A 119,239-nucleotide genomic window follows, 5' to 3' on the forward strand; every position below is an offset into this window, starting at 1 on the left:
CATCTCCAGTGTAGACGCCTGTGGGAATATGAGGTTCACCCCACTGGCGTGACCGTTGGCAAGCTGCCCCTCTCCTCATGCCTCAGTTTGCATCTCTGTAAATCGAGAGGGCTGGACCAGCTCCGGGTTTCTGAAAGTGCGGTGACGCACAAAGTGACTTCGGGAGATAAATAGATGGACGTTTTAAAATGGAAATCGTTATGTATTTATTTTAATGTGTATTAGACAAAAAATAACTAGCACATCAAACCTGTTATTTCACAGATATTATTGCTTAGAATGGGGCTAAAGTAGGCATTCAGGTAAAAAAAAAAACAGTGAGTCAATGTAAAAGAAAGTAGCAATTAAATAATAGTACAGGTGGTAAGACGGCAGTGAATGCTTTTGATCTGAAAAAGATTGGTCTGCCTCTGACGTTCCAGAATTCTGTGAGTTGGGGTGATTCCTGCCCTTGCCAATGGTGGGGGCAGGGAGGAAGGCACTGCCTCCAGGGGCTGGGGCACCAGGCCTTGGAGTGGAGGGGCAGGAATTCAGCAGATGGGTCCTGTCCCCCCCTCCCCCACCGGACCCTCCTCCACCTGCGGAGGGGTGCGAGTGCCTGCCCCTCCTCCCCGCCTTCTTTCTCAGCTTCCCTGCGGTTACTAAGGAGTGGGAGGCTGAGAGGGGCCGCATTCTGGAAGCTCATCTGCTCCCTCATTCTCACCCAGCACCCTGCTTGGCATCAACTATTCAGGGTGATGATTAACAAGGATGCAGGAAGGCACTGGGGATGGGGAGAGAAAATAAGGCGATGTGGACAGCGTTTTCTCACATATGTGAGTGCCCAACCTGGAATGACCGGCTGATTCCCAAACTTGCCCGGGCATTGGAATCACCTGGCAATTCAACAGAAACACAGTTCCAGGGCCCCACTGCAGGCAGTTCTGATTACGGGGCCACTACAATCGGATGTCATTCTAATGCTTCTAGGTTTGGAACCATCACTTTAGAGCACACCTTTCACTCAGCGCACCTCAGTAGAGACACCGAGGCTGAGAGAGGTTTATCCCTTACCCAGAGTCACCCAGAGTCACCCAGCAAATCAACAGCAGATGTCCTGACACCCAGCTCAGTACTTCCCACTGAGCATCCCTTGTTGAGCCTAGTCCGTGGTTAGCAGAGAGAACGCCACTGACAAATGTGGTGGGATTTCTTTGAGCCTCCTTTGCGTCTGGGCTTCTCAAGGACTTTCCACAGAAAAGAACATGCTGTGTGAAAGCCATCTGCTTTAAAGACTGGAGGGGTGGTGAGGGGCGGAGGGGGTGGTAACAGAGGGGGTGGCTGGGAGATTCAGCCTCCTCTCTGCAGTTGCCAGCCTGCACAACCACACGGGATACTCAAGGAACAGAATTAGGAGCAGTGGCTAACAGTGATCAGTGACCCGGGAGACAACTGACCTTGGAGCCGTTGTCTGAAAAAAATGAAACATTCAACGTATGAAAACTATAGGGAAAAGTACACATAGCTCCCATGTTCCCAGGACCTAGATTGTGGAATAAGACAGCGCAAGTAAGTAGGAGCGTCTCAGCCTGTTCCCCACCCTCCTGCCCAGAGACAGTCACCACCCCGTTCCCTGAGGTTGGCGTGAATTATTCTTATACATATTTTTATGTTTATGCTATATATGTATACATCCATAAAACATGTAATGTATTGCTTTGCAGATTTTTTAAGTTTCTGTAAGTGATATAATATTGTACATATAGCCTTCTGCAACTTGCTTGTTTTCTTTCAACATTTTGTTTGAAATTCATCCACGTCATGTGCAGAGCTCAGTACATACATTGCAACTGTTCTAATCCATTTCATTGCACGTATGTGCTACGATGTATTAGTCTATTCTCCTGTTGATGGGCATTTGAGCCATTTCCAGTTTTCCATCAGACAAGCCTCACTGCCAAGAACGTCCTTGCACATGTCTCCCGCGTGTGCCTGGGGAGGGGTCGCGGGCGCGTGATCTCCTTCCAGTTCACTCGCCATCGCCTGACCGCATCTGAAAGGCTGGCCAGCTTCTGTCGCTTCACATCCAGACTCATGCTAGCAATTGTCAGACTTTGGAATTTATGCCGCTCTGATGGGGGCCAAATGCCTCTCATTGGTGTTTTTAATTTGTATGTCTCTGATCAGTGGGGCTGAAATGTTTTCATCATTTCTCTGGTCGCTTGCATTTCCTCTCTTGTGAATTGCCTTTGTATCTCCGGCCTGTGTTTCCATTGTACCGTCTGTGTCGTTCTTACTGATTTGTGGGAGCTCTAATCCTGGGCCTGTTGCTACTATCTTCTGCCAGTCGGTGGCCTGTCTTCGCACTTTATTTATGGAGTCTTTTGATGAACAAGGATTTTTACATTTTAATATAATTACAGTGTCAATCTCTCCCTCTGCGGTCTGGGCTTCTGCAGTCTGTGGAAAGCAGAGGCCATTTCCCCGGCGTGGCGCCCTCCATAGGAGGCCTTGTGCTGGAGTGGGAAGAGGATGGGCTCCTGAAGGGGGCCAGCTGGGGCTGAACCCTTGCTGGGAGATCTTCAGGGGAGGTGAACTTGGGAGTAAGTTACTTTACCTCTGGGTTCCAGCTTCCTCTCTTGTACAACAGGGATAAAGACAGTCTTAAGCTTCAGGGATGCTATGAGGCTGGAGGGAGGAAGGCAGCCGCAGAAGGGGAGGGAGGACTTGCTGAGAAGAGTCTCCAGAGACGCTGTCACCTGAGACCCATCCAGCATGGATATCCCAACGTTCCCTGGTCCAAAGGGATCGATACAGTCTCTTCAAATCTAACTACATCTCAGAATGCGGCTACGTCTCTGGAGGAACACTGGACATGTGGGAGCCAGACCTAGCACCCCTCCAATCCCATTCAGGCCCTGGGTCCTGAGCCTGTGTTAGGTGACTCCGGAGGTGGGGACAGCTATGGATTCGCATTCCTGATCTTGCAGGAGAGGTGGGAGGATGCACACCATGGCTGCTGCAAGCCAGTTACCCACGGCAGCAGGCTTGGGAGAGCATCTGATGGCTCCAAGCAAAATACCTGGGGGACGAGAAGGGCATACGTGTCCAGTTGCTTTCACTCATATATGACCACATGTCAGCCCACACAAACGGGTGTCGTGAGGCCACAGCAGGGGGGTACCCCCCATCACCTCCACGCAATTGATCCCAGGCATGGCACCCTCTCGGGGCAGAATCAAGCCTGGGGGGAGGTGGGCTTAGCCCTCTGGGGTGAGCAGCCATTTGGACAAGACCACGGAGCCCATGGACAATAAGGTCAAAGGATGCCTGATATTCACTCCACTTACCCCAAATCACCCCACCACCTCCACCATCACCTTACTCTGCTTAAGGGACCAGAGCACTGGGATGGCAGTCGGGAGCGTTTACAATGGAAACTTATTTCTGGAGTAGGCGACACACACACGCGTGATGTAAAACTATAAAGGTACAGAAAGGATGCAGAGAAAAGTCTCCCAGCTTCCCACCCTTCTCCCCAGCTCCCCAGGAGGAAGCAAGCAATGTTATTGGAGGGTGTATACATATATGGGTTTAAATAACATCGAGAGTAGCACATTATACACATTTGGTAAACTTTGCTTATTTTTTTTCCACCCTATCTTCTCTCTCCCAAATTTAGGACCTGGACTATAACGGGCAGGAGTGAATACTTGAAGAGTGGATGGGTTAGTGGATGGGGTGGTGAATAAATGAACGATGTTCATCCAGGTTGAGGCTTTTTAGACTCTCTTCTGTGAGACTCACCCCTGACCTTGGGAGCTTCCCTCTTCCTTTGGCATGTCACTGAAGGTGGGTAAATTCAGGCCTTCTTGACCCTGGCACAGAGCCATCATGAGGGGGGAACCAAGTGAACCAGGCAGCTGAACAGCTTCATTGTCATTTCCACCAGCAGATGGTTACCAGGGAAACTTAAAGAATGTTAGAACTGGGAGGGGCTTTCAGGCAATGTGGAGGCCGCCTGACAGAATCTCAGACTGGGGGGTGGGCATCCCCACAAGTTCTTTAAGACTTTAATTTTTTTATGTTCATTTCGATGACAATCTAAAACAATGAAAGGCAATATTTTTGGATCCTCTGGACGTCCGCCTGATAATGGCACGGCTGTGTACTATACCTGTGTTCGTGTTTGTATTTATGATCACATTGGCACTGGGATAATCAATGACTCTGTGGCCTCCTGAATAAACCAAGATTTTCACAAAGGTCAAACTGAGCAGGCTCTTATATTTTGTGTCTGTAGACCCCTAAGATCCCTGGAAATATTCTTAAGGTCAGTGAGAAAAAAAATTTTTTTAAATTTATTTATTTTGAGAGAGAGAGAGAAATCCCAAGCAGGCTCCACGCTGTCAGCACAGAGCCCAGTATGGGGCTCGAACTCACAAACCATAGATCACGACCAGAGCCAAAACCAAGAGCTGGACACTTAATCAGTTGAGCCACCCAGGTGCCCCATGGTCAGTGGGACATTTTTAAGGCATGTGTCCGTTACTCAAGTATGAGAAGCCCTTGGTGAAGACAAGGGCATTCCAGGCAGGGGCTGGGAGCCTGGACTGAAGTTCTGTCTCTGTTTCTTACTGGCTGAGTCACCTGGATTCTTTAGAGTCTTCTGCTTTAATTTTTCCAATAAATTAGGGATCAAAAAGCCTTCCTTGATGGATATCATGATGGCAAAATGAGGTAGTGAATGTGAAAATGCTGTCTTTTTTAAAACAATTTTTAAAGATTTTTAAAAAATGTTTATTTATTTGTGAGAGAGAGTGAGAGAGAGAAACAGAGCATGAGTGGGGGAGGGACAGAGAGAGAGAGGCAGACACAGAATCCGAAGCAGGCTCCAGGCTCCAAGCTGTCAGCACAGAGCCCAATGCGGGGCTCCAACTCATGAACCGCGAAATCACGACCTGAGCCAAAGTCGGACACTTAACCGACTGAGCCACCCAGGCGCCCTGAAAACTCTGTCTTTATAAGCGTGTTCAACTCTTTCATTTCATAAAGGAGGGAAACAGGCCTGGGGAAGCGAAATGATTTTTCCGACATCAGTTACTGGCGGAGCTGGGCTGGGGGCTCGGGATCCTACCCCACCGGGCACTTTCCCCCTGCCCCGGGCACCGAGGTCCATCAGCAGCAGTGGTGTGGTTTTAATTCTAGAAGAGTAATAATAACATCTCAGATGGGGCCTGTCACTATTTGGGCAAACACACTATCGTTATTTTTATTTGTTAAAGAGATTAAATTAAGGAAGCCAAACAAATAAATGAGCACATTGAACTTTCCACAGCCATACCTCTCTTCCCGGAGCAAAAACAAATTCTTTCTCAGGCAAAAGGTCAGACAGGAGGCATGTGGGGACAGAACACCCAACCAAGCACCGCAGTGCCAATGTGATTTACCATTTCGACTGGTAGACGGGCCACCGAGCCAAGCACGTGGGCTTCACTTCAGCACCCACACTTCTGGACGATGTGCTTACAGGGTTGGGGTCACCCAGCGTAGGCTGAGAGCTTCAGAAAGCAAGGACGATTTGTGGTCAGAGCTGTTTCTCCCAAGCTGAGTCTGCCCCTCGTACGTAGTAGGTGCTTGTGAGCAGAGTCACATTCTTTGTGTTTAAAGATTTGGAGGGGCCCCTCAGAGATGCATCTAACAAGTCCAGGTTCAAAATCAGGAGATCGGGAAGCAAGGGAACTTAGGGCAGAAATGGCCTTTGGGCCTGGATTTCAGAGACCAGGCAGGGGTAAGGCCAGCGCAGAGGCTGAGGGCAGACACAGCAGGCTGATTGACTTGCAGTTATCGGTCTCTGTTGGCTGGGCATCTTTCACATGCCAGGCTCTGGGCTAGATGCTGGGGATCCTGAGCAGAGAAAGTCTTGCACCCCAGAAACCCCCAGTCTGTGGCAGTGAGCCCACAGCGCTGAAGAAGAATCTGGGCTTTGCAATCGGTGCTACAATGTGTGACTTTGGGCAAACCACCTTAATTCTTGGCGTTTCAGCTTCCTTCCCTGCAAAATGGGACGAAGATTAGTACCTGCCTCCTTGGCTGGAAAATAAGAGACAACCCTAAGGAATGTCACTCCTGGCACAGAAAGGAGGGCTTAGGACCTGCTGCTACCCAGCATGACATCTGACAGGGCTTGGGCCCTGCTGGGAGACAGGCTCATCTCTGAGCCCCCGGACAGCTTCTCTGACCCAACAGAAGGAGATAGGTCAGACGGGCATCTTCCGTCCACGCACACTGGGTTATTTATAGTTGATTTGTTATTGTGGTTATTGCAGTTGGTGTTGTTTCTACTCAGAATATAAATGCTATGAATAAACTTGTGCATTTTTCTTGGTGAATGTGAACCAGAGTTTCTCTGGGGTATGTATAATAATAACAAACAGCCGGAAAGGTAAGGGCATGGAGTGATCAGAATGAATGTTATGGAGCCGGGGGTATTCCCAGAGGCCAGGTGTTAACCTTATAGTTCCCGGATCATGAGAACGTTGGGAGGGTCCCCAGGAGAGGGGCTGGGGCAGCCAGCTCATGGGGGCACGGGTGGGGGTGGGGGGCCATACAGTGAAGGAGCTGGGTGGAGAGACTTGGGACAGCAGCTATTTTCCAACTGACCTGAAATTATTTCAAAATTTTAATAACCAGTGTGGTTCAAATGGTAAGCACTCATGCATATATACCTGGAAACATATAGGTCTAGGAGTGGAATTGCTACATTGTAGAGAAAGTCAATGATCAACTTTATAAAAATAACAGCAGATGGTTTTCTGAATATCTCGTGGGTGTAAAATGGCATCTCATAATGGACTTAATTTGTATTTCTCTGAACCCGAATGAGGTTGAGCCTCTTTTCATATGTTGTTTGGGCTCAGAACTATTTGCTTAAAGGGCCCGGGCCTCTAACAGCCAAAGAACATTCTGCTAGCTACCGGCCTTGAACAACAGCCAGGGAACCCAATAGTGCTGGGTGGGAAGCCAGGAGACCCGGGTTCCAGCCTCAGCATGGCGACATCCTCACTCTGTGTCCTTAAGCAAGGCATTTGCCTCTTCTGAGCCTCAAATTTACCATCGGCTAGGTTAGGGAGAATCTTCCTCTGCTCACAGGGAGGGCAGCTAGGAGATCAAATGAGCTCACGGAAGTCAATGTGCTTTGGGGACTGAAAACTCCTACACCGGGCAGAGATTAGTACTCACTCTTTGAAGACAATTTGAGAAGGCTTTGAAGTCCAGGGGACCAGGAACAACCGACAAACCTCCTGGAAGCAGAAAGCACCAGCTCCAAGGCCTGAATGAATATCTCCTTCCTCCCTAAACTGTTCCAGGCCCCTGTCAACCCCCATCAGGCAGAGAAGGAACAAAATCCCTTAACTCCTGGCACAAACATGCCTTAGCACCCTCGAGGGGCTTCGGGACCCAAAAAGCATGCCTGGGCTGCTCTAATGTGAAGACAACTAACCCTTTGGTGCCTGGTGTTTCCGTCGGAGGCCAGCCATTGTAGGTTCTAGGGCCAGAGGGTGGCCACAGGCTCAGCTGCCCTGGCCAATAAGTAGAGGTGCAGCCATGTGACAGTGCCTAACCCGTAGGTTCCTGGGTTTTTCCTCTGTTCCTTCGGGCCTTCCATGCCTTGCCTGTTTATAGCAGGGGGGTTAGTCTAGACGGGCATTTCTCAAAGCGTGTGCGGTGGAGCGATAACTATCATGGGTGGTAGTGGATGGGATGGCAGGGATGGGTGGGAGATTCTGCTTTGAATCAAAATGTTGAAAGTTAAGTTATTTTTGCAGCTAACATTTACTGAATATGTCAAGCACTCGGTTAGGCATTTTATAAGCATTAGCTCATTGACTTCTTACAACAAGATTACAAGGCAGGCACGATGCTTGGCTCCATTTTACAGGTGAAGAAACTGAGGTTTTTTGTAAGGTTAAGTGACTTACCATGGTCTCTCAGCTGGTAAGCGGCGGAACCGTGATTCAAACCGACATTTCCGGATCTCCTGCTCTTTTTTTAAGAGTTTGTAAAGTTTTGCTATCATGATTTATTTCATATTCTTTTTTTAAAAATGTTTGTTTATTTATTATTGAGAGAGAGGACAAGCAGGGGAGGAGCAGAGAGAGGGAGACACGGAATCTGAAGCAGGCTCCAGGCTCTGAGCTGTCAGCACACAGGCCAATGTGGGGCTCAAACTCACAAACCGTGAGATCATGACCTGACCCAGAGTAGGATGCTTAACCGACTGAGCCACCCAGGGGCCCCACCAGATCTCCTGTTCTTAACCAGTTTGAATTAACAGGACTTGGTGACTGATGTGGAGAAGGGGAAGAAAGAATTCATATGCCCTTTCTCTGATTTAGTTCAATGTCTTGTGGTATCCTCGTGGCTGGTAGAGAAATGCAATGAAAAAAAAAAAAAAAAAAGGCCTCACTTGCCCCTCCTAGAACTTCAGATGAGGGAGTAAATTCAGCAGAGCGTGAAAACACTCTGAGGTGGGTATGGGGAGGCAAGGCTTACTGGTTTCTTTTAGGCCAAGATGTAAGGGACCATTAAACATGGGAAGAGGGCAGGAAAAAGGAACCCCAGGCAGATGGAATGGCATGTGCCAAGGCCAGGAGCTAAGGGAGAGCACACAGTCATAGACACAGTGGGTTGAAGGGCTGGGGGTGCAGGGGAGGAGGCCTGGATGTCAGCAGGGGGCAGTCACCCAAGGACTTGACTTTGTTGGCTTCTAGAATGAGGCTGGGTCAAAGGAGGGGTGAGAATGTTGAGGAGGCAGTACCTGGGGAAGAATGGGGCTGTTGGCTGACACTGGGAACCGGGGGGGGGGGGGGGGGGGGGGGGGAGGAGTGAGGGAGGGGGCAGAAAGGACGGTGATAATGAGCTTAGCTTTGGCCTGCCCAGTGTCGAGGGGGGTCACCGCTAAGGTCTCTTCCTACGCTGACCTTCTGAACTTCCCTGGAAGAAACATCTCTCTGCGGCCCCTCCACCCCCAAATATTCCCGGCAGGAAGGAGCAGAATCTGTTTTGTCAACGCAGCTTGCAAATAAAGAGTCTCATTCAGGGAGGCAAACATCTGCTTGACTATTAATAGGCAGGGGCCTCAGCCACAGCCTGCTGGGAGGGCCTCGGCTTGTAGTTCTGGAAAGGTGAATCAGTTCCTTCTGCCTGTCTGGATTTTGCACCCTGTGGGGGGACAATTGGCCAGGTGCTTATTTCTCAGAAGGTCGGTCACCCCGAGCCTTGCTGGGGCAGCTGGGGAAGTGGCATGACCCTGCTGGGATGCTGCCCCTGCCCCTTCATGCTGGACCCAGCCGGAGGGAGAGAGAGAGCAGAGGACCCAGAGCTGGCCAGAGAGGCAGACATTCATGTGGGTGGGGGATGGTCCGGTTGGGGTCTCCACAGCAGCTCTCACGGAAGATCAGGCCCTCGCCCTTAAGGGCATCATGGAGAGATGGGAGTTGGTCAGTCTAGACACAGGAGGACTGATGACAGGAAATGGGGGATACAGAGAGTGGAGGTTTGAGTCTGGGGTCAGGGAGAACCCATGCACGGTCATGAGCCAGACCAGGGAAGCCTGAAGTCCAAACCCGAGAGGGGAGGCCTAAGGAAGGCCACAGGCTCCTGGCTGTCGCCATGATGGCGCATGACCTCATTTGTGGCCAGGCAGGTCACCCATCTGAACAAGCCTGTGGAGAGGGTAGCTGGGATGGAGCTAATGGAAACCTGACGGGTGCCCTGGGCCACACGGAGGCCAAGTCTTACAGCGTTAGCAGCCCCGTGTGGCGCCTGCCCAAGAGGGTGTGGGCCTCACAGTCTGGCTTTGTTCCCGCCCCCTCAGGTGGCTGCTTCAGGTGGTGGCCACTTCAAAGAAGCCCCATTTAAAGCAGGGCTTTGCCTCAAGTTTCCTAAGGGCCCTGTCCGGGCTAATGAGATCATTAAGAGGCTCCTTGTTAAACGGGTTTAAATAGAGTTTGCCTGCACGGCCTCTGGCTGAGCCCTGCGCCCAGGGTGCAGGGTTGTTTTTTTTTTTTGTTTTTAGTTTTAATGTATGTGTATTTGTGTCTGTGTATGTAAAGTGCTCGAGAGTGTAGGCTCTGGCTTCACGCTGCCGGGATGGAATCCTGCCCCTGCCGCTTTTTGGTAGTATGACCTCAGGCCAGTTACCTACCGCTCCTCAGTGCCTCAGTTTCCCTACCCGTAAAAGGGAACTAATCATTGTACTGCTGAATTGTACTGTGGAACCCTCTGTTGCCCTCAAAAGAGCTCCCAAGTTTCGTGGAGTGGTCAACCTTCCGTGGCTTGCCCTTGGCCTCGTTCCTTGCCACACCTATCTCTTACACTTGCTGCTTCGACCATACAGACCAGTTCTCTTGATCCAGCCTCCACATGAGCTGTTTTTCATCTTTTAATGCTCTTTCCCTTCACCTTCTCTGCCTAGCCTTCGTTCTCTGGTAGGTCTCACTGAAGTCCTGCCCCCTGGGAGGCATTGCTGATGGCTCACGCGTGCTCTGGACGGTGCTCACTGTGCTGTGCTGAAATGCCCCGCCAACACATCGGCTTTCTTGGCTAGACCGTAAGCTCCGTGAGGGCAGGGATTCAGCCCTGATCCCCACTGTGTCCCCATGGCCTAGCACTGCTCACTATAGTTTTGTAAGAAGCCCCTGTCACTTGCAGTTTATTTGAAGGTTGAGACTGCCTCCAGGTCTCCTGTCATTGGCTGTTTCTTGAAGGTTCCCTCTGCTCCTTCTCTCTGGCCTCGACTCAGAACCCCACTACAGCAAAGCCTGTATCAGGAGGGAAGCAGAGGGAGGCCCAGACCCATGTGTCTGGGCCAACCCCACCTGGAAGCGGGCTGTCATTCCTTCTTCCATGAACTCCAACCTCTTGACGTAAGCCTATCCCGGCCCAGCTAGGTCTTGACCTGAGGATAGTGTGCAGATTTGCAGAGCAGTCCAAGCTGTTGTGATTTCATCCCGCAGAACCCATGACACTGTTGTCCGCTCAGTGTCTGGATTGACTGATTGGTGTGATCCCGATGGTCAGGACGGTAGGGAGGCCCTCGGGGTGGTGCCCAGCTCCGAGCGGGAGGTCTACAGGCTGTCTGGCCCGTGAAGCAGGAGCTGGGGGCAGGGTCTTTCCTGAGGGGAGAATAGTGATTTTCAAGTCAAAGGGGGTGAGGGAAGGGTAGACAAATGGGAGGCAGAATAAGAAAAGTAAAATTGGGGTGGGACAATCAAGAGAGAACAGAGAACCGGTGCCAGCTTGGAGAAGTGAGCAGAGGCTGGCAGCCAGGACCAAGTGTGTGAACACAGTGAATCCGCGTTGACGTGTGCTGTTGGAGAGAGCCGGGGGGGGGGGGGGGGAGGGGGTTGTTTACAGGGGCCACTCAGGCTGCACACCCATCTTCCCACTAGACTAGGAGTTCCTCAAGGAGAGGGGCCATGTACACTTCACATCTGGGTCTCCTGGTCTGCAGGACAAATTCCAAATCCTTCCATGTAGTCAGCATTTAACAGAAGAGTTCTCTCCCCTGGGTGCTTAAAATGGATGATACTCCTCCCCCTCCTAATAAAAATAGATGGTATTTGTTGAGTTCTTACCATGTACCAGGCACTGTGCTGACGACTTCACATCCATTATCTCTAAGATTGTCAGGAACCGGGCCTGTTTTAGCTCACCAATGCATCCCCGGGGCCTACCACAAGCCTGACACAGAGTTGATGCTAAATACATATTTGTTGAATGAACAAATAATCCTACCTCTAGTTCGTATTTTACAGGTAAGGAGCTGAGTCTCAAAGAGGCTAAGTAACAGGTTATTCAGCTAGTGAGGTGGGGAAGTCAGGATTTGAACCCAGGTCTGTCTGACTCTGAAGCTTATGGGCTTAGCCATGCCATTACCTTGAAGGGAACTATAAAAGTATGGCCCGAGAACCAGTGTCATCAGCATGATCTGGGAGCTTGCTGGAAATGCAGATCTCCCCGTGTATCCCAGACCTATTGAATCAGAATTTGCATTGTAACAAGACGCCTAGGCGATGCAGATATGCATCAAAGTGTGAGCAGTCTGTTTTCAGTGATCTGTACTTCCTCCCTCCTCCCCAGCTGGTCCACCCCCAACCTCACTCAGGGGTCTAAGCCCTTGGCTGCCAGGCAGCCTCAATCAAACTGCACTTGGCCATTAGGTCCTTTGTCCTTTGCCATGAGACTGCTGGGTGTAATTGTTAGTGCTGGTGGCTGTGGCTGTGTCTTTCAAAATTAGTACCACTTAAGGATCAAAAGCATATTTCACCTTTCAAAGCTTGCTTGTCCATCAGGTTTCTAGCACCCCAAGGAACATGTTTCTGGGAACGGAGGCAGTTTTCTAGCTCGTGGTCTTGCTTGTGAACAGGACCGTTTTAGATGGGGACTCATCCCAACAGGGACCCTTCCTGATTCTCTGCCCTTCTCTACCCAATCACAGAGGTTGTGGATTCTCAGCCAGTCTCTGTTTATTATGAACAGACAATGTAGTCCAGTAATTGCATTCATAAACAATTCCCCAATGATTTAAGAAGCTCTGCTTGTTTACATTTTGAAGCTTATGAGTTTGGTCTTTTAAAACAGCTTAAAGAATTGCTTTGTCTAGCAGAAGGAACAGACAGGATGGCTCACAGTTTATTTTACCTAAGCTTCCCCTTCCCCTCTTTTCTCCCTGATCAGCACCCTTGCCCCTAGGTCCCTAGGCTATGGACCTATATATCCCTAGCCTCTCCTAATAATTCATGCGATGCTTTTGTTCAAGAATTCAAGCTAGGCATTTGCTCCAGACTTGCTGGACTTCTGTTTATGGCTTTATCTAAATCAAGGGTTCTTGACCTGAGGTTTGTGAGATGAGCCAGAGATCTGTGATCACCAAGTAATTGCCATGAAATTTAGCACATGAGGGTATCTTTACTGGGGAGGGTTGGTAGTTTTCTCTGATCCTCAGTGGGGTGTGACCTCTAAAAAAATCACTGGTCTTGATGCCTCTGAACTTTCAGGACCCACATCTGTTTCTTGCCTTGTAGTTCCAGTTACTTGGATTCTATTTTATTTGCAAAACTGTAAGCTCCCTGTGAGTCAGGACTGGAGCCAGTGCCATTTCCGTTGGAGGTTCTACCTTTCAGAGTTTGAGACACTTTTGTGAAGGAATTCGCCATCTCACTCCAACACACATAAAAGGACTTATGATTGCACGTATTTAGTTTACAGATGATGCCTGATGCATGGACAACTTCCCAGATCTTTGAGAAAATCTCTGCCCCTCCTCTGCAGAGGAACGTGCAGCTTGCTCACAGATAATAAGAAAGGAAAAGAGCCTTAGATGTTATCAAGACCAGTTCCCTTACTCTACAGATGAGGATACTAGGCTACTAAGAAGAAAGTGACTTGCCTAAAGTCATACAAACAGTGTCTGTCTGAGCTGGGGCGAGGAACCAAATGTCCTGGCTCTCCAGCTTCCATGCCTGTCCTCCCAACCCTCTCTGTAGCCTCAACAGCACAGATGTTCTCAAGAAACATTTTTGAAATAAATGAATGAATATTGGGTGGGGAAAGGATGTCTGTGGATTTAAAGTTTTCTTTAGTTAAAATAAGTTAATAAAGTCTTATTTTTTCCTCTCTCTCTCTCTCTCTCTCACACACACACACACACACACACACACACACACTCCTGGAACGCACTGATGCAGCTCTTTGAGCCTGGAGGGAAAGACAAAGGTGGGGGGAGGGGGCTTCTCTCTTTGGAGCTTAAGGTTAAGGAGCCCTAACTTGACTGCATTGGACTCCAACCTCAGCTTCTACTAATAATACTTGCCATACTGCTTTTCAAACATGCATGCATTCATTTGCTGATTACTTATTGAGCAGCTCTGGTGTTGAACACTGTGCTGGGCTGAGGACGGGAGGGTCAGTAAACACAGGCCCAACCCTCTCCTCCGGTTGCCTACAGTCTCTGCGGTGGTGGCTACAAACCTTCATGGGCCGTACAGCCAACTGTCCCCACTCTCCTGACTGCAAGTCTGACAGGTCTTCAATGAGCCAAGGGAGTCCACGTAGTCAGGATCATGTCCTTCTTGTGGTGGACACTACAGTATCTGCCATTTGCAATGTCAGGACCGGAAGGAATTGAGAGGACCCTCAGTTCAATGCTTTATTTCAAAACTGAGGCCCAGAGCAGCCATGGGACTTACCCAGAGTAATAAGAGAACCAGGGGTCCAGCCAGGGCCATCAGCTGGGTCTCAGAGGTTGGTCCCAGGGGCTGGATCAAACAAGGCAGAGAGAAGAGGGCATCCCGGTGAAGGCAAGAGCGAGGGCAAAGGCCGAGAGGTGAGAATGTGCACAGGATGAAGGGAGCAGAGAGGAAGATACTTTTGGCTTTTCATAAATTGTGCTAGAGTAAGACAGAGGCTGCCTTGGAGGTAGGGCCCAGTCAGTATCACGGAGAGTTGTCATGTGGCCAGCTCCAGAAACTGAATTCAGTCTAGTGTGTGATGTTGCCCTTAGGCACCAGAAAGCCTAGAAGGAGGGAGATAGGACTGTCATCAAATTTATGAAGTACCACTGTGTACCAAAATGTTTATATGTATTGACCCTCTCAGTGAGAGAATTACTGCCCACCCTATCCTTCCTTGAACAACCGTGAGGCTCAAATAATGATTATTGTTGTTCTAACGATAATAGCAGCAGCCATTGACTTGAACGTGAACAGATGCTTAAGATAGAATGTGATCCAATAAGTGATCGGTTGTGACAGTCAGAGCCAGTGTATCCATCCCAATTTTACAGTGAGGAAGTGGCTCCACAGAGGAAAAGGGATTTGTTCAAGGTCCCACATTGGGCCAGCAGTGGCGAGGCGGGGGGAGGGGGGCACCAGGGCTTGGGTCTTCCTGCCCACAGGTCAGTGCCCATCCTGAGGCCACTCTAGCCCTGCGGCCAGCTCTTCTCCATGTCAGAAGGTGAGCATAGCCTTGAACCCACGGGGGTGTGTGCTGGGAAACATCAGAATCTTCCCACAGCCCCCACCCTCCCTAACTCTGGGGGTGTGGCATGGCCTGGGCAGTGTGTGCGAAGCGAAGGTGTTGCCCTCAGGCCCAGCGGTCACTAGACCTATGCCGAGTCCCGGCATAGGTGGCTCTGGTAGGTGGTAGCCTTCCAGGCTTTCTCTAGCTTCTTTGTAGCCAGAGGGAGATGAGCAGAGGGAGTCTGAGGGCCTAGTTTTGCAATAATGCAAAGAAGCCTTGGCTGAAAGCTCAGAAGAGAAGAAACCGACTGGATGAAGTGTGGACAATTGCCCCCTGGACAATGTGTGTGTGGCCTGGGAGGCAAGAATCCCAGGTTCCTTTATCCCACGTGGGGTAGAGCGAGGTGACGTGCAGGGTGAAGGGATACACTTGACGATGAATGTGGGTGGTGTCCAGAGACAACAGTGAACACAGAATCACTTACGGAGAAGGAAATGAAAAGTTCAGTGATATTTTCAGTTCTTCTCATTATACTGTTTTAATTTGATGCTAACATGTCTTTACTACCTCTCCAAGCCTTGCCAGTGTGTGTGTGTGTGTGTGTGTGTGTGTGTGTGCATGTGTGCTAAAAAAAAATTTTTTTTTAAGAGCAGGCCCTGGGCTCTGAGCCTTTGGCAGGGCAACAGTATCTAGTTAGAATTTAATAACATTGTTTTTATTGTATTTATTTTTACTTTTAGGTCCTATTTATGGCAGGTGAGACTGGTTTTCCATTTGCAGTAGTGATATAAAGTTTCCATTTTAAAGACATTTATTTAAGTGAAAAAGAGTCTATTTAAAGAAAAATACTAAATGAACAATAATACAGGTGGTGTGTGCAGACATAGCCGCGGCGGTAAAGGTGGTTCTCGTACGACAGAAATTTGGGAAACATTGACATTTGCAACCATGGAACAAAAAAAGTCACATATTCTCAGAACCAAAGGCCATTGAATTGCAGAAGCCAAAGATTCTAGAACCCCAGAATGCAGCATCTCAGCACCATATGTCCTAAAACGAACAATAAAATATCCCTAATACCATAAAACATGGTCTCTCACAAACTACCAGCGCGTGGATACCAAGCGTGCCTTGAAGGTTCGATCCCCTCATTTTGACGCGAGGACGCTGAGGCCCCGAGAGATTAAGGGTAGAATGAAATAACATATGTGAGAGAGCCTTGTCAAGCATAATGGGTTCTTCAAGTATCAGGGATATTTGAAAAAGCGCCCCCTCAAAGTCACACGGCTTTCTCGCCGAGAACTAGGACTGAAATCAGCTTTCACGACTCCCGTCCCTGCGTCTGTTGCCTTCTTGCCTGCGAGCGCCTCCACCCCCCCAGCTCTGATGAGGTCCTTGAGACTCTGACTCAGGCCCAGCCTCTGCGGGGAGCTGGGGGAGCCTCTGCAGAGGCTGGGCCTGCTGGGCCCTCTCCAGAGACGGGAGCAGAGGAAGAGAAGGGGAGGCCGTGCTCAGGGGGTCTGGGCAGGGGGAATCATGCAGTGTTGTGGCATGTGTGTTGGGACTGGGGGAGTCGGGAGGCACCTTTAGTCTTCTCCCTTCTCTGAGCTGGACGGGTCCCACCTGCAACATCAGCCTGTTGCTGATTCCCTGGACCTCCAAGGGAAAATCCACTTTGTGATTCGAGTTCAGCTTTTTTTTCTGGAGCCTCAGTTTCTTCTTCCATCTAGCAGTCAGGAAATTAACCAGTGCTTTTCCTAACCCCCGGGGCTTCAAGCATAGTTCCCAGGGTCTTATCTGTCAGGAGAATAAGGCTCCATCCCGGGGGTGTCTTGGAGAATGTCAGTGGGGTACAGGACACTAGGTAAGGCAAGGTCTTAAGGGCTGTTGATGTGATGAAGGGAGAAGAAATCCATCACTCTCTTGGGAAAGACCCTATCCCTTGGCTCCTAGGAGCATGACTTTATTTCTGCATGTACCTGGAATTTATAGGATTCCCTTGGCCCAGGGCCAACCGCCCTGAAAAATCGAAGCCCTAGGGTATGGTGACAGGCTGGGCCATGTGGGGTAGTCAGGTACGCTACTCTGACTCGGTACCTCCAGGTGCCCGACTTTTAGAATTGTCCACTAGCCATGGGTGCAGAGTGTGGCCCTGTCCATACTCTGTAGGGAGAGGGGACCTCTGGCAGGGGTGCGGCGGGGCAGCGGTTTGCCCCCACCACAAAGCCAATGTGCCCTTTCTCCCAAAGACCAGACCTGAGGGAACTCCTCCGGACTAGCCTCCAAGGCCACAGAGCTGCCCCCTTCTCGTGGAGGGCACCTCATCCACCAGGCTCAAATTTTCACACCCACTTCTGAAGTGTGCTCTCTCTCCGTCTCCCCCAAGAGCTGTTTCATGTGGCTTGTGGGAGGGGAAATACCACGGGGGGCGGTTGCTTCTCTGTAGTTGCCCGGCTGGGGTGGCAGCAGCTTCCTGAGGGAGCCAGGGGCCCTGGGAGTTCAGTGATGTGGATTCCTGTGCAAATTTCAGGCAACCTTGCCACTGACCCCACCAACACGGCTGACCCTTCTTGGCTCACCGTCTTCCAGACAGGCGCCTGAGAAGGAGGGGGAAAGGGCCACTTCTCGCGGCCGGCCGGGCCCTGCGAAGCATGGAAGCCATTCTCTCCGCATTAATCATGGAAAAGCCAGCACGCCCGAGCCTGGGAAGGAGAAAGCGCCTTTTTCATCTGTCTGGCTACAGGGCTTGAGAGCGGTGAACTCAAAAGTTCAGCCCTGGCCAAGCTCTTGCTTTTGACAGCTGTCCTGACCCATCTTCAGCCTCTTCCGCCCACACCCGCAAAGGGCGGAAGGATTAAGTCAATTTCACTTTTTCTGAGAAAAATGCTCCATAGCCCGTCTTATCCACTCTGCGGTGGAGGCCAGCTCATGGCTCCTTGGTGCCCGTCAGTGGGCTCCCCGCCCTCCCTGGCCGTTACCTTGGGCTGGGACTATTAAGTATTTCCTCATTAAAGCCCTGGCGGCTGGGCTCAGGTCTGCAAGCCAACACCAATAGTTACAACTGCCCCGGAATGTTTGGACAGATTTCTGCAGTTACGAGTTTATGAAGTTGAAAGGTTTTGTAGACGGGGACTGACTATGTTGGTGTTAAGGGAGACCATTTCTCCAGGGGGCCTGAGTTTGCTGTCTTAAGATCCCAGAGGCAGGAAGAGGAGGGGAGAGGGCCAGAAGGAACCAGGGTGGCCAACCAAGGAGTAAGAATAATGAGCCCAGACTATGAGGGGTCTGCTGCGTTAGGGACAGCAGTGAGGGGGCGCACCAAGGGGCACCCTTGCCTCCAAATGAGGAAATGCAAAGTGCATGAAAGGGGAGTGCCGAATTCTGAGCACCTTTTGCGACCAAAGGAACAGCCATTTGATCTTCATTGTTTTCTGTTCCCAAATCAGAAAACCTCAGGGCAAGATCAGGGAGTCTCTGGGGTAGGCCTCAAAGGGGCTGGGGACACCCTCTCCAAACCTGATGCAAAATGTTGTGTGTAGGTGCTTTCTCAGGGAAAGGATCCCTAAATTGTGTTATATTTGAAAAGGCATCTGTGACCAGAGCTGAGCAACACCCACTCTCCCACTGCATTGATAGGCAAATTGAAGTCCCTGCTAGTCAGTCCTCCACTCTTTCATCAAATGGAAGCATTGAGGCCACAGTAGGGAACCAGACAGAAGGTCCCAGCTGGCCGGATTGCTGATTATCACAGACAGGGAAAGGGGAGACACACAGACAATAAAGCACACAAACAAGAAATGTTCAGACGATTGGGAGGACTGTGAAGATGCAGACGTGGGCTCGCTGGATGGTTCTCAGGGTTGGGGAAACCTCTCTGAGGAGTGACATTGCTGCTGGGGCTCCAAATGCAAGAAGGAGATGGCTACGGGAAGGTCTGGGGAAGAGAGTTCGAGGCAGAGGGAACAGCCAGTGCAAAGGTCCTGAGGCGAATGAGCTTGGAGGGAAAGCAGGAGGCTAGCATGGGGGGTGGGGGTGGCTAGCCTGGCCTCTGAACAAGAGGCAGAGATACAAGCAGATGAGGCTGGCAAGATGGGTCACGTAGGGCCATGGTAAGGAGTTTGGGGTTTATTCTGGGTACAGTTGGAAGCCATGGAGAGTTTGGAACAGAGAGGACAGAGGTCCCAAGAGGGCCAGATAGTACCCACCGCGAGAATCTCCAACTTAGAATTCCTGATGGCGGGCCCAGCGTGCTGCCCAGTCTACCACACTGCCACTTCCCCAGGCTGTCCTGCTTCACTCCCGCTGTGCTCTCTGGAGACGGAGGGCATTCAAGAAAGGGTGGGGTGGCTTTGCCTCCTTGACCATTGCAGTGATTGAGCTTCAGGCCGCTCTGTATGAAAGGGCTTTACTATGACATCAGGCCCAGAGAGGGAAAGGGGCTTGCCTAAGGTCACACAGTACATTCGTGGCAGAGCAGGAAGTTGACCTACCTTCTCTCCCAGGCGGTGGTCTCTCCATTGGTGCACGTGCTCTGGTTTATCACAGCATACTCCGGTCCTGACAGTCATCCACAGGCCGGGGCCAGGCTGGGGCCCTGACAGGGGGTGGCTAAGGGTCTGCAGTCAGAGGGAATGATAGACAATGAGGAGCGGAGTGGTGCTGAAAGGGAAGCGCAGAGAGTGGCCAGGAAACTCCGTAATTCTTCCTGTTCTGCAGGAAGAACCACCAAAATGAAGAGTCAAGGCACCGTCTTCATTTCTCTTTTAAAGAAATTCGTATTTGTATTAAAAAGTAAGTTATATAGAAACGTAGAGAAAATTCACCTGTGGTCCGAAACCCCCCAAACATAGCCGTCGAGGAACAATGTGGTATATTGCAGATTTTGGTTCTGTTTCACGTAACACTTCCATCAGCCAGCAGCGTATAAAGAGCTGGACTTCTGGGACAGGTGGCAGGGCTAATGTCCTGGGTGTGTGACCCATGCAGTCACACTGGACCCTGCACTTAGGAGGGCCCTAGGCTTGGCTGAATGTTCTGCTGTCACCATTTTGACATTTTTTTTTTAATGTTTATTTTTGACAAGGAGAATGACAAAGTGTGAGTGGGGGAGGGGCAGAGAGAGAGGGAGATAGAGTCTGAAGCAGGCTCCAGGCCCTGAGCTGTCAGCAGAGAGCCCGCTGCGAGGCTCGAACCCACGAACCGCGAGATCATGACCTGAGCCGAAATCGGACCCTTAACTGACTGAGCCACCCAGGCGCCCCATTGAAATTCTTAATAATGTTTGAACTCAGGGCCCAACATGTTCACTGTGCACTGGGCTTGCAAACTCTGTAGCTGGTCGTGCCAGGGTGGTCTGGGTGAGCACCCAGCTCTGCCTCCACTCGCTGTGTGGCCCTGCCCATGACTTTGTTTCCTAGGGCGTCAGACGGCGATAACTGGAGTATGTTCCTTGCAGGGTTGTCATGAGAAGTGCATGAGATCAGCTTGAGGGAGCTGTGGGCAAGCAGGTGCCCCCTAGGGCCATTCTGCTTCTTCCTCTGTGGTTTTGTTCATTTCCTTCCCTCTCCCTGGAGCTCTGCCTTGGCCCTGGGTGGCCAGTAGTCCCTGCTCTTCCTGGTCTAAGCTAGTGCCCCTTCCTCCAAGAAGGCTTTTCCAGGATCTGCATCTGGAGAGACCTTCCCTGAACCTTACAGCACTTTGGTGCAGTCTTACGAGGCCCCAGTTTCTACTTTGGATTATGAGAGCTTAGGCTCAGCGATTTCTTTCTCCCCAACTGTACTCTCAGCCCTGGTATTTCATAGACCAGACGCATTCCAAAAAGATTTAAAAATTAAAAACTGGGAGACCAAAAGTAGGGTTGGCAACTATTACTTTTGCTAAAGACACTCTTAAAAGGCTATTGTTTAATATAGTGATGATTTCCTTAAAGGGAGTATATTTTTTTAAATGTTTATTTATTTTTGAGAGAGAGAGACATAGAGAGAGAGAGAGACATAGCACTAGCAGGAGAGGGAAAGAAAGACTGGGAGACACAGAATTTGAAGCAGGCTCCAGACTCCGAGCTGTCAGCACAAAGCTCAACATGGGACTCCAACTCACGAGAGGTGACATCATGACCTGAGCTGAAGTCAGACGCTTAACTGACTGAGCCACCCAGGTGCCCCCACGTTTTTTTTAAGTTTGTTTATTTATTTCGAGAAAGAGAGAGAGCATAAGCAGGGGAGGGACAGAGAGAGAGCGAGAGCGAGAGAATCCCAAGTAGGATCTGTGCTGTCAGCATGGAGCCCGATGCGGGGCTTGATCTCACAAACTGTGAGATCACGAACTGAGCTGAGATCAAGAGTTGGATGCTTAACTGACTGAGCCACCCAGGGCGCCCCAGGGAGTACTTTTTGACATCAAACAAACCACAACCCCTGAGCAAAAGACAACTCTTTAAACTGAGTGAATGGAGCTTTGGTAACAACTAGATTGTTCTTACTCTCCCTTTGCTACAGTGAAATCTCCCCCTTGGACCACACTTCGGGCTGTTCCTCATCAGACTCTGCCTGGTTCTGCTTAAGGAGACCCTTGGCATTGCTCCCTGCCCTCGCGGGGTTCCCCCCACTCCCTGCCAGACCCTGACAGCTATGATATTCAAGGGGTTATTTTTTTCGCCTTGAAAAAGCAGCAGGGTCAGTGGATTCCAAAAACTGTTATTAATCCTTAAAAAAATTCCACGTTCCAACCAAAATGTGGACATGCTTTGAAATGTTTGTAGTGCCTCCCTTCCCTCTCAGCTTTCAAGAAGTGAGGACTTCAAAGGCCATTTCCTTGCTGAAATAAACACTGGGGCTGGAGGTAGGGGAGAGAAACACGGGCTTGTTGAGTGGAAAAGAAAATTGTATTTTTCTTCTAAAAGGCATCCAGACCTATCACCGTGAAAATGGCCCCTGGTCTGGAGGACAAGGGCTGGGGGTGTATGTGGGCTGTGATGACAGGCCCCTTGGCCCTTGTGTGTTCCAAGTTGGGGTCGGGGGTGAGCCTGGGTGATTCTGTGTGCAGGGCTGTGTTAGCGACTGTGAAACGTTTCATCAGCTGAGCTTAAGAGCTTGACTTCGGAGCCTCCTGGCTTCCATGGCAGGACATCCCCTTAGTAGCTGTGGGGATGTAACTCTCCCTGCCTCAGTTTCCTCATCTGGAAAATGGGGATAACAGTGTTTGTGAGGATCAAGCCATCAATGCACGTGTCATTGTTTAGAGCAGTGCCTGACGCTGGATGGTAAGCACTATTGTTTATGGAAATGTCTAGAGGGCAAGATAGCTATCTAACTCTCGTCTCCAAGGTTTTGCCCATATTTGAAAAGATCCATGATTCTGATTACTTCCTAACCCTACCCCCGACTCCCTCAGGAGGGGAGCACAGTGGATTCCCTGGAAAAGGAGCAGGCCCTTAGCTGCCCTCCGCACCCCCCCTCTGCCCTGCTGGCCCCAGCAAGCCCTGCCCTGACCTGGGGGCAGGGAGCGGACAGGCCCTGCTCTTCTGACAGACACAGAGGGCTTTGTGTCACTGCCCTGTCTCAAAGGCCCTGCTCAACCACCTACTAAGACAAGTGCCGGAGGGACGCACTTTATTGTTGTTGTTACTATTATTGTTGTGTTTGTTGTTGTTGTGCTGCTATGACTGTTGTCGTCATTGTTGTTGTTGTTAAATGGAGCCTGCCTAGAGGGTGGCCTCCTGGGACATCCTCCAACACCACCTGGGGGTCAGCCAGACCCTGACTCAGGGGGGAAACCCTCAGGGGTTGTGCCCCAGCCACAGGGGAAGGGGAGTCAGAGGGGAGCCACAGGGGTAAGGCAGGAGGGGAGGGAGGTGGTCTGTAAGCTGCAGCAGGGCAGAGGTGGGGGAATGTGTTCAGGGCCTGTCCCCAGCATGTGTCAAAGAGAGGCGGGGAGGGACTGCCCCGTGGAGAGGTCAGGCAGTGGAGCCCACGGCAAGGCAGGGACAGCTCCGAGAGCAAGGATCTGTTATCCCAGGCTGTAGAGACAGGAGAGAGGTCCTGGCTTGGTTGGAAGAGGGTGTCTTACTGGGCAGCTAGGGAGCAAGCGTTCCTGGGAAAGCAGGCCAGGCCCCGGGGGTTGCCACGGTCCACACCAGGGAGCCAGCCTCCCTCCCCCTCCCCTGACTGACCACTTGGGCCCCGTGTCTCTTCCTCAGAGAAGCCTTCCCTAACTCCTCCCTGGCCCTCAGCCTGTGACCCTTTCCAGTGTCACTTAGCGCCCCTGTTCTCCTTCACTGCACTGACCGTAAGCCTAGTTTCTTGTTTGGGTAAAATGTTAACTGTCTCTTCCTTGGAGAATGTCAGACCCAGAGGAGATGGCCTCCATATCCCCTGGGCTCAGCTCCATGCCTGGGGCAGAGCCAGCTGGCAATAAATATTGGTTGAGTAGATAAATACAAAAAGACATCACTTAGCAACAGCAATGGTGAGAAAAGAAAAGGCATTTTAGGTGATCTTGGCTAAATTCGTAGATGTAGGTAATGTTTCCTTTTTTCCTTCCTTTGTTCCATCCTTGCCTCCCTCCTTCCTTTCCTTCTCTCTTTCCCTCTCTTCCTTCCACAGTACATCGAGCACCTGCTATGCACCCAGTCCTATGTTAGGCCCTGGAGTGCTGTGTTGAACAAGACAGAGAAGGTCCCTGTTGGTATAGGGCTCGTATTCTTGGGTGGGCATGAAGGCCAGGTGAAGACGACCCCGACATGTTCCAAAGTGGGGCTGGCTGGTGAACTGTGGAAAAGCAGACTGCAAGGGCTTTCATCCTGCCCAGCCTCTTTTGGGATGGAGGAAAGAGCCTCAGAGAGGGAAAGGATTTGTCCACACAGGGGGCAGGACCAGGAGTCCCGGCCTTTATCTGAGTTCTCGCCACTGCGCCTTCCCTCAGCCCCTCCAGGTCGGGGGCCAGAAGTCCCTACGGGACCCCAGCAGGCTAGAGTCACACGACACACAGAGAGCTCCTTGGGGCCTCCCAGAGATTGCCCAGGTTAATACTCTCATTATGCACATGAGGAGACTAAGAGAGAGGGGCCATTCCCAGGCCACACAGTGAGCAGAACCAGTGCGGTCTCCCAACAAACCGGGCCCGTCCTTTCTGAAGCCTGGCACGGCGCTCAAGAGGGGCCCAGTGAATCCGAGCCTGCAGGAGGAAGGCATCAACAGAGGCCCACCAGCTAAAGGGAGACGCGATGGCCGCAACGCATTTTGCGTCTCTATGTTGCGGAGGCTGTTTCCTTGCGGTGATGAGCAAATCGATATTAATGGATGTTTATTCAAGTTTGCCGTGTGTCAGGCACTGTGCTGACTTAACTGCATTGCCTCCAAAGTTAATCCTCGCGACAACTACATGTGGTAACAACCTTCTCCCCACGTGAGAGAGAAGGCAGGAAAAGTTTCAGAGCCAAGTAACCGAGCTAAGGAAACCAGGAGAAAGGAAGAGTTCATGAGAGAACTCTGGGACTGGAGGGGGAGGGGGGGAGGGCCCAGCCTGCTTAATTGGCAACGTTGCTGGAAAAACTACCATTTCAGGAATGCTGAACAGCTCATGTGAGACGGTGAGAGAGAGGTCAAAGGCTGAGGGCCAGTCTCCGCATCTGTGCCTCGGGTTTCAGGCTGCAGAGGCCCTTCCCACCCCCTGCCTCGTTTGGGTCTCATAAGAACCTGGTTGGGGGTGGGGGCGTCCTTTTCTCCATCTTACCATGAAGGATAACATGGCCTAAAAAAGGGGAGTGCCCGAGGTCGCCTTGGGTGCTGATGGCAGAGCCCAGGTGTCCCAGTACCAGGACCAGAGTTCCTGCTCAACCTTGTGCCTCTCAGTTTCTTCCACCCTCAAGGGAAAACCAGAGGCCCAGGGGCCATGCGGTCTGCCTCCTGGCATTGCGGGTTGAACTCTGTTCCCCCGGAAAGATACTTTGTTGCCATCCTGACACCAGCACCTGTGAATATGACCTTATTTGGAAATAGAGTCTTGCAGCTGAAGTCTTCCTGGATGGGAATGGGGCGCTAATCCAATACGACTTTGTCCTTATTAGAAGGGAAGAATGCCATGGGAAGATATAGACACTCAAGGAGAAGACCCCACGACGCGACAGAGGCAGAAATTGGGGGCAAGCCAAGGAATGTCAAGGCAAGGATTGACGGCCACCACCAGAAGCTAGGAAGAGACAAGGCAGGATTCTGCCCGGCGTCTCAGAGGGAGCATGACCCCGCTGACACCTGATTTTAGACATCTAGCCTCCAGAACTGTGAGAGAATACATTTCTGTTGTTTTAAGCCAGCCAGTTTGGGGTACTTTGTTACGGGAGCCCTGGCAAACTAATACACTTGATGTCTCATCTTTCTACCTAGTATGCAAAGTGACCCTCAAAATAAGGGGAAGCGTCCCTGATCTTCAATGCACAGGCCAGAAGCAAGGCCAAGGCAGGATTTCAGTAAGCAAGGATCATGCTGATAGTTTAATGCTTGTAAATATCTAACTATGTGCCGGGCACTGTTCTATTGCTTTACAGATAGTCACATGCTGAATCCTCCCAATGGCTCTGAGAGTAGTACCATACTATTGCTATCTCCACTCGAGTACTTTAATACTCCTTTCAGTCCATTCTAGAGAGGCGAAGTGACGAATCTAGGACCACACAGCTAGTAATAAGCACAGCCCAGATCCAAACGCAGGCGGTGTATCTCTACCATGATGCTGGTTTTGGCAAACATGGAGGCGTTTATCATCCCTGCCAGAGAGAGATGCATAAGCTAAGCCCCAGGAGCGGAAGAGTCAAGGGCACTTTGGGGAAATAGTTTTCCAAGGCAGGGAACTCAGGGAAGGAGCCATGGCTTCTACAGGAACATGAAGGCTTGGACTTGGCCAGTGTCCGCACGGGACAGTAGATCAGGCTGTGGGCTCTGGGAAGGGGCTGTGTCTTCAGCATGATTCTGGATGGTATGCCATATGAGTCAGAATACTTAGATTACACTGCGGTAAATCAACACCTGAAAGTCTTAATGGCTTGTAACATCCAGGCTTAGTTCTTGCTCCTGTGATATATTCACTATGTCTCCTTCTCACTCAGGGACACTCACTCTGGAAAAGAGGGTGTTGGAGGGCCTCCCCCGCAGCAGTGACATGCTCCAGCTCATAACATGGTGCAATTCAGAACCGGCACTGGTCATGTGGTCCTACCACCACAAAGGGACCAGGTGGTGTCATCCTTCCCCAGGCCGGGAGGCAGAAACCCAGGAATGCTCGGTGGACAGCACTAATGAGAACCACAGAGCTAAGGTGCACTAAAGGACAAGGTACGCACACCATCACACCATCTCCTTTTAGCTTTGAGTTTCTTTCAAGGAGAAAGCCCCCTTCAGTACCAGCGTTTCACCAACCCCTTTCCAACCTGTGTTGATCTCTCTCATCAACTGTGAACACCTCTCAGGTTCCGGTCTGTGAACAACAACAGCATTTTCAGACTTCAGTTAGAATGTACTAATATTATTTGGCTTTTGTGGCATGCATTTTTGCCTTTGTCCAACATGCATTTTCCATTAGTAGCAGTAATAAGAAGTTTCCTTTGAGAAAAAAATTAATTTAAATAAAACACAACAGGGGCGGGCGCCTGGGTGGCTCAGTCGGTTGGGTGTCTGACTTCGGCTCAGGTCATGATCTCGCAGTTCGTGGGTTCGAGCCCCACATTGGGCTCTGTGCTGACAGCTCGGAGCCTGGAGACTGCTTCCGATTCTCTATCTCCCTCTCTCTGTCCCTCCCCCACTTACGCTTTGTCTCTCTCTCTCTCTCTCAAAAATAAATAAACGTTTAAAATTTTTAAAAAAAAACACAACAGGGGCGCCTGAGTGGCGCAGTTGGTTAAGCGTCCGACTTCAGCCAGGTCACGATCTCGCGGTCCGGGAGTTCGAGCCCCGCGTTGGGCTCTGGGCTGATGGCTCAGAGCCTGGAGCCTGTTTCCGATTCTGTGTCTCCCTCTCTCTCTGCCCCTCCCCCGTTCATGCTCTGTCTCTCTCTGTCCCAAAAATAAATAAACGTTGAAAAAAAATATTTATAAAAAAATAAAAAACACAACAAAAAATACTAGAGTGAACTTTTGAGTCAGAAGGCTTTGGTTCAAATCTGGATTCTTCCACTTAGTAGTTCCTTGACCTCGGGCATGTAAGGGAACCTCTCTAAGCCTCACAGTTTCCCTATCTGGAAAATGGCACTAACATGGGTGACCACATCGCGGGATTGTCGTGAAATGTTGGTCAAGTTCTTACCATACTGCCTGACCCATAACAAGTTCTCAATGTCAGCAGTTATTATTATCTAGCTGGGTGGCCTTCTCCCCTCACTGGCCTCAGTGTCCCTGTCTCTGAAGTGGGTTCAGGGGATGATCTATGGTATGGGAACCTGTCATTCCTGTTTAGCATGGTCAAGGAAGATGCAGGTCCTTGAATGCCAGGGTGACTGAACTTAGGGAGGCAGGGAGAGGACCCAGAGAGCCTGGCAGTTCCCTCCCCTCCCCCGTCCAGGTCCTTCCCTTCAGGTATTATGCTGGGCCTCTGGCTGACAGCTGTGTTTTCTCTGCTCAGCAAAGGTCTTTCCCGTAAACAGCGGAAGTCGGGTGACCTCCAGCCCCGGAAGGCCTCACCCCCAGGGGCCTGGGTGAGAAAAGACTCCTTGTATCTGGGGTAGGGGTGAACTCTGCACTCCCCAGGAACAACTATTCCGGCAGTATTCCTCCTGGAACGCAGCTGGAGGGCCGACCCTCCACCAGAAATAGCCTCCCAGTGGCTTTGCTCTGGTCTCCCTGCTTGAGGGGGGGCTCACCTCCAAGGGCCCTGCTGCTGGGAAGGCTGAGAGTCACAGCAGCCCGAACAGGACACAGGATGCCCCTTGGGAAAGTGGCCAAGCTCTCGCCAGCTCAGATCTGAGTCAGGCACTGCGGGGTCGTGGCCTGGAACTCCAGCCTACGGAGGCATGGAACCGCATTTAGAAAGGCAACCTGTTTGCACCTGACTTGAAAGACCCTGACGCTTCCTGTCCTCACCTCAAGCCGCTCCCCTTCTCTGCACAGCCTGTGCAGCTCCTCGCTCTGTCTTCCCTAGCAGACCTTCTCCTGGCACTGGTCCTTGCCCTGGTCCTCACCCTGGCACAGAGGCCCTCCTCCTGCCTCCTCACAAGGCTGGCTTCTTCTCAGCTCCTCCCTCACGTCTCAGCGTAAACATCACCCCCTTAGAGAGGCTGCCTGGCCCCTCCATCCAAGTGGCCCATCCTGTCACCCTCGACCATGTATCTGTAATTTTCTTTCTTATTGGCCATTTAGCTTTTTATGGTCTCGCTTGTCTCCACTAGAATGTATGTTCCATGATGCAGAGACTGTGACTGTCAACATCTGTATTTTCTTGGCTCAGCCAAGGCCTTACCCATGAACATGAGCTATTGAGTGGCCTCCAGTTCCCGGAAGGCCCCGTTCCAAGCTCTGTCCCTGCCTGGGAGGCACTCAGTAAATACCGGTTAAATGAATGAATGAGTGAATGGGTGAATGCATAAAAGGGGAGTGCCAGAAAAGACCCTGGATGATATTTACTATCTTAATAATAGCTACCAATTCTTTTTTTTTTTTTTTTTAAATCCAAGTTAGCTAACATATAGTGTAATAATGATTTCAGGAGTAGAAGTTAGTGATGCATCACTTACATATAACACCCAGTGCTCCTCCCAACAAGTGCCCTCCTTAATGCCCATCACCCATTTAGCTAATTTCCCCACCCAGCACCCCTCCAGCAACCTTCAGTTTGTTCTCTGTGCTTAAGAGTTTCTTATGGTTTGTCTGTCAATAGCTACCAATTCGTAAGCATTGTCTCTGTGTCCTGCACTGTGCTATGTGCATCGCCTACATTATCTCACTGGGTCCTGCTGCGGCCCTGTGGGCTTAAGTAATGGGCCACGGACACATGTGCTGCAGGGTATGGGGCCCCAATCTCAACCCAAGTTTGCCTCATGGCAAAGCCTGTGCTCTTAACATCCTCCCCTGCACACAGAGGTGGGAAATGACTTGCCCAAATCCGGCTGGAGAGAGAACCTTCTCCCTGCCTCCCCATAGCCTCTCCCAGCCAGGGCAGCTGCTGGTGCCGTCCGCCCCAGGTTCCTTCAGAGAGAGCACGTAGGGTCAACGTCCAGCTCCCAGGCAGTAGGAGGCAGCTGGGGTTTCTCTGAGTCATCCGAACCCCTGAGGCCCCTACAGGTCAGCTCCCAGGCTGTCAGGCCATGACCTGAGGCCACTCATCTGGCTGACTCTCTCACGTCTAGTCTCCCTCACTGGAGAATGTGCCAGGCTCACCGGGGTACAAGGCAGGGCCTGTGTTTCCGCTGCGACGCTCTCAGCCCCCAGGAATGCTGCTGACTCACAGCAGGCAGGCAGGCCGGCTGTGACTCAGGGTGGTGCAGGCACAGCCCTCCCTCGGGAAGGGAGGAGAGAGTCCCCAGGTGGAGTGGCGGCCAGCCCCCCAGCTCGTGGCCTGACACACGTGAGGGCTCTGTCCACGAGAGCGAATGATATCCTCTAGCTCAGTGACCCAGATAGCTCTTCCTTGGTGGGCCTCGATTTCCCTGTGGGTGCATGGAGCAGAGGCCCCGCATGGTCCATGATGGGATGTCATCTGCAGTTAAGACAATGAAAGTGAACGAGAACCTCAAGTGCCCACGGGCGGACTCTAGGCTGGAATTTGTGGAGGCCGATGCCCTGGGGAAGGGCTGGGGTCCTGGGCTCAAGTCTCACCCTTAACACCACCTCACATGTGGACTTGGTAGAATTACCTCCCCCACGCTGGGCCTCAACCCCCTCATCTGTCGACAGCCAGCTTCTAGTGGGCAGAGTGGGCCGTCACCAACTCGACTTTTATCCACACTGCTCCCCCCGCTGAGGATGTCCTGGCCACCGTCTGCCTCCTGGTCCTTCAAGGGCCTGGTCCATCGCGGCTTCACCGAGGAGCCTTGCAGAACCTTCCATTCAAAACTCATCTCTCACAGATGTTAAAACAATGTCATGAATCTACATGTGATTGCATTAAAAATGTACAAAATATATTAAGCGAAAAAAGCAGGAGGCAGAATAAAGTGCATAAAATGCATTTTGATCCATATATACGTGTCTATAATTGGAAATGCATAGGAAAAAAAAAGGCCTAGAAGGATATATATAAAAACGTTAACCATGACAATCTCTGAGTCATGAAGATGATGGTGATATTTATTTTTCCTTAATATTTTTCAAGGCTTTCTAAATTGCATGCGACGAGCATGTTGCTTTTATAAACAGAAAGACATTAGAGCTTCTTTCTAATTTAAAACTCCTTCTCCACCTCCCCTGTGGCCTTTTGCCAATCGTCTCCTCTGTGGCACACACTGCTTTTCCCGGTGTGACCCGGTGCCTGGCCCACCGCAGACTCTCAATGCCGTCCTTGATCGGAATCTGAGGGGTTGCCCCGTCTTGTGGGCGTACCTCCTCTCCCATGAAACGGAGAGCCCCCCGGAGGAGAGACAGCACCCTACACTGCGTGCCAACATAGAGGCAGCACATCGTCAGGAAAGGAGTCAAGAAGCCTGAGTGTCGGTTCTGGAGATGGCCCTAAATCGCGGCCTGTGTCTATGTATCTAAGTCCCCTCCTCTCTCCAGGCCTCATTTCCCTCACCTGCAAAATGAAGGGTTGGACTCTACAATCTCTACATTAGTGCTCTCCAATGGAGCTTTCTGCAATGATGGATGAGTTCTACCTCTTTGTTGTCCAATATGGTAGCCGCTAGCTCTTGGAAGGTGCCAGAGCCATTTAGAAATGGAATCAATTTAAATCTAAACAGCCATTCTTAACTAGTAGGCACCAAAGGGATGGGTGGTGCAGTTCTAGATAACCTTTTTAGCCCTGACGTTTGGTGATTCTCTTATTTATTAAAGTTTCATTTTCTCAGAAGAGCACCTGGTCTCCCACCTCTTCAGGAAATGTAACTTCCCCCAACTGCAACCATGTGACTCCAAGGAGGCCTGCCATCTTTGTAGATCTCACCCCCAATCCTCAATGATCGGCCAGGGTGGTCACTTGACCCAAGGTAGACCAACTAGAGCCCTTCTCTGGGGCTTTTAAGTTGCAGTGAATTGAATATAGCCTAAAATTAACTTTCTAAAAGCGAGTGAACAATTCAATTCAATTCAGCGTTGTACAACCACCACCTCTGTTTGGTTCGAGAACCTTTTCATCACCTCCAAAGGAAGCCTCCTACCAATTAAGCAGCTGGTCTGCCATTTCCTCTTTCCAACTCTTTTGGCAACCCCCAATCCGCGTTCTATGCACTTGCCTAACCCAGGTATTTCAAGTGGATGGAATCATACAATATGTGAACTTTCGTGTCTGGCCTCTTTCACTGAGCTCATCCACACTGTAGCATGTATCAGTACTCCATTCCTTTTTATGGTCGAGTAATATTCCACTGTGTGTATTTACCACAATTTGTTTATCCATTCACCCACCGAAACACATTTGGGCGGTTTCCACTTTTTGGCTATTGTGAATCGTGCTGTATGAATATTTGTGTACAAGTATGTGTTTAAGTCCTTGTTTTCACTTCCTTGGGGTACATAGTTAGGTGTGGGATTAATTTCCGGGTCTCACTGGCATTTTACAGTCCCACCAGCAATGTCCAGTTGGGTTTGAGGGTACTCTAGATGGAACCCTCCACATTGTGAGACACCAAATCCCTGCCTGGAACCTTCAGCCGAACCGCCCTCTGGTTCCCTCTGCCAAGAGCCTCAGACAGATGCCTGAGGAAAACAGCTGTGGCTTGTCATCTGATAAGAGACAAGAGGCTGGTGGTAAGGGTGGGTGGGAGGTGGGTTGTAGTGGGAATAGAGGGCTGGGTTCCCCTGAGGACACTGTGGGGCAGGGAATATGGAAGAGAGGCTGGAGGCCAGGCCAGGGGAAGGAGTGGGGGGGGAAAGGTGGAAAGAAAAACTCAGCAGAATCGCCAATGTTTAGATGGCCTTTCCAGAGTAACTGAGACAGCTCGTCTGGGGCCAACCATGAAGGCAATGTTCTTTCAGGGTCTGAGAGGAAACAACTCCGATTTGGTTTTCTGGGCAGGGGGAAGGAATGGAAAGTGATGAGGAAGGGTGGTTGTAGAGACAGGGCTCGGGCCACTCTACCCTTTAATTCTCTAGAATCTCAAATCTGGGATCTGGGCCCACAGGAGCAGAGCCCAGTTGGTTGTTTTCTAAATATGATCTGGGGAGCACACACAGGTAACAAGATGAGGGCTCAGGGGGTGGAGGTAGGGAAGTCCTAATTGGGGACAATGAGAGAAAGTGCCAGATGGTGGGAGCTGTGTAGTCCTTGGAGGATGGGGCAGGCCACCCGTGCTATCTTAGACATGCTCCTGGAAAGAAAATGGAAAGATAATTGACTCTTCCTTCTTGCACAGTTAATTAAATTTTTCTTTTTAATTCGTGATAGTTGGAGTGCATGAACCATGGGACTTCACACATCGATGAATTGCTCCAGGTTCATGGCCCACAGACGCAGGTCTTCTGACAAATTCTATCTCCCATGCACATAAGTTTACCAGACCACCATAACCAAGGTCCATGCTGGGTGAGTTAAACAATGGAAATGTATTGTCTCCCAGTTCCAGAGGCTACAAGTCTGAAATCAAGGTGTTGGTTCCTTTCGGGGGCTATGAGAGAGAATCCGGTCCGGGCCCCTCGTATAGCTTCTGATGGTTTGCTGGAAATCTTGGGGATTCTTTGGCTTATAGAAGCATCACCCTGATTTCTGCCTCTATCTCTATATGGGATTTCTCTGTGTGTCTGTCTATGTGTCCAAACTTCCCCCCATTTATAAGGACACCAGTTATATTGGATTAGGCCCCACTCTAAGGGCCTCACTTTCATTTGATTACCTCTGTAAAGACCCTATTTCCAACTAAGGTCACATTCTGAGATACCGGGAGTGGGATAACAACATACTCTCTCAGAGGGACACAGTTCAACCATAAACAACAAGATATCCCTCCATCCCTCCATCAAGAAAGATTTAGGGTACGATTGTATCCACTGTATTACAGGGAATATTCCTGACAGGAAGTAACTGCCATTTTGCATAAGTATCTCTGAACACCAAGTCTTCTGCTTACAATTGTAGAGGCCTGACCATTTGAGGATTTTGAAGAACTATCTACAGTCTAGCTTCCAGCTTCCAACATTTCAAAGTATCCCTCCTTTCCAGCATGCACAGTTCTGTTGCCAGGTACTGGAAGATGTGTTCATGTGGCTATGCAGCTCTGAACCTTCACCTCTGTGTCTTTATGCCAGCTGAGTGGGCTCAGGAGACAGCGGGCGGGTCCTTCAAGACATGTCTATCCAGAGACAGCTGACTTAACCATACATAAAGCCTAGAGAGCCACCAGATGCAAACTAAATGTATCGCCAACTCAACGTCCCCTTAACCAGAACCCCAAAATGCCACGGACCCTTCTAAAACCATCTGACAACAAGAAAAATCTGGCAGTAAGGAGGTCAGAGGGGGAAAAAGTGAATGATCTCAACTGATTACAGTTAGAATGACTTGTGCAATTTTTACAGAAACACATGACCATGTGAACCCATTGCTAGGGCCTTTCCCCTGGCTTAGAGGGGGGCCTGTGCCAGGAAAGGGTCCTGAAGCTTAAACTGGACTGGTTTCACAGTTGATTTGCCTCTGGATGAGTGCCTCTCTCGATCGTAAAAGCCTCCACGAGTCAGAAAACAAACAAACAAAACTCCACAAACATTCATTCAAGAAGGACGTGTTCATCTATTATATGCCAGAGCCTGTGCTAGATCCGGATGAAGCGGAGACAAACAAAGCAAGCTGAGAGCAAATCCAACTTCTAGACATCACAACCTCCCCGGGGGCCCAGCCCTGGAGAGACTGGGCTCTCCCAGGGGTGAGTCATCAGATGGAGGAGAAAAACGAGCCCCAGCTTGGGCTGGAAAGTTGGCCTTTCCCTTTGAGAAGTGTAATGAAAGATCCTGGGAAAAGAAGCCTCCTCCTAGAAGAATCTTGATGCTGGACACAGCCCCCAAAGAGAGGTTATCCATTAAGCCAGGAGTAAAATCCCCAAATCAGACCTCAGAGCCACCCTTTCCCCAGGAAAATGTCCCCTGTCAGGAGTCCTAGACCTCGGGGCCTAAAGCCTCAGCCCCTGTGTCCAACCTCTTGCTTTGGTTCAGAACCTTCTTCCATCTTTGACTTGTGACGAGCAGAAGCATATGACTGCCTAAACCAGTCCTTCCTGCCAGTGACTGACCAGTCCCAGCCGCCTGCCTCAGCTTTTGCCCAGCCTCATTCTGGACCATGGCACGCTGAATCACTTGAAGGACACGCACCTTGGGGGTGTCCTCCTCTCTGAGCCTCAGTCTCTTCATATATCAAATGGGACGACAATGGACCATCAACTCCAAGAGGGCTGGGTGATTTGTCTTGTCCAGCCCTGGGGTCTCAGCCCCACGGAAGTGGATGGCACTCTAGTAGGTGTTTGTCGTGTGAATGAACGGTATAGAGAGATCCTTGACCTCTGCGTGGAGGAGACCGTAGATTTACATTACAAGAGCTGGTACTTGTTCAGTTGCAAGTGGTAGACACGAATGCAACCTGGCATGAGACGGAACAACTGTATCCATTCATATCGCCAAAGTCCCCGGGGTAATTATAACGTTAGGATTCTTCTGCTCAACTGACAATATGATGAATCTGTCTCCACCTCTGCACTTGGCTTTCCTCTCTGTTAGCCCTTAGAGTTAGTCTGGAGTTAGGCCTACAGTCCAGCAGAAAAGAGACAATCTTGTTCTCAGAAATTCAAACAAAAATCTCGGAAGTGAGTCTCATTGGATAGGCTTGGGTCCCTTGCCCATTCCCAAACTAATCCCTGTGGCCAGGGACATCTGATGTTCTGATTACCCAAGCCTGCCCTGGAGTTGACCCACCAGTAGGAAGGAGTAGTTCTGCAAACAAAAATGCAGGTTCCATCACCAGGAAAGGGGAGGTGGCTCCACGGCCGACTGCAGGCGCCCACCATAGCACTCGACAAAAGCCTGAAGTGTAGGCAAAACTTCTCCGCTCTGAGCCTCGCCCTCTTCACCTGTCCTTGGGGACAAAGACGACCCTGACAGAAACCCTGTGCTTCTCCTCATTCTAGAGCTTTTGTGAGGTCCCACCAAGGCTGTGAGTTATAATAATGACTCACATTTATTGAGCCATCGCAGGCATCTGGCCCTGTGCTAAGTAAACTCTTGACACATTTATTTTAATATTTACAACAATCCGTTTTACCGATGAGAAGCAAGCTGAGAGCAGTTATAAGGCTTGTACACTGTCACATAGCTAGCAAGGGTGGAGCTGGGGTTTAAAGCAGTGCCCTCAAGCATGAAGCTATATATAAACTGTAAATAATTTTACAAGCATAGGGATTATTAGTAATGGTCTGTACTGTTAATAATAGTAATTTTTTTAAAACCCCGAAAGGGAAATTCAAATAAATTCAAACAAATGTTTGTTTAGCACCTACTATGGGCTGATCACTCACCAGGGGCTCAGAGGGAGACACATAAATAACTGTGAAACAGGCAGACTGTGATCTAATAGAGCCATAAACATGCCCCAGGGGAGTGTGGGGAGCAAGAGATTGACTCCGCCCGGGGAGGGGTGAGGGGAGGGGACCTGGAAAGGTCTCTTAGAAGAGGTAGGATTTGAACTGAGCTTGAAAGATAAAGGGACTTCAACAAAGGGAGGAGAGAGAAAATCAACTTTATAAGCGATCTGGAAGGATCTAAAGGCCCAGTGCAGAGTTCCTGGATAAGAGTTAAGCATGTCTATGCAAAATAACTTTCACACCAGCAGGAGCTTCAAGAAGTGATTGAGTAAGTGGAGCGCAGCAGTTGCCATAGGAACAGAGGCAAGCCTCATCCCTGTCATTAGTGAGCATCCCTGGCTTTGAGCTGTCTAGCCAGGGCCAGGAGGCAGCGGGGGCTGGGCTGAGCTGTCCCTTAGAAGAAAAGCCCAGCAAGATTGCTGCCCTGGGAGACTGGCTCTTGTTTCATAGGGAGGAGAGCTGACAGGTGACATCTGGTTCAGAGAAAATAGCCAGCCAGGGGAAGCCTCTGCCTCAGAGGGCTTTGGGACATCCCGAAGCTACTAGAGCAGGCACTGGGACATCAGGAAGGGAATGCGAAGGGCAGGGAATGGGTCTGAGAACCAGAAGTGGCCAAGGGGTAGAGTTCTATCCGGGATGCCAGGGTGTGAGGGTACCTCCCGGAACGTGGCCTCCCAGGACCCCTGGGGACCACCAGGGCATCCCAATGCACTGAGAGAGTTGGCATCTAACCACTAAGAGCACATGGGAAACCGTAAGTGAAGACGCCAGTGACAGGTTAGGTGTCTCTAACAGGAGAGTGAATGGTGGGGTATTTAATGCAACAGACATTAGACCCCAGACGTATGTTCAAATCTTGGCTCTGACACTTTCCGGCTGTGTGACCTTGGGCAAATTACTTACCCTTTCTTTCCTTCTCAGTTTCCCCATCTGTAAGATGTAGATGAGGGTAATAATTTTACCTGCATCATAGGCCTGCATGAGAATTAAGTGAGATAATAAACACGGTCATGTATGGTAACTGGCACACAATGGACGTTCAATAAATGCAAGCTATTATAGCATTATTAGACTTCCAAGTTTCAATTGGGTATTGATTCAGTGTCTTTCCCCCACCAGGCAGAGTTTCCTTATATTTGTGCTAAAAGCCAGGTTCTCCAAATATAGAAGACGAGGACAATGACAACAGTGAGGGTAGCGAGGGGACCCATTTACCTTCCGAGTGTCCAGTGACTATTATCAAGAAGGAGGGAGTCAAGGTTCTGTCCCTGCGAGCCAAGCCAAGAAGTTTGAGCCATTTACTACAGGCAGTCGGTCGCCATTGAACACTTTGGAAGAAAAAAAAGGACTTGATCAAGGGAATGCAGATTTTCGTCCCTGAAGCTCTATGCACTTGTAGGAATAGACTCTAAGTATAATGACAATAGAATCTAAATGTAGTAACAATAATAACAACAGCTATCATTTCACGAGAGAGCTTATTATGCACCAGGCACCGTGCTAAGAGCTTCACATGCCTTGTCTGTTGTAATCCTTACAACAACCTTATGAGGTAGCTACTATAATTAGTCCCGTTTTACAAATAAGAAAACTGGGGCACTGAGAGGTCGACTCAGGTAGCTAAGTCACACAGCTAGCAAATGGCAGAGCTGGGCTGGAACACAGCCACCTGGCTCCAGGGGTCTACCATTTAACCCCTGCACTCTTTTTCCTTCCCTGAACCCAGAAGAGGGGGTGCTGGTGGGCAACCTGTCACTCTCACTTTTAGGAGCCCCACCATTTATCTGGATTTCAGTACCCCCCCCTCCCCCACAGTCTGATGCTCTGGGACTTCACCTCTTTCTCTGAAAGTCCCACCTGGTGTGTGTGTGTGTGTGTGTGTGTGTGTGTGAGAAAGGGAGAGAGAGAGAAACCAGCTGACCAGCGAGGACGGAAGCCTCTGGACATCAAAGTGGGCAGAGCCCCGGATGGATGGGCTGGAGGCAGGCCTGGGTCCCGTTGGGCTAATTCCTCCCAGGGCTGGCAGAGGCCACGGCGGGAACTTCTGAGAAGGTGGAGAACAAGTCCTTTCATACGGCCTCCCTTTGAGCTGGCCTCCAGGTGGGGCCGGGGTCGGTGGGTGGAGGGCGGGGAACGAGCCGAGAGGCGAGGCCGCATTCGGGCTGGGCAAACAGATTGGGCAGCGGCTGTGAGCACAGAGCGCCCATTGTGGACCCAGAGCTCTGCTTTCAATAATCTACTCGGAAGAATGTTTCATTGAGCGCCAGAGAAAGGAGCCATTGAAATGCCCAGGACTGGGGCCCCGTGAAGGGTTAAAGTCAAGGGGCTACGGTGTCCTGGCTCTTGCCACTCCGGGTTCAGATGTCTGATCTGGGGATCCTGACACTAAAGCAAGGGGGATCCAGTGAGACCACCAAGAGGGCCGGAAGCAAGGGTCAGGAGGGCTGTGTGTCTCCCCCCTCCCAGAAATGCAAAAGGGGGTGTGCCAGCATTAAGGAAGAAAACGCTTCTCTTCCCAGAACATTTTGCCCAGATAATATCCAGCAAGGACCGGGCCTCGGATGCCCCTCAGCCTACCCACTGGTGAGAACAGCTCAGCTGGGCAGACAATATATTTTCTATAATACAGCCAGCACAGCTGTCTTAAACACCTCCAACATCACCTTTGATCATTAATCTATTGTAATTAACGATGCACTAGACGTGAGTGTGGGAGGTAAAGAGAGAACCGGTGGCCGCTAGGACTAGATGACCAAGGAAGCCCACGGAACTTTCTCTCGTGGAGGCATTTTTCACATAGAGCAACTGCTCCTTAGGAGGATATGGCCTATAACTGTCGGAAAGGGTGCCGGCGGTAGCATTCTGCGCTCCGGGGCCATGTGCCCTTTCAAACTCCAGAGCCTGGCGGGGCGTAAGGTGCAGGGAACGTGATGCTGGCATCTGTGGGCTCCGCAAGAGAGACGGGAGGTGAAGGAGCCCGGCTGACCACTGGGCACCTGGACCCCCAGCCTCACCGCGGCGTCCTCCTCACTACAGAACCCGCCACAGCCAATGCTGCTTCCTGGGCCCGCGTCTCCGGGGGGCTGGGGGGGATGTTCTACCGCTCTGGCTGAGCTTACGCCGTGGGCCTGTCAAAGCAACCATTCTGGACGGAAACCTTAAACAATTGCTGATGGCTTCTCCAGCTTTCCTAAAAAGAGAACCTTGAGCAGAATGTCAACTCTGAAGGGTGACCCATCATTCACTGCTGTGGTGCGGCTGTGATTTGGTGGTGCCCTCGGGTCTGTTCAGATGCATACAGCTCTTCCTTCGCTTTTGCACCAAAGGGCCCCAAACTCCCAGGCTTTTGGAATTCATCGGTCTGATTTTTATGCTTATTCTTTTGTATCCCCCCTGCTGTTTCCACTGGGAAACTGTATTACTAGAAGACAGACAAGAGCCTCAAGCCACTTTCTTATACATTCCTTCTGAACTGCTTCCAGTGTTCTTGGGCCAGGGAAGAAAATCATTAGCTTTGTAAGAATTGCGTGTGGAGCAAGAGTCAGTAGGTCTGGAGTGAGGAAGGCCTGACCAGCTCTCCTCTGAATTAAGGGATTGAACTCTGTGACACTTGTGACTGTGTAGAGGCCTTCTGTCTTATCTTTCAGGTTCTTGATTTGGCCCAGCCTAGAAAATTGACCTCCAGAGGACAACAGCATGTATAATCTGTGCCTAAGATCTTTGCCAAGGTCAGTCACGTCAGGAGAAAATAATATCTGTACTAAGTTAATTTTAGCTCAAAGATGGCCACACACACACACACACACACACACACACACACACACCCTACAACCTACCCCACAACATGCATAGCAATGAAAGACAACACCACAAAACAGACTCACCACTTCTTCACTTTTACATTTCTGTATCCTAGAAAGTTTTCTGTGGATACATAATGCAAATCATAACATTTTCGAGTTGGAAAGAACTTCCAAAGTCCTTTAGTGTTGCCCCCCACTTTAGTTCAGAATCTCCCTACCTCCTGAACAGGTGGGCACTTTACGTCTTTCTTGCACAGTGCTGGTAACGAGGAGTGCAGTGTTTTTTTAAGCCCGACAGGAAGTAACGACACTATACCCCTGCTACATCTGATCTGCATTTTGTGTGCAGATGTTAGGCTTTTGGTACCGTTTTTTAAAAAATGTTTATTTATTTTCAGAGAGAGAGAGAAAGAGACAGAGACAGAGAGAGAGAACACTCACAAGCAGGGGAGGGGCAGAGGGAGAGGGAGAGAGCGAATCCCAAGCAAGCTCCGGGCTGACTCTCGGGGCTCAATCTCATGACCCACCGTAAGATCATGACCTGAGCCGAAATCAAGAGTCGGATGCTCAACTAAGTAAGCCACACAGGTGCCCCTCTGGTACTGTTTTATTATTTTTTTTAACTAAATTTTTTTAATGTTTATTTATTTTTGAGAGTGAGAAAGAGAGAGAGAGAGAGAGTGGGGGGGTGCGCAGAGACAGAGAGGGAGACAGAATCTGAAGCAGGCTCCAGGCTGAGCTGTCAGCACAGAGCCCCACGCAGAACTCAAACCCACGAACCAGCAGAACACAAACCTGAGCTGAAGTCGGATGCTTAACCGACTGAGCCACCCAGGGGCACCACTCTCATACTGTTTCACTGCGGCTGGTCTTGGGGGGATGAAGGGGTAAGCGTGCATCTATGTGAATGAGGGTCAGGTCTTCCCTATGTGTAGGGGGGGATATTCCCGCTGTCATTCACCTTGGAAAAAGGTGGGTCCTGAATGAGAAACTGCAGAGACTAGCTTAGCTGAAGAGGGAACTTCTGTTTCTCTGTGACTTACTTTTTGGGCCTGACCCTGAGACATTTTGGAGTTCTCGGGTCCATCTGGGCTGCAGTGGGGCTGATGGACAGCGTGCCGGGGAAGGAGGCAGGGAGGCATCCTGTAGGGAACATAAAGGGAAGACGAGCGAGTCACATCTTAATAGCGATATGACCTGGATTCACGTTACTCTTTGTTTATTTCCCCCTTGTCATCCCGGAGCCTTTGGAAATGTCCGGCTGAAATGTTCCAGCCTGGCCCTGCTGTGTCACGGTATTAAAAGAAGAGTTGAGGGACAGTGTTTATATCCCTAGGACGTTAGAGGGGAAATGGTGCCCTCTGAGGCCACGTGGGTTTCAGTGAATATGAGGGGCTCTTAAACGTGAATACTGGCAACAAGAGTTGGGCCCCAGAGTTCCACCTACTCCTCTCCACGTGGTGATTCACCCATCACTGCCATCCTTTTATTAAGAAAACTGCCAGATTTCCTACAAAAGTAATCCCTTAAATTGGCCCGAAATCTGCCTCCCCGTAACATTCACCCACAGGACTTAGTCTCTTCTCCCAGAACCCCAGAGAACAATCGTCATAATTGTTCACATTCATTGAGTACTTACTATGTGCTGGGCATTTTCCTGAACACCGTGTTGTGTCTTATTTATATTATTCTCCCATTTCACAGAAGAAAAAACTGAGGCCGAGGGAGGCCAAATGATTTGCCCAAGGCCTGACCCCAAAGGAGTGGTAGGATTTGAACACATGCAATTTGACGTCTGTGCCCACAGTCTTGAACTCTTAGAAATTCTGCTGATCTTGTCCCTATGACACTCCCCCTATCCCACCCCCCACTCCGAGATCTGCAGCCTGTGAGCTTGCCTCCCCAGACCTTTTTTTTTTTTTCTCCAGGCTGCATCCCTACCCCACCTCCCTTGCCGTTTCTCCTCGTGCCATTTCTCCATGTCCTCCTGACCGAGGTCTGGGACAATGCACAGAATGCAAGACCCGAGTCCATTGGACCTCCTGTGACTTGTCCCACTTTGACCCCCCCAGGACAGCCTTCAGGCTGAAGCCTCCCGGAGCACCATTTTAACAGCATTCCCCTCAGGAGGCTGTATTTTTCCTGTCTGTCCTCAACATTTCTTTTGCCAGAAAAACAGGCTCAGTTTTCCCTTCTGATAAATCTGGTCACCCTAAATATGGGGCTTTGAGCAAACAGGAGCGGCCGGCCCCACGCAGCCCTCATTTCAAAATGTGGATTCACTCGGGCTGCTATTTTGGAGGTCTGGTTTCTTTCCCCACACACAGTGGTTTTAAGGAAGAGGGAAGGGATCATGACAGAATACTAGCAGGGGAAAGATGCTAGCAGAGAAAACACACCTGGCCAGTCTTTGTTTCCCCAACTTCCCCAAACACTGGCGCTTTGAGAAGCTCTGAAAAGGAGGGTCCTCGCTCACATAAAAGCGGAACATCCAGCGCTAGGAACTCCCCTCCTGGAGATGAGCATATCCAGCATTTGAAGTCCTGGTAGTAAAGAAGCCTAACTGGTTTTGTTTAAGTCAGCTTTCCCATTTACGAATGCAGCCTTAGTAAAACGTCTGAAAACAATGCTGCGGAGTGGAAGTTGCAAAGGGCTCCCGACGGCCTAAACTGTTCCTCAGATAGGTTTGAGTTGGCCTGTGCGGTGCTTAAATGTGCTTCAAATTAGTTGCCAGCACTTAACAGTTGGAATATTTCTCATAATAATCTGGATTTGGGTGTCCTTGGAAAATCGGAAGATCTGGAAACACTGGGCCACATTCTTGCATGACAATGGTCGGTCGGCGGGACACAAGGCTGTGGTCCTTGGCTCCCTGTAGCCCCTGCCTAATACACCATCCCCTGCTTCACTCATTTATGGTACCTGCCTGGCTCAGGAGTCCCTGCGGCTTGCCTTCTCCGCCCTGGAGATTTCCTTGGGTGAGAGTTGGCCTGCCGGATGCGGGAGGCCCATTCATCCATTGACTCATGCAACATGTACTCATGCAGCTTCTGGACCCCGTGGATACAAGATGTGTTCAACAGCCCCCGCCCTCTGGATTTCGGCGCTGGCATTCTTGCAGCGAACCGCAGGATGAGGAGGGGGAGGGGTTGGGGAGAGGGAAGCTGGCAAAGGCTTGAACCGCGTTTGCCGATTTCCAGACCCCCCCTCCCCCCCACCACGCCGTGCTTGCTAAAGTCATCCCTGTTCTCCACTGCTGCCTCTACCGCCACTCTAACAGCCACTGAGCGCCAGGGGAGAAGCTACTAACATGCTCTGTGACTTACACGAGTTCCCACCCATCTCAGGGCCTCAGTTTCTCCAATTGCACAGTGACCCGGTTGGAATAGAAAACTATGCGCGTCCCTTCCAGGGCTGGCACGCAGAGATGCTAAGACTCCCAAGATCGAGGAACGTCTGACCGGCCCATTCCGGAGCTGTTCCACTCAACTCCAAGCAGCCCCTCTCCCTCCTTTCCCCGGCCCGGGCCGGGGCCCGGGAGGGGGTCGGAGCCAGAGGGCCGCCCGGGCCTGGGCTTCCCGCCCGGGGGCGGAGCCGCTGCTCCAGGTCCCGCCCCTCCACCTGGGATTCGGCCCGGCAGATGTTACAACTTTCTCGCATTCTCTCCCGCGGTGTCCCCCCCAGGCCCGCCCAACCCGTGCCTCCCTCCCCTTCCCCGCTGGGGTCCTGCCCGCCTCCCTGCTGGGAGCCCGACTCTTCTCCGGACTCCGGGCGGGGCGAGAGGCCGGGCTGGGGGCTGGAGGGTCGGGAGGAGGAGGAAGGGAAAGCAGAGGCGAGAGAAATTAGGAGGCGGGAGAAATCGAGGGCTAGTAGGAAGGGGAGAGCCAGAGGATGGTGGAGAGCACTTTTTGGAAGCAGCCACGCCGCGTCTCAGGCTGGCCCGGCTGAGCTGGGGGAGAGGGAGCGAGGGCGGCGCAGGGCGGGCGCGCAGGCGGCGGGAGGCGGCTCGGCGCGGGCCTGACCTCCCCAGGGCGCCCCGCTGCGGCCGCGCAGGTCCGGCCGCCAGTCCTGGACCAGCCCCTGGGCCACCCCCGGGGCCGCTGAACGATCTCGCAGCGTCCAGGCCGGCCAGCCGGCGGGCGTGCGGGCCGTGCGCCCTGGGCGCGCGAGGCGGTGAGGCCCGGGGAACCCTGTGCGCCGAGACGCGCGGGCCGGCATGGCGATGCACGCCCTCACTGGCCTCTCGCTGGTCAGCCTGCTTAGCTTCGGCTACCTGTCCTGGGACTGGTCCAAGCCGAGCCTGGCGGCCGACGGTCCCGGGGAGGCGGGCGTGGAGCAGCCCTCGGCCGCTCCACCCCAGCCTCCCCATATCATCTTCATCCTCACCGACGACCAGGGCTACCACGACGTGGGCTACCATGGCTCAGATATTGAGACCCCTACGCTGGACCGGCTGGCAGCTGAGGGTGTCAAGTTGGAGAATTATTATATCCAGCCTATCTGCACGCCTTCGCGGAGCCAACTTCTCACTGGCAGGTAGGCATGACCCAGGCTGCTGGGGCTGGCGGTGCAAGCCCCAAATGAATCCGGTCTGGAGATTTCCTGTGCATTCACAGTCCCCCCCCCCCCCCCCCCCCCCACTCTGGGACCTGGGAAGCAAGGACTCAGGGCCAGTTCTGAGACACTCAGACACGACTGTCTCCAGTCGCCTGTGTGATCATTAGTTATGTCCTTTATCCTCTCTGGGCCTCAGTTTCTCCAATTGTACACGGAGTGGATTGGACCATCTTTGAGGTCTCCTCCCTCTGGTGTTCTAGGACACACGTTACACACCATGTGAAGGAGACATCTGGTCATCCCTTTGTTGGAGGAACACGGCAGTCTCTGACCCTTGGGTTTTAACGCCGCTTCTGTATACAGACCCTGAGGCTACGAACAAGTCATTTCCCTTCTCTAAGCCTCCGTTTTCTTGTCTGTTCATAAACGGAGTGAAGAGGAGTGTTTACTTGAAAAAGAGTGGTGATGGGATGAGTTGTGTGTAACCTGCTTGGCTGTCAATAAATGGCAGCCCCCATGTCACCGGAGGGATTAGGGTCCCCAAACTGTTTGATGGCTGCGAGGAGAGGAAGGAAGCCAGGGAATGTCTAGATAGATAGACATTCTAGATAGAGCAGAAAGATATGCACAGGATGCCGTGACCGGTGGAACCTTCGGGTAGTTACTTCATTTCTCCAAACCTCTGGTTTTTCATCTGCAAAGTCCTCCTAAATTGGCCGAAAGTCCCAAGGAGACGTGCTGCTTTCTCCGTAAGGAGTGGCCCACAGGCAAGGCGGCAGGATTACAGGATTAAAAGAGCAGGGAAACAGGAGGTGGGGGTGTAGAAGGCAAACTTTGGCCACTTAGGAGAAAATCCTTTGGCAAGGCTGAAGCTAATCCTCCTTGGATGGGGTCCAAGGCATGCCTTCTCCCAAGTTCCACCCAAAAGCCACGAGTATGGTCTCAGGAACCGGAGCCTTGCTGTCCCTGTTTCTGGGTGGGAGAAACTGAGGCATGGAGTCAGGGAGGACCCAATTCATGCCTAGAGTCTGTAGCATCCGTTGGGGAGGGGGCTGAGAGGCCAGGTGGTTGGCAGGGGTCCCAGAGCCGTGAGTCAAAATAGGTGCCTTTTCTTCCCTCACTCGGGCACTCAGCATTTAGCTCTGGGAACAGCAAGAGAGAGCGTCGGAGAAGAGGGTGAGGGGCTGGTGTATGGGTGGTGGGCGGGGGCGTTGGTGGTGGTGGTGAAGCCCAAATGTTGACCAACCTCCAGGAGAGGGAAGAAGAATCTGCATTCCTGAGAACTGTGCACAAGTTAGCATTTCTCTCTCGAGAGGTGACTTTGGGTTTAAGCAGGGGAATGAGCATCCAACGGGGCAGTGTGCCAACCCCCTGATCTGTGAAGTGAGCCGAGTGTGGCTGGGCAGCGTCTGCCCTCCGCCCCCTGCAGCTGGCTCCATCTGACTGATGCTGACTGCTCTCATTAGTGTTTTGTTAATGCATCCAGTCGTGTTGGGCGAAGCTGGAGAGAGCCAGTGTTTCTCATGTTACTCGCTTACAGACGAGCTTCGGTGACTCTGAGCTGGCCCACCCACTTTACAAACCAGTGCTCCGTGGTGCCCAGCCCTAGGAAGAGACTCGGCTGTGACCGGGCGCTACGGTACTTCCTCTGTTAAATGGAATCGTTCATGAGGTTGACTGAGAGGTCTGTAGAGCCAGGATCACCGAGAGGTTTTCAGCCTGAGTTGTGCAGACCTGGGTTCAAAGCTCGGGGCAGCTGCTTGCGAGCTGTCTGCAGTCGGGCCTGTTGCGGTACCTCTGAGAGCCTCGGTTCGTCATCTGTAGAATGGGGATAATGGTCTCCCCTGTAGGTTTTTTTTTAAATTTTTTTTTTCTTTTTTCTTTCAACGTTTTTATTTATTTTTGGGACAGAGAGAGACAGAGCATGAACGGGGGAGGGGCAGAGAGAGAGGGAGACACAGAATCGGAAACAGGCTCCAGGCTCCGAGCCATCAGCCCAGAGCCTGACGCGGGGCTCGAACTCACAGACCGCGAGATCGTGACCTGGCTGAAGTCGGACGCTTAACCGACTGCGCCACCCAGGCGCCCCTCCCCTGTAGGTTTTTTATGAGGATTAAGTGAAACGATGCGTGTGGCCTATAGTGTTAAAAATGGCAGTAGTAGCTAATGATGGCTAACAACAATAACAGCTTTAAGTTAAGGAAACTAAAAACAGGAAAGCCCACCTAGTGCCTGGGTTAAAGGTGTCAGGCCTTCAGGTGTGGGATTCTAAGACCCTAGTGAAGTTCCAGGCTTCTTATTTACCCTGGGACTTTTAAGACTTGAGTAAAGGCGGGACACCCCAAGCAGATCGCATGGGGGCCTTGACCACAGAAGGGACTTGAATGAATAAATGAGGAATATAGCATTCTGCTAACCATTCACTCCTGGCTCACAGCAGTAGCATGTGTGAGTGACCGGATCCAGGGGCCACATGAACTTGTGGGTAGGCACACGAGAACAGGTCTTATAAAATCTGGGAACTGAAAGGTTTTCAGAGATCTCCCATTCAACCCAACTCCCCACCTATAGATGAGCAAACTGAGGCCACCATGGGGGAGGAGACATGGCAGCCTCGTTTGCTGGAAGGGAGCCTGTGCTTGGACTTGGCTTGGATTTATGTTCAAGTCCTGGCTTTGCCCCTGACCACTGAGTGACCTTGGGCAAGGCCCTTCCCCTCCTCTGGAACTGTGTTTTTAAAACAAGGTAAATACACTGGAAGTTGACTTGGGTCCCTTCTGGTTCTAAAATTGTCTGGGAGTGCCACCATTCGTTCGTTCTTTCATCCATTCATTCCGTAAGTAATTGAGTGTCCTTTTAACATCACCTGAGTGCCAAGACCACAAAGTTGAGTAGAGGACAATCCGATTACAGATGATTGGGCCTAAGAACATGTACAACTGAGTAGAACCCCATGGTCAAGTAGGACAGTGATCAGGTGTACTAAATTTAACCCAGAAGCAAAAGTGACTCATTCTTGGAGAGAGTTATAAGAGACTTTACAGAGGGGGTAACGTTTGGACTGGGCTTTGAAGAGTGAGCAGGAGTTTCCCTGGGAGGGCAGGGCTTGCTCTAGGCCCCAGAGCAAATTAGTGGCTTAGAGTTTAGGGATTCTGAAGTCTCTGGAGACTGCCTGGGATACAGATCCCAACTCCAGTTACAGATTGTTTGAATCAGTGGGCAAGCGATTTCATGTACTGAGCCTGTCAGTTGCCTTATTTGCAGAATAATGTTAGCTACATTGTCATGATTAACCTGCGTTCGACTCTAAACTCCCCAGCTCCTAGCTGCGTGATCCTGGGCCGAGTGGTTTAACCACTCTGATCCTCAGTCTCCTCATCTGCGAAATGACCATAATATGAGCTCAACTAATTTTGAAGATTCAATGAGGTGATGCATTGGAAGTGCTTGTCACGTGTCGTAATACCTGCTGTACCTTTGCCGGAAGTGCTGGGCCCAGAGCCCACCTCGGGGTGAGAACTGGGGGCCGGTGGGCCAGAGCAGTGCTTTGTAGCTCACCCGGGCCTTCTTTGCCCTCCCCTCTTTCCTCCAGGTACCAGATCCACACGGGACTCCAGCACTCCATCATCCGCCCTCGGCAGCCCAACTGCCTGCCCCTGGACCAGGTGACGCTGCCCCAGAAGCTGCAGGAGGCGGGTTACTCTACCCACATGGTGGGCAAGTGGCACCTGGGCTTCTACCGGAAGGAGTGCCTGCCTACCCGCCGGGGCTTCGACACCTTCCTGGGCTCGCTCACGGGCAACGTGGACTACTACACCTACGACAACTGCGACGGGCCCGGGGTGTGTGGCTTTGACCTGCACGAGGGCGAGAGTGTGGCCTGGGGGCTCAGCGGCCAGTATTCCACTATGCTCTATGCCCAGCGTGTCAGCCACATCCTAGCCAGCCACAGCCCCCGGCGGCCCCTCTTCCTCTACGTGGCCTTCCAGGCGGTGCACACGCCCCTGCAGTCCCCTCGTGAGTACCTGTACCGCTACCGCACCATGGGCAACGTGGCCCGGCGGAAGTATGCGGCCATGGTCACCTGCATGGATGAGGCTGTGCGCAACATCACCTGGGCTCTCAAGCGCTATGGTTTCTACAACAACAGCGTCATCATCTTCTCCAGTGACAACGGCGGCCAGACCTTCTCGGGGGGCAGCAACTGGCCGCTGCGAGGACGCAAGGGCACTTACTGGGAAGGTGGCGTGCGTGGCCTGGGCTTTGTCCACAGCCCCCTGCTCAAGCGGAAGCGCCGGACCAGCCGGGCGCTGGTGCACATCACTGACTGGTACCCGACCCTGGTGGGTCTGGCAGGCGGCACCGCCTCGGCGGCCGACGGGCTGGACGGCTACGATGTGTGGCCGGCCATCAGCGAGGGCCGGGCCTCGCCACGCACAGAGATCCTGCACAACATTGACCCCCTTTACAACCATGCCCGGCACGGCTCCCTGGAGGCTGGCTTTGGCATCTGGAACACTGCCGTGCAGGCTGCCATCCGTGTGGGCGAGTGGAAGCTGCTAACAGGGGACCCTGGCTATGGCGATTGGATCCCACCGCAGACACTGGCCGCCTTCCCTGGCAGCTGGTGGAACCTCGAGCGCATGGCCAGTGCCCGCCAGGCAGTGTGGCTCTTCAATATCAGCGCTGACCCCTACGAACGGGAGGACCTGGCTGGCCAGCGGCCTGATGTGGTCCGTGCCCTGCTGGCCCGTCTGGTGGACTATAACCGCACAGCCATCCCTGTGCGCTACCCGGCTGAGAATCCCCGGGCCCACCCTGACTTTAATGGGGGTGCTTGGGGGCCCTGGGCCAGTGATGAGGAAGAAGAGGAAGAGGAGGAAGAGGCAGGCAGGGCTCGAAGCTTCTCCCGAGGACGCCGCAAGAAAAAATGCAAGATTTGCAAGCTGCGATCCTTTTTTCGTAAACTCAACACCAGGCTGATGTCACAGCGGATCTGATGGGGAGTGGGGGGAGGTGAGGATCTCTGCCCCTCTAGATGTACTTCCCCATTCAAACCTGGCCCTGTTCCTCCCCAGGGAGGGGCCTGAGGTCAAGCCCCTGTCTGCAGGGAAATGGGGGGCGGGCATCGAGCCCCTCGGTTGAAAGGTGGGGAGCTTGGCTTGGGGGAGAATAAACTAGACTGGGGTGCCTGGATTCCAATCCTGCCTCTTCACTGACTTGCCCTGTGACCTCAAATGGCCTGCATGAGAGCTGGGCTCAGTTTCTTCATCTGTAAATGAGCTCTGATGATGTTGTGGCCCTGTGGTGTGAACCTGGTGCCTGGGGCCATGGTGGAGTTGCCATTGACCTTGCCACCTCCCAGCTCGTTTAAAGCCTTGCCCTTGGACCCTGCACCTCTGTGGTACTGCTTGGGTGAGGGGCCCCTGGAGGCAGCTCGAGGCCTGGACTCCAGCTGAAGCATGGCGATCTGGCCACTCTCTGAAGGGATCCTCTGATGCTGAGGGTGGGGGTGCAGGGATGGGTCTTCACATGGCTTGGGCCAGTTCTGGGGCCAGACTGGTGCTGGGAGCTATGGCAGAAAGCTCTCCTTCTGGCCCCCAGGACCCAGAGGATTGACCTGGCTCTTAGCTGCTGCAGGATCAAGGGTGGTGGAAACAGCTGTGCAAAGAGGCCCTGAACCAACAGTCAGGACACTTGGGTGCCTCTTTGACCTTGGGCCCATCCCCTCACCTTTGGGCCTCAGTTTCCCCAACTGCCAATCGGGATGCTAGCCTGAGCTCTGCCTACCTCACAGGGTTGTAGAGAACTGGCCAAGGTAATGGCTGTGGAGGAGCCCGTGCACTTGATTAAAATGCTACTAACACGGAAGCCAGGGCTGTGGTGCGGTCTGTGAACGCACTGGGGCGCGTGCGCGTGCATCCTGAGGGCAAGTGCGAGCTCACCATTAGCCAAGTGAATGGGAGAGGAGGTGGGTAGCCTGCCTAGGAAGCAGCACGTATGGGTTCTGGTCCAGTCCTGCCACAGGTCCACCGTGTGACCTCTGGCAAATCCTGGACCCTCTCTGGGCCTCAGTGCCCCCCTGTGTACAATGGATGCTTTAGGAGCCCCTCCTACTTGGTCATTCTGGACACCCCTGTGTGTGTGTGGGGGGGGCATGGGCTGAGTGGTGGGAGGAGGGGCGTGGGGGGTTCAGAGCCTGCTCGCTGCAGAGCGCGCCTCCATGCACACACTGCGTTCTGCATATCTCCCTTCAGGTTCCAGTCGGTGCAGCGTGTGTAGGCGAAAGCCCTGCTGTGAATTTTGAAAATAGTTATTTTTGTCACTGGCAAAGGAGGCCTGTTAGGACTCGTCAGCTTGTGGATGAGCAGGACGGGTTGGGGGGGGGGGGTGGGTGCGGTGCAGTGGAGGGGGTTTGGGTGTTGGTTCCAGAGCTGCAGAGGTAGCTGAGCCCAGGAGTGAGAGTCTGGCCTGGGGCTGCAGGACGGAGGTGACCGTCCACATCCTGGGCCCCTTCCTCCACCCCTCCAGCTGGAGCTTTCTCTGTCTGTAGGATGTCGACGCCTGGGCTGTGTGGGGCAGGGGCCAGGACTGGCTGAAGCCTCTGGATTCCGGCCACCCCCAGCACTTCTGCCTGCTCAGGAGGGAGACTCTGAAGAAGACGGTGTCCCAGGCCCAGCATATCCCACAGATGGGTTGTTCATAGTCTGCCCATTACCCAGGATTCTCCGGCTCTACTGGGTGCCTCTCCCAGCTGTCTGGGCTGTGCCTTTCCAGAGCCTCGTGGAGCCAGGGCTCCCCTGCAGCTCCAGGCTTGCACCAGTTGAGTGGAGGCCTCTCCCATGCCTGCTGAGTTTGGCCCTGCCTTAGGTGACCTAGCTTCCAGCTCCCACCCTGCTTCTCTTATGCCCTTTGGGGGCCATGAGAGCTGGACCATAAAAGTCCCTTTATGTTCTTCCCCAGACACCAACACCTACCCTCCTGTGGCTGACGTGGCCTCAAACATAGAGGGCCTAGCTGGGGCTAGAGGCCAGCCCCTGCTCCTGATGCCCTAAGAAGGAAGCTCAGCCTCATCTCAAGCCCAGCTTAAAGCTTGCCTGGCTCAGAGTCCTACCTAACCCAGAACCTGGCACACAGCCCAAGAGCCCCACTCAAGCTTCAGCCAACGACCTGGTCCACAGCCCAGCAGTCCCCAAGCCTGCCTAACCAAGGTGCTGGCGGTTGACCCAGGGCTGAGATTTTTGGAAGGTACTGGGGTAAGGAGTCACCAGGACTAGAGTGTGGTGAGGGGAGGCTCAGCCTGCTTGCTGTGGTGTCTGCTGGGCCCAGCAGACAGCATGGCTCCTGCCCATCTCCTCCTGTCTTCCTGTGGCCCCTGAGTTTCCCCCAGCCAGGGCACCTGGGTCTGGACTGTTTTAGGCCCTTGACTGGCATTGCTAGGTGGATGCTCGGACCACCTACCTGGTGGGGAGGGGTGGATGGGAGAGCAGACCAGAGGCAGCGCTGGCCCCTTGGGTCACAGAGCTGGGGGAGTGGAGTCCAGAGATGCCAGACAGCCCCTCTATTTCCCCTTCGGCTGGACCAGATGTCAGCAGATCCGCCACCCAGATTAGAACCGGGGGTGGCCCAGTCCAAGCCGGGCCCTGCCTGTGGAGTCCTGGGCAGGGACGACCAGTCCCCCAGGAACCGGGAGGGAGCCCTGGACCTGGCTAGAGGGACAGGGCTCTGAGCCCTACCCTGGGCCTTGACAGTATTCCCTCCTCTCGCTTGGTACCTACTGGCTACCTTGGGACCTAGGCAAGCAGCCGTTCAGTGCCAGAAAGAGGGAGGGCAGAGCAGGGTAAGGGAAAGAGCACTGTTCTGGGAGTCAGGAATTCTGGATTATGTCCCAACTCTGCCCCTGACTTCTGCTGCCGAGGGAGGAAGCAGCAGCTTCCTTTCTCTGGGCCTTGGTCTCCATCTGTGTGGGACATGGGCTCCGTCAGGGCCCTTTCAGCCCTTGTGTAGGCCAAAGGGCATAGGGCAGGGGTGCAGAGGTCACACAGACCCCACATGGGTAAGTCATGTCACATCTCTGCAAGATACACAGTGATCGTACCTATCTCACAGATATCTGTGGTGCGGTATAAATTGTGCAGTATGCTTAGCACAGGGCCTGGCTCTCAAGCGGAAATAACTATTTCTCGTATTTTTGGAGTCAGCGAAGGAACATCTTGTCCCCATATTTCTGAGGAGGAAATGGAGGCCCCAGTGGGAAAGAGACCTGCCATAATCACTCCTAGCCAACAGCTAGACTTGAACTTGGGTCCTCTAACTGCAGGCTGTGCTGTGCAGACCTTGGCCCGGCAGCCACCGTCCTCTGTCCCTTGGCTTCTTGCTTCCCTCTGCTCTGGAAGGAATGTCTCCTATGTGGGACCCCCTCAGGGGACAGCGATGCTCCCTGACCCCTCCCTCTCTCCAGAGTCCGAGGCTGGCATTACTTACTGCAGTTAATTAACCACATCACCCTCCACCTAGACCCTCTGCCAGATCATTTCTCTGTTGGCCCACTTTCCACCGATTCTGCCCCTCACGCTCACTGCCCTTAGTGGGACAGGCCTCGTGGGGACCCTTCAGACGGCACATTTTCTGTGGTACCTGCCCAGGCCCTGCAGGACCCTGAGGCCCTTGGGCATGTGCCTGAGACTATGTGTGTGGGCTGTGGAAGGTGGGATGACAGTGGGCTGGCACAATGCTTCCCGGGCTCTGATTCCCCCCACCCCCTTCCCACCTCTGCTATGGCCCAGGAACTTGGCCCTGGTCCCAGTTTTTTTTTTTTTTTTTCCATCCCACCCCATAGACCCAGGGTATAGCTTGCATTCACGTTCAGGTTCCCCACCTTCACATGCCACAACTGTGCTCAGTGACCTCTTGGGCTCCCACCCCTGGCCACCAGCCCGCGGCATGCAGGCCAGCTCTCGAGTACCACATGAGTGTTACAGATGGGAGCACACGTGCTGGCTCGCATGCCTGCCATGGCCCTGGGGGGTGGGGAGTCTGGCAGGAACAGTCCCCCCATTGCAATCATCGGCTCATTCTCCCCGCGTCGCAGAGGCAGGCCTGGCTCCTCGCTGCCCGCCACCACCAGGCACAGCTGCCAGCCTCGCGGGCACAGGGGAGGCAGTGAATTAGCTGTCGCGCAGGGCGGCAGTTCCACTCCAGAAGGGGGTGCCTGTCCGAGGCAGTGCCCACACCCCTGAGCTGAGCTCTCGAAGGTTCGGAGCACGCGGGGGCAGGGTGTGTATGAGAGTTGCCAAGGAGACCTTTTGTCTTCTTCCTCCTCTCCATGCATCTCTCTGCCAGGTCCTGGACGTCCCCCAGGGCGCACAGGGTCTGGGCCGGGCCAGCCCAGGGAGGGAGGGAAGAGGTACACAGCCGGGAGGCAGGAGGGAGGGAGGTAGAAACAAGAAAGGAGGTGAAAAGGAGCAAGAAGGATAGGGAGGATTGAGAAGAAAGGGCTCAAGGGAGGGAAGGAAATGGGGAAAGGCAAGAAAGAGGAAAAGGAGAAGAGGAAGGAGAGCGGAAAGGGGAGACAGAGGTAGGGAAGGACGGACAGGGTGATGGGGTGACGGGGTGGTGTGAGGCCAGGTTGCTTTTGCCCCCTGAATCCACATAGGCCACCTCCACGGTCCCTGTCAGACACAGGGAGAGAGCCGGCCATTAGCCTCTGTTCCTCTTGTCCCTCTGGCTCTTGCTGCCCGGTGCTCTGCTCTCTTCTGAACATGCTTCCTTTCACCAGTGGGGACTGGGGATGGGGTGAGCCAGGAAACAGGGTGGTCCAGCCAGCTCCCAGCAGAGCAGGACTATCACCTCCTTTGTTCAGAACTTCAGACTCCCATTAATACAGCCTTGGGGCACGTTTGCTATTTGTTTTATGTGTTAATTTCTAAAGCCCCATTAAGTTAAGTTGGCACCAGTGAGCTAGAGGCCTTGTGAGCCCTCTCCTAGCCTCTTTGTTCTTGTTCTTTGTTCGACCAGCAAAAGGCTGCAAACCAGGCCGGGCCAGGGTGATGCTCAAACCGTGAGCTCAACTCCAATGGGGACTCAGAGAACCGCGCCACAAAGTGCTAGGACTAGAGGATAGTCGTGTGTGCTTCCCTGACTCAGGCAGAGCGGCGTGAGGAGGGAGGGGCTTCTTATGAGTCCCTTAATAGTAATAATTGCCCATCAATGAACACGTACAGCGTGCCAGCTGCTGTACTCATCTGCTCCTCTCATGTAATCCTTAAACAGCCCTGGAAGTAGGGAATATTATGAACTGTATTTTGCGGATGAAGAAACTGAGGCACAGAGAAGTTAGGCTGCTCATCCAAAATCACACAGCCTATAGAGCATGGAGTTCCTCTCCTCTCCCCTGGACAATGACTGAGGTAGCTTCAGTGGTCACTAAAGGCTGTTGCAGCACCTTCACGAGTGGAAGCCACCTCCCGGGAGGGCTAGAGGGCCTGGGCAGGGAGGTGGGGGTGCGGTCCTTCCCCCACTTCCCCGCGTCTGCCTCTCTTGCCTCTAGTGGTGTTCTGTGCCCAGCCCGCTCCCACCAGCTGTGCAGCCCCCGAGCACAGGCCTCTCTTCTCTGCCTCTGAATTGCAACCGTTGGCGGCAGGAGCGGGAAGCATTGTGCGCAGAAACAAAACTGAGTGGTTTTTCCTTTTTCTGAAGGTGGTAATGGTGCAATTAGTGGCTAAGCCATTACCCCTCCTCCCTAGCTCGCCTCCCCTCCTTCCCCTCGGCCTCCCTCCCATTTCTCTCCTGGGAAGAAGTGGCTGCATCAGAGAGCTAACCCCATCATTCTCTCCCACCCCCAACTCCCGGGAAGAGGGGCAGAATTGTGGGAGAGGGGACCCAGATGTCTCCCGGGGCCCCTGGACCTAAAGTAGTGAGTCAGGGACCCGCTAGGGCTGGGGATAACCGACAAGCAGACAACGTGTCCAGCAAGTGAGGTGACCAGTAAGGCAAGCTGGAGGCTCAGAGGGGTGGGGTAGAAACGAGGGTTTGGATCCTGGATCCTTTCATCCGACCTGTGCTCACTGTGGGCAAATGCTGGCAAGAGACCTCAGCCTGGTGGGCTGTGAAATGAGCTTGCGTGGAGGAGGTGGGTGTGAAATTCTGAGTCCAAGCTAGTGATGGGGGTGGTCATGGTCCTGCTTTAGACCTTCCTTTTCCTCTTCCAGAAACTAAAAACAGGCCTCATGTTTACATACTTCCCAAAGGCTTCCGCAGCCCTTAGCCCACTCCTTCTTCACGACCTTCCTCTACAGTGGCAGCTTTGTTCTGTTTTGTAGAAAGGGCGCTCGAGGCTCAGAGAGGGGCAGTGACTTTCCCAGGGTCACACAGCTAACAAACGTCAGAGCGGGAGTTGAACCCAGATCCTTAACTCCAGTCCTTTTCCTTCCTAAACCCCCAGGGCTTGGGTGAGATCTTGGGGCCATAAATCTGGCTGCTGCCCTGAAGAATCAAACTTGGCAGGGAAAATGAGAATGAGGAAAAGGGAATGAGGATTTCAGGGCAGGCCCATGGCCACTCCCCTCCATGCCAGGCCATGCTTCCCTCCCCACTGCCCGCCTCTGCCTCTTTCACCTTGACTTAAAGCACAAGCAGAAACTGGGACGTGAGCCCCAGGAGGCCAGATCTCCATGGTCCCACTGGGAACATGGGCTGGAGGAGAGGGGTGGGGATGAGCGGGCAGGCAAGGCATTTCCCTCCAGAATCCGGATGTCTCCTCTGCATCTGTCCCCCAAGTTAGAGTGCCAGTGTGATGGACAGGGGTAGCAGAGAACGAGAGCAAATGGGGAAGACAGAGACAGAGGCCAAAACAAAATACAGAAGGGAGCAGAGAGATAGTTACAGACTACAGTGATCCACTGGGAGAGAGATCCCCATGAATTAGCCATCTTTTCCTGTAAACCTTAGAACCCGGCTGTTGCCAGGGCAACGGGGCAATACCTGTCTCTCCAGAGGAGATGAAGTTGCCAGGGTAACTGTATCCTGTCTTTCCTGGGGACCATCCCAGAATGTGGCACCCACCGGCCGTTACCATGGCAACTGCCTTTTTGCCCCACTTAATCCCATCCTGTCTGCTACAAGGGACCCACAGTTGGAGGTGGGGGAGGTGGGAAGAAAGAAGATCACTTGTGGATTAAGTTGGTTCTTCTCCCCCTCTCCAGACCCCTCCCTCAGTCCATCACCTCGGGGGGTGCTGGGTCCACCCGCCCTGGGCCCACACAGGCCTGCAGTATTCTGTGTGGTTAGGGCCAGGGCGTCCGGGAGCAGGTTTCGCAGTGGAAGGCAGGCAGGTGTTGGGGAGGCAGTTACCGGGGCAACGGGAACAGGGCGTTTCGGAGGTGGTTGCCATGGGGACCTGGATGCTGACGAAGGCTCGCGAGGCTGTGAGCAGCCACAGTGCCCTGCTCAGAAGCCCCGGGCTCGTCAGTCAAGCTGGTTCTTGGTTCGCGCTCGGCAGCGCAGGCAGGCGAGTGGTCCTCAGTTCCGGGTGCAGAGCAGCAGCGCCCCAGTCCTGGTCCTCCAGCCCCAAGCCTCGCCTGCCCGCCCAGCGCCAGGATGGCCACCATCACCTGCACCCGCTTCACGGAAGAGTACCAGCTCTTCGAGGAACTGGGAAAGTGAGTTGCACCTCAGAGAGTTCTGGAGGGTGCAGGGGGTCAGCGTCACGGGCAGGGGGTGTGCACCTGCGTGCTTCCTGTGTACCCATAGGGAGGAAGTCTGCGTGTGTTTGGGGACGCTTGCCCGTGCAAAGTGCCCGGAGCTGGGTGTAGGCATGTTTGTGGGTGCACAGATGTGCCAAGGCCAGCCAGGTGAGTGTGTGTGTAGGGGTGAAAGGTGGATGGTGCATGCCGGTGCACGCGTGCATGCACACGCTCACACACACACACACACACACACACACACATACATGGGGGCACATGACTGGGCACACACAGATTTTTAGAAACTCAGGGTTAAAAAGACATCTTCCCAGGCTGCTAAGTCCAGGGCTGGAACGCCCTGCCGACTTTCTCTTGAGGTGTTCATCTGGCCTCAACTTGGACACCTCTGATGGGAGAGAGTTCACCACCTCCCAGGCAGTCCTTTCTGACTTTAGGCACCAATGGTGACTGTGCAGAGTGGCCAACTTCTCCCTGAAAGCGCATCCCCTCCCCACCTTCCTCCTCCCAACTCCTCTTGGCGTGAGGGCACCGGTACAGCAGGGGTTAATAACCGAGGGACTGGTGAGGCTTCCTGGGTATTGGGAGGTGGGGAGGGGCAATCAGGCAAGTGGGGTTGGGGGGGAGCACTACCATTCCAGGGGCTAGTGGTATACGGGCTCTGGTCCCTTGGCAAAGACTGGCGGGGGGAGAAGGGTGGGAGCGTACGGGGGGGGGGAAGCCCCCTGGGGTGGCCCAGTAGGTCGTGGAGTGTCAGGGAAACACTCTGGCTGCCCCCAGCTAGGTGTGTGGAGGACCCAGGGATGGATCAGGGTAGGGGTATAGTTTGGGGGCAGAGTTTGCCCCTTGGGCAAAGCAGCTCCAGCGCCCCGGGTGGTCCTTGCTGTGGCAGCAGGAGTGCAGGGGAGAGGGGCCCTGTGAGCAGATATGTGCCGGGGGGAGGTCCGGATGCATGCACCCAGTGCACATTTTGGTGTGTGTTGTGTCAAGACTGACTCTGGGGTACACTTGCGTGCCCCGAGAGGGTAGGCAAGTGTTCACATGTGTGCAGCAGGAGGGGGTCGTGGGGTGTGCTTCGTGTGTAAGGCCGCCAAGAGTGGGCGTGTGCAGGTGGCCCAAGGGGTACCACCGGCTGATTTGCATGGGGGTGAAGGCGTGAATAGGCGTCACTGTGTGTGCCCGAGTGTGGCAGGTCAGAGCTACATGCACATCAGCAGGCAAATGTGTGTGGGGTCTGGGTGTGTGCAAACGTCCGTGTCTGTGTAAGGATGTCTATGTCTGTGTAAGGATGCCCGTGTGGGCTTTGGGCACAGTGGTACCTCTCTGAGGTCTGGACACGCACATCCAGGTGTGGATGGGGGGCCATGCACACGGAAAGGTTTATGTGCGTGCGTGCGAGGCCTGGGCCAAAGGCTCGGGTGGGAGTGTGGGTGTTGAAGGCATGTGTGAGCTTATGCTGGTGTCTGCATATGTGTGGGAGGTGGGCCTGTGGCTGTGTACGAGTAGGCTGCCTGCACACACACTCACATCCACATCCCAGGCTATCCCGACACCCTCAGGTATGCCCTGGGGCCCTGTACAGACACACACCCATGTGCAGATGTGTGCTCACTCTTGTCTGCAGACTTCCTGCGTTTCTGAGTGTGTTTTGAGCTGCTCCAAAGGACTGAAGCTGTCTGCTAAATGTGCGCAGGGCCCCTTCTCAGCCGGGCTCCGGTGCCCACGGGAGCCCAAGGATCCCCTGATTAGCTGGGATCTGCCTTTCAGGGCATGACCAAGGCTCGGCTCTGGGAGGACTGCGTCACAGGGTGCAGTGACATGGAGTTGAGATGTGACTCAGGCACTTAAAGTGAAAATAAAAGTGGTATTTTGCCCCGAGAGGAGATGGCTATCATGCAGACTGGGTGCTGTGGGGGAGACTTGGCCCAGGGAGCCTTCGGGAGCCTTCTCAGCCCCACTGCCGGCCAGGACCGGGGCTGGGGCAGGATTTCAGGGGACAGGGAGCCCTGGTGTGGCCACGGGAGGAGAACCGAGGGTGGCAGGCATGGCCAGGCCTTGTCTAATCCATTTCAGACCTCTCCCTTCTAGAACCATACGGGCTCCTAACCGTTTTTAGGTCTCATATTCCTCCAGGAATCTGACGAAAGTCTAAGTCTGCCTTCTCCAGAAGAAGGCGCAAACCTACGAAATGTCGCATGCATTGTCGGGAGCTTGCAGGACATTAGGAAGGCTGTGATGGGCTTAGGGTTACCGATGCTTGTATCGGAAAGAGAATGAGGCTCCACGCCTCTTTGAACCCATGGCTGGGTTAGAAACCCCGGGACATATTACTGAGCGGGTGGGGGCTTTGCTCCGCGCAGCAGCGTTAGGCCAGGCGCCCGGTGGGGCAGGTAGAGGTGGGCCCAGCACACGGCCCAGGCTCTGGATCTCACCATCCGTGCCTCTGCGACAGCGGCCAGACCACAGCCCCCTGTAGTCTGGAGATAAAAAAAAAAAAAAAAAAAAAAAAAAAGGCTGTGGTGGTGAAATAAGATGGCACGCGTGAAGATGTGGCCTGGCACCCAGTGCGCCATCAGCAGGGGCTGCTGCCGGAATCATTGTTGCCCTCAAAGGCTGGGCAGGCTGGAGCCCTCGGCCGGGGACTGCCACATGTTTACCTTCTGTCTGGAGTTTGCCCAGCTTGGGGGAGGGGCCTGACCAAGCTCCTCTTCTGCTGGGAGAAGCGAGGAAGATGCCTGCAGGGCCCGGCCTTGGATGCTTGACCCACAGTCCCTGCCAGCTGGGACACTGCGGTCACCATGCAGGAGCTGAGTCCTTTATTCCAGGAACCCGCTTCAGATCACTGGCAGGGGGCCTTGGAGAGGCAGCTGGGTTGGCCCTGCGAGGGGACATGGGAGCCTTTGGACCTCCCGCAGGGCCCTGGGCTGCCCAGCTGGAGAGGAGGGCGTGTGCCTCTCGAGGGCTTCCTGGCGCCCTACTCGGTGAGGACTGGCTTATGATGCAGGCCTTCTAGGAGCCCAGGATGGGGTGGACTATGGATGTAAGAGAAGCTGTCTCTCTCCCACCTGGCGGTCAGTCAGCTGGGTGGGGTGCGGTCTGGGCAGAGCTCTCAGCAGAGCCTGACTTCTGGGAAGACCACGATCGGGGCAAGCGGTCAGGTTCCAGGAGGCCGGGAAAGGAGGATGTCTCTTCCAGCCGTTGACATTCTCTGGGCTTTGGAATCCCACTTCTAGGAGAGGTTAGGGAGGCAGAGAATTGCTCTGCAGCCGTCCAGAAAGAGCCTCCGAAGGAGATTTTACTTGAGAGAGGGAGAGGGAGGGAGACTGGAGAGAGAGCACAGCCCAGTCTTTCTCTAGAAACTGGGATCCGAAATTGACTCAAGGGCAGTGTTGGGCGGAGGGAGGGGCTCCAGGGGCCAGCCAGGTCGGCAGAGGGACGGAACAGAGCTAGCTCCGGAGCCTCCTGCCCGCTCTTACCCCCACAGCTGTGTATCAGGAGCTGGGCTTGGGCTGGGCTGACCAGTGGGGGACATGGGGCCTAGAGGCTGCTCCCCACACTGGGGGGCCAGCATCCTGGGTGCTTAGGATCCCGCGTGACATGCAAGCTCTAACGTCTGCCAGTGTGCTCCACAATCCCATCCTTCCCCAGCTGAGCTGTTAGGAGCCTCAATGGGGTAATGTTGGGGAGAGGAAACACCTGGCCGTCCATACACCACCCAAAGATGGAGGTACACTTGCATTTTGCTTCGAATAAGCTCATATTCACAGCGCTTTGGGGCCAGTGAAGCACCTCTCCAGCCATTAGCTCGTCTCTGAGGGAGGCAGAGGGCTTACTCACCCACCTGCCGGATGAGCAGACCGAGGCTTGAGAAGGTGGAATGGCCGCTGTGCCGGTGTCTGGCATCCGGGACATGGTGGGGAGACGGTTCATGATAGGGACCCCTCTCGCTGCTGTGTCGGGGCAATGCTCCCAGGGAAGAGGGGCCATGACCTTCTGGGTACGAGAACGCCGAGCTGAGGCTTATGTTCAAACACGATTCTGCCTCGAATTTACCGGGCCACCCTGTGTGGATCCCTGGTCCTTTGTGAGCCCCAACTTTACCATCTGCAAAATGGGGATCAGAATAATTCTGCAGATGCGGAAATGCCCCATGAGAGGTATTGCCCTCCTTAGCTTCCCTCTGTGGGGGACACACATGGGAAATTTCAGACTCAAAGAACATCAGAACTGGAAGGACCATCCACACTCGCTATTTATAACCTAGATGGCGGGACCAACACCCAGAGAGAAATACCCCAAGGCCACAGGGAGAGGCAGTGGCAAAGCCAAGGTGGGGGACCAGATCGTTCTCAGGGGCCAAAAGCCAAGGATGGGAAATTGGAGGGGGGGGGGCAGGTCTTCAAGGTGGGGAGGGGTGACGGGAACAGGGAAAGGGACAGACTTTCCTTCCTCCCCCTCCGAGCCATCCGAGCGGCAGGCACGCACATGTTCTGGTGCATGCCGCAGCCCTCCACCCCCGCACAGCCACCCCCACACAGGCTGAGACACACTGACACTCTGCTGAGCCTCCCTCCTGCCCGCCTGCCTCCCTGCACAAGCACACAGTGACACTGCTGCCAGCACCCCTGCAGTCTGGGGCCCCGGCCCTCAGTGGGGTGAGGCCAGAGCCTTGGAATGCAATGCCTGCATCCGGTTACACGCGCACGCGCGCGCACACACACGCACACACCGGTTCCAAGAGGGCATCCAGCCCAGGTCTACCTCCCAGCGCAGGGGGAGCAAGATGATGCTGGCTGCGCTCCTGGGCTCCCCCGCCCTGCCCTTCCCTCTCCTTGTGCAGGCCCCTTTGCCACGGTCCACCCTCTCCAGCATGCATGTTGCCCATGTTGCATTCTGAGCTTCTGAGCTTCTCTGGGGCACAGAAGGAAGCCTGCGTCCCTGGCCAGGCTGACGCAGCCCCCAGAGGCCCAGCCCAGGCCCTCCAGCCCCTCTTGGGGCGTGGCTGGCCCCAAGGCGTCAGGTGGGGCCCCTGGAACTTTCCTTGCCGGAGAAGGTTGAGGGCCTTGGGGTCACGTAAAAGGAGAAACATGTCTGTGACTCTTGCCTCCCGGCAACAGGTATTTCCTGAGCACACACTCAATCCCACTCAGAGTACTGGAGTGAGGAGTGCTCCTTTGTCTTACGGATGGGGAACCAAGGCCCAGAGAGGGCCAGGGCCTTGCCTAAGGTCGCACAGGCCAATGGCACACAAGAAGAGGGCACGCCAGCCTCTTTCTTGTCTGGTGCTTGGCTCTAGTGTCTCTCTCTGAACTTCTAGAAGGCTTCAGGGTGTGCAGGTGGATGGAACCTGAGGAGGAAGCAGGCCCTCATCATCCCCCCTGCTTCTGTCCGTTCAGGTCCTCTCTCCAAGGTCTGTGAATATCGTTCTATTTCCCTTTTTGTAACCCATTCAAGAAAACCCATGCACAGCCAAAACAAGGAATATGTTAGGACTTCTGTTGGTTCACTGTTCCCTGTGGCAAACAGAATCTTCTGGTTCCCAGACCTTCTGTGTCCCCCACAAGACTTCTGCTGGGTTGGCATGGGGCAGGCCCGTGGGGTGTGGGACAGCTCGAAGACACTGAGTCCCTGGCAGCGGGCGGCTGCAGCCCAGGATGGGAGGAGGGAGATGTAAGGTTTCAGTAATAAGGTCCTAGAATTTTCTGGCTGCGAAATGCTATAGTCTGTGGGGTTCTGGGCCGAGCTGCTGTAGCGAACTGGGGAGAAGAGAGAGAACACCAAACAAATGGGGCCCCTAGCCCCCACAGCCCCTATCTCCTCTGATCTATTTGCCACTGGGAGACCTGCATAGCTGTGTTTTGTTTGTTATTTTAAAAGGGCATCGTGGCTTAAAAAGAAATAACTAAGGGGCGCCTGGGTGGCTCAGTCGGTTAAGCGTCCAACTTCGGCCCAGGTCACGATCTTGCAGTTCGTGGGTTCGAGCCCCACATCGGGCTCTGTGCTGACAGTTCAGAGCCTGGAGCCTGTTTCAGATTCTGTGTCTCCTTCTCTCTCTGTTCCTCCCCTGCTCATGCTCTGTCTCTCTCTCTCTCAAAAATAAATAAAGATTAGAAAATAATTATAATAATAATAAAAAGAACTAAGAAGAAAGAAAGAGCGGGTTTAAAAATGATCGACAGTTGACTTCACGGATAGGCAAACTGAGGCCCCAAAAGGTGAAGGGATTTGTTTAAAGCACTCGAAGGGGTTATTACAGAAACAGGATATCCCTTTTGTTTCTCGACAGATCTGACCCCAGCTTTTTAACTGGTCTGGAAATCTAGGAGCCCTCAGAGAATCTCATACGACTCCCCGGCACTTTTCTAGAAAAACGCTTCACAACAATCCACTGCAAGGGTGTATTATTTCTCAAAGATCCCTCTGCCCTAAAGTCCATCTGTGGACCCAAGGTGAGGGCCACCTCTAATCTGAGAATGTGGGGTATTGGAGAGAGCAACCGACAAGGAGTCAGGAGTCCTGGGTTCAAGGGCTTGACCTCAGTTTCTACATCTGTGGAATGGGGAAAAAGTCGACTTCACTGGGAAGATATCACTGGGCACACCAGCTCCTGATGCGGTCACATGTGGCCCACCCCGCGGCCCCTCTGATGGCCAGACATTCTGACTCCGTCTGCTCGGGCATCCATACCCCCAGGCCTTCCTCTCTGCTGAGTGATCAGATCAGCTAACTTGGGCTGTGAGTTACCACTGAGAAGTTCCAGACCCTGATGCTCTGACAGATAATGGTTCCTGTTGACCTGGAACTTTCTGGAATCACCCCAGCTCATCTCAGAGAGGTGGAATGCTTAGATATTTTAACTGAGGGTGAGGAGACTTTCCCGAGGAGACTGGACTTTGATTATGAGTTGCCTGTCACGTAGCATCCAAGCAAGATGATGAGTAGCTAGAAACTCGGGACTGGAATTCTGGAGGCAGGAGGGGCTATACAGAAGCAGGTTTCAATCTTGCATGATGGTCACTGGCTTTTACCATCTGCAGGGGTGGTGGGGTCACAGATCCTTTGTGAAGCTGATGGAAGATACGCATCCTCTGCCCCAGATAATACCCAGACACAGAGTCATTTTGTTTAAATTTTATGTGTGCTCATGACCGCCCAGACCCTCCCCAGAGATCCCAGCTGATGGCCTGGTGGAGGGGCTGGAGGGAGGTGGTAAGAGGCGGTGGAGAGAGAGAGAATGGGGAGAAATGATCTGGGGGGAGATGAGCAGGGGAAGGCACTGGCAGCAGGGCAAGGTCCCAGGGAGAGTGCAGCCACCTAGAAACAAAAAGGGAGGTGGGCCAGATGTCGCCTGGTGTGGGACAGGCAAGGGGGAGCAGGCCCACTGGGGCTGCAGGGGCGGGGGGGAGGGGCACTGGGTGGGCGGGCCTGGCACAGCTTTTTCCAGGGAGCCCGGGGGTGGGCACCAGATTGTGGTGGGTTCATGGAGTGTGGGAGGTGGAAAGAGGAGGCAGCGGATGTCGGACACTTGTTCTGGAAGTTTGGCAGCAAAGAGGGAGGAAGGAAATGGCCCAAGCTGTTGGGTCGAGACAGAAGTTCTTGGTTTTCAATTTAAAAATTGGGGGGGCGGGGAGCAGGATGGTTATTTATTTTTCCAGAATAAGGGAGACCTGTTGTGTGTTTGAGGAAGCAGCCAGTGAACAGAAGACCCTAGTACTTGTCGGGACCCCTGACAGTCAGACCCCCTAAGGAGTCCAGAGTGGAGGGGGGTGCGGGTTCTGTGACTGTGCTGTTTCCAGAAGGCCCCCAGAAACTGTCTTCTGTCTGCTGAGACCCATGGGCACACCCTGGGCTCTGGGCAGCTCGGGGTAAAGGTGGGGAGGTTTACTTTAGAGGAAGTTGTCTTGGTAGCAGGAACCTCTCCCCATCCCTGTGTAGGAGAGACTTCTCCCAAATGGCCCAGGGGGAAGTGTGACTGCGGGTCCTCATCCCCATCTTTCAAATGGGGAAACTGAGGCCCAGAGGATAAGAAGCTGGTAGCCAAGCTGGGCGAGGCCCCAGGTCTCTCACGCCCCCCCTGGAATGCTCCCCGTGCTCACCTGGCTTCAACGTCAGCATTCCGGGCTGGTTCAGGCCAGAGAGAGTGGTGAGCCCCCCGTGGGCTGACAGCCAGCAACTCCCAGGACACCGAGCCTGCCAGGCAGCCAGAAAGCAATTTCCCAGTGTGAATCTTGCTTTTCACGGCCCATTAGCACGTTCCCACATTCTCAGCCATGCTGGACCCACTCTCACTGTGCCCTCTCCATCTGTCTGTTGGAGAGCAGGGCCTCCCTGCCTGCCTGTGCCCCCCCACCCCCCCGCCCCCACAGGGGCACGCTGCTCTGCCCTGGGGAGCAGCCCTTCCCCTCCTCACCGTGGCCCCCACAACCTCCTCTCCTGACTTCCTCCTTCTCTGAGCTTGGCAAACGGGGTCCATTTTGTTTCTGATGAAGCCAGCTGTTCTCATCACTTCGTAGATAATGATGCCTATAAAAGGCGATGTTTCTTGAGCATTTACTAGACTCCAGGGACTGTGTTAAAGCTATTGCATACCTTATTATCTCATTGAATCCTTGAAACAACTGCACAGGGTGAGTACTATTCCTGGCTACACTTTACAGGGGAGGAAACAGGCTTAGTGAGGTTAAGGGGCTTGCTGGTGAGTGGCGGCACCCTGATTTGAACTCTGGTTGGTCTGGTTCGGGAATGCCTGTTCTTCTAGAACTTCGCCATCCAACGAAGGTCGGTCACTAGAACTTCGCCATCCAACGGTGGTCACTAGCCACGTATAGCTGTTTGAATGAAATAAAATAAAAAATTCAGTTCTTCAGTCCTCCGAGCCGCATTGCAAGTGCTCTATGAGCATATGAAGCTAGCGGCTGCCACGTTGGACAACACGGAATATTTCCACCATCCCAGAACATTCTGTTGGACGGTGCTGGTATAGAATATTAAAGATGGCAAGGGCTCTGTGCTATTTCGCCTCATCCACACCCCAACTCCCGTGCTGCAGATAAAGAAGGGGAGGCCTGTGTTGGGGCAGACCGCTGCCCAAGACCTCCCAGCAGGGCTGAGAGCTGCGATTTCTGTCCCTTCTGGGTCTGTCTGTCTCACAGACACACCCCTCCCTGACCACGTTCTGTGACCTGCTTTCCCTTCCTCTCAGGACCCCTGGTCACTCCCTTCCACGCTGACCTCCCCATCTTGGCCTCCTCCCCTCTCTGCCCTGTCCTGTTTCCAAGCTCCTGCCCATCGACCTGCCGGCCCCAACTTCACAGGGCTGCTGTGTTCAAGAAGGAGCTTAGTGGTGCACATGCATTTGAAAGGAGGATGCCTTCTGGGTACGTGGGAGGCTGGTGCCCTCTGGACCAGTAGCTCTGAACTGGTTTTGATAAACTCCTCCCTCTGAGCTGCTGCTAAAAGCTATGCATCCTTGCCCCAGAAAAAAATGCACGTACCTACTTTCAGAGGCGCAGGATGTCCTTCAGGGGGTACATGGCCCCTGCAGCAGCCCTCCCCATGTTAGAACCTAGTTAGGACCCCAGCTAGAAGCTGAGACTTACCCAAAAGCTTGGCGCTGTGTTCCAGGGAGGAAGTTTAGCGAATGTGCCTTCTACTGTTTTATAGCTGTGGCTCCTAGGTTCTCAGCTCCTGACGCAGAGCCCAGGCTCACGCGCCTGTCAAGCCACCCTGCACAGAAGTACATGTGCCAGCCCCTTCAGTGCTGATGTCCGGAGACAGGGCATCTAGGAGGACTCCCGCAGAGGGCAGGAAGGACAGCCCAGTTGGCTGGGAAACTATCACCTGAACCCGTGTGTTCAATGAAAATACAGATCCCCTGTGCCTCTGCCCAGAGGTTCTGACTTGGTAGGTCTGGATGGGGTCTTGGAATATGTATTTTAAAAATACCCCCAGGGGATTCCTGAGCAAGCAGTTTGGCAACCATTGGTCTAAGGTCTTTACCTGGAATGGATTTTTTTACTTAGTTTTTTCTACTTCTTACTTAGCATTTATTTCTTTAGTGGAGAAATTATATCTATCCCTCTTTTCCTGTCTTCCTCCCACCACCCTTCCATCCCTCCATCTCTCGCTCCCACATTAATTGAACTCCAGGCTCCAGACAGGACATGGGCTAGATGCTGGTCACTGGGGCAAGACTCCGCCCTGCACCCAGGAGCTTACAGCCTCTCTCCTTCCCTGCCCCCTGATCTCACTGGGGCTCTCCAACCTTTCCCAGAGGGGCCACCTTAAACACTCTGTCCCTTGGGGCCTTTGAGAATCGTGGACTCCAGCTGGGCAGGGACCTGAAGGTCTTTAGGCCCGTCCGCCTCTCTGTCTGTCATCTCTTTGGGAGATGAGTTGTGCCCTACCTTCTTCAGATGCCTGTTCCTATTCCTAACACCTCCGATGGAAAATCCCCTTCCCGGTCTCGTTTCAGTCCCTCCCACTGCGAATTCAATCTACCTCCTGTTTCTGCAAGTAACATTTATGGAAGCCCTATGGGTAGTAGACGTTGGGTTCCCCGGGCACAGGCACGTGGAGCAGCAAGTGAAAGTCCTGGCCCTCAGGAACTTACCGTCAGGTGGGAGGGACGAGAGGAGCAACCAGCTGTGAACTTGGGCTAGATGGGTGGGTGTGGAGTGCTCTGGGAGCACAGGCCAGGCACCCAGGTCTTGCTGCTTTTCTGGGTGTGTGTCGGGGGTGGTCGAGGTGGGGGGACAGCGTGGTGCCCACCTCAAGGAAGGTCCATTGCTGTGTGAGACTTTCTACTTGCCCAGGAATTCTGGCCTTCTAGGGCTTTCCTAGAGGTTGCATTTCCTGGTCTCCAGCCCCCTCCTGGCACTTTCTTCCTCATCCCTCCTCAGTCTCCCACCCTCTCCATTCATGCTGCCCAGACGTGAAACCAATGACACCGGGCCCAGGGTGTACGTAGGGAGGGTGTCTGTGCCAGCCTGCAGGCCTCCTGGGCTTGGACCTACCCGTTTGCTGAGGATAGGGCATCAGCGTTGGAGGATGTGGCCACGTCAGGAACCTGGGTGTGGCGGGCTCCCTTGGTGAGGGAGAGCAAATACCAGAGTTCCAGCCCTGCCTACAGCTAGCTTCGAGAGTCTTCTACGCTGAGCTCCCAGAGTCTTGAGCTCTACTCCTGACTTAAGGAACCCGACTCTGCATTTCGATAAGACACCCTGGTGATTCACATACACCTTAAAACTGGGATGGGCACCTGGGTGGCTGTTGAGCACTGAGGGTTGACCCTTGATTTCATCTCAGGTCTTGATCCCAGGGTCTGGGACCAAACCTTGCGCTGGGCTCCGCGATGAGCGTGAAGTCTGCTTAAGATTTTCTCTCTTTGTCTCCCTCTGCCCCCACCCCCCACTCCGCTTGTGCATGGTCTCTCTCTCTGTTTCTCTCAAAGACAAAATAAAAATTAAAATAAAATAAAATAAAATTGGGAAAACCTGCCCAGAGACTTGCTTCTTGCCTTTAGTCTGTGGTTAGGGGGCTAATAAGGGTGGTTCCTACGGTCAGTGTCCAGCTCCTTAGGGGCAGGGAAGGTTTATCGTCTGTGACATGAAGGAGTTGGACCAGATGACCTTTGTGGGAGGCGGTATGACATAGTTCTTGGCTCCAAGATCTAACCCTCAAACTAGTTTTGTTTGGCCAGATCCTCTGTTTAAAAAAGTTATTTTCAAGAATAAGGTGCCAGTCTTTAAAAATTGGGAATTTTCACATACATATCCAGACTTCTGGCTTTTCTCAAAAAGTTGAACAATCTGGGACATGGGCCACACGCCACATGGCAGTAATCAATGTCCCCATGCAAGCGCTGAAACTGAACCCTCGCTCCAGATTCTTTTCCCAGCCACTGATACTTTGAGGGCCAAGTCTCAGAAGCCTCTTAAAACATGTGAAAAGAGGCTCGGCCTTAATCAATATGAGACTCACAGATCAAATCTACGCTTAGTTGTCATTTTCCACCTGTCTCACTAGCAAAGACAAAAAAGCTTGATGATACACTGTTGACGTGGGCGAGGGAAATGGTCCCCTCACATACTAGAGAAAGTAGGCTGGTACAATCTCTAAGATGGATAATCTCTCATTATCTGTTGAAATTACCGATAACACCTACCCTTTGACCAAGGAACACCGTTTCTCAAAGTTTATCCACAGACAGCTGCACACAAGACAAAAGTAATTCTAAGGCACACATAGAAGGTTAGTCATTGTTTGTAATATGGTTTGAACTAACCTAATTGCCCAGTGATAGGGGACTGGCTAGGTAAATTATAGGACAGCCATATGAATAAATAATGAGGAGCTCTTTATGTGACGATTTGTTTTTTGTGTTTTTTAAAGATTTTTTAAATCTTTGTTTATTTTTGAGAGAGAGAGAGAGAGAGAGAGAGAGAGAGAGAGAGAGCAGGGTAGGGGCAGAGAGAGAAGGAGAGAGAGAATCCCGAGCAGGCTCTACACCTGGTGTGGGGCTCGAACCCACGAATTGTGGGATCATGACCTGAGCCGAGATCAAGAGTCGGATGCTCAACCAACTGAGCCACCCAGGTACCCCTCTTGTAACATATACAGTTTGGAAGGAGTATCTCCAAGATATCTACCGAAAAAAGGTAGGGTGAAGGGGTGCCTGGGTGGCTCAGTCGGTTAAGCGTCCGACTCTTGGTTTCTGCTCAGGTCATGATCCCACAGCTTGTGGTTTGGAGGCTCGGGTCGGGCTCTGCGCTGACAGCACAGAGCCTGCTTGGGATTCTCTCTCTCCCTCTCTCTCTCTGCCCCTCCCCTGCTCACCGTCTCCCCCTCTCTTTCTCAAAATACATAAATAGACTTTAAAAAAAAAAAGGAGGGTGCAGAATGGTCTGCAAGTTCCAGTACCTTTGTGTGGGGGAGAGTATTTGTGGACAGCTGCTCAAGGACCTGGTAACACTAGCTGTCCCTGGGGACGGGACCTCGGAGACTGGGGTACAGGGGTGGGAGGGAGTCTTTCCAATCTTTTGAACTTTGAACCGTGTTGATGTGTTTCCTACTCAAAGAATGAAACAGTAAAATCTTTCAGAGACCGGGATGCTATGATTCTCACACTACACGATTCTAATGTTTTACAACTTGGAGAGCCCAACTTATTACAACTCTGCAAGGTTCGTCTCTCGTGAGGCCAAGGCCCTGATAATCTGCTACCAGTGGTTCTCCCGGGTCTCCAGCCCCGCCCCGTCCCCGAGTCAGGCCACGGTTGTCCCCGAGTCAGGCCACGGTTGTCCCCGGGGGGCTCCTGCAGCCCCGCAGGAGGTCTCCCTAGCCAGCATGGTGCAGACGCATGGGCTTTGGTCTGTCCCAGCGATGCGTCCCTTGGGCCCTTCCTTACCCCCTGCGCCTTCTCTGTCTTTCCAGGGGAGCCTTCTCGGTGGTGCGCAGGTGTGTGAAGGTGCTGGCTGGCCAGGAGTATGCTGCTAAGATCATCAACACCAAGAAGCTGTCGGCCAGAGGTAGGTAGCAGAGCTATGCCTCACCCGCCCTCTGGGGCTCTTGCTACCCTCTACCCCTTGGGTTAGAGCCAGGACCTGGGTCTGTCCCCCTGGGTGATGCTGCAGGAGGGAGCTGCTTCCTCCTGTGGGTATTATGAGCGCAGACCCCTCCATTTTCCTTCCTTCGGGGATCTAGACCGGAGGCCATGGCCTCTCTGCCTCCCACCCAGATGAAGGCAAAGGCTCCAGGTAGCACTTCCTTTCCCCGTTTTTCTGCCACTTGCTCCCTCTCTCATCTCCAGACCTCTGCACCCACCATTCCCTCTGCTGGGACTCCCTCACCTGGCTCCTTTTACAAGCCTGATCCTTTCTAAATCTTCAGGTCGCAGCTCAATGTCCCATCCTTTGAGAGGCTTCCCTGACCCCCAAATCTGAGGGGTCTCCCCTATTTTATATGTTATTAGTGTTTACCTTTGTGGCTTTACCCCAACCTGGACTTATCCCATTGACTGACTTGGTCCCTGATTTCACATCCATCTTGCCTCTTGACTCTAAGCTCCAAGAGGGTAGGGATGGGTCTCAGTCCCTGCTATCCCCAGTACCTAGGAGAGCACCCAACACATCCCAGTGCTCTACTAGAGGCCAGCTAACGCCAAGTACATTCTGCTTCAGCCACGCAAATCCACTCTCTTATCCCTAAATTTTCCCTAGAACGGTGGCTCCCCAAACTGTCCTCACCCCGGGACCCCCGGGGAGCTTCCAAAACTCCTGATGCCTGGCTCCTACCCACCGAGGTTGTGATTTAATCCGTGTGAGGTGGGACCTGGGTTTGGAAGAGATCCCCGGGTCATTCCAGTTCGGAAATGGTCCTAGACAAGCAGCATCCGCGTCACCAGGAGATCGTTAGAAAGGCTTCTTGTTTCTAGACTTAAGGAATCAGGATGTGCATTTTAACAAGGTGCACTGGTGATCCGTGTGGACACTGGAACTTGGAAAGCCTGCCCAGGAGCCTTGCTTCTTGCCCTGAGCACGTGATTACAGCGGGAAGGGCAGTAACCATAGTCAGTGGGTTGGGGAAGGTTATCTTCAAAACTCCAATTCCTGCTTTGAATGGTGTCTAGCTGCCTTGGGGGTCCCCTGGAGGCGAAGGGAATTCTGTTGGGTGAGGCGGGTGCAGGTGCAGCCTGGGGGACGTCGAGCGAGGGGCTGGCATAGTGTCCAGGGGTTTGCCCGGCATAGGCAGCAGCTGCGTCTGGGCTGGAGCCCAGCAGGTGTGGGGTTCACGGAGGCTGTTACAGGATGTTCACATTGTCCCCTGCAGGCCTCCCAGCGGGCCCTGTGTTGACCGTGTGTTGCTGCCTTTCATCCCCCTGGCTCAGTGCTGCTGGGAGCCCAGCACTTTCTCCTAGTCACTGAGCTCCCCCATAGGCAGCCAGTGTCCTGCTGGGAGAAGACGCAGGGGGTGTGTGTGTGTGGATTCTCTGAGGGTCCCTGAACCTGCCAGGATGGCACACATTCAGCTTGAAAGCTGGTGTGGAAGGGTGACACCTGTGGAAAGTCCGGAGCCAGAGCCAGGGGCAGGGGCCAGGGCGGGCAGGAAGGCCACAGGAATGCTGGGGTTTGCCTTGCATGCTGTGTGACTAGTGGCACTCTAGTGCCCTCTCTGTGCTTTATGTCTCTAGTGATCAAAGGAGACGTCCCAATCCCTGAGATACAGTGGGGGCAAGATTAGAGCCATGACTCGGGATGGCAAGTTGAGGTAGCTCCAAAATGAGGGAGGGTCAGGAACCAGTGTCTTCCCTTGATTCTGGGGCTCTTGGGCAGTTCACTGCCCTCTCTCTCTCTCTCTCTCTCTCACACACACACACACACACACTGACAGGAAGAGACAGATGTTTATGGGGGAGAATGGAAAGGGCATTGCCTCCTTTCTGGAAGGTAGGACTAAGCATTCCTCGGGCAGTATAGACTCTGGGCCGTGCCAGGAGGAAACTGCCAGGCACCCTGTCATTCTCTGGTGATTTGTTGAGGCTCTGACGTCCTTAGAGGAAGGTGGTCCAGGCCTAGGTGAGCGTGGAGGGTGGGAGTGGGGAGGTTCTCCAGGGAATCTTCTCAAAGAAGTCTGCCAACTGCCAACGCTCCTGTCCCCAGCGGGAGGGGAGGAGAAGAGTGGCTTTTCACAGGTTTCTTTGTTTGCCACTCATGGTGCCCGGGGTGGGGAGCAGTGTGATGCTGAATATTTGGCAACGTACCCTAAGCTTCTCCTGCTGGCACTCCCGGTGACTTTGGCAGCTCCCCGCAGGGGCCATGCCCACCCGGAGCAGCCGTCCTCCCCTGGGCGGGGGCTGTGGCTTCCCCTTCCCCTTCCCCACCAGGGTCAGCCTCTTCTGCTGTTGCATGGCTCCCCAACCCAGGAGATGTTTTCTTGTATGTATTTTAAAACTACTCTTTAAAAAAAAAAATGTGTATTTATTTTAAGAGAGAGACAGAAAGAGCGCAGGGGAGAGGCAGGGAGAGAGAGGAGAGAGAGAACCTCAAGCAGGCTCCTTGTCAGCGCTAAGCCTGACATGGGGCTCAGACTCACGAACAATGAGATCATGACCTGAGCTGAAATCGAGAGTTGGACGCTTAACCGACTGAGCCACCCAGGCGCCCCCAAGCTACTCTTTTAAATAAGATACTTATGGTATAAATGGTTCCAAGGAGCCATAAAGACATGGAACAGAAAGTACAAATTCTGCCTGTCCCAAGCCCTGCTGAATCCCCTTGGGAGCGGTTAAAAAAATGCAGCTGCCCTATTTCTACCCCGGAGGGTTGGATTCAGTAGGTGAGGCCCAGACTCCTATCAGCAGTGATGAGAGCTAGTATATGCCCGGCGAGAACTCCCTGCCGGGGGCTCCAGATGCTTCCTAGCCCCAGCCTCACCCAGCACACAGAAAGAAGTCATTAGGGGCGCCTGGGTGGCTCAGTCGGGTAAGCAGCCGACTCGTGATTTTGGCTCAGGTCACGGGCTGGTAGTTCGTGAGCTCGAGCCCCATGTCGGGCTCTGTGTTGACCATGCTTGGGATTCTCTGTCCCCCCCCCCCCCCCCGCCCTCAAAAATAAATAAATAAGCATTAAAAAAAAGAAGAAGAAAAATTCATTAACACTTTAGGGTACGCTGGGCACATGGATGTGGCTGGCACAGCCAGGGGAGACTGACTGGGGTACAGACACCTTCACAGTACCCACTCTCTATCCGAATGCTCAGGGGTGACTTCCTTGGCTCCCTGGCGACCAGTCCCAGGACGCGGCATGAGCTCATTCAGGCTACCCCTGTGGTCCGTGATGGGAAGTAGGCAGTAAGACACATCTCTCCCGTCTTCCTCATCTTACTCCCCACCCCTGCCTGGCACTGTTGCTCCTTAGGATTATTTCTCTAACCCCCCCCCCCCCCCCCCCCCAGGATCAGGATGGCAGGCAAGCGTGAGTGGAGTCTTGCAAGACTCTGAAATCTATTTTTTCCCCCTGGTTCTTGTCCTGTGCCTCCGGCCAGAGTCCCACTGCCCACCTGCCTGCTGGAGCCCACCCCCTCTGCAGGCACAGACTTCCAGCCTGCCCCCATGCCCTGCTCTGTCTTGCCCTGCCCTTCTGGTGCTATCTGGCCCCAGGAACCTCACCCTGAACCTTACTTCCACTCACGCTTGCCTGCCAAGCTCCTGGGCAAGGTAGGACCCCTTAACCCCAACACCCTGGAGGTCTGCCCCCAGGGAGGGGGGAGAAGGTTCACAAGGTATTGTAGTGGGCATTGAGGCTAAATCCTTCCAGGTACCTGGGCAGGAGGCTTCACCATTGTGGGACTATATTGAGCTGGATGGATTGATTTGTCAATTAATTAATTATAAGAATGGGAGGCGATATATAGTATAGTAATTATTAACATGGGCTGAAATCCCAGCGCTGCCATTTCTTAGCTATGGGACTTTGGGCAAGCTGCTTAGTGGCTCTGGGCCCCGGGAGCACGGCAGCGACTGGCAGACAAGGTCTTGCTCTCACCGCACCCATTTTCTAAGGGGGAAGACTGAAAATAACACTGAACATATAAATAAACTGGATAACTTCAGGTAGCAAGGAGTGTTATAAAGAAGACAGGGCAGTGGGAAAGTGATGGGGCAAGGGGACACTCAGAAAAGGCACCTCTGAAGAGGTGACGTTGTGCTAGACCTGCCAGGGAAGAAGGAGGCAGCCATAAGAAGACCCAGGAGAAGAGCATTCTAGGCAGAAGGCACGGGGCGAATGCAAAGGCCCTGGGGTGGGAAGGGGCTTGGTGTGCCTGAGGTCAGAAAGGAGGCGGCCACTGTGGCTGAAGCTCCAAGGCCGAGATGAGGCAGGACCCAGCAGGGTCTGGCTGGTTGTGGTGAGGAGTTTGGATTATAAGTACACTAGGGACTGTTGAAGGGTTTGAAGCCAGGGAGTGACAGCAACTAATTCATATTTTAATAAGAGGTTCTTTGCTGCCAAGGACTATTGGCTGCATTAGGGACAGCATCCAGGAGCAGTTCCTCAAAGCTCTGAGTACTAACAAGGCTTGACCACCCTACTGAGTGATTAAAAAAAAATTTTTTTTTAATGTTTACTCATTTTAGAGACAGAAAGAGCATAAGCAGGGGAGGGGCAGAGAGAGCCCAAGACAGAATCCGAAGCAGGCTCCAGGCTCTGAGCCACCAGCAAAGAACCCGATGCGGGGCCCAAACCCACGAACCATGAGGTCATGATTCGAGCTGAAGTCCGACTGAGCCACCCAGGCGCCCCTGAGTGATTTTGATAAAGGGATTGCCCTTTTCATCACTGGGCCTCAGTTTCCTTACCTACATAACAGAGCAAGTCCTCAGAGGTCAAGAGAAACACAGTCCCTACATTCTTCGAAGAATGTTAGAAAATAAAAGCATTTCACAGTTACGAAAACCATTGGAAAACCTATATGTTTACGTAAATTCAACAAATTAATGCTTCTAGCACTGGAAGTTGCAATGCGGTGTGATCTGGGCATCCCCCTCTTCTGTGTGGGAATCGGCCTGCCCCCGCCCTGGAAGATATGAAAGGAGGCTGGGAAGGACGGGGGGACCAGGGGAAGCCCCCCACCCCCGTGTGCACAACCTCCCCTCCCCCAGCCTGTAGTCCACCTTCAGCTGGGGAGCTGAGCTTACGCTCTATGGAAACAGGATTGGACTTAATTGCTTTGCTGATGAAAAAGCCACATTTCAGTATTGATCTTGGCTTCTGCAGCCCATGGAGGACGGCTGTGATTGCTCTAATAGTGATTGCTCTGATAAAGAGGCAGGGGAAAGCGGAGCTGGCTGCCTGGGGACAAGAGCTGGGACTTGCTTCATCCTTATAATCTTCCTTGGTGCCTGCCTGCCCTGAAGGGGCTATTCAGGGACTGGGTTCTAGTCCTGGCTCTGCCTGTGAGTATCTGCGTGAGTTCCCTGGCATGGGCCTCGATTTTCCCATTCAGAAATTGGGGGCAGGTGGAGGTGATGGCAATGAGTCAGGGTGCGGAGAACAGTATAGTACAGGGTTTTAAAGCTCCTCCCCGGAGTCTGCCTGCCTGGGTACAAAGTGTGGCTCCACTGATCACCACAGTTGTGATTCTGAGCCAGGTATTTAACGTCCCTGTTCCTCTGTCTCCTCCTCTGTAAAGCCAGAACGTGACAGCACCTCCCTCAAAGGGCAGTTGTAAGCACTTGAGATGCATATAAAAGTGCCCTGTAGGGGCCCCTGGGTGGCTTGGTCGGTTAAGTGTCTGACTTCAGCTCGGTCATGATCTCTCGGTCCGTGAGTTCGAGCCCCGCGTCGGGCTCTGTGCTGACCGCTCAGAGCCTGGAGCCTGTTTCAGATTCTGTGTCTCCCTCTCTCTCTGCCCCTCCCCTGTTCATGCTCTCTCTCTGTCTCAAAAATAAATAAACGTTAAAAAAAAAAATTAAAAAAAAAAAGTGCCCTGCACAGCACGGGGCACATAGTAAATCTTGTAGATTTGCTACCGCCTCCCTTTTTGTTGTTGTTGTCGTTGTTGTTTTAAATTAAGGCATCAACTACTGAACTGTGAGGAAAGCACCCAAAAGGAGATGGAGACATGCATAAAATGGGGACAGGGATGCCCACAGCACAGGGTCGTTGGGGGGATGGAAGGGGGTCATGGGTATGATTGTTCCCAGCAGTCCCAGAGTCAGTGACTATGGGGGGGGAGAGGGGCCAGATTCTGAACAAGTCCTCTCTCCCTGGGGGTTTGGACAAAAGTCCTGGAAAGCAGGTGCAAGAGCTCTGGGTAAGCCCCGATGCTGTCACATGTAGGTTCTGTACTGCAGATTCTTTGGGGCTCTCTGTGTCCCTGGTCCGGAGTCTCCTGTAAGGGGGGTGGCCCCTGCAAATTAATACAGTTCTTCTCCTGCAGAGCAAATACAGACTCCTTTAGAAAGGTTCGCCATTCAATGGTTTATTCTTTACTTCAATTATTTCTTGAGCACCTACTATGTGCCAGGCATTTGGGTAGATGCCAGGGTACAACAGAGCCCAAGTTTTTGCCCTTAAGGGCACGAGACAAGGTCCCGGTCCATGAGACAAGGTAGGATGTGTTGTCCAGGGGCCCTGAGAACCCAGAGGAGGGGCCCCTACCAGCCTGGCAGTCAGGACAGGCTGCTAGGAGAAAGTGTATCTGAAGACAGGTGGGATGAACGAGTGATGGCCAATGATGGCCGGGTGGGAGGTTGGAAGGGAAAGTTCCAAGCTGAGAGAACCACACAGGTGAAGGTCCCAAGCCCAAGGGAGAGGGTTGTGCAGGGTGGGTCTGGAGGAGTGCCTGTCAGTGGTTCAGTCCCAGCTGGAGCCCCATGGGAGGGGCAAGGCTGGGGGCGGGGCAGGGGCCTGCCCTGGGGGGCCCTTCCGGGCTCCGTGGTTGTGGCTCTAGGAGGTACCTCAGTTGAGAGCCCCGGGAACCAAGGCCCAGAGAGAGGAAGGGACTTCTGAGGCACTGCAACCTGGTCTCTCCCCCTTCTGCTGCATCCCGCTGCCTTCCTGGAGGACCCAGGGCCCCTGCCAGAGAGGCGAGCTTCTCCAGGCGGGGCCCAGGGGCTGCCCTGGCAGGTGCAGATCATAAGAGCCCGTGAAGAGGCAGAGATGGAGTGGGGGAAGGTTCCTCCCTCACCCAGGACTTACCTGGGCATCTGTGTTTCAGACCATCAGAAGCTGGAGCGTGAAGCCCGCATCTGCCGCCTGTTGAAGCACCCCAACATCGGTGAGCTTTGGGGAGTGGGGAGGGGTGTGGGTGGCACCCGGCCTGGTGGGTGTTTGGGGGCTGGGAGGGCAGCTGCTCTCTTCTCTGGGCATCATGGCCCCTGTTATGGGAAAGGGGGTACCTTTAATGGTTTCCACGTTTCTCAGAGACCAGCTTGGTTGAGGGGAAGGTGAAGAAGGGGCCCTTCCTCCCAGCCCACGCAGCTGCCGGCAGCCTCCTTCGGAAAAGCTGTTGCAGGAAAACTCCCGAAGCTCTGAGAGAGACGAAAATAGGCCAGGCTTGGCCTTGACCAGCACGCCCCACTCCCCAAACCTGCCCCATGCTGAGTCAGCCTGGCACTGTGGCCGGGCCGCCTGCCTAGCCCAGCTGCCTGCTTGCCCCCCAGAGGCAGGCTCCAAGGTGGCCCCGGTCCCGGGGTAGACTGAGCCCAGGCCGCCAGGAGAGGCCAGACCTAGACCACATGTCACTGGCTGGCCTCCCACCTCCCCCTTGCATGATTGGGGGGCTGCATCCCTGCCCATCATGGTTCTGAGTTGGGCAGCTGGGGGTGGGGCGTGGGGAGGAAGTGCAGATTCTAGATGGAGTTCTGTCAGGGAATGGCTGTGTGACCTTGGGTGGGAGCCCCTCCCTCTCTGAGCCACTTTCCTCCCCAACTTCACAAGGAAGCACCCTCTGGATCATCTGGGCATCTTGTTAAAAGGTAGATTCTGGTTCAGTGGGTTTGGGGGCGGGGGGGGGGCAAGGTTTTGCGTTTCTAACACGCTCCAAGGCGATGCCGAGGCTGCTGGTTCCCAGACCACGCTTTGAGGACTAAGGCCTAGGTGCTCTCTGAGGAATATTCCAACTCTGACAGCCGCCACGCCTTCGCCCGTGGGGAGGAAGCATCTCTCTGTGCCCAGAGCCCCAAGGGTTAACTCTCCTGCTGGAGAGAAGCATCTCCATCTGGTATTTATACCCAAAAGGCACCTCCCCTTCCCTGTGCCCAGGGAAGGGGAGCAGAGCCGTGCAAACAGCAGCCAGAGGCTCCAGGGCCAGAATCAGAAGAGGGGCAGCAAGGCAGCTGGTGGGGAGCGAGGCTGGTTGGACCCCGGATCCCCGACCTGCTTGCAGACTCACTGTGCAGCCCTAGGCCGGCTCCTGCCTGGGCGGGGCCTCCACCTTCCCAGCTGTATGACGGGCAGGATTGTGAGTGATCTCTGACGATAAAGTCCCACGGTTCTGAGAAAGCCTGTCAGCCCCAGAGGAAGGAGGTGGTGTGTGTGTGTGTGTGTAAGGGTGTGTGTAAGGGGGTATGCTGCAGCTGTCTCAGGTCAACGCTGCCTCCTCTTTGCACCTCCTTCCCCCTCTCATTCCCAGCTGTGCATGGGGAGCAGTAGTCATGGGCTCTGGGGCTGACAGACTGCAGCTGAAATCCTGGGTTTGCTGCTTAATTGCTGTGTGACCCCGGACATGTTGCTTAACCACTCTGAAGCTCGGTTTTCTCAGCCGGAAAATGGAAATGATACCCACCTCATAGGGTTGTGATGATTAGATAGAGCATAGCACAGTGACAGTCCCGAGGTAAGTGCTTTATTATCATGAGACTGCTCCCCTTTTTCTCAGTCCACACCTTTCCACAAAACCACCTTACCCGAAAATGTAACCTCCACACGATTCTCATTCCTCTGAGCCATCCAGGTGTTTGGTCAACAGTTTGGGGCCCTATATTTAACATGGCGGTGAAGAGAACGGGGTTTACACGTGGGGTCAAATCCCAGCTCCGCTGTTCACTGGGTGTTTGAGTGTGGGCAGGCTCTGAACTTCTCTGACCCTCGGTATCCTCCTCTGTGAGGGTAATCATGATATCCACCCTCTACAACTGTTGGAGGGTTAAATGAGAAAGTGCAAGTAAAGCACTTAGTACAAGCCTGGCACATGGGGAAGTCTCAGAAATGATGGCTGTCACCTTTAATATCGTTGTCATCTTTGAATCATTTACTCCTTCCTTCCTTCACCTGATAGCAAGGGCATCCGAGGCCCCACCGTGTGCCAAGGCCTCTGCTAGGGGTGGAGGATGTGTGGAAGAAGTGAGGATGGGGGTGGGGAGGGGGAAAGGAAGGGGCGGGGGCGGCTGATACACAGGGAAGTGGAGAGCCGAGCTGAGACCCAGACCAGGAAGACGCGGGGGAAGAACCCGAGCTATCTTAGGGCTGGAAGGGCCCTGAAGGGTGCTACTTCCTGAGCCTCCAAATATCTCACTTCTAAATAGATTATAGATTATAATCTGCCCAAAGAAATGCAAAGAGGTACAGCCGTGGATACAAAACCCACGAGGCAACTCCGTTCCTGGAGAAGCTAGATTGAGTCCTAGCCAGCCTGCTTGGTGTCTCTAGCCATGCTTACTGGCTGCTGCCCGTGTGTGGCTGGTGCCCAGCCCCAAGGGGACCAGGTCAGGGAGGCCGTGGCTTAGCACAGGGTGGCCCAACTGTGCCATGCACATGGGACAGTGCCCTACACTCTGTATTACCACCTGCTGATGGGGCAAACCCCAAAGGCCATCCCAGGGAGTAGGGGACAACCCTAGAGTTTCACAAGTGATTTGGGTGGGCAAGAGAAGGGAGCTGGTTGATAATGAAGACGATGGTGTTTTCATTTATCAGGTTCTTCCCTGTGCCGGGCACTGTATCGAGGGCTTTACAAGTATCATCGATTAACTTCCAAAGCAGGCCAGTAGTGTTACCGCTACTGGTAGGAAAGGAGGATCAGAGAGGTTACCTAATTTGCCCAAAGTTGCACAGCTTATAAGAGGCAGCGCTGGGAGGTGAGCCCAGCAACATTGACTCCAGAGCCCAGGTTCCCAGCTGTTCTCTTTAGCTTCCCAAGTGGACATCAGGAATGTGTTGTCAGGGGGCATTGGATAGGGTAAGAAGCACCAGCCTCTAATTTCCAAGAAAAAACTGGTAACTGTTGGAAATATGAAAGGCATGTCAGAAATTCATGAGCTCAGCTACACAAATGAAAACTAGGTTACAGATCTATTTGATCTATGACAATATTTCTAAAAAGTCAAAAACTGACAGCATAACTCAACGACCACAGTCATGTCAATCTCTACCAGGTGGTGAGACCCTTTCACACCCTGCGGCGGCTCTTGAAAATTTCCTTTCCTCTTTGGCTTTGGACTCAGTTTTTTTTTCCTCAGGGTAGCCTTCACGGATGGGAGGGGAGGTTTGATGTGTCTTATCTCCTGGGTAGCTATAATGGCACCTCCTCTCAGGGACTAATGCCAGTGCCCTCATGCAGGTGGGGGCTAGAATCCAGCCTGTATTCCTGTCGCCTGGCTTCTTAGAGGGGCAGCCTTTTAAATCAGCATGAAATTACCATCTGAGCTAGAGTCAATGCCGAAGGACCCTCCCCCTCCCCCAATTTTGTCCATTTCTCTGAAACCTGAGAATCTTCTCTAAAGGGGCTGAGGCTTCCGGTCAGAGGGTAGATCAAGGAGTCCAGTCTTCTTGGAGCTCCTCTCAAATGCCTCTTGACCCGGTTCTAAAAGCCCATTCTGAGATGGTTCTGACCGCAGGTTGGCTTCTCAGAGCTTCTCATGCTCAGGAAAGAGAAGTTAAAAACACACATGCCTGCCAGGAACCGAGTAGGCAATCAGGAGTCTACTCCCCAAGGAAAGGGTCTTTTTAAAAACTTTATCTTGTTACACTATCAATGCCAGCTTTGTATGATACATGTTTCCATATGATATATGATGTCTGTACCTTCTCGAGTATTTCTTTTTTTTTTTTTAATTTTTTTTAATGTTTATTTATTTTTGAGACAGAGAGAGACAGAGTATGACGGGGGAGGGTCAGAGAGAGAGGGAGACACAGAATCGGAAACAGGCTCCAGGCTCTGAGCTGTCAGCACAGAGCTTGACGCGGGGCTCGAACTCACGGACCATGAGATCATGACCTGAGAGTATTTCTATACATATTATCTCAGGTCAGGTTTCTTAGAAGCGGAGCCTGAGGCAGGGATTCAGGTTCTCGTGATTTATCGAGGGTGTGTTCCCATGGAAGGCCTGCAAGGAATTGGGTGAACCACGATGGAAAAAGGGAAGAAATTGAGCAAGGGTGTGGCCTCAGGTCAAGTCTAACTTTGACCCACTTCCAGGTGTGTGTATGGCATACACACTGGAACATAAATCGTGTCTTGGGGTTGTCCCTCCTTAAAGCAAGGAGACTGCCCCTTAGCACCGACCCTGCCCTCCCACAGTAGTCAGTCCTTGGCTGAATGCTGCAGGTAACCTTGTACACAAGGTGGCAGGATGGCGACCCCATCTTACCAAAAGGGACCTGGCCAGGGCACCAATACGGAGTTGCCAGATTCTGCACACAGAATATACAGGATGCTCTTTTCACTGCACATAGACATTTCAAAAACCGAGCCTACCTTTGCTTTGAAATGCCTTAAAAAATGGAAACAGGTTAATAGGTAGAGGAATGGGTAGAAACGTAGTGCAGCAAGTATAAGATTAATGATAGAACCCAAGTGGGGGGTACACGGGTGTTCACGTGAGTGTGTGTTTGAAATTTTTTATAATAAAATTTTGAGAAGAAATTAAAGCCGGATCACATAATATGTACTTGTAGGCAACCTGCTTCTTGTTTTTGCTTTGAAATATACTACAAACAGGGGCGCCTGCCTGGCTCAGCCAGTAGGGCATGCGACTCTTGATCTCGGGGTTGTGAATTCAAGCCCAAGTTGAGCGTAGAGCTTAGTTAAGAGCAAAATAAACATATGTTTAACACATCTTTCAGTCATTTATTTATTTAAAAGATTTTTTAATGTTCTTGAGAGAGAGAGAGAGAGAGAGACAGAGCATGAGTGGGGGAAGGGCAGAGACAGAGGGAGACACGGAATTCGAAGCAGGCTCCAGGCTGTCAGCACAGAGCCCGACGCGGGGCTCGAACCCACAAACCTGAGATCATGACCTGAGCCGAAGTCGGATGCTTAGCCGATTGAGCCACCCAGGCACCCCTCTTTCTGTCATTTATAAACACATATCATCATTTAGGAATTAAAAAATTTTTTTAAATTAAATTTGCATGCCTGAGGTTCCTGCCTGGCTCAGTCGGTGGAGTGTGTGACTCCTGGTCTCGGGGTTGTGAACTTGAGCCCCACGTTCAGTGTAGAGATTACTTAAATAAATAAATCTTTAAAAAAAAATAATAAACTTGTGTTCCCTTCCTCCTCCATCTCTGGTCACATTCTCCCCTCCCCCATAGCAGACACCCACTCTTGTGTTTTTGATCCTGCTTCTCCAAACTTTATGTGCAGATAGGAGAGTCTTAAGCCATTTAGGGGACTCAATATTGAGTCAGAAATACATGCCCATGGCAAGAATTCAGATGGCACTAGGGCTCACAGTGAAAAAACAGTCTCAACAACTCACAACCCCTGCTCTCCCGATTCCCTTTCCCAAGGTACCCCAGTGCCCACTTCTCTGTATCCTTCCAGAGAGGCTTATGTCACAGACAGGCTGAAATACATCTTTTATAAAAAGTACCACGCACGCTGTTTTGCGCTTTGCTTTTTTGCCAAACAACATAATTCAGAGATGATTCTGAACCAGTGGATACATAACTGCCGTATTATTTTAACAGCTGTGTAATTTTCCGTTGTGCGATGTATCTTAATTCTCTGAGCCCGCACCCCGCTCTGTGGACATTTTTAGGCTGTGGCTCAGGGAAGGATGTGAAGCTGTCCTGGGAGAAAATGCAGTTGGTTGGCAGGGTGCAGCCCCCTAGAGTCAACCCCAGGCCTCGGGCCCTTCCTTCTAGAATCTCAGGGGGTAATTTAGGGAGCTCTGGGCTTCTGGGAGCCTTGCCCCCGTTCTTGGTAAATGAGGTAGGAAGAGATGAGTTTCTCAGCATGCTCACACTCGGGGACCACTGTCCCCCACGCCCCCCCAGCTCTCTTATCTCAGACCTGGATACACAGTGGGGTTAGGCACTCAGGGCCGCGTTGGTTGAACACCAGCTGGGTGCCTCATGGAATTCTCACAACAAGCCTGAGGGTCCAGAAGTTTCATTCTCATTGTCCAGGCAAGAAAAGAGAGGCTCAGAAAGGTGTAACAACTTGCCTGAAGTCACACAGCTAGGAAGTGGCAGAGATTTGAGCCACGGGCTGATCTGACGATGCTACCTCGCCCTGCAAGAAGCTAAGCGTTGGGGGAAGAAAGGGGTCAAACTCTCACCAAAGCAGGGAGGGGTCTTTCACCTTTAAACCCGGGCCTCTTCTGACGATGCCCGAAGTCAGTGAGCCATCCTTTACTTAGTTTGTCAAAGCACCTGTTACCTAGCTTGTGCTCAGTGACTGAGAAATTGGCATGTTGGCTGTTGGGGGGCGGGGGAGGGGAGGTGAGAGGGCAGGAGGGGGCAGGAAGCAGTGCTTCCGGGTTAACTGGCTGCCTGGGCCCCTCCCACAGTCCGGCTCCACGACAGCATCTCTGAGGAGGGACACCATTACCTGATCTTCGACCTGTGAGTTTGGGCCCACCCCGGGCTGTACAAGGGGTGGGGGGGCAGCCGGAGCCGGGGTGACCTGGCTGGGTCCCTCGGCCTGATTCCCAAATGCTCCCAGGCTGGGCTGAATTCCCTCTTCTGAGACCGAAGTTTCCCAAATGTGGTAGGCCCGCCACCCAAGCAGTGCAGGTGGGGTTCCCTGAAAAGGCGACACATACCCGTTCCTCTCCTTGGCACAGCTTTCATTTTGCTTCTGTTTGTGGCTTTGCATGTCTGGTGGTGATAGAAAGTTTCCTTTTGGAGTCATTGTGAACTTCTTAAAGCCAGTCAATGGAAGGAAAAACAATAATGAAATGATAGGTTCTTGGGTTGGCAGAGAAACTTCAGTGAAGGCACTGGTCCCGTCCGTAAAAAAGAAACAGTTAATAGTGGGGGAGGTTCTGCATGTGTGGGTGTGTGGGAAATCTCTGTGCCTCAGTTTCGCGGTGTGCCTAAAGTTCCTCGAAAAAAATCAAGTTTACTAAACAAACAAACAAACAAACAAACAACAATAACAGCAACAAAACCCAGTCCTTGGGCTTCCAGGAGCCTGATGACCCTGAGTGATACGTTCTGAGTGTCCCATCCCTGTCCTAAGTGCAGCCTGGACCCAGTGGGAGAGAAGGGCAGGTGGCGGAGGGGAGGGGAGTTGGTGGACGGGTGGGCTAGAAGCCAGGAAGAGGGTTCCAACAGGAGACACCCCTGGGGTTCCTCCCTTTGGGCTGAGGTTCTGAGGTCCCTGGGTCCCGTCCTTAGCTTCCTGGAGACTCTTCCGGAAGAGGCAACACCTGGGGCCTTTGTGGGAGGGTGACTTTGTGCCTGTCTCCCCAGGGTTACTGGTGGGGAGCTGTTTGAGGACATCGTGGCCCGGGAGTATTACAGTGAGGCTGATGCCAGGTGAGTGCCAGGTGCAGCCTGGCGATGGTGCCTGGGGCCAAGAGGGCCTCCCTCCCTGCCTTTCCAGCTGTCCGGGAGAGGCCTGCGTTCACACCGTGACCCCTTCCTCTCTCTCCCCAGTCACTGTATCCAGCAGATCCTGGAGGCCGTGCTGCACTGCCACCAGATGGGTGTGGTGCACCGGGACCTGAAGGTGAGCGACCCACCTGGGGGTGCAGCTCACCCAGGGAGGGGCAGAGACAGACAGGGAGAGAGAGAGAGAATCCCAAACAGCCTCTGTGCAGAACCCGACACGGGGCTTGAACTCATGAACCATGAGATCATGACCTGAGCTGAAATCAAGAGTTGGACACTTAACTGACTGAGCCACCCAGGAGCCCCCAGAATCCCCTGAGTTGGGCTGGGTGGGGAATATAGACGCCACTGTTCAGATCAGGAAATTGGGCTCAGGGAGGAGTATCTAGGCTCAGGATCCAGTGTCCTGATTCCTCGCCCCATGTGCCTTGGGACAGACCAGGTAAGATGTAGTTAGACTGACAGTGCTGGCTACGAAGGGGTCCAAGGCCCAGCTAGGCCACTCTCTAGCCTCAAGGCCTCAGCTTCCTTACAGCGGGGTTGCCATAGCAACCTCTGCACAGGGTTGCTGAGGATGTCAAAGGAGACAGCACAGTGTCTGGTGCGCGGACACATTGTCATTCTTGTTTCTGGGTCTCTGGCAGGTGGGGGGAGAAGAAAAACAGGTCTCGGGGTCCTCAGAGTCCTTCCTCTTCCCACCTGAATGGGAAGATGGACAGACCTAAGCAGACGTGCAGTCTAGGGTTGGCACGAGCCACACAGCCTTGCCTGGTCGGCACAGACTCCTAGCTCTCCTCTGCTGAGCCTCATGGCATCGAGGCTGGTTACCTCGGTTGGTATCCCCAGTTTGCAGAGCCCGAAACTGAAGCTTAGAGTGTCTAAGGGACCTGCCCAAGAATACGCAGCTCAGCTGTGTCTGAGCTAGGACTGGAGCCCTGGCCTTCTGACCCCAGATCCTGTGCCCGCAGTGGCCTGGGCCAAAAAGCCCCTCAATGCAGTTCCTGCTTCTACAGTAGTTCCTTCTAGGTGCCTTTGAACCTCTGCGTTTGGCCTTCGGTGACTCTGAACTTGCTTCTTATGGGGTATCCCCCTTGAACCACTGGGAAATGCTCCTTCAGTCTTTCCTGCTGTGGGAGTTTTGTCTGTGAACCCCAGTTCTACCCTTTGGGGCCACACAGATCAAGCCTCCAGCTTGGAGCAGCCCAGAGACCCTTGGGCAGCTTTGTTGTACCCCCTAAGTCTTCCGCAGGCTGTTCTCCTCCGTTCCCAGGCAGGACAGGATTTCCAGGCCCTCTTCATCCTGGGCGCCCTCTCTGGGCGCCCGCCCTGGGCATCCTCCAGTGGGACCCAGGTCCCTCTTTGGGATGCAGTGCTCTGACCTGAGCCCCTGCCCACCTCTATCACGAGCAGTCCATGGTTTCTCAGCTGAGCTCCCGTGAGCTCCTAGTCTATCAGTCTACACCCACAGGTGAGTGTGCACTCCCAGAGGGTCCTGCCAGACTGCAGGGCAGTTCTCCCAGAGAGCCTGTTCCCATTATAGCTACAGCCCCTGCACAGGAGGAGAAAGGAGGAGAGGCAGCGCAAATTTAGGCCACTCTGCATAGATTAATTAGTGGCATATTCATCAAATCAGGGCAGGACAGCTACCAAGGCCCAGGACACTTTGGGAACGCAGTCGCCAGAGGATAAAAGAGGCCTTAACGAGGGACGGATGGAGCTATATTTGTTTGGGTCCCGCCTAACTTTGGTCAGTGGAAGGTCAGAGGTGGGACCCCTCGGAAGTTCCAGTGGGGAAGGGGGTCAGAGGAAACCAGCTGTCTCCGGGGACTCGGAGCCCACGCCCCCAGCCCACCCCAAGCAGAAACTGGGAGCACCAATGCTCATCAACCACACGCTGTAGGCCACTGCCAAGGGCTCTACACGGATTAATCCGCACACCGCTCCGTGAGCTGGGCTTGATCCATTTTTCTGAGAGGAAACTAAAGCTCAGGATTGACATGGCTTGCCCAAGTTCCACGGCATAGAAATGGTGGACTTGGGTCAGAAGCGAGGGCTATCTAACTGCAGGATTCACTTCCACTTCCCTCTGTCCTGTGTAGGGGCATCTCCTCCTCTCCAGACCCAGCAGAAGACAGCAGCCTTGGGGCCCCAGAGGCCAGGCAGCATATATGAGGCCCTCTCTCAGCCTAGAGTGGTTAAAATACAGCTCTAGAGCCTGACTTTGCCTCGATTCTGGCTCTCTAACTTATCAGCTGTGTGATCTTGGCCAAGTCACTTAACTTCTCTGGTTTCCTCACCTTCATACATATGCCAAATACTTATTAAGTGTCTGCTTTGCGCTGTCCCCTGTCTTAGGTGCGGGTGATGTAGTGGTAAGAAACTCACTTTCTATAGAGGTGACAGATAATGGACAAGCACAACAACAGATGGGGAAACATTACAAATTGTGATGATATCTCTGAAGATGGTAACAAGTTGCTAAGACAGAGGCTACCTGGGGGCTCCTCCTTTGGATAGTCATGGAGGGATCCTTTGACAGGGTGACATGAAGGTGAGAGCAGATGAAGAGAAGAGGTCAGCTCTGTGGAACTCAGAGAAGGAGCAAGTCAGACAGGGGGAGCGGGAAGCGCAGGGGCCCTGAGGTGGGAACAAGCATGACTGTTTCGGGGAATGTAGGAAGGCTACTGTGGAAAACGGGGAGAATGATGCTGACCCCAAAGGCTGCTGAGGCCATAAGATGATGTATGCAAAACACTTAGCCTAGTGACTGGCTCCTAGGAGGGGCGCAATAAATATCACTCCTTCTTCTCTATTATAGTGGTGGCTATTCCCCCAACTCCCTGCCCTCACCTCAGCCCCAGCCCCAAACCCTGAGGTGAGGTGAAGGAGGGGATGCGGGGTGGGGAAAAGGTCTTTCTGGTGCAGTAGATGGCGGTGTTGCCCTAGGGTCGTCCCCTGTCTGGGGGCTGAAGCTCGCGGTCCCGTGGCTGGGACTGGAGGGGCGGGTGCAGGGCACCTCTGGATTGTCCAGCTGCTCCTCCGTACGCCCAGGCCCCCGGAGGTGAGGTTCTGAATCTGCTCATCACTGTCCTCTGGCTCTTTCCTCCCCCACTTCACCCTTCTCTCTGGTCCTGGGAAGCCGGAGAATCTGCTATTGGCTTCCAAGCTCAAGGGCGCCGCGGTGAAGCTGGCGGACTTTGGCCTGGCCATAGAGGTGGAAGGGGAGCAGCAGGCATGGTTCGGTGAGTGGGAGCAGGGGGGTGCCAGGGGCACTGGGGGCCGGCCTTGTGTTGACACGTTGGCCTCTAGGAGAGCCCTGCCCAAGCAGGGGCAAGTGGGAGATGGCTGTTGCACTAGCCAGGGCTCTGGGAGCAGCGGTCCCAGCCCACTCAGCCCCTGGTCACTGGGTGTTGCCCATCCTATATCCACGGGACTCAGGCACAGGGACACGGTTATCATGAAAAGAGTGCGTGGCTTCTTCACACGCACGTGCACCATCCCTCCTGGCTAGGGGGTTTCCATGGGTTCCCCTAACAGCCTGGGTACCGGGGCTAATTATCCTGATTTTACAAATGGGGAACAGAGGCTAAGAAACTTGGAAGAGTTCACGGGAGATCAAAAGGGGAAGAGCCAGGATCTAAGCTCACACAAGCCCGAGCACTCTGAGATTCTGGCATAATTAAGTCCTTTCCGCTATCTGGGGAAACTTTTTAGTGGGCACTTTTGATCATCGGTTAAGAGCCAGAGCTCTGGGTTCAAGTTCTGACTCGGCCACTTAGGAGGTGTGTGATTTGGGACGAGTCACGTCACCTTGCTTGAGCCTTTGTTTCCTCACCTGTGAAATGGGGGTGATAACAGCACGTTCCTCAGGGCTGTGTGAGGAGTGAGACCAGACGTGTAAGTGCTCAGCTCCGTGCTTAGCACACACACTTAAGAGATAGTCACTGTTCTTAGGATTATCTGTTAAAGTACTTTGGATGCCTGTTTGTTGCCAGCGAGATCCTCTCAACAATGCCGGGAGGTGGTGAAGGGAGGCGTCCCTAATCCCTCATTTGACAGATGAGGAAACTGAGGCCTCGAAGAAAAAGAGACTTAAGGCAAAACCAGAGCTGGGGAGAGTCCTCCTCCTCTCCCAGGACCGGCTCCGACAAGGGTGGGGAGTGGGCAAGGGTTCTGCTCGGCTATAGCTGACACGGCAAGGACATTTTGTCTAGCGTGCCACCAGCACTTGATAGTGGCTGCAGGATGGCTGTTAGAAGTGAGGGATGCTGAGTCAGGACCCCACGGGAAGGACTCTGGGATTGATTGATGACTTCTGCCATAGGCTCTGGAGTGGGGGTAGTGACAGGTGCACTGTGGACTTGTCCAGCCTGGTCTAGAGGCTTTGCTGCCTGGCCGGGCCAGAGCTTCCTGCCCTCGACACACTCCTGGGGGCAGGGAGTGTTTTCCTCATCTCCAGGGCAACCACATCCCTCTTCCAGCAGGATCTTGCTCTGGGTTGCTAACGTGCCAACCTCTGTGTGTGTGTCTGCCTGTCTGGGTGTCTGGGGAGCAGGGTTCGCAGGGACGCCTGGATACCTCTCCCCGGAAGTGCTGCGGAAGGACCCGTATGGGAAGCCTGTGGACCTGTGGGCCTGTGGTGAGTCTACCCCGAAGCCGCCTCATCCCCCCAGTCACCTGCCCCTCTGCTGCCCTCTCCTTTCCCATCCTTCCCCTCTTCATGGCTCCTCCCCACAGGGGGGTGAGGCTTCTCCTGGTCCTCTTCCCAGGGGTCATTCTGTACATCCTGCTGGTTGGGTATCCGCCATTCTGGGATGAGGACCAGCACCGCCTGTATCAGCAAATCAAAGCCGGCGCCTATGATGTGAGTGTCCCTCCTCTCTCCAGCCTCCCTGTCAACCCCTGTGCCTCCCTCCTGCCCTCCCAACCCACTTAGGCCCCCTGCCACTCTCTAATTGTGGGGCGGGTAGAGCCTGAGGGCTGATGCGTGAGGCCTCGCCTCATGGTTGAGCCTCTGTGTGACGGGATTTAGCCCGGGGCCCCAGAGGGCAGAAACAGCACCCAAGTGGGATGAGAGGTGGAGAGTAGGTCCAGAAGCCAGACTCTCAACTCCCCCCCACCCTGCTTCCGCCAATAGTAATGCACACATAAGTAATAATAATACCTAGCACTGATACAGGACTCTTCTAGATGCTTTATATATATATATATTACAGCTAATCTGCATACCAACCTATGACAGAGATGTGAGTATTAGTCCCATTTTACAGATAAGATAGCTGAGGCGCAGCGAGGTTAGATAACTGCCCACACTGCATAGCCGAAAGTGGTGGAGCTGGGATTTGAACCCAGGCAGTTTGGCTCTAGTGTCTGTGTTCCTAAGGACCAAGCTATACTGATTTTCTTTTTTAAAAAAAAATTTTTTTAACCTTTATTTATTTTTGAGACAGAGACAGAGCATGAACGGGGGAGGGTCAGAGAGAAAGGGAGACACAGAATCTGAAACAGGCTCCAGGCTCTGAGCCATCAGCACAGAGCCCGACGCGGGGCTTGAACTCACGAACCGCGAGATCATGACCTGAGCCGAAGTCGGATGCTTAACCGACTGAGCCACTCAGGCGCCCCTATACTGATTTTCAATAAGGCTGCTTCTATCAAGCTATGCGCTCTGGGTTTCACGTCATATTTAATCCTCACAACATCTCTAGAGGCAGTTTGAGAGTCACATGACTTGTCCAGAGTCACACAGCCTAAGAGGCAGAGCCAGGACTTAAACTCAGCCTTCTGACTCTGGAGTCTGGCCTATAGCCGCTGGTCTACTGCTCCCCAGACAAGGCACAGCCTTAGAACAACAGAGGAAGTCCTCCTTTCCCTCTGGCCTCTGTTCTGATTTGTCCCCGGGGGCAAAGCACCCTGTCCCTCCTCTGGTTCCAGGGGGGTCCCTGCGTTGAGGGTCACCACTCCTCCTGGTTGTGGATGCCCGAGTGGATGGGCAGTAGGACCCCTGCCTGCTCCCCTGCCAGTCAGGGGCTGGGGGATCGCAGGGGTGGCCTGGGCTAGGCTGGGCAAACCTGGCCCCTCTGCCCCTTCCAGTTCCCGTCACCAGAATGGGACACTGTCACCCCGGAAGCCAAGGATCTGATCAATAAGATGCTGACCATCAACCCATCCAAACGCATCACGGCTGCCGAGGCCCTCAAGCACCCTTGGATCTCGGTGAGCCTTCCTCAGCAGGGCCCTTCCCAGGAGCCCCTCCTGACTTCAGGGTCCGGACCCCCATGGCTCTGCCCCTGGCCCCTCGGGCCCAACATGGGGTCAAGGGAGCTTGCTCACGAGACGCTGCCCGGCTGTGGTTCTCAGGGAGAAGTGAGAACGGGAAGCGTTGACATCATGACTGGCAATGCTACTGGCATTGAATGGCGGGTGCCGGGGGTGCCAAGCACCTGCAGTGTGGACAGCATTCCCTAGAACAGAGATTTGTCCCCCCGCCCCTCCCCCCCAAATCCCGACCACATCTCCATGAGACACCCTGCCGAGGGGCCCTCGGGTGGGCCTGGCTTCCACTCACAGACCTTTCCCCTCTTTCCCCAGCATCGGTCCACTGTGGCCTCCTGCATGCACAGACAGGAGACCGTGGACTGCCTGAAGAAGTTCAACGCCAGGAGAAAACTGAAGGTAACGGGTCCCCGCCCTCCCGAGCCCCCCGACATGGAGTAGCTTGGTCGGGTCTCCGCGGAGGCCGAGAGACTCCCTCACAAGTTCTCTCCTTCACTGAGTCAACAAGCATTTACTGAACATCTACTGTCTGGGCTGGGGAGGGGGCGGTGGAAAGGACAGACAAGGAAGCGGGACATTAAAGGGGCAGTGGTGAGTGCTGTGCCTGGGCACACCCTGGGGCTGGAGGAGTACACAGCAGGGCCACAGTCGAGGTCTGGGAGGACCACGGAAGCATCCCAGGAAGACTTGCTAGGCAAGTGGCATTTAAGCAGACGCCCCAAATGACAAGCAGGTATTAGCGGTGTGGAGTCAGTGTGGGCAGATGTTCCAGACGGAGAGAAAAGCTCGTGCAGAAGTCCGGAAGCGTGGTTCCAGAGTGGCTGGTGAGGGGTTCTAGGGGGTGAGATGGGATGGGGCAGGAGGCCAGGGGCATGAGAGATCCGGCTGCCAAACACAGGAGATGACAAGCCAAGAGACGTGGTCAGGGGTCACGGCCCAGAGGAAGCCACAGTGGGACCCAGGTGGGCCCGGAGCTGCCAGCCTCTCAAGCAAGTCATGTGTGCCCCCAGGGCTGTGATAGCTACTGGCCTAGACCTTGCCAGGGACCCCACGAGCAGGTAGGAAGAATGACTGAGGAATCTCCAGCCTGCTGGAACAGAGAAGCCATCAGAACGCTGAGTGACAGGTGCTGAGGCCTCAACTCATTCAGAACCTCCTCACCAACTGCTCCCAGGCCTGATGTGGCAGCTCAGGAAGGGGACACAGGCCAAGGGGGTGGTGGGCAGCATGAGGCCAGGAGAACTAAGTCCCACTGCCCCCCACCCCCCCAACCCCCACTGGGAGTTGTCGCAGAGGAAATCTCAAAATGTCAGAACCATTTTTCATGTCTTAAAATCATGAACTGTCAGACTCAGAGAGTGTCCAGATCAGACTGTCAGAACCAGCAGGGTGGTGCCTTAGCCCCCTCATCGAGACAAAAGAGTTTCTTTGTTAACCCTCCACGGCTCTGAGCCCAGGAGCCCCGAGTGGACAAACTAATGATGAACTGAGGGCTCCAACGCACCGGGTGGAGAGTAAGGGGGCCCGGGAGGACAGGTCTATTGTCCTTGTCCAGGCAGGACATTTCCTTGGCCTTTAGGAGCCCCCACTGACAGGTGTCCCTGAGCCCTTTTACCAGGCCAGTGGAACCTATTAATATCTGCTGCTAGGGTGGCCCTGTTCCAGGAGCTGTGCCAGCTAAGGCCTAGCTCTCCCTGACTTCCCCAGGGAGGCAGGGACGGTCTCTGGGCTGTGGGGTGAAAACAGATGGAGGGGCAGGGCAGAAGGCTTTGGCTTTGTGTCTGAATGCAGCACCTGCCTCCCCTCCCCCCGCCCCTCCCGTTTCTCTGTCTCTCCTCTCCCCCCCTCACCTCTGACCTCCTGTGCCCCACGCCCCCTCCTTCTCTGTTGCAGGGAGCCATCCTTACCACAATGCTGGCTACCAGGAACTTCTCTGGTAGGTGGTGGGACCTCAGAGCCCCAAATATATCCCACACAGGTCTGTGGGAAGCACTGCCCTGTTGGATATCTGGGTGGCCTTGAGCCAGGGGCCTGGGGAGAGTGAGGGCTACAGAGGACCAAAGACTGGGGGCTTAGGTCACTTGCACCCACAAGTGGCAAGAGGTGAAAGGTCAGCAGGCCAAAGGCCCATCAGGAAAGGCTAACGCCCCAACCTCACAGCGGTGCTGGGTTCTCAGGCTGGGCCCGCCCCAGGGGGAGTCCTCCCAAACACTGGGGCACACGTCCAGGCAGGACTGAAGTAGGCCCAGGAAGTAGCAATATTCCTGTTCCCTGCTGTTACCGAGCCCTGTGCTAAGCAGTCCCCATGCTTTCACTCAGGTGGCCTTTGGTGACAAGGCAGTGGGGGCCATTGCTAGGCAGAGAGAGGCAGAGCCTGCTTCTGGTGCAGCTTTGAGCAACCCCGGAGCAAGCCCTTAACCACGACGTGTCACCAGGGAGCCGGGGTAATGGTCTTTGGCCTTGGCCGTAGCCGGCTGGTTAAGGCAGGGAGTACCCAACGACCTGTGGCATGTGGCCCCAGAGAGAAAAGGAAGGGATTTGCATCAGGGCTTAGCAAGAAGCTCCCCTTGGCGCATGGGAGAGAACCCAGGTCAATGCTTGCCAGAAGCTTCTCTCTGGGGAGCCCGGACAGCTGACGGGGCAGCTGAGCAGATATAGCAAAGCTCACCCGAGGGGCCCTCTGGTTGGGGCTGGGCCAGTCGGAGAGGGCTGCTGTGGACACGTGGCCGGCTCCACAGCAAGGGGTCGGCTCTGGGAAGCTATGGCTCTGGCTTCCCAGAGAGTCTATCCGCCCATTGAACCAGCTGGAAGAATGAGACCCACGGGTGGGAAAACTCTGGAACTTCACATTTGGGCTTGCCCCACCGCATTTAACTGCCTTCCCACTCTCTCCTCAGACAAGGATCCTGCAGTTCCTTAAACTGAAAGATGAGCCACCCAGACAGTCAGAGTCTTTTTTTAACGTCTGAAGGGCCCCTAGAAACTCTAGTCCAGATGGTGCCCGTGGGTCAGTTCCCATCTCTTGACGGGCTTGTGGGACCAGTGGTGTTTTAAAACAGTCGTGTTTTTGAAAAGAGTTCCCAGCACTTAAAAATTAGGCGATTTCATAGAAAAACTCAGATTTCTGTCTTCTCTTGAAGATCAGAACATGTGACCTCATGGGACCCACAGTCCTGCGGTTGTGGGCTGGAGCTGAGAACGCCCCCTTGAGGCTGGAAGGGCAACTACTCCCCCTGTTCTTCTGTACACCCCAGTCCAGCCCAGGAAGCTCATGGAAGCTTCTGTACACCCCAGTCCAGCCCAGGAAGCTCATAGAAGCTTCTGTACACCCCAGTCCAGCCCAGGAAGCTCATTCCTCCCAGCTTTGGGATCCAGAGGCACCCACACCTGCATTTACTTTCTAAGAGGGAGACTTGCCTGGAAGGGGTCACAGGTAGAGATGTGAGAAGGACTGGGCAGCTGGGCTAGCATGAACCTGTCATTCTGAGCCTCTGGGGCGTCCATGTCCCATGCCGCCCCTTTTCCCAGGCTCCCCCTTTCCCGGCGTCCGGGAGAAGGACTTACAGTGACTACCATTTACCGACCATCTACTGCATCGAGGTCAAGTGCTGTGCTAAGCACTTTATAGTTATCCTGTCTCGCGTAACTTAAGGCATTTGTTTGAAGTCTGAAGCGGCCAGATGCCGGGCTGGGCAGGGCTGGGCATTCCTGCCGATTCCTGGCTGCTGCCCTCTCCAGGGGCTCTGTCCAGGAGGCAGGGAGGGAGGGAAAGAGGAACAACAAGAGGAGGGGCCTCCCTGAGAACCGCTGCTCTGCTTTTCCCAGCACCAGGGACACAGCCAGCCTGAGCATGGGGCTCTGGAATTTAGGGGTAGGGAGGCCTCTGTTGGGGTGGGTGCTCTGGCAGGGATGGGCCCCAGAGCGGGGCATCTGCTTCTCATCACCGGCAAAACGACGCTCGCAGCTGTCCGGAGTGAGTAGGCAGGGCTGACACATGACCTCCGCAGCAGCATGGGGCTAAAATTAGAGTGGGCCAGGGTGGGGAGGGAGCGTCCAGCCCCGGGCCAGGCGGCCAGGCCTCTGGGTTGGCCACCAGCAGCACGGGTGGTGACTGGGATCCAGAGGGAATCCCTGGGCTGAAACAGCAACCCCACGGGCCTGGGACACATTGATCACCTCTTACAACCCATGGGGCCAGAGGGTCACACTCAAGATTGCTGAGAACGGGGGAGCCCAGGCCCACCTAGGGGGCCACCGGCAGTCCAGGCCCCAAGGAGGAAGGAGGAGCAGAAGGAGGAGGTGTCCCCCGGATCACTGAGCCGGCTCCGCGCCCTCCGCCGGCCCGCGGATGCTGCTGTTCCTTACCCTGTGGGCCTTGGTGCCCTGCCTGGTGTTGGTAACCCTCTACTTTTTCTCCTCCGCAGGAGGGAAGAGCGGAGGAAACAAGAAGAATGATGGTGTGAAGGTAAGCCCCCGGGAGCCCGGCAGGGCCAGCGTCAGGCAGCATTTCCACCAACAGGGCCTGCCTTTCAGGGCTGGGGCGAGACCCAGGCCTTGCTGAAGGTGTTGTGGGCAGATGTGGTCACTCGTGCGGCCGGGCTGTCCCCAGGATTGGTGGGGGAGGGGGGGCTGGGGGGAGGGGAAGGGGGAGGGTTGAAAGTAGGTGGGAGAGGCAGGTGGCCAGGGGAGTTGGGGCGGGTGCGAGGAAAGGGGCAGGTCTGAAGATACCTGTGGTTCTCTGGGATGGGAAGACTGGAAAGTGAGAGGGTACAAACAAGAGACAGAGCTGATCATGAGGGGTGACCTCCTCCTCCCCGAGTGTGGGCTGGCTGGAACGGGCCCCTGACCCAGTGTGCACCCCAGTCCAACCCACGAAGTCCATGGAGGTTGGATAGCCAATCATCTGACAGAGGCACCCACCCTGTCAAGGCCTGCCGGCTCAGGGCCAAGAATCTCCTCCTCCCCATGACCCAGGCCTGCCCTCTGTCCCCACCCCCGATGCCCTGCCCGAGCTACTTCCGCCCACACCCTGCTGACCCCTCCTTCCCTCCTCTCTCTTCTCCCTCTGCTTTCTGGGGCCTGGCCCCCCTCCCTCTCCGGCCCCCTCCTCCCCTGCCACTGGCTTGCCTTGTGGGCTCTCCTCTCTTGAGACCCTGCCTTTTTCTGGGCTCAGAGCCCTGCCTGGCCAGGACCCCAGGGCTGGGCTGTGCCCAGGATGCTGGAAGGTGTGGGATGCTGTCCAAACACAGCCATCCAGGTGGGCTGGTGGCTTCATGGCTTCATTGTAGTGGCATTTATGGTCTCAGGCCACTGGCTTTCATTTGGTTTAGGGGTTGCATGGGAGGAGATCTGGGCTGGCTGGCTGAGGCCAGGATCTGGGCCTCCTCTCTGCCCTTAGTCCTCTGGGGGCTAAGTTTTCCTCATAAGTTCAATGTGCAATGGGTTGTGGGGGGGGGGTGGGGCATGTGGACTCCATCATTTCTAAGATATAAGCTTTAAAAACAGAAAAGTAAAAAAAAAAAAAAAGCCAACAAAACCTTATCTAATCATTTTTCCTTCTCATCTTGGGTACGTGAGGAATACATAATTAGTTGGTTATCAGCCAAAGTCAGTGGTTTTCAAACTGAACTTCTTGGAGCCTGAAGGTTCTGGGGAGGCATCCCTAGCAGCAGGGAGCACGGGATAGAAAGGGGGAGGCTGAGCAGAGAAGATTCTCGGCTTCTCACACCCACTTCAGCCAAACGGCTCCATGTAACAGACATCGCAGTGGTTAAGGGAGCCAGGGAGGGCTTAGCAGCTAGAGACCTCAGCTGGTTATTTCAATCCCTTGAGCCTGTGTTTCCTCATCTGGGCAATGGGAGTAAAAGGGATTCCCACCTCCCGGGGCTGTTTGTGAGGACGAAGCAAACCAGCGTATCCTGAGGATTCAGCAGGGGTACTGGCATGCGATCCTCGCTCATGAGATGCTAGTCAGTATTATCTTTTCTGTTTTCTAGATTGGACTTGCAAGTAAGATTTCCCTTGAAAACAAAGTTTGATCAAGGAAGTCTTTGGAAACACAGCTCTAAAGCCAACCCAATTTATAAAGTTAACACACACCTATCCCAAATCCTAGGATGGAATCCAGAATTGAGTTCTGGCCGCCTGGCTGTTTTGGGTCATGCATGAGTCAAACGCTCTCCCCCCTCCAGTTGGAAAGGGTAATGGGGGGAGGTACAGTATGAGGGTGGCCCAGTTTGGAGCAGCCGGGGTCCTCTTGGCCCTAGTGGGTAGACACCGAGGGTGCTGGGGTCCCCGGGAAAAAAATCATACTCGAAGGACATAGGGCAGAGGTCACAGGTGCAGGTGGGCTGTGGCTGAAGTCAGCGGAGGAGGAGGGGCGGAGGGAGGGTTGCCCCGTCTGCTTGGCTCTTGGGTGTGGCCCTGGCAAAGGCTGACACAGAGCCGTTGGGTGTGAGGTCAGGTCCTCCCTCATAGTGGGTCTTGGGATGAAGCTCCCTTCTGGCTTCTCTCCAGCCCAGGCCAGGAGGCAGAGGCTATCTGGGGGCAAGGACATCACGTAGCATGGCGGAACTCTGGCTAGTCACCGCAAGGCGTGCCAGTAGGCCGAGCTGGAGAAAGAGCCACTCCTTCTTGCAGCAGCAGGACAGACTCTGGGCGGCTTCTCAGGTGGCTTTGGTGTGGACGAAGAGAAACCCAAAGGCCAGGAATAGCCAGAGTTAATCAGGGGCCTGCCCGGGAGTTGGGGAGCCTAGCCTGCAATGTGTTGCTCTGGGGGGTCCAGTCGTGTGTTTCACTATGAGTGATGCTGGACCTCCAGTCAAGGAACCGTTGGTTTGATGGGCCCCACCGTGCCCTCCTTTGGCGATCTGGGTCATCAGTCCTGCCATCTGTGCAAGGGGAGAATGGTAGGTGTTTTCTGCGGCCAGTGAGAGGCTCTACACCAGAGTGGGCCCTGGGGGGTCACACCATGTGCTGCTTGGAACAACACACATTCCGCCCAAGTGGGGACATACATATTCTTCTTACCACTTGGTCCCTAAAGAAACCACCGACTTCATCGGAGGCTTTGCTGAAGCCCCAGTGATTGCTTCCAACGCTGGACGGGAAAAGGGCTGGTTGGGGAACAGAGATAACACCGTACTGTACTTTATGGGCTTTGCAAGGCTAATTTTGACCCTACTTTACGTCTGCCATCTTTGCTAACCCTAGAACCATGCTTTTGCACGTGGTTCTGGGAGATGTGACTCTGCTTTTGGTGAAAGCCCCTGGTCAGTGCGGGGTTATTATTAGCATCGTCATCGTTTGAGATCCGGGGAAATCGAGCCTTTCTGTTGGCAAGAAGTGATGCCCTCCACCCCCGCCTCCCAGCCACCTCTAAGCCTCTGCTTCTATGAGGAGCGGCCGACCGCTCCCACCCCTCAGCCCCACTCACTGCCCCCTGTTGGTGTCCCATCCGTGCCATCGTGATTCCTCTCCCCCATGTCCCATCCTGTCACTGTATGTCCGAATCTGACGCAGTCTCTGCTCTGTGTTCCCTCCTCGTGTCCCGCCTGGAACCCCGGGCCCTGCGTTCCTCAGGTTTCTGCTAGAAGAGGGGATGAGGGGCTGGCCGCGGGCTGCTGGCTGTGGGAGTCTACCAAGCTGGGGCAGATGCAGGGACTGTGAGACTTTACACTGGGCAGTGCCCAGTGAGCCACTTCTGCCACATCTTTGGGGGCCCTGGACGGAGAGCACAGGATCTTAGGCTCCTCCTGGCCCCCAGAGGATCCTGGATCTTGAAGTCAGAGAGTGCAGACTTAGACCTAAGGATCCTCAGAGAATAGCCAGTGCCTCCGCCGCCCCCCACCGCCCCCACAAAGGCCTACCCTGAGGGCATCTCAAGTCTGTCCCCGCTCACAGTACAGCGAGAACAGCTTCCAGGCCTCTTAGACGTAAGCGCGTCCAGGAAGGACGGGCCTTTGCAGCGCCATCAGGCTGTGGGGCCTGGAGACCTGGACAGAGGAGAAAGCCTGCATTCAGGGGTTCCAGCCTCCCCTCTGCTACCAGCTGGCTGAGAGACCTCGGGCAGGTCACTGCCCGTCTCTGGACCCCAGCTTCCCATCTGTCCAATTTTAGCGTCAGTCTTGACCTACAGCCCCTCCTGAATGTGAATCTTTGCACCACCTAGCTTAGGAGTGAGCCAAGGAGAAGACAATCCGCACGTGTCCTCTCTCTTTCTCTCCTTCCCATGGTTCCCCAGCCAATAATAGGAATGAAGCTATAAATCCCCCCAAAACTGGAGTAGGAGGGAGGGCAGGGCCTAAAGACTCAAATTCTGGGCTCAGCCATGCGTCTGGCTGGGCCTCAGTTTCCCTGTCACCGTTAAGGAGCTGAACAGGCCAGTCGCTGGGAAGCAGGATTTCAAAGGCTACTTAAAGGACTGGTATCCACACCGGGGCCTGCTTTGAAGTCACCTGGCGATACTGTTTAAAACAGAGATGCCCAGGCCCCGCCCCACACCTAGTTATCAAACTCCTTGAGGGGGCCTGGTGATGTTTTTTCTCGACAGGTTTCCCAAGTGACTATGACGCTCAACCCACCCGGGAGTGGGGTTCTTTCAGTAGAGACACACGTGGGGAGTCTAGGAGGAGACACGGGGCCTCATCTCCAGACCTGAGCGCCCTCTCGTCTGGCAAGAGCTTTGGCTTCCGGAGGCCTTAGGCAACTGGCATCCAAGCCCTAGGATTGGTTTCCCCCGTCAGAGCTTGGTGTAGGGGGAGCCCTGGTCCAGGCGAGGCCCGGCCTGGAGCTTGCCGGTCGGATGGTGAGCCCCAGGCAGTTGTGCACGAGGCCCCGAGAGCTTCAGGCTGAGAGAGGATTGGCCATACTAGGGCAGCTCTTGCTGGTGGCCCTGACTTCGTGCCCCAATGCCACGCTGGCGAGGGACCACAGAGGGTGACCCTGAGGCCCATCACCCTTCCAAACCTCCCCTGTCTTTTGTTTCTCTGCTCCCTGCCGTTTCTTCTGCTTCCCTGCCGTTTTCACGCTGTGTCTTTTCCTGTCCCATCTCTTCTCCTTGTTTTTCCAGAAAAGAAAGTCCAGTTCCAGCGTTCAGTTAATGGTGAGTGTCTGCCGTCTCCCAAACGCCGGTAAATGCTGGGCCTCGAACCCTCGCTCCCGCCTCCCTCCTGCAGGGCTGCACTGGGAACCCGGGGCGGGGAGAGGGTGCTCAGGGCGTGCTTGGTACGTGTGTGCCTCGTGCGACAACATGTGTGTTGTGTGTGCGTGTCATTGGCGTGTTTCTGTTGACACCTCCAACTCCATGGCCCAGACCAGCAGCCTGGCGGCAGACCTGAGAGCCCCCTCAGGTATGAAGGTTGATTTGAACCCCATCCCACGTCCAGCCCTTGGCTTCTCGCTTCTCCCCGCCCTCCGCTCTGGAACTCGTCTCAGGGCTTGGTTTGTGCCAGTTGCGGCGAGGGGGGGCTCGGTTTGGCCAAAGGAGTGGGCGCCAGAGAGGCCCTTCTTGAGCTTTTCGATGCTACCCAGGGCCTGCCGGTGGCAGAGGAGCCACCAGCCCCTGCCTCTGTCGAGGGGATCCAGTGGTGGCATGGTGGCCCACATCCCTCTTTTTCTGACTCCATCGCTGTCTCCCTCAGTTGTGTGGTTTTTCTCCCCCGGAGGCCCAGCCTCTCTCACACTGGGCCTCCCCGCCTCTCTCTCTTCCTCTCCTGCCAGTGCGTGTATTCCTTCCCCGTTCTGTGGCCACCATATGCCTTTTCTGCTCTTCCACACCCCCTCTTGGCTCCCTCAAGCTGACAGGGCCAGGGAGCCCTCCCCACCCTTCCAGAAAGGCCAGGGTTCTCCTTGCAACCATCCCTTCATCCACGCCCCCTGCCACCAGCCACCCGCTCAGCTGGGCCCTCCCCCTCCTTAGGCCTGGAGGTCTGGCAGGGTTTTCAGCGCAGCATCTGGATGGCAGAGCCGGCGAGGCTTACGGAAACTGGGCCACAGCATCAGGCAGCCGGGGCGGCCCCGAAACTGGCCGTGCGTCTTCCCGCTTGTCAGGCAGGCCTCACCGTGTCCCGTGTTCTCTTTGGCAGGAATCTTCAGAGAGTACCAATACCACCATTGAGGATGAAGACACCAAAGGTAGGGGGGGCCTTGCCTCCAGTGTCTGGGCGCCCTGGGCCTCCCAGCAGGCCCCCTTTACTGACAGCCCGGGCTTGGAAGGGCCCCAGTACCAACATGCGTCCTGTTCCTCCACAGAGAACGTGGCTGTGGCTGCTCGTAGACCGGGCACGCTGCGGGACACTGTTTCCCCATATGAGGTGCTTGGTCCGCTGGTGGCGTGCAGATAGGCTTTTCCTGTTGTAGGGGTCACGTATGTAGTTTGGTACGTTTTAGGGAAAGGATTAACATAGCCAAGTCATAGATGTATCACAGCGGTAGACGGTTTCTTTTGAATTTTTAAAAAATGAGTTGATTTGGGGGCGCCTGGGTGGCTCAGTTGGTTGAGCATCTGACTCTTGATTTTGGTTCAGATCACAATCCCAGGGTCATGGGATGGGGCCCCATGTCGGGCTCCATGTTGAGCATGGCACTTGCTTAAGATTCTCTTTCTCTCTCTGTGTCTGCCACTCTTCCCTGATCTCTCTCTCTGTCTCAAAAAAAAAAAAAAAAAAAGTTGATTTTAGGAGCACCTGGCCAGCTCAGTCAGTGGAGCATATGACTCTTGACTCTTGAACTTGGAGTCCTGAGCACATAAAATTGATGTACACTGTGCAAAATCTGGAAAAAATAAAGTCTATATTGCTCATAAAAAAATAAAAAGAACTAGGAGTCCTGAGTTCAAGCCCCACATTGGGCATAAAGCTTACTTTAAATAATCAATAAAAAGTGAGTTGATTTTAAAAACACGAAGCCATGATAGGAAAGGAAGGGGAAGCAACAACTCAGAAAGTTCAGTTGACAGGCGTATGAGAAAGACCTACTGTAGCCAGGGGCTAACAGTCCCCAAAAGCCTTCAGATGGATGAGGGGGAGGAACCTAGATAACTGGGACTGGCCAGTAAGGGAGAAAATAGCAAGGACAGTAACAGGAACAGTGGCTGCCTTTTGTGGGGCACTTGCTAGACCTGTTCCACGCACCTGACATTTACCTGCGCTTCACAACACCCCTGTGAGGCAGGTGCTGTGATTGAGCCCCTTCTATGGATTGGGAAACAGAGGTCGAGTAAACTGGCCCAAGGTCCTCTAGCTCATAAGGGTAGGATTAGGATTTGAACCTGGGCAACGTGGCTCCGGATGCTGCCTCGTAACCATGGCTCAAAGGTGTGGCATGCATGCTTGGAGTGGGAGCAGAAAGGACAAGTGTCGACTTCTGCTCGGGGGACCCCAAATCCCCGGATGAGTTCGTGATGTCCCGCTGTGCTGCTTGCGCCCGGCCACCCCGCGGGACAGGAAGACCAGCCACGGTGGGTGGGGGTTCTCACAGCTCATGGTGGAGACACCTGGGGGTGTCTGTAATTTAGAAAAACACGGTTGGCTTGGAGAGATTGCAGCTATATCCCTGTCGACGTTTCTCAGTGTAAATATTTGCCTCTAAAAGAATACAATGAAGGAGCGGTTTACTATGTAACAGATTTTTTGGTACCGTTGCATCTCTGCCTCTAAGGTCAGTGTGACCCACAGAGCACCATGGCTACCTTCCGTCTCTGCCAGGATGCCTTGGGAGACCAGCCCCACCCTGTGTGTGTCCCTGGGTGGTCATTCCCAGCTGGGCATGGGGGCACTCTATCACCACAGCCTGGGACTAGAGCCAACCAGTCTTCCGTGATGGCACCCTTTAAAAATAGATTACCTCGGGGCGCCTGGGTGGCTCAGCATGTTAAGCATCCCACTCTTGATTTCGGCTCTGGTCACGATCTCACCGTTTGTGAGATCGAGCCCCAAGTCTGACTCCCGAGTACTGACAGTGCAGAGTCGGCTTGGGAGTCTCTCTCCCTGCCCTCCCCCCACTCGCCTGCACTCTCCTCCCCCCTCTCAAAAACTAAATAAAAACGTACCAAAAAAATGGATCATCCTGAAGAAAAGCTCCCTGTTGGAGTCAAGTCTGCACCCTAAGTCCCTCAGGCATGATTTTCTAACCACATTCCCAGCCCTTGCCCCTGTGGATTCTGATTCCATAGGTTTGTGGTGGCCAAGACATGGCATTTCTAAGGCTTTCCCCACATTAGAGGTTCACTGTCTTAATGATGAGAGGCACTGGGATTTTGAAAAGGCTCGTTGTGGTCTCATAATGCCGGTCTCAGAGCAGACGGGGGTCATGGATGTAAACTGGCTCCGTGCTTCTTCACTGCGGTCCATTTTCTGGGTGACCTTGGGCAACAAACTCAACCTCTCTGAGCCTCAGTTTCCTTCAGTAAAGAGATGATGACGATAGTATCCATTTCAGCGGGTTGCTGTGGGGATGAAGTGAGAGGCTGTGTATCAAGTGGTTACACAGTATTTGGCACATAGTTATTGTTTAATAAATTTTAATTTCTTAAAAAAATTGTTTTTTTATTCCTTATTTAGTTTTGAGAGAGAGAGAGAGAGAGAGACAGAATACAAGCAGGGGAGGAACAGAGAGAGAGAGACACAGAATCTGAAGCAGGCTCCGGGCTCTGGGCTGTCAGCACAGAGCCCGACATGGGGCTCGAACTCACAAACCACGAGTTCGTGACCTGAGCTGAAGTCCAACGCTTAACCACTTGAGCCACCCAGGCGCCCCTAATTTCTTTATTTTCAAACTGGAGCTTAGGGCTGAATGATAAGAGGCCACATAACATTTCCTTGGAGCATTGATTTTACTCAATGATTATTTTGAGACAAATATTTATATGTTAAACAGACAGAGAAATGTTTGGAACAGAATGCAAAATTTGTATGCATTATAAGTGTAAAATGTGACCCGTCGAAGACATTGTCCACATGGAGTAATGGTTCTGGCTGGCGTCCCTGAGACCCCACATGTGCAGCCATTATCCTCTCCTCTAGAGACCAGGATGGGAAGATTTGTGAAGTCTTAAATTTTTGTTCACTTATGCCCTTTTTGTAGAGGGGAATCTGAGGCCCAGAGAGAAAGGGTATATCCAGGTTATTACTGGCAGAACTGGGACCCCGTCCCCTGCTCAGTCTCCCACATGTAAAAGTCCATGTCTGATGGAAGAGACACTGGCTCAGCCAGAAGCTTCTCCCCGTGTCTGGCAGGAGAGAGGAGCCCTGCGCCTCCCCCAGCTTCTTCGGGCCTCAGAGAAAGTTTCAAAAAAAAAAAAAAAAACCATTTTCTGGTGTTAATTTGTTAAGTCTTCTTACTAAGTGAGAATAGCAGCTGGTGGGGTAGATTCTGACCTAACATTAAAGTTAATTAGAAATGTCATCCTCTAGGGAACATTTCCCCCTGAGCAAAGAAAGAGACATTAATATTTCAGAGCACCTCAGGCTTCATGCGCAGGCCTCTCACCCTCTGAGCTGCATTGAGGCCCTGCCAGGCTCCTTCCCACTTCCCTACCTCCTCCTGGTCAACTCCATGAAAAATTAATTTCCTCCCCAAACCCAAAGAGCTGCCTCAGACTCTGGGCAGAGACATTCTGGGAAATACCAGCCAGGAATGCTGATCCAATCTCAGTCTCGGCATGCTGTGTGACCTTGAGAGAGTGCCTTAACCTCTCTGGGGCCTCAGCTTTCCCATCTGTAGGGGAGCACTCCTGGATTGAATGAATGAACACCTGGTAGGTGAGAAATGCCAGAGATTGCTACTGAGCAGCTGCTGAATGGATCTCTCACGCAGCAACAGGACTGCTGAGGACATGGAAGGAACCCAAAACCAGAATGAATTTCTCCACATCTCAGAAGCACCAGACTCCCAGATTTCCCATCCCAGAGATGAAGCTACTAGGGAGATTTCTGCTCACTAGACTTCCACTGCTGGCAAACTTGATGTCCTGAGTGGCTGGAGGCAGAGCCAAGTCAGCCATAGTCTCTGGCTGCATTAAGAGAGGTATAGTGTCCAGAATTAGGGAGGGGATAGAGAGTGTTACCCCAGACCTGATATGCTGCAATATTCAAGCCACACTGAGGTTTGTGTGCTCACACTCAGAGAGGCATTTCAATAGCTCAAGGATGCTCAAAGAGTGGATGGCCAGCTTACGTCAGATCCTGCAAATCCCAACCCAGAGGCTTTCAGCCCTAAAAAGAGAAGACTAGTAGAGGGGGAGGGCAGAGGGTCTGGGGAAACAGGTGCACACTTCAGAGGCCCACAAGGCAGAAAGGGTAAGAGAAATATAAGAAGGGGCTTTCAGGGGGGGAGATTCTGACTTAAAAGAAGGAGGAGGTGGGTGCAAAGAGAGGGAGATGTCAAACAGGGCCGCAGGCTGCAGACCCCCAAATCCCAACCCAGATGGAACCATCACGTATCAGGCTTCTGGAAAACATCCCTGCCCAGGCTGAAGACCAGAGGCTGTCCTCAGGGAAAACTTCCAATTCAGAGATTTCCGGATGACAATAATCATAGCTCTTATTTATGGAGTGCCAGGCACTGCTCTAAACGCTTTAGATTATGCATCATTATTTACATACATGAGTTGATATAAAGGGCTTGGAACCGTAGCTGGTCCTTAGTGAGAACCATCTATGTATTAGTTATTCCTACTGATACATTCTTAACTCACTCGGTCCTGGGAACCACCCTGTGAGGTAAGTAGTGTCCGTAGCTCCGTTATACGTACGGAGAAACTGAGGCACGCAGAAGCACCTTGCTCAAGGTCACAGTTATGAAGTGGCAGAGAATCTGGATCCAAACCCAGGGACTCTGGCTCCAGAATCCATGCCCCTGACCGCGTCGCTAGCCTCCCTGAGATCGCAGTGAGAGGCAGCCCACAGGAGACAGGGCGTTAATTAAGCACAGGCTCGTGCAATGTCAGGCTGGAAGGAATCGTAAGGTCTGTACAGAAAAGGCTAGGAGGTGGGACAGGTGCCATGGCCTGCCCGGAGCACGTGGCCCGCTCTGGATCGTCAGCCTGATTCTGCGTGGGAGTGGAATGAGGCATCTCCTGGCAGGAACGGGTTTCTTCCCACCCTCTGTCTCCAGGAAGGAGGGCAGAGTCGACCTGGAGGCCAGGCTCTTGGGCTCCTAGGGACAGGGACCACCTGGCAACTTGGGCAATTCTAGTACACAGGGTGAAGACAGCAGCCCCAGGCCCCGGTGTTGGGTCCACCCACTGATTCATTCATTCAAGCCTCCTCTGCCCCCGCCCCAGGCAAGACCCCAGAGGGAGCCAGCAGAGCTCAAGGTCTAAGACAGTCTCATTCCCAGACCTGGTAAATCTTAGCAGAGCCAGCAGGTAAAGAATTAGCCCCTCACTGTGGTACTGACATTGGAGAAAATCACCAGTATATCTACGGAGCACCCACTGTGTGCCAACAGCCGTGCTGGGCACAGGGCCCCTGCCCCGAGAACAGTATGACGACTCTGGTTGGGGCGGTCAGCCCACCGCAGCAGACCGGCCGACCTCTCTCACCTCCGGTTTGCTCATCGCTGATGTGGAAGTGATGGCCACGTGAAGCTGTGCTGTGAGGCTTCGAGATTCCTCAGGTAGAGCACATAGCACAGTGCCTGATGCACTCGTTCGTTCAGGGATGAGTGCCTGGGGGGGCCAGGGGTCCCATCCAGGTCCAGGGATCCTGTGCGACACGGGCAGCCATGGCCCAGCTTCCGTGGAGCACATATTTGAGTTGGGAAATAGATGAGCTTACGGGCCTGATACGTCAGGGAGCATGTGGGGTGTGGGGGTCCTGTGGAAAAGGCCGTGGGCTGGGAGCCAAATTTTGCACCCAGTGTGTTCTATGTCCTCGGGCAAGTCACCCCCCTTACTGGGCCTCCATTTCCCCAAAAGTCTGATAAGGAGGCTGAGTCCCTGGTCCCCAAGGGTTCTTTCAGCCTGGATGTCATAGGACCCTGTGTCCTCTGGGCCTGAGGTGAGCTCCCTGGCGTGAGACGGGGTGGGGTTGCATGGGCGGTGGTGAGGAAAGGGGCAGGGACAGGGCCTCAGCCAGGTGTGGTCCCCTCCTTCGGCCCCAGACTGAGAAATGACAGTGTGCCCTTGAATCTCACCAAGGCTGCTCCAGTAGGCCGGAGAGCTGACTGGGTTTGGAGTGAAGCTTGGGCCTGGGGTCAGCACGGGGGGGAGGGGGGGGGCGGCCTGCCACCACGGAACCATGCGAGGCTTCTGGTGAGACAGCCCTGCCGGGAGCCACGACACCCGGCTCCAGCTTCCTCTGTCACGGAGGCCCAGTGTCCTTGTGGATCAGATGGGGGGCACTGGCCCTTGCTGACCTCCCGGGGTGTCTGTGAGAAGCGGGTGTGGCAACCTGTGTAGGAGAAGGCAGAAAACGGCAGCGCTGAAAATGCGTACCTACAGTGGGCCCGGGGGCTTCGTGCGCATCGCCTCATCCCACCTCGTTACCTCGTTACTGGGGGTGGGGGGGCACTGTTGTCTCCATCGGACAGGCCAGGAAACAACCCTGTGGCCTTGTTACACAGCGTGTAAGGACCTGCGCCGGCATTTCCAGAGGTCTGTCTGGCCCTCAAGTCTGGGTTTGGCACTGAAGGGATGAGAGGTGGTGGTGTTTCCATTTCACAGATGGGAAAACCGGGGCTCGGAACAGCACACATCTAATAAGAAAGCTGATGCCTAAACCTGTACTAGAAAGACCAGTTATTTGTAGTGTTTCAGGGGTGGCCAGGGGAGGCCAGGTCTCAGCAACTGGGATTCGTTAAGGCCTAGAAAGTTCTGAACAGCTCAGTGCCTGATTCCTACAGGCACCCAAATAGACCAAAACGCTCACCCAGACCTGAGGGAGGAGTAAAGCCCTAAGACCTTCCTTGGGGGCCCCAGTTTGGGCCGGGGGTGGGAGGGCCCTGGTTCATGGCTACTAGGTCCAGCCCCACCGTTGACCTGGTTTTGATTCAGGCGGCAAAGCAAGGGGATGGGGGCGGGGGGCGTATTTTGGAGACAACCTGGGTTCAAATGAGACCTAACGTCAGAATGTCTGCCATGCACGCCTCACTGAGACAAAGGCTTCCACCTGGGGCACCGGCTTTGCCTTCTGCAGTTGACGGAACTGTCACACCTTTTCCCCACTTTCCTGGGCCTCAGTTTCTGCTTCTGTGAAATGGGAGTCATGATACCTACCTCCCAGGGATAACGTGAATATAAATGAAGACAGTCTCCACGAGGCCCTCAGGTCCTAGCACAGGATCTGGCACATGATAGGGACTCAGAAAATGGTAGCAGGTGCTTCATTACTATTTCTATTACTATCATTTCTCTGTGTCTCCTCCTGCCTTACAGTGCGGAAACAGGAGATTATAAAAGTGACAGAGCAGCTGATCGAAGCCATAAGCAATGGAGATTTTGAGTCCTACACGTGAGTTGGCTGGGCCCATTCTGCATGTCATGTCCAGATGGTTGTTCAGGGGGAGGGGGTGCTGATGGCTAACTTTGGGGGTCCCGGTCTCTGACCCTCAATCACTCCCTCTGCATGAGCTGTGAGTCAGACTGAGCTCATATGTCTGTTTTGCATTTAGACTTTATGCTTTAGTGAAGCTTTCTGTTCATAGTACTTCTCTGTATTTCGGTCCTCCCTCTCCTCCTCCTCCTCCTCCTCCTCCTCCTATCTTGTTCCTCAGGAGGGGCTCCAACCAAACCCCTTTGCTTCTCCAAGGAAACAGAGGGTGGTCTCCACCACAGCATGGGTCTCCTCAGGAGATGAGTGGGGAAGGAGGGGAGGGAGGCGGGTGCAATGGGCCTGACCTCAGGAGGGCAGGGTAGGGTATGTCCTCCAGGGAGCAGGGGTGAGCAAAAGAACCTCAAAACAGAACCTTAAATCCTCTGGGGGAATAAGGCAGAGTGTCCAAAACTAACATTAAATGAAACAGGTGGTCTGAGACTGTCCCCTGCGCATCTGGACCAGCCTTCTGTGGGGCGGCTGTGTGCAAAGGCTGAGCTGGAACGCCCCCTAGTGGTCACCCATATGCCCCCTCCCTGGTCTGGCCCAGAAGCAGGCCCCACCGGGGCCCTTAGCCGACCCCAAGGAGCAGGAGGAGTCTCCACCACTCAGGCAGGGCTGACAAGACCCCACATATGCTTTTTGGTGGGCAAAAGCTGCCAACTGAGGCAGAATGACCCTCGACTGTTGGGTTCAGATGAAGGGGGAATAACGTAGCTGGGGTTTGGTTCTTGGGCAGCTGGTTCCTGGTTTCCACTGTGCCCAGGAGCTGAAGTTTGTCTCCCAAAGGTTTGGCAGGCCAGGTACATGGTAATTGTGGGAGGGTGTTGGCAGCAGCTGATGACGGCAAGGCCCCAGCAATCCCCTGGTTATGTCTGGATGAACAAGGACTCTGGAAGGGACAGGTGTGAGACAGGCCACACGTACACACGTGTGTGCGCACTTGTCTACACTGCATGTTTGTGACTGTGTGCATAAGGGCCGTGCACAGGTGTGTATGCACATGTGTACCTGGGTAAAGCATGAAAGCCCAGAAACACGCTGTTGAATGCGTCTTGTGGCCAGCCCTAAGTGTTAAATCAGCCACAGGAAGAGTCGTCGAGTCTTTCTGGAGAGATGCACCCAAGGAGGGGGGAAAGAGAGGTGGCTTCTGTGGACCCCAGCCCCCCACCAGTGCCATTTCTGGGGACCCGCTCTCACCTCTGTGATGTTACTTTCTCTGGCATCGGTAGCCTACTCCCGGTTCTGACCCCTTGCCACGACCCCTGGAGCCTGTGCTACCCTGAGTCTGGCCCTGTGTAACCCTAACTCACTGAGCCTCAGTGTCTCTAGATGTATAATAGAGTTGGAGAAGGTGGTCCCTGAGTCCCTTCAAAGGCAGGGGCTTCTCCAGTGGGGGTGCTCAGTCTCCTGGACACTCAGAGCTCAGACCCCCAGCCTTGGAGGATTCTGGAGCTGAAGGGTTCCGAACATCTCCTATGGTCTGAGCGGAGTCCCCAGCCCCCGGCTAGTCCACCTGGAGAATTTGAGGGGCTGAGTGGAGAAGTGCATTGTCTGGGTCACATGGACAGGACAGTCAGGGAAGAGCAGGGAGACAGTGGCTTGCAGTAGCCAATGTCCAGCTCAGACGATGCCGGGCCTGATACCCATCCACCAGTGTCTCCGGTTCCTCCCCAGGGTTGGGATCTTTGCTTGTGCTGAGGTACTTCCTGTCCCTGGCTTCACCGTCATTGTCACAGGGGTCTGTGTCGTGCCACAGATCCTAGAGACCTGGGGGTGGGGGTGGGGTGGGGGAGATGGCCTTTTTCCTTCCTCAACCTGGATGTCAGGTTTCCCCAGAAGGCTGAGACCTGGAAGGGAGCTCTGAGCTGAAAACACACAGCAGAGGGCCTCGTCACCTTGCCCTGTGCGCCTCCCTCCCAGGCATGAAAAACCTGACTGAATGCTATTTTCCTCATGTTACAGAAGAGGAAACAGCGGCTCTCGCTGAGGGCAAAAAGGCCATTTTTAAAGTAGCAAAACGCACCCCCTCCAGGGATGTACCTGTTTGGTGAGCAGAAGTCACTTTGGTGTGAAGGAAAAGGTCCTCCCCACCGGGAAAAGCCCCCCTGGCTTCTGCTGCCCCCGGCGGGGAGATGCAGGTTGGAGAGGCCCGCACAGGCTGAGTCGCTGAGTCAGCCCCCGCCTGGGGTCTCTGCACGACGCTTCACGGCCACTCATGGCATGCTTGGTGGGTGATGTTAGGCCACTAGCCACTTGCTGGGGATCTTATAACCAGTGAGTGGCAGGGCCAGGACCCGAGTCGAACCCTGGCCTCCCAGTTCTACCACTGGATGGTGGTGGGTGCCTCATAGCACAGTTTGCAAGCCCTGCCCCACCTGCTGACGTCACTGATCCTGTGAGGTGGGTTCCATCCCTCTGGTTTCTCAGGCCCACCCTCCTCCAGTCCAGGCCCTGGAGTTAGAGGGTGGCCCTAAGAGACTACTCCCAACTCCTCTTTCCTCTGACTTCCTCCCCCTAGGAAGATGTGTGACCCTGGGATGACAGCCTTCGAACCTGAGGCCCTGGGGAACCTGGTCGAGGGCCTGGACTTCCATCGATTCTATTTTGAAAACTGTGAGCAATCCCTTCTCTCTGGGGTGCCTGTTGTCTGCTCTCTGTTCCATGTCCTGCCGGATGGCACAGCAGGGTGACAGGCAGGGCCCCCGGGGAAGCTCAGGAGCCAGCGAAGAGGAAGATCCCGTGTGGACAGGGGTTGGTACCACCTTGGTTCCCTCTCATAACCTGGGCCCATCCGACTGCCGGCTGTCCCTCCGGTGGCTGAGGACGGGGACCTGGGACAAGTGTGACAAGCACTCCCAGCCCTCTTCTGCCCCTGACCCTGGGAGGGCTGGGGGAGGACCTTTGTTCCCATTTTACAGATATGGCAGCCTTCTTGCCGGAGCATGTACCCAAGTTACAGCCATCTAGACGCCTGGGGCCACCCCAGCTGTCCAACTGGTCACAAGCCGGCTCATGGGCTGTTAATGCCTGTGGGTGGGCAGTCCAGGGAAGAGGAGGGGACCCGAGCTCACACTGCTGTGCCCCTGCCTGTTTGTCTAGGTCTCTGTCCGCATGTCTGTCCTTACTGGGCCTCTCCTCTGCAGGAGAGACCCTGGCAGCTTTGCAACCAGGGGCTGTCAGGGGGCTGAGGCTGGGCCTGACCAAGGGCGCTTTCTGCCTGTGTCCATGTCTCATCTTGGCCAGGGGTCAGACAGGGACGAACCAAAGCACATGCAGGTTAGAATCATCTAGCTCAGGACCTGAGAAGTGGCATATCCAGGGTACCCCAAAGGGAAGGCATATACCACTGAGGCTACCCAAGATGATTTCCGGTGCACGTGGGCATCACTTGAAACAACATTGGTTCACACAGTGAGAAAGTTGGTCCCTTTCTAAATTCTCTTTCAATACGTCTGGTTTCATGAGGGGGAAAGGCTCAGCTGGGTGCTGGTCTTAAACAGCTCTCCAACCTTCTAATTTATCTCTTCATCAAAGAGAGAACGGTCTCAGGCTCAGATCCTTTGCGGGCAAGAGCTCGGAGCTAGGATTACATAACTTTATTTCATTTACACTGGACTCGTGATTAAACTTGTATTCTGTGATACTGGTTGTTCATTACTGATTGTGCCAGGAAGTTTTCTTTTATAATAAATTGGCATAAATTGATAAAGTGTATTGATTTAAGGAAGGATTTTAATGAAGTCAGTATAGTGGCACTTGTAGGTGGCTAAAACAAAGGGGGCATTTAAGTGACTGAAAAAGGATCTAGTCCAACTCTATAACACCCAGAAGGGAAAACTGAGGCCCAGAGAGGGGAAATGACTCATCCAAAGGAACCCAGAAAGTCAGTAGCAGAACCCAGTCCTGACTCACTCCTTCCCTTTTCCTGCCCTGGGTCACCCCCTCTCAACTATGTGTTAGCAGCCCCCAGCTGGACACTCCTCTCCTGCTGCACCCAATCTAGGGGCTCAAGAGCACCCCCAAAAAGCTGCAGAGAAGGAAGTTGCATTATCCCTTGATTAATCAAACTCTGATATTCCAAGGCTAGCAGTGGAGGTTAAATTCTCATGTGAAGAGAGGTGGCTGGACCCCAAGTGTCCCCATCTCCCTGGAGCTCCCTCGCTGATCACCATGGCCACCTCTATACAGGCCTGTCCTCTGGGGGCGCTGGTTCCCCAGAGTGGACTCCCCAATCCCCAGCCAATAGAGCAGAAACCAGGCTGAGCTGGCTGTAAAGGCTCAGGGGTGGGAAAAAGAAAATAAACACAAAGAGAAGGCTGAACTAGTTGTTGGCCTGCATCCAGGCAGGGGGCCCCATCACAGCACCGGCCCCCTGGACTGCAGGTTTGAACGCCGAAGGACCCATGAGAGCAAGACCCGGAGTAGCGGCCCGCCCCAGGCCAAGTCTCACCATCCAGCCTGTTTTTCCCTGCTGGTGCTGGAGAACCTGGCCCTTTCTCCCACGCTGCCCACAAGGGTGGATGTCTAGTCAGAGACACCAAATTAGGGTGGTCATTTCTTTACAGACGTCCCCCAGAACCCCAGCCCTTGCCAACAACAGCAAGGCGCAGTGCCCTCAACAATGCTGAGCTTGTCTGTCCCTTCTGAGACGGTGCTAGATTGTCCTAATTCAGTCCCGTCTGGAGACTGACTTCTTCTAGGTTCTACTGCATTTCCTTCAGGAAGTGGCCCAGCTTGGGACAAGTCAGATTGCTTCTCTGGACCTCAGCTTCCAGATGTGCTAAAATGGATGCATTGAACTAGACGGTCTGGAGTGCCTCCAGCCCTGATGGCTGTCAAGGATACTTGCTGAGGCCTCCTGGCATTTGGTAGGAAGGCCACTGGGTGACCTTTGACCTCGGAGGTCTCTCCCAAGCCTATAATGCAAACGCTCTACATTCTCTCTGAGAGCCCCACATTGTAACAGTCTGTTAGTTTAGTCTACATATGTAAGACTCAGTGATTTTGAGTTCTGTAGGCAAAGCCTGGGTATAGTGAGATTATAATATTAGGGACGCTTCCAGTAGTCCTGGAAAAAAAAAAAAAGACATTTTATGTTTTCTAGGAAATCAGTGGTTCACAAACCAGGCTGGGCTTCAGAATCAAAGGGTGGGGAGGGGAAGGGGGCTTTTTAATAGTATAGATTTTTGAATTGTCATCTCTAAGGGAAGAGACGGGCAGTGTATATTTTAAGTCAGCTCTCTATGGGATTTGGACCTACATCTGGGCTACACCAAGAGAAGGCATGAGGGTTCCTCTAAAGCCTGGGACCCTGGTGACCCCTGTCCAGCCCCTCCCTGGGTCATTGTCTTTCTGTGCTTTTGTTTTCTATCTTGCTAAAAAAAATGGAGAGTTCCAAGAACCAAAATAATTAACCCTACTACTACTACTAATAACAATAGTAACTCATATTTTGCATAGAGAAAGCTGGTTTCAAGTACCTTTGTCAGTTCTGTCCTGATCATAAGAGTTACGTTTTTCCACCTAACTCTGGAGAACTCCACGACCTCACCCCATGACCCCTAATTCCATCCTTACAATTCGAGATCCTAAGATTCTGCAGTTTCAATATTATCCAGGTTTCCATAATTCTTTCTGTTGCCAGTAGGGATAGCAACTGAGGGGTCCACGGGCCATCTGGACTGTACATATGTTTCATGGGGCTCGCATGTTTTAAATTTGAGTTAAATACCAATAATAAAAAATGAAGCATTTTCACATAAACATCCAGGTTTCTGGATTCTCTTGAAAACTCAGAAGGTGTGGCAACGTGGGTTCCACTTAGAGCCGACCCTTGAGCAACATGGGTTTGAACTGTGCCGGCCCACTTACACGTGCATTTTTCCCAATAAATACAGCACAGTGCGGTAAATGTATTCCCCTTTCCCTATTAAGGAATAACATTTTATTTCCCTTAGCTTACTTTAAGAATACAGCTCATAATACAAATAACATACAAAAGATGGGTTAATCGAGTGTTGGTGTTATCAGTAAGGCTTCCAGTCAACGGACGGTTATTAGTAGTTAAGTTTCAGGGGAGTCAAAAGGTATATGTGGATTTTCAACTGTGCAGAGGGTGGGTGCCCTAACCTGCGCCCCCTCGTTGTTCCAGGGTCAGCCGTACTCGCATATCAGCCACCAAGGAAGCTGTGTACAGGGCGCCCTCTGTAGGTGGGACATGGTGTCACCAGTCTCCCCCATTCCTATGGCTCCCTGACTCCGAGGCAAAGGGTCTGTTGTCATTTAGCATTTCACACCCAGCTCACCAGCCTCGTTTATGTACACGCCTGGCCCCCATAGGGAATCTGGGTGTGAGACCCTGGTCTAAGTTCATCTGATTCTGCCATCATAGTCCTATACTTCTGTGTGTCTGAGATACCGTGATTCTAAAATCCCATTCCCCTGTGTTTAAAGAACTGGCATGCCTGAAATCCATTGTCTCTAAGCTGGGATCTGATCTAGTCATCTAGAAGGTCTGCCCTGACACCTAGCTGAGCCCTGTCACAGACACCCCTCCTGTGGAAATGAAGCAGGGGGCGGGGAGTGCCTCTGCTGAGAGGGTCGCTGGGAGATGGGCAAATGAAGGACGTGAAGAAGGCCCCCAAGTGCATCTCCTGTGCCCCCCCCATCCCCACCTCCAGTGTGGTCTCGGAACAGCAAGCCCGTGCACACCACCATCCTGAACCCCCACATCCATCTGATGGGTGACGAGTCGGCCTGCATCGCCTACATCCGCATCACGCAGTACCTGGATGCGGGTGGCATCCCCCGCACGGCCCAGTCGGAGGAGACCCGTGTCTGGCACCGCCGGGATGGCAAATGGCAGATCGTCCACTTCCACAGATCTGGGGCGCCCTCCGTCCTGCCCCAGTAAGAGCCTCTCCTTCCCGCCATCTGTCATCTAGGGCGATCTAAAGGAACGGGGTGGTGTCAGTCTGGAGGGGGACATGTTGGGGCACTTGGCTGCTGGAAGGCCATGGGGTGGGGGCTGGAGGACCACAGGGAGGAGACCGGCCTGCAGGTCCCCGGTGGGGGAGGCGGGGCCAGGTAGGGTGCTGGGTGGGGCCCACAGAAGCAGCTCCGACTCCATCTAAGGACGGGGGAGGGGTGGTTGCCCAAGGAAAGCATGACGCCCTCGGAAGCAACCGCCATTACCCACAGACATACCATTTCTTACAGTTGAAGGACCGGGCCGGGGGCCCTGTACCGCAGAGATGTTCTCTCCGTTCACGGAATGTGGCTGCTGGTTCTCCCACTTGGATTTGGCTGGAATTCCCCCAATCGCGTCACCCCATCCCACTACCGTCACCATCACCACCACCGCCACACCTGCATCAAGAAAACCTGTCTGTCCACAAAAGTTATCACGACTTCAGAGCAAATAGCCACATCTCCCTGCCACCACCTGTCACTCTCCTGCCAGGGCGAGGCTTCCTCGGGCCTGGGTGCCCTGGGTGCCCTGGGTGCTGGCTCTGAGGACCCCCCCCCCCCCTCCTGGCTGTCGCTAGCCTGCTCTTGCCTTGGCTATAGGCCAGAATGCCCAGCTGTGTGTCCCCCAGGGGCTGAGGAGAAAGAGGGGCAGAGTCAGGAGGAATGTGGATCTGCCCCCACCTTTCGCTGTCTCTCTCCTTCCAGGGTCCCCCTCAACCCCTGAGCCAGCCTCCCCTGTGGGAGAGGGTGAGAGAGGAGCAGACACCAGGAGTCCCCACCTGACACTGCCTCCCTAGCTCTTCTCCCATCCTGTCCCCTCCTCCTGTCCCTGCGGACCCTTCCCCTCAGCGTGTGGAGCACAACCGTCTCAGGGTGCCCTCACTCTTCTCCTCCGGCTGATGTTCACCTCCAACAGTAACTCCCATTGCACCCCTTCCATCAGCCCTGGAGAATTCCAGCTCCGTCACATCTGAGGGAGAGAATCTGATTGCTTTTTGGGGGCAAAGAAGGCAACATTTAGGTATCACTTCTACTTGGACCGCATGCCTTTTTATAGCCAAACTTCTGTGTGTTTCCTAAATGGATTTTGCGTTCCTGGATATCTATGTGATAACTAAACCTCTCAAATTATTGTGGGGAAGGTCAGGTTGGGTTGGGAAGGGACGTGGGAAGAGGGATGAGGGGTAGTTTTTTTTTCTGTTCTAGGTCTCTTTCTTTCTTCTTCTTCTTCTTTTTTAATGTCATCTCTGAGATGGACTTTGTCACCCGTGGTTATCTGGGGTCGAGGTGGACTCAGTCCCCGGGGATGGAGGGGTGCGGGAGGTAGGGGGAAGAGGGCCTCATTGACATTTTGGTCCTAAGGTTCCTTTTCAGGACTGTGGAAACACCAGATGTTAGAGCTAAGAAATAGCAAATCAGGGCAGAGAGAGCCGGTGGGGGGCGGGGGGGGGGCGGGGGGAGGTTGTCAAGACGGAAATTATCTTTTTTTTTTTTTTCTTTTTTTTTCTTGCCTCCCAAACTGAGGTTCCTACTACGACGCTTCCCAGCTTCCCCGGATTTCATTCCACCGCATCTAAGTGCCCTCTCAGCCCCTCCCCCAGTCTCTGGGGGTTCACGAGCATGTGTCTCCATTGCCTCTCCCCTCTGTATCTGCTGGTCCAAGCAGAGCACTGGAATTTCTCCTCTTCACGCCTCGTCCTGCAGCCGTGGGTTCGAATCTCTTTTTTTTCCTTTCTCTTCCCCTCTTCCCCTGGGATTGACTCTGATGTGGAATGCCTTGGCACATCCACTAGGATCTACTGTCTGCACTGTTTTCTTTGCATGACTTTATATGCAGTAAGTACGTCAAAAAAAAAAAAAAAAAAGAAAAGAAAAGAAGACAAAACACTCAGCAAAACCAATCTACATGTTTTGGACAAAAAAAAAAAAAAATAGAGGTTGTATTCTCAGTGTCCGACTCGGAATTATGTTGCCGCCTCTCTGTGCTTTTGGCCTCTGTGTGGCCGTGTTTTGCCAGCATGAGATACTGTCCCCTCTGGAGGATTTTAGGGGAGGAAGAGCCACATCCCCAGGGATTTGGAGGAGGCTCTGGTTCCCCCGAACCTCTGGGGAGTCCTGGGTGTTGGCTGGAGAACTGGGGGGATGTTTGATCCAGGACTTTCTGAGTTTTCCCTGATCATGAGTTGTCTGCTGGGCCCTTTTCACAACTGCTGCTGCCCTGGGGACAGGTGAGGCAGGCTATTCTGGGGCTGCAGGCCAGGATAGAGGCTGCCTGGGCCTCCTGGTCTCCAAACTGGTTGATCACCGGCCTCTATCCTTGGCAGACACCCTGTTGCTGAGGCCCAGGGGCAGGCACCTGGTCTGCCCCAGGTCCAGAGGGCTTCCCAGTAAGGCCCAGTGATCCCAGCGTCCCAGCAACAAAACCGCCTGCCTCCCTTGTGAGCTGCCAGCTCCCACAGCCATCCCTAAGCCAAAGGTGTGGGTGCAGCCTTCACAGGGGATGCTGCAAGTACCAAGACAAAGTCTGGTCCCTTTTCCAGCCTCAGTTTCCCCATCAGTTAAAGGGTGAAATATTCCTGCCCAGCCTATGTTGCAGAGCTGTTGGGGGATCAAACAGGACGGCGAAGTGAAGCCCGATGTACCTGCAAGAACGGACAGGATCCACTGGCTGGACCCCTGCTTCATTCTGGGCCTTGACCAGCCCCCACTTCTCCCCCACCTGCCCCTCATTCCCCTCTTCGGTGCCTGTCAACTGCTTATTAGCAGTGGACTGTGGGGAAAGAGCCATGCTTTGGGGGTTAGTAGGATTCCATCCCCAGTTCTGACCACACTTGCTGTGTGACCTTGGGCAAGTCCGTTTCCTGCTCTGGCCCTGGGTTTTCCCACCAGGGGTAACTGAGCTGGAGGACCCCAGTGTCCTGATCTTTATTTGCTGACATGCCTCCCGTCTACCGTGTCCAGTTCCAAGTGCCAGAGAAATGGAGGCAAGGTCCCTACCCCGGGAGGAAACGGCCCCACGAGGAAGGCCACTCCTGTGGGCGGGTAGTCAGCCAGTGTGGACCACAGGCCATCAGCGTGATCCTGAGGCAGCACGCAGGGGAGGCTGGCAGACAAAGCGGCCCAGAGCCCACCCCCACCAGACAGTGAAACTCTGCTCCTCTAAAACATCCTGTAGACGCAAAAAAATCCAGACCTAAGACCAGACCTAGGCTCCAGCATGCAAACACCTTTATAGGAAAGTATTCTCCCAGGATTACGCACACTGTGGCACTAATCCTGACCCACGGCCTCCTGTCTCCCAAAGGGAGACCCTTTGGGGGATGTGTTTGCCAGACTCCCCATGCTGGTTTCTTTGTTACTATTTGTCTGGGGGCGGGGGGGGGGGGGGGGGCGTTTGTTTCAGTTCTTTTCTT

General features: G+C 53.6%; 2 protein-coding genes across 4 annotated transcripts; both read left to right on the plus strand.

The window, feature by feature from the left end:
- Positions 1-43,164: 43,164 nt before the first annotated feature.
- ARSI (arylsulfatase family member I) lies at positions 43,165-49,931 on the plus strand. Its single transcript, XM_043597993.1, has 2 exons — positions 43,165-44,039; positions 47,653-49,931. Exons 1-2 carry the CDS (start codon positions 43,720-43,722, stop codon positions 49,058-49,060), a joined length of 1,728 nt encoding a protein of 575 aa, XP_043453928.1. The 5' UTR covers positions 43,165-43,719; the 3' UTR covers positions 49,061-49,931.
- A 6,555-nt stretch (positions 49,932-56,486) lies between these two features.
- CAMK2A (calcium/calmodulin dependent protein kinase II alpha) lies at positions 56,487-119,025 on the plus strand. Of its 3 annotated transcripts, XM_043598005.1 has the most exons (19): positions 56,487-56,719; positions 70,196-70,290; positions 77,480-77,539; positions 83,997-84,051; positions 84,904-84,969; positions 85,090-85,162; positions 88,184-88,286; positions 89,600-89,683; positions 89,814-89,908; positions 91,138-91,260; positions 91,636-91,719; positions 93,214-93,256; positions 95,745-95,785; positions 100,391-100,423; positions 101,406-101,454; positions 108,698-108,773; positions 111,376-111,470; positions 115,538-115,766; positions 116,076-119,025. In XM_043598005.1, the coding sequence occupies exons 1-19, from the start codon at positions 56,658-56,660 to the stop codon at positions 116,077-116,079; spliced, it is 1,470 nt and encodes a 489-aa protein (XP_043453940.1). In that variant the 5' UTR covers positions 56,487-56,657; the 3' UTR covers positions 116,080-119,025. The 3 variants fall into 3 exon arrangements, with proteins under 3 accessions (XP_043453940.1, XP_043453957.1, XP_043453949.1); XM_043598014.1 differs by lacking the exon at positions 100,391-100,423 and having other exon boundaries at positions 56,488-56,719; XM_043598022.1 differs by lacking the exons at positions 100,391-100,423; positions 116,076-119,025 and having other exon boundaries at positions 115,538-115,770.
- The last annotated feature ends 214 nt before the right edge of the window (positions 119,026-119,239 follow it).

Source organism: Prionailurus bengalensis, chromosome A1 (assembly GCF_016509475.1).
Source record: "Prionailurus bengalensis isolate Pbe53 chromosome A1, Fcat_Pben_1.1_paternal_pri, whole genome shotgun sequence".
Taxonomy (NCBI): domain Eukaryota; kingdom Metazoa; phylum Chordata; class Mammalia; order Carnivora; family Felidae; genus Prionailurus; species Prionailurus bengalensis.

Coding starts and splice junctions, on each gene's coding strand:
- ARSI (XM_043597993.1), top strand. CDS start 43,720: ATGGCGATGCACGCCCTCACTGGCCTCTCGCTGGTCAGCCTGCTTAGC. Junction 44,040..47,652: donor AGCCAACTTCTCACTGGCAG/GTAGGCATGACC, acceptor TCTTTCCTCCAG/GTACCAGATCCACACGGGAC.
- CAMK2A (XM_043598005.1), top strand. CDS start 56,658: ATGGCCACCATCACCTGCACCCGCTTCACGGAAGAGTACCAGCTCTTC. Junction 91,720..93,213: donor ACGCCAGGAGAAAACTGAAG/GTAACGGGTCCC, acceptor TCTCTGTTGCAG/GGAGCCATCCTTACCACAAT. Junction 101,455..108,697: donor TGAGGATGAAGACACCAAAG/GTAGGGGGGGCC, acceptor CCTGCCTTACAG/TGCGGAAACAGGAGATTATA.